This window comes from Budorcas taxicolor, chromosome 14, assembly GCF_023091745.1.
Source record: "Budorcas taxicolor isolate Tak-1 chromosome 14, Takin1.1, whole genome shotgun sequence".
In the NCBI taxonomy this organism is placed as follows: Eukaryota; Metazoa; Chordata; class Mammalia; order Artiodactyla; family Bovidae; genus Budorcas; species Budorcas taxicolor.
This window is the reverse complement of record NC_068923.1, coordinates 34551385-34695563: the sequence shown is the minus strand read 5'-3', so window position 1 is coordinate 34695563 and position 144179 is coordinate 34551385. Positions and strand designations below refer to the sequence as shown.

The 144179-nt window shown below is 43.1% G+C and overlaps 1 protein-coding gene across 1 annotated transcript; it reads left to right on the top strand.

Annotated features, from left to right (window-relative positions):
- The first annotated feature begins 69585 nt into the window (after positions 1-69585).
- On the top strand, positions 69586-128050 carry ST18 (ST18 C2H2C-type zinc finger transcription factor). Its single transcript, XM_052651568.1, has 19 exons — positions 69586-69829; positions 70093-70095; positions 77433-78227; positions 83918-84052; positions 85176-85266; positions 86220-86324; positions 89113-89300; positions 91504-91715; positions 101282-101524; positions 111143-111258; positions 115343-115405; positions 116164-116232; positions 116823-116885; positions 116986-117066; positions 117911-118132; positions 124082-124170; positions 126489-126592; positions 126699-126842; positions 127910-128050. The coding sequence occupies exons 1-19, from the start codon at positions 69586-69588 to the stop codon at positions 128048-128050; spliced, it is 3108 nt and encodes a 1035-aa protein (XP_052507528.1).
- The last annotated feature ends 16129 nt before the right edge of the window (positions 128051-144179 follow it).

Sequence of the window (144179 nt, the reverse complement as noted above, 5' to 3'; positions counted from 1 at the left end):
CTGATCAACGATAACAGATCAACAACAGTAACAACCACAAGATGCCATGGCAGAATCCATACCAGGTTCTTATAAAATTGTAGAGCTGGAGGATTTCTTTTTGGTCTACCCAGGAGTTACACCAATGTAGGGCAGTTTACTGTGCCAGGTAGATATTAGTTTTTCTGTTTAAAATGTTCTTAAACCGAGCTTTCAAAATTCCAAAGTTAACTCACATAATGCGTAGTACAAAAAAGACTGAATGTTTACCTTCTAAGATCAAGAACAAAACAATGGTGTCTGTTCTTTCCACTTCTGTCCTAAATTAGAAGTCTTAGCCAGGACGATTAGGCAAGAGAATGGACTAAAAGTCATCCATTTTGAAAGGAAGTAGTAAAACTTTTCCATTTGCAGATGATGTGATACGGTATATAGATATGTATACAGAAAACACTAAAGAATTCACGGAGAAGACTATTAGAGCTAATAAGCAGTTCAATAAGGTTTAAAGTTACAGCATAAATATGTAAAAATCAATTGTATTTCTACACACAGCAATAAACAAAACATGAAAGTAAGAAAATAGCTTTACCTACAATAGTATCAAAAAGAATAAAAGACTTAGGAATAAATTTATCAGGAGAAGTATAAATCTTTGAACACCATAAAACATTGTTAAAAGAAATGAATCAAGCCCTAAATAAATGAAAAGGCATGTTCGTAGATTAGGAATTTCAGTGTTGTTAAGATGGCATCCCTGACTCAATGGACATGAGTTTGAGCAAACTCTGGGCGATGGTGAAGGACAGGGAAGTCTGGTGTGCTGCAGTCCATGGGGTCGCAGAGTCGGACATAACTGAGTGAATGAACAAGATGGCAATACTAAGCAGGGGGATCTGCAGATCAACCACATCAAAACCCCCAGCCGGCTTCTCTGCAGGAATTGACAAGTTGATCCTAGGTTTCATATGGAAATTCAAGGAATCCATAATAGCCAAAATAGTCTTGGATAAGAACTAAGATGGGGGGCTCAAAAATCCCAATTTCAAACCTTGCTCCAAAGCTACAATGATCAATGTAGTGTGGCATGGACATGAGGACAGACATATAGATCAATAGAGTTAAGGGAGAGTACGGAACAAAATCCCTGCCTCCATCATACATTGATTTCAACAAGGATGCCAAGACAATGCAATGGGGAAAGCATATTCTTTTCAACAAAGTTATTTGGACAGCTGGATATTCACATGTAAAGGAATGCGGTTGGACCCCTACTTTATGCTAAGTACAAAAATTAAGTCAAAGTGAATAGAAAACCTACATGTCAGGGCTCAAACTATAAAACTCTCAGGAGAAAACATAGATGTAATCTTTGTGACCTTGAATTTGGCAATAGTTTCTTAGTTATAACCCCAAAGGAAAATTTTGCAAATTATATATCTGATAAGGGACTTATATCTATGATATATATATAAAGAATTCCTACAACTCAATAATAAAAATACAAACCCAGTGTAAAAATGGGCAAAAGATCTGTTCTCCAATAAATGATATCAAATAACCAATTAAGCACATGAAAAGATTCTCAATACCCTTAGTCATTAAAGAAACATAAATCAAAACCATTAGTAACACCCACATGACCCAGAATGGCCATGATAAAAAATAATAACAAGTGCTGGTGAAGATGTGGGGAAATTAGAACTATCATGTACTGCCAATGGGAATGTGAAATGGTGCAGCTGCTTTGGAAAACAATCCAGAAGGTAGGGTTACCAAGTGACCTAGTTAATTCCACTCTGCAGAATACACCCATGAGAAAGGAAAGCATACCCTACATGCAAAAACTTGCATATGAATATTTACAGCAGCACTATTCATAGGTGTCCAGTGGCTGGTGAAGGGATAAGTAAAATAGGGTGTGTCGCCAGGGGATTCTCTGGTGGTCCAGTGGTTAAGACATAGCCTTTCCAGTGCAGGGGGCACAGGTTCCACCCCAGGTCAGAGAACTAAGACCCTGCATGTCATGCAGTGCAGCCAAAAATAGATCCAAACAGTGAAATATCATTCAGCAGTACAAAATAATGTCCTTACACATGCCACAACATGGGTGAATCTTGAAAATAAACCACGTGAAAGAAGCTGGTAACAAAGGACAAGATATTGTACAATTATTATGAAATGTTCAAAATAGGCAAATTCATAGTGACAGGAAGTAGATTAGGAGTTATATGGCCTGAAGAAGGGAGTCAGCTGCAGGGGGCTATAGGGGGTGGAGGCTGACTGCTAGTGGTTATGGCATTTCTTTGGAGGGTGATAAAGATGCTCAGAAATTGTGGTAATGGTTGCATGACTATGAACACACTGAACATTAAATTGCATAATTTAAACAGGTGGCTAATTTGGTGTGTCCTTTATATTTCGGTAAAGCTGTTCTTTTATAATTTGTCAATAGTAGGTGATTTTTTATTTCATTGTCAATAATATCAATCAAGTCACTGAAATTAATCAAGTGTCTGATCTACCAGCTAGAAATCCATGTTTACCCTGGAAACATTTGCATCTTGTGTGGGTTCACTAGTGGAATGGCTCAGAGCTCAGGAAAGGGACTCATTTCACAAGGCAGAGTCAAAGTACTGTCCATTCCCAAGTTGGGTATTCTCAGATTGCATGTCCTTGGCTCCTGATTTGCATTGGAGTATTAGCTTTAATTTTTTTAAGGTATCTTCTGAAATGTATTGATAACACGAAACCATTATGAGTTGTATTAGAGTTTGTGTGTGTGTATGCGAGCGCTCAGTCACTTCAGTCCTGTCTGACTCTTTGAGAACCTAAGAACTGAGCCCACCAGGCTCCTCTGTCCGTGGCATGTGGGATTCTCCAGGCAAGAATACTGGAGTGGGTTACCATGCCCTCCTCCAGGGCATCTTCCCCACCCAGGGAACAAACCTGCGTCTCCTGAGGCTCCTGCATTGCAGGCAGATTCTTTACTGCTGAGCCACCTGGGAAGCCCTTTATTGGAGGGCTTTAAATATCACAATGAAATTTTGCACTAGGCACTTAGATTACTTACATGCCAAACTGTTGCAAAACGTGAATAAGTTGATAGACCACATGCTAGGAAGGACAGTGAGTCTAAGTGTAAACCATCCCTCCCCTCATAGGAAACAGAACTGTGAAGTGAAGTGAAAGTTGTTCAGTCGTGTCTGACTCTTTGCGACCCGTGGACTATGCAGTCCATGGAATTCTCCAGGCCAGAATGCTGGAGTGGGTAGGCTTTCCCTTCTATAGGGGATCAAACCCAGGTCTCCCACATTGCAGGTGGATTGTTTATCAGCTGAGCCACAAGAGAAGCAAAAAGTCAGGTCGGAGAGTGTTTAATATTGTCCCTGCCCAAGCAAGAGTGGGCTGCTTGTTTTGGTGAACAGAGACTTAGAGGCTGGATGGGTTCTATCCTGGGCCTGGCCTCCAGGACCTTGGAGGGCGAGGAAGTCTGCAGACAGGGGAAGAGGGTGGGATTCTGGTCCCTCTCAGAAAACTGAGACACAGGATGGTGGGGGCAAAGGGTCTCCAGCCATTCCTTGAGGCCCTGCTAGAAGAGAAGCCTGGGTCCTTCATCTCATATCATACCCTCCTCCGTTCAGAGAGCCTGGTGCAGTGGCTGTGAGGTTTGTTCAGTGTTGAAAGGATGGGAAAAGTTTTCAATTCTTAAAAAAATGTATACAGTTGTCCTTTTTTAATGACAATAAACTCTTATCAATCAATGCCTTTATTTTTTCTATTATGGACACAGATTCTAGTTTGCTCTAAGATGCTACTGCCATGGTGGCTTATTCTTTGAAAAATAAATCATCTCGAACTTTAAGATGTTGCCATGTGGTTCAACCCTACAAACAAATGAGAAGCAAGATCTTCATTCTGTTACTAGTTTGTTGAAAAATATGTCCAAAGGTGTTTTAAAAATAGCCTCCAGGTAAGTAATTGGAGGCAAGATTGTCCCTGCTGATTTTTTTGTCCCGTTTCCCAAAAACTCCCACTCATCTTGGCAGTCTGGGGGTCGTCCTTTTCCGAGGTAAAAGGGCTTGCTGCACAGTTTGAAGGATCTATTGGGTTTTTTTCCCCATGATTTCATTTCTTTGATATGGTTAGGAGTGAGAAGCAGATTGGGGATCTGCTAGGAGTCCGGATGAAAGCAGGCACATGAAAAATTCCCTGAAGAGCTGGACACGACCTGCTGAGGGATCGAACGGTGTGAGAGGCAGGGGTGGAATTGCAAGGGTGGGGGCACCAGGCTGGGAACCCAAGACCATTCATTCCTGGCAGCATCCAGCTCCCCTAAGCTCCACCCAGAAGTGTGGTTGCCTTTGTCATTTTAATTGGTCTGTGTTTGTGAAGTGGGGCCTCTATTTACTTATAGCTTGGGGCTTGTGTTTACCAAGCCTGGTGGAGGCCAAGTGACAGGGCTCCCGCACGCTCTCCCCCTGTATCTTGAGGCACTTTTCTTTTCAGTATCTGTGCCTGTCTAATTCGTGAGCTTCTGTGAAGCAAGCACAGGAGGGTACAAGGCCTACAGGGAGGAATTACACCTAATTACTCAAATAATTGCTAGGCTGTTGCCTTCTTAGTCACTGAAAATAATTTCCAGGTCCCTGGCTTTTATAGATAGTCTTCTGGAGGCAGGAGGACACAGCCCCCTTTTCAACTCAGCCCATTCACTCACAAAATCAGAACACTCGAGCCTGCAAAATTAATAAGCACCACTTCCATTACATATATTTTAGGTTGTTGTTGCCGTGGCGATAAAGTCAGGGACATTGAATCTCCTCTGTTGAGCCATTGTTATCATCCCTGGCCATCTGCTGCCGAGGAGTGATACTCCATCTCATTTGCATGATGACTGATATATGGGAGGTTTGGAAGGACATATGCCACGGCAATCATGTGATGAAAATTAAAGTGAAAGTTTTGGGCCCAGAGCCGAAAAAAAATCTGTGTATGCGCATGAGGCTGTTGATGTGCAAATGTGAGTCATATTGAGAAGGTCTGAATAGGGAGGTGTGACGTAAAGAGGGGACACAAGGCAGGTGCTTATCTCTCGGCAGTCAAAGGCACTGGATGTCATATCATGGGAACTACCTTCCAAAGAAACAGCTTTAGTGTTTCCGTTCAGCACACAAGGGAGGAGAGAAATATAAGTTTTGGAAACGAACAAAAAAGTAAGTTGAAAACTTTGGAACTGCGTTACTGCTAGCATGGAGGTTTAAGTCACTCAGCATTTTAGTAAGTTTCTGTGTTTTAAGTCGTCATGTTGAGTTTTGTTACTGGGGGATAAAATGATACCACTAAAGGTTGAAGTTTGGAAGTATGTAGATGGTTTTTCTGATGTTTGTTTGGAACTTCGGTTTCTGGTTTCTGCTGTGGTAGACACTTGGTCAACATTTTAAATGCCCTTTCTCTCTCTTTCTTAAATTTGTGCAAAAAAAAAAAGATTTTTGGATCTTCATGGAGAAGGATTTCAGAATAAAATATCTTGGTGCAATTGCATTTATACTGCATCAGTATTGTCTTTGTTCATATACATTTTGAAATGTGCAAATTTGCAACAGAATATTTGATATGAAATGATACTTGGTACACTTCTTTCTCTGAAACAAAGTAAAGTGAAATAATTTCTGAGATCACAAAAACTGTCCTTGAGATTGCAAATCTGACATCTCACTAGGATGGAAGAAATCTTTTCTGGGGAAGTGGGGGGCAGGCGGGGGAGGGCTGGTAAATGGGTTGTCAGCACAAAAATATAGATTATTTTTATTAACAAATTACCAATATCAAAGATGTTCCATATTTTTTTTGGAAAGTCAGAAATTCCAGTCATGTTTACACATAAGGGAAAGAGTTTGTCTGAAGTCCCAGAGATCTTTAAAATGTTAAGTATGGTCTTTATAATCTTGTCTTTAAATATTTAGAGAATTGAATCAGAGTAGCCTTCTTAAAAAATGAGATGGTCCATTTTTTTTATAAATGCAGATATCAGGAGACTCTTTAGAAAGTTAAAGAGTGATATTAGAAAAGGCTGAAAAAGGAGACAGACTTAATATGAACCTTGAACAAAATTTTGCTGAAGGATGAGTTCAATGAAATATTATTAAAAGAGAGAAAAATTTCAAATACCTTGATAAACAGTCTTTTGCCTCATGTTCCTTTCATCCTAACAAGGCATTTATTAAACATGCTTTGATACATGTGGAAATAATAGATGTCTCCTAAAGGGGTATAGTGAGCTTTTTCTCTTTCAGTTTCAAAGAACAAAGCAGCTAATAGGCAAAGTGTGTAAAATAACTTCTCCAATATTTTTCTTAATGAAAGTGGCTTATTGTCAGAAAAGTTATACCAACTCTTACCTTATGTAATAACTAGCACTGCAAAACTCAAGAGAAAAGAATTGATGAACAAATCTTAAGCATAGTTGTGTACACTATCTTTATGTTAGGGAAAAAAGTAAATAAGGACCAGGAAACCATCAAATTCATAGTCTAAAATAAAACTGAAATTAGACTTTCCCTAACTTTTACCCTTGCAAATATCATCTGCATATTATCCTACTTTTATGCATGTAACCTAAGATTACCCGTGATCTCTTTTCTCCTTATTCTAAATATTCAATTACTCACTGGTGATTATTGTGGCCTTCTTGGCTTACTCCAGTATTAGATTAATATAGATTTCTTGTGCCAAATTAGCGGAAATCACTGTTGCACAGAAGAGTGATTCACTCTTTTTTAGTTGTATTTATGTTATAGAAGCTGCATCATTTTAAGCTTAAAAGCTTTTTTATATTTTAAATTTGGATATACTGTACCTTGGAGAGCATAGGGTAGTTGTATTTAAAACCTTTTAAAGTACATTGGAACTTTTATGGAGATTCTAACTTAGTTATGGTTAAAGGAGTCTTGTTTTTTTTTTTTTTTTAAGAGTGGCCATTGCTATTCTGCTATAACATTAACCAGTAAGTTTTAAAGTTTCTTGGTTCTTCTTAACTTAGACATTTTAAGTGCACATGAAGAGTGGAGATGCTCGGAGCTGTCCATGGTAGCATGCTCTTTCAAAAGTTAGATGTTATAAAATGTATATCTACATACTCTGTATAATTGGCCTTATTACCATTTTAAAAGGTCAGGATTAAATTCTTATTAGGTAAATTAACTGGGTATATATAGTAATTATTTGCAGATAATGTAACAACCTTACTCTTACAATTCAATTGCAAAACTTTAAGCTTCCATAATGTAATAAATCTTTCAGTTTCCCTTTAAAGTATTTATGAGTAAGTAAACAAAAATCATAAGCTATTAGTTATGTAATTATTTAGGTTTACATTAACAGAAAAGCACAGTGCAAATAGTTTCCATGGTAGTAGGACCATGCGAACAAACATCAAAAAATGTAACTTGTATGACTTTACTGCTCTTGAAATTAATTCCTGTCCTTATGTGACCTGCCATGTCTGCTATAGAAATCTAAAAGATCATAATTGTTTGATATGAAATGCAAAAGGAATAGTTAAATTGAAAGTTTAACATCATGCAATTCAAAATCCCAAGCGGTATATAAACATTAAAAGAAACTTTGGACTGCTAATCCTAGGAAATGAGTTTTATGGATTGAATTCAACAAGGCTTCAGAAATGGTTCCATCTGCTGCCTAGCAGCTGGTGAAAGGATAAATTTAATTCATTAATTCATTTGGAAAAAAGGATCCGAAGTAGTAAAGACTTCATTGCTCATAATGCATAGAGGTGAAAACACAAACTGAAATCTGGTCCAATTGATCATCCAAGATAATGAGCCACATTTTGTCTTCCCTTTTTTGGTAAAGGTCTTAGTGATGGAGTCAATACGGTGTTGATTTTTATGAGAATAACCAATCATTCCCAATCATTTCAATGATAAAAATGAAAAACTCGGGGAAATTTAATGTGAGTCACATTTTATTTAATCTAGGGAACATTAGAAATTATACATGTTCTCATTTTGTGTGTGTGTATACATGGATAGCAGTGTGTGTCTATGCTTATAGTAATACATATTTATTCTCTAAATCTTATATATTCTGAATCATTCCAATGAACTACCTATATTAATTGACATCCTCCCCTTTGTCAAAATATTCAAACTTCCTTAGTCCTTAAGATTAATGTAGGCATCCTTCAGATTCAGAATTCATATTTACTCAAAAGTTACAAGGTTCAAAATGACACTTGTTTTGTTTTCTCCTCTTTCTACACTTCAAACCAGTTGCTCCAGCCTCTGTTTTTACTCACAGGCTGCAAAGGACTTCAAAGATAAAAAGTTGTACTTGAAGTTGTCTTTTCCCAGCATCTCTTCTCTGTTAATCATGCTGACGTAGGACATGGGAAAAAGATTCAGTTGGCTGCATGGCACGGAACTTTTAGTATCTTTATATAAAAATGATAGAGGTTTGATGCTCAGTTTCTTGAATTGTTTAAATTTAACTAACATGGTGAGGTATTGAAAAAGTTAATGTGTTTGAATTCCCTTTAACTGATAATCATAATCATATCGGTGGGTCTTTTTCCCATCTGCTGGCATTTTAATGGGAGCGAGTTTTCCTTCAGAAGTGTGGCGCTCACTTTCCCAGGAGAGGTAAATATGTCCTGGGTGACAGTGAATTGATCACCATAGAGATAAGGATGCTCCTGACCTGCTTCAGAATCAGCATCCATTTGAGCCTCTCATTTTGGATGGTGATTTCATGAATGGTTTTTGACTATTCTTTCTCTGTGGCCATAGCTCACTGTGGTGGGTTTGTTGGATTTGCTCTAAAGGTTCTGTTTGCACCCTGTGGGTTGGGTTAAGAATCAGGGTTTATGCATTTACTTGTACTGTTGCATTGTTTATACAGCTTTGGTTTTAGTTTTGATCTTTTTTTTTTTTTTTTTGTCTTTTTTTTTGCCTTTGAGGCTCTTCCACAGTGTCAGCTGCTGACTGATAGTAGGAAAAACGGCCTCATGGTGTGAATGAAAGGGACCTAGCGGTTGGTAAACAGAGATAAGGAATAAATAGAGCACAGGCAGGAGGAGATAGTTCTGTGGGCGCCCAGACTGCTGCCAGTCTGTTCAGGGGAGAGGCAGAGCCTGCCTTTTCCCAGATTAAATTAGTGTGCGAAATCTCCAGTGACCTCCTCCGCTTCTCCCCACACTCTGTGGCCAAGCTGAACAGCCTCTGCTGTAAAGTATTCGTTTTATCCAGGGACTGGCTGGACAATGGAGCTCTCCCTGATACTTATGGACAGCTGTCGTCATTCACTGTGCTGTCAGCATTTCATTTTTCAGAGGAGTTAAAAGGGTTTCTACCTTGTCACGGAAAGAGGGCAGAAAGGCAACTTTGCCAGTCCTGAGGCTGCTCGGGCTGGTGGCGGGGGCGGGCGGTAGAACTGGGGTGGGGTGACACGAGGGTCCGGAGAAACTGTGAAAGGGAACAGTGCTTTTGGATTCTGCTAATGTGATTAAGTGAAGGCAGAAATTAAATTTCAAATCTGGGGTCCTTGCTCAGAGAAGATATCTTTGATGCTGAAAGTTCTTTTTTTCTTTAAATTAAGGTCCCCCATTCCAACCAGAGAATTCATCTATGCCTGCCCTACCCTTGTTTTGGCTAAATATGCATGCATTTTATTACCTGCAAGTAACCACCCTTAAAACAGTGAGACTGCAGTATACCTCGGGAGTCTCTCTCTCTCTCTTTTTTTTTTTTTTTGTGATTTACTGCAAATATATTCAGCATTTGACTGATTAAATAGACCTTCGGCAACCTTGAGGGTCACTGTGTAGAGTATGTACATAGAAAATGCATCAGCCCATTGTACCCTGGCAGCTAATGAGATTGGTCGTTAAGTAAATGACACAAAGCCCACAAAAAAAGCTTAGCAGCTCACTAGAGTATCACAGAGTGTCCCTGCACACCACACAACGACACAAACACTGGACTACCCTGGCCCACCCCTGCTTTATTCTACATCACTGCTTCCCTGGTGTCAGCATGAAAGCAGAACAAAGGCAGGAGGTGCGGGTAAGTCAGTCTGGCAATTAAACCCCAGGGAGAAGTTGAACAAATCTTAGCCTAACCGTGGCGAGGCAAGTCCGATTCTCGACAAGTAGGTCAGAATGAAGGGGTTTTGCTATCACTTCTGGAAATGTTGCTTCAGTGATCAAAGCTCTTCTGTGGCCATTCTGCTCGTTTCGTTTTTGCCATTTCATAAAAGTTTTTACATTTCAAAGTCGAGTGCCCTCCAGAATGCAAGGGGACTTGAATTGGAAAGGCAGGCTGTTGGCTGGAGGAAGGGGGCTTTTGCGAGGGACGGCTGTTCAGATGTGTGTGAAGGTTTGAGAAACTTTCAGATGCATGAGGTAACTTTGATTTTAGTTAGTCCTGCTGCTTTTCAGGGAGAACGGAAACCGGGGTGTGAATGGGGGCAGTGAAGTTGTTTCTTGTCAATATGAAATTGTCCCTTCCGCTAGAATGTATTTACATGTGTGAGATAACCATTTCCTTGATCAGTATCTTAAAAATCAATCAATCAAACACAACAGAACAAGGAGATGAAAGCTGCTTTTTGTGTGTGTGTGTGCATTCCACTTCTCTTGAATCTGCAAATAAAATCATTGCTGTGATTTTGTAATGTTGAATAGGATTAGTGGTTATTTGCTTGCTGTACTTGGGGAGAAAAATCTAAGCTCTCTGACACTGAGCAGCACGGGGGTACTGTATCCCTTGAAAAATGCAGTTAGTATTGAACTCTAACATTGCAGGATCCTTTTAGAGAAATATGGCAACAGGAAGTTGCCGGAAAGTCTTATCTGCCCTGCTGAAATGTCTGTCTGCCTTAGATGTGTGTACTCAGAGGCTGTTTAGTTCAAGAGAGAATGATGTTGTTACACGGCATTCAGGTAAATTCAGTATTTTATTCTAAGGACGGTCAGATAAGTGGATTGTCAATGGTTTAATAAACCCTGATACTCTCATTGAAAACATTTTAAAAAGTATTATTAAGTGCGATGTTTTAAAATAGTTGGATTCATAATATTGTCAGGATTCAATTTTTGAAGACATTGTCATTTAATATTAGAATAGCGTGTCATCTGTTCATGAATTAAAACTCTCCGTGTTACACAGAAACTGGTTTCTAAACTTGCATTACTTGCCCTGAAACATTTTGATTTCTATAAGAATATGGAAATATTAGGATATAGAGTGATTGCTCACTATTAGTATTCATAATAGAAGTTTAGAATGGGATCTCACTGACCCAGAGGTCACATACTTTTTTTGTGTCTTGAAGTACTTTCGTCTTTCCAGTGTGTTCCCAGCATTCATTTTCTTTATGAGTCATTTAAGACTATATGTGAACAGTATATAATATATACTATGTATTATGAACTCTAAGTATTATTTTTATAGTAACCAAAATTTAGAAGGAAATAGATTTTGTGAAGAAAGTATCTAACAGTGTCTTGTAACAGTTTCAAGTAAGAAAGAGTTGCTTTGATTTTACTCAATTCAGATATTTGGAATATGTCATCTCATCACCAGGCCTTTAATGGGGTAGAAATTGTGGAAAGCCCAGGCAGTCTGAAAGTGGCTACAATTACCACTAACAATTCTAGTTTAAGGCAGAGTTATGCAAGCTAGGCAGTCAGTCTTTTGGACATTGTAGATCCATGCGGTTCTCTTCTTGTACGGAACATTTTAAATTTGAATCTCATGTGGTATAGTTTATTTTTTTCTGTGGTTGCTTGTGTTCATCATGTTAACACAGGAATGAGATGTTCAGAAAACACACAGTCCTTTTGGATGGCTGTGCATGTCTGACTCCTCTCCTCCTCAGTGCAGATAAGGTTGGGCAAGCGGGCCCAAGTGTGATACTCGCATCACTGTGGATAAAACCGAGTGGGATTGCTTCCACAGAAATATAGTTGTCACTCTTCCAAGCAAAATCGGGCTGTGTTGCGATTGAGATCAGAGGGCCTGGATCATTACTTTTGCTTTATGGGAACTTGTTTGCATCAGGATTGGTCCTGAATTTAAGAGATGTTTTTAAAAATCTAACTATGAAAATACACGAAGAAAATGCTTCTACCTGCTGTTTAACTTTATTCTTAAAAAAAAAGAGGGAGGAACTTCATTTCTGCTGATAGAAGGAAACTTTGTGTTATTGAACTTTTGTTCAGATTGATTTGAGAGAGAAGTGTTATGAGTTCAAAGGATGGTGTGGCTTGCTGTGGGTAGTGCAGGGGGCTCATTTCCAGTCCTAAGGAAAAGAACTATGACCTGCTTGCTGGAGATGAGGTTGTCTGAGCGCCATGTGAGTGACACAGAGTAACCCGAGGACCTGCTCTACTCCTTTCCCAGGTTCATGTGTTTGAAACCTGGTTCTTCTACTGCCTAGATCTGTGTTCCTGGAGAGTTATTTAGCTTTCCTGGGCCTCAGTTTCTTGGTCTGTTGGATAGGGGGTGGGTGGATAAATCTTGCTCTTGTCATAACTTCTGTTAAAATTAAGTAAGGTGATATAAGTATTTAAAAGCTTTTCCTGCCTTAACTTTCCCCTGGAGCTTAAACCAGTAGGTGGACCTGACAACATCACATGAAGACCCCTTCATGCTTGCCTCACCAGTACAGAACTCTTTCTCATGTTTTCACTTTCAGAGCCCTCAATTTTGTGAGATTCCTTGAAAGATTGTGAAAAGTCCATTTTACGTGGCTGTGTGCTCATACCAAGTCTAAGGTAAACAAGTTAAAAATATCAAATGTATATTGATATATGTGATTTGATGGGCTTCTTATGCATAGTTTTATTAATAGCAATTAAATGTATATTAAAATTTCATTACATTTGAACTTCAATCTCCTATAAGCAGAAATCCTGAATTTCATTTCATTTCAGAAAAGAATTTGAAATGAAATTCCGTATTTCATTCCCTAAGTTAAGTACTTAATGAAAGCAAAGGTCTTTATCTACTGTTAGGATTACTCCTCATTTTTTTTAAACTTAGTATCTTTATGTTTTGTCCCTGTGGGATTTATTTCATAAGGTTTCTGTGTAGATTATTTCTTATAATTGATACTTTGATTTGGTAAAAAATTTTTCTTCTTCAGGGACGTTATGATTGGAAAATATTTTATTCCATTAACTAAAGAAACTTGAACCTAGTTGACTGCTAAATATTTTAAAATTTCATTCTAGTGAACTCTAAGTGTAGTATCAAGTTGATAAGCTTTCAGGTACAAATTTGTTACTTTTTTGATTTAAGTCTTCAGATTTAATTGTAGAAATACTTGTTTTGCTAGGGTTTGACCTGTATATTTAAATTACAACTTAGAATTTTGTTGCTAAGAAGAATTTCTGATCTTGTGTACCTTGTGTCTACAGGTACTCTCAAAAATGTGAATGCATCCAAAGTCTTATTAGTGACTTATTTATACTAAGTAGTATTAACTACAAAAGTATAATAGCTTTTAAAATACAATATTTTAATTTATTTGACTTACACAGTATAAATATGAAGGAACAGAGGTACTTGACACAGTTTATGTTCTCCAAATATTCCTAAATACTGTTGGTTTGTCAGAGTAAAATATGTATTAATTGATATGCTATTAAGATGAAAAAATTGCCCTTGGTATTCTGTGAAAAATGTTGGCATCATGATTTCATTGCAAAACAAGTCTACAAATGGAGATGGTATACTTTCCCCACCTTTTTCAAAATTTAAAAGTAACAAAGACAGTTTCATTTCCTAAACTTTGAGTTTTCCCATGAAGGAAGCATGACGCAAGGCCACTGTGTAAACCTTGCCTCACGCTTTTTTCAGGCATGCCCTGCCTGTGTCCAGTTTCTATATGAGTGAATGCACGCTTGGCTTGAGACAAAACTTAGTTGTCTCGACTTAGTGTTATGCAGAAGCAGACTGAAATGAAATGGTTAATTATTTAAATAGAATAAACAGTATTTTCATTCCTGGCATGTAGATTAAAGAGAATAAGAAAACAATAAATGAGAAATTTTGTTACTGAAAACCTAATTTGTTGAGGAATACCGTCAGCTAGGAAGATGCATGAGTGTGTGCTCTTTTGTTCCTACAGTATATTTGGTATGAATTAGAATGAAGGTATTTACCTCTTTTAAATTTTCTTCTTTCAAATAACAAACAATGGTAGGGAATTAGTCTTAACATTTCTATTCTGAAGGGCGAGAAAGGGGTGAGGATGAAATATGCTCATGAAGAAAATGAAATCAAGGAAAGATTGAGGCTGACAAAATGACTACTCTAGAAAGGGGGCAGAGATTCGAGTACACAACCCATTATGTATACAGCCCTTGATCTTTTTTGTGTGTGAAATATACCAGTGTCTACCAAAAGGGTTAAAGAAAATGCATTCTGTTGCATCTGCTTACTAAATCCCTTACTTTAGTAGAAATTCAAATTTTGTAAAGATTATTCGTTTTATTGATGCATATAATTATAATCACAAGCCATCTGCTGATTTGGCAGGCATGGTTAAAATTCTCTAACTCTCATAACCTTTCAAGTACAGTGCCCTTGGGACTCTATTTCACTTTTATATTTTGGAAAACATGTAGGGACAAATAAGGGCGGTCATCTACAGAATGTCAGGCCTGAGGAAGGGAAGGAACAGAGGTGGGGTACTGCAGAGGGTATTTTTAAGGGTAGAGGAAGTTATTTTTCCATTTTCTTTTTTTTGCTTTTGACTTCATGAAGGATTATCCTAGTTCTATGATGTATTTAGGAATTTTTTACCTAAGGATTAAAGCTCTACCATTTTACTCCTGAAAGGCAGGTTCTAAGTCTAAACAAAACAAATCAAAAACCTTTCTGAATAATCCTCACATTGGTTTTCACAGGTAAGTGGAATGCATTTCACTGAGACTTTTTGACCTAATAGAATATTCCACTGGTTTTATTTTTTCTGAAATACATTCTGAATCACTTCCCAGCCATCGATTTCAGATTGTAGGACAGTTTGTGCATTTTGATACAGACCTTTGGTTTGAAGGTCAAATTTCTAAGTGTTTTTGTAGGAAATCTCGTGCTGAGTAGACTTCGCATGGCAGGAATCTTCTGGGGTCCCTTTTTTGCTCCCGTGAACATTTGAAGCTTGGTGATGTCCCATGCCTGCTTCCCTTACTTCCTTGGGACTGTTTCTACATAATGGGACCTGGTGAACCAGGAGACTCCAGCAGTCAGGTTTTGTGGTTGGAGATGATATCTAGGCCGTATCTCAGCAAGACGGCAGGTGAGCCGAGGGCGACGCCAGCAACTGTGGGATCCAGGACTTGGCTTTGTTGAATGATGGAAACACACATTTCCCTTCTTCCTTCTCCCCCACACTCACACATACTCACACACACCTGTTAAGTCATTGACCCAAGGACTATTTCTTAGGTTTGGCCAATAGGAAAAGAACTTCTGGTACAAACGTTGTATATGTGACAAGGATGATATATGTGACAGCAATAGCAAAGTGATCATCTTTGGCCTTCACTGATGCACGCACAGGACCGACGTGCCAGTCCTGTGTTAAACCCCTCTGTTATGCGATTTATTATGTTATTTATTACTTGTAATATTTCCCGCTGTACCCCTTTTTGTGGATAAAACAAATGATATTGAGACCCATACAGGGGCTTTCCTGGAGGTCAGCAGCAGGATCGAGGCTTGAACCCAAATCTAAGTGTTCCCCAAATCCATGCTCTTAATTTCTTTGTATGCTGTGTGGTCTCTGGGGGCGAAGATTAGGGGAAAAACATTGTCAGCGACAGTGTCAAGTGACACCAGATCCCATGGACTTTGCGTTCTACTCACGGTCAAATATCGTTAAGTTGTTGAATGATCTTGACCCAACAACTTGCTTTATTTTGATAACATCTGTCATATTCATGGTTGGGTATGGTGGGTCCTTTTCATTCCCTCAATTCTGTAACTCGATGAACTTTTTAAAAATGAAAACATCCCCAAATTTGAAAAATAGTTCACAGACAGCATAAGTATTTTGATATACCTGCTGCTGCTGCTGCTGCTAAGTCGCTTCAGTAGTGTCTGACTCTGTGCGACCCCATAGACGGCGGCCCACGAGGCTCCCCCGTCCCTGGGATTCTCCAGGCAAGAACACTGGAGTGGGTTGCCATTTCCTTCTCCAGTGCATGAAAGTGAAAAGTGAAAGTGAAGTCGCTCAGTCGTGTCCGACTAGTAGCGACCCCATGGACTGCAGCCTACCAGGCTCCTCTGTCCATGGGATTTTCCAGGCAAGAGTACTGGAGTGGGGTGCCATTACCTTCTCTGTGATATACCTAATACATAGATATTTAGCAGGCTATAACCTGGTATCGGAAGTAGCCTGCTCTGAGAACTATACGATCTTTAGCACTGGTGCTAAACATTTAGCACATCAAAGTTACACATTTAGCCAAACAGGCAGAATCTTAAGTCTGTGAGTGAAAGCACACACTCACCTGGAAACACCTGATCATTAAATTCCTCCTCTGAGGATGTTGATGTTGAGCAGAAGACAGTTATTTTGACTGTGATAACACAGTGCTGACTTCATGCAGGCCGCTATTTTGAATCCTTTGCAGCTATGAATTCTTTTAATTCTAAGAACAACCAGAGGAAAAGTCCATGAGTGAGGTCTGCCATCATCCCTTTCATAGTGAGGTGACCGTGCCCTGGGGACATGGATGAGCCTGCCCAGAACTTGGGGCTTCAGAGCAGAGCCTGGCTGACCCTGCTTGACACTGCGGCCTCAGGCAGCATGGGTTACACAGTCAGCCACTGTGTTCCCTTTCTCTCTATGGACTCGTTAGGATTTCACTTTGCTTAAGAAAAAGGGACATCGATTACGGATTATGAATTACATGTAGATTCATCATAGTATTTATTTTTGCATTTTAGATCTTATTTAAGCAGTTACTATTATAATACTCAGTTTCCTTAAATTATTATAGAAGATTAACCCAAAAACATTGTCTAACCTTTTGCAAATACCATGTCGAAAATATAATACTGAGTAAGAAGAGTCAAGTTAATGCGATTTGACAAAAATCCTTTAGAAGAGAAGCTGTATTTAAAATAATTTTTCAGTATCTAGCACAGAAACTTTGAGAACTGTGTTAGCTTTAGCTCTGGTGCTGAACATCATCACATCGAAGTTATCTAGCACAGAAACTGTGAACATTGTGCAAGATGCAAAAGCATTTGTTGGAAATAAAGAATCTAAGGATGAAGAGTTTTGATCACAGTGGAACTCTTCTAGGTAGATACCACGTCAAGTTCACAAATGATTAAAATACTTTGTTCCTGTTGGATATGATTTAAGATAGTGTTTGTATTTTATAGTTTCCCAGTGAAGTAAAAAATGTAAATATCACCACTGCTGCTTCTGCTAAGTCGCTTCAGTTGTGTTCAACTCTGTAGGACCCCATAGACGGCAGCCCACCAGGCTCCCCTGTCCCTGGGATTCTCCAGGCAAGAACACTGGAGTGGGTTGCCATTTCCTTCTCCAATGCATGAAAGTGAAAAGTGAAAGTGAAGTCACTCAGTTGTGTCTGACTCTTAGCGACCCCATGAACTGCAGCCCACCAGGCTCCTCTGTCCATAGGATTCTCTAGGCAAGAGTACTGGAGTGGGGTGCCATTTCCTTCTTATTCAGGCCCTCGGTTGACTAAGAAATAGTGATGTGACTAGAATTTGCCAGGAGTTTAGACGATGGATGTAAGTCATGCTACCTGCCCTCGGGGACTTTGTGAGCTGGAGTGGAGCACAGTGGTGTGGTTGAAGTCATCAGCCTTGGCTGGGTCATTGTTCATGTGATAGGGAGGTTTCCTCGTGGCCACATGCCACTCCACTCTGCCACTCGTCCCTACTGTATGTGGGCCCAGAGCACCCACCAGGCCTAGTTGGTTCCATTTTCCCCTAGAAGGTAAGGTTACGGCCTAAAGAATAGAATGACTGCTTTTGCTTAGCTGTGGCCTCAGGGGAGACTTCTTTGAAGAGCCATTTAAAGAGCCTTGAGTCCATCCACTGATCGGCTTATTGAGAGTCTGCTGTGCTCCAGCATTTTGGATATAGACAAAAGGACTGTGAGATGCCATACCACAGCAGGCGACATGGGCAAGCTGACATTCACAGGCCAGCGGGGCCCGTGCTGTGTGGGAGGCAGGCCCAGAGCATAGGGCTGAGAACTGGTCAGGAGTCGTAAGCGACAGCCCTGTGGCTGGGACCACAGTGAGGGTGATTAGCGAGGTTAAGAGGTTCAGAAGGAGGCTATTTGGAGGAAAAGCTGATAAATGCAAGACACCAGGCAGTGATATTGAGTATCCAGTTGATCCATGGATCTGAGATACAAGGGCAAGATCTGAGAGGGACATTTGGATGTGGTTTTCGAGGAGAATGTACGGAGTGCAAAGAGGATCAAAATTAGCAACACCGGGGAAGATCAGTGTGGAAAGGTAGCAAAGAGGAGCCAACGAAAGAGGAATGAAGAGAACTGGAGAAATTTGAGAATTTCTCCAATTTGTAGAAAACAAGGGTGTAAACAGCTTGCTCAGAAAACGGACTGACAATGCTCCGTGAGATACACTGAGTAGGAAGACACTGGTGATCTCAGCTATGGACACTCAGGTTGACTCAGGGACCGGGAGCCAGGTCACCATGGGTCGTACTGGAAAGTAAGGTGAGAACAGAAAGCCTCTGGGAATTTTAAAAAGTTTGAAGAACAGAGTCAACAATATATAGAGGAGAAATATGTTTATATACTGAAGAGAAGGAACCAGAAGTTATAGAAGGCTGAAACAAAATATGGATGAAAAACAAACTTGATCAGGTAGGAAGCACGTGTAGTGGAGCCCAAAATTGGGAGGGAGCACTCTTCTCTAAAACCAGAGAGAAAAAGAGACAGATGAGAGGATGCAGATAACAGGGTCTCTGTACATGGAAAGGTGAGACCTTGGGACCATTCCAAGTAGAGAGCCCCACGTTTTCTGTGAAATTAAGCAGCAAAGTCCTGTATCAACTCTGTGTGGAATAGCTTTAAACTCTAAGTGCCTTTAATATGTTTTTATTATTACATTTACATCATATTAAAAACAAAATGTTCTACTTCACTCCTAAATGTTATGTATCAAGGATGTTGGTACCGAAACTCAGAAGGTGGAAGAGAACCAGAGGAACAAGGGCTTTGAGCTGTCCTGGAAGATGCAGGTGGTGAGGGGAGGGGAGCAGAGTGTGTCCCCTGGGACTGAGAAGGAGGAGGTGAGCAGGAGGGGCAGGCGTTGGCTCCTCTGCGCTGAGGACTCGTGAGGACACTGGGAGGCGTGGGCTTAGATCACAGGAGGCTGTAGACCCACTTCTGTTCTGTATCTGTCTTCTTTTTGTACTTTTCCTTGAGTTACACTGAAGATGGACCTTTAGCCATTTGCCTCTTTTTCTCTTTCCCGTCTCTACCCCAGACAAGGTCCACCTCCTGGTACCCAGGTGATTGCCACAACCTCGACACTGCTCTCCTAGACTTCCATGCCTCTGTGCACGGCTGTCCAAAGTCATCTTTATCACTCTTAACACAAAATGCAGACTCCTCACTATGCTCTGTATGGCTCCACCTGTTTTTTCGAGTAGCTTTGTTGAGATATAATTCACATAGCAAACAACTTACTTATTTAATGTTACAGTTCAATAGTCAGTATGTTCAGATTTACGCATCAGTTTTAGAGCATTTCCCTTTCCCCAGAAGAGGCTCTGCATCCCTTAGCCATCATGCTCATGTTCCCTCTGCCCCAGGCTCCAGACAACCACTTGTCTGCTTGTGTTTTCATAGCTAAGCCTACTCTGGAGATTTCATCTAAATGGAATAGCATTGCATATGGTCTTTTGTGACTTTTCTCTCACTCGGTATAATATTTTCAAGGCTCATCCATGTTGTATCATCTATCAGTGCTTCACTCCTTTATACTGTGGAACAATATTCCATTGATTGGATAGACCATGTTTTATTTATCCACTCATTAGTTTATGAACATGTGGGTTGTCTCATTTCCATTGTTTATGAACAATGCTTCTGTGAACATTGATGTACAGTTTTTGTGAGTGTGCACATATGTTTTTATTTCTCCTGAGTATGTACCTAAGGGTTGAATTGCTGGATTACATAGTAACCCCATGTTTAACCATTTGAGGTACTGCCAGACAGTTTTCCAATGCAGCTGCACCGTTTGACTTTCTCACCAACATTGACATTCTCACCAACAGTGTAGGAACATCTTACTTCTTCACCTCCTGACCAACACTTATTATTGTGTGTTTTTTATTATAGTCATCCTAATGGATGTGAAGTGGTATCTCATCATCGATTCATTTTGTATTTCCTTAGTGACTAATGACGTTGAACATCTTTTCATGTGCTTGTTGGCTATTTGTATGTCTTTGGAGAAATGTTCAAGTCCTTGACCCATTTTCAGTGAGTAGCTCATCTTCCTATTATTGAGTTGTCATCTTTTTTAGATATTCTGGGTAGAGAGCTCTAACTGCTTTCACCACAGGCACAGTTCTTGTACCTTGTTTTAAATGAGCAAAGATTACAATTACTTCAATTTAAAAGACTCCCCGGCTTCTTGAGTACTTTTGCATAGTACTTATCACTGCTTCAAATTGCACTGTGCATTCATTGCTTCCTTTTCTCTTGGTTTGGCTCCCAAGAATATAATTTCTGTCTCATCTAGCCCCGCTTCTCCCTCTGCTCTCTCACGACAATGAGAGGCTATTGTGATTAAACACATGTACCTTTCAGCAGGTGTCTAGTTCCCGGGGCTGCTTCTCAAGGGCTGGGTGACTCTGGGCAAGTATTTAACTTCTCTGTGTTTTAATCTCCTCATTTGAAAGACAGGAAAAATTAATAATCGATTTGTATAGTCATTATGCAAAATGAATTAATATATAATGAAGCGTTTACAGTAGTATTTAGCACAAAGAAATAAAATTTTAAAAGTCAGCAAATATTTTTGAATGAATACTTAATGAATTTTCCTGCTAAGAAGGAAAATGAGCTGTTAAGTTTACAAAGATTTAATCAGTTTTATCAACACATATCCTCACTATGACCAGGAGAGGTTTTTAATTGGGTACCAACTACCTGTGGGCTTTGCATGAAAATTGATCTCTGTGGGGATCGTGGAGTTTTACAGAATTTCTGCTGTGTGCCATGCCTTTTATGAGTGACAGCTCAAACGTCTTCAGGGCTCTAGAGGGAGGTTCTGTTATGGTACATTTTTAACAGTTGAAGACCCTGAAGATTTGTTAGGGAGGTTAAATGCAGTCCTGAGATCACAGAACTAAATTCAGGTTGGTGTCACCAGTTTACACCTGCCACCTTTGGTTAGGGCTTGAGTGTCCCTTCAGCTATGAGCATTTCCCAGGTTATTTGTCACTGTCTTTCCCCACAGACTGATTTTATGATTTTTACCATATTTCATTGTCTCCATAATCTTATCACTCATCACCAACTTTCTGAACATTCTCTCCAGGCAGTTTCCAATAAATGATGCAAAGAAATTCCCATTTTGTGAGCTCTGACTCAGTTGTGGGTCTTTCCAGGATTTGCTCAGTGAAAGACATACAAGCTCTACCTGCCATTTTAGCCACAGCTACACGGCAGGAGAAACCTTGGCATCATACAGGGTCTTGAGCATTAGCTCAACTTAAAATAGGAATAATGATGTCAACCCCCTTAGGTTGTTGTGAGATTTAACTAAGATAATATGACCATGAGATGCCTAGTCCAGTGTATGAATTGGTGTCCAGGTATGACTGAAGATGGCAATTGCTAAAAGCCCCCTCTGATTCTATGTTTACCTCTTGCTTCCTGCAGATTGCTTACAGCACCCTCCACCATTCCCTACTGCCTCTGCCTAATTTAGAGTCAGCACATTGCTTGGCATATTCATGACAAATAATACTGTGTTTCTTCCATTGCCTCAATTTTATTTCATGGTATCTTAAGAACTGCCCAATTTAGTTTCTTTAGGCATTTGTAACACACCAGTCACTCTTCTGTTTTTAGCATATGATTGAATTGGCTATGACAATCCTTAAGTTTTAATACACCCCCACTTGGAATTAAAATCAATAGTTATATGTATTAACATTCAGGTAATAGCAAGATTGCATAATGTTTTGGCTACATTTTAACTTGCAAATTATTTTTAATTTATAAAGTTGATCTTAGTTCACAAGTAGACTGTTCATAAGATTGTTATTTTGTACATCCCTACTTTTCAGATATAACATTAATAATACAATAATTGACTTTAAGCATCATATGTACTGTCTTACAAGCTGATCTACCCTGTATATTTTCACCTGCATAACTTTTTGCTACATGCTATGGGTACTTTCGTATTTTATCTTTAGATATTATTTTAAAGGATACTTTCATATTTTATCTTTAGATATTATTTTCTCAAAATTCATATCCGAGAGGCTGTGCCCTGATCACAGTTCTCTGTTTTCTTAATAATTAATTGGTCAGCGGTCTTCAAATAGTCAGCACTCTCACTGGGTTTCTGGACTCTGGAGGAGGCAGAGACAAGGTTGTCCCAGCCCTGTGGGAGCCGTCAATAGGTGGGTGGTGAAGAGCATATTGAGGGTGATACATGATGGGATGAGGGGCTGTGATCGGAGTAGGCATGGCTTCCTGTGGGAACACAGAACCACACTTGGGAGGAGGAGTTAGAATGTGAGAGGAAACCCATCGCGGTTCCTGGAGGCCAAGTCTTCATTTCACGAGTGTTCTTGTTGTTCACTTCGGAATCACAGTATATAAATTAAGTTTTTAAAAGACGGATTCTGTAGTTCGTCTAAGGTATTTTCTTCCTATACACACTTTTTTGGGAAAAATTTAATGTCCTCCCAAAATATGTAGTGTGTTACCTCTGACAGAAAACTAAGGCCAAATTTCCTCAGTAATCATCTACAGATAGTGAAATGTGGGGGTCGAGAGAAACTAGTGGAAACCAATAGGGTTCTGGAATTGGATAAGCACAGGACGAAGTGCCTGATGCGAGCTGTCCTGGTCTCTCTGGAAAACCAGATGTTCAAATGACCAGAGGCTCTTATTGAGTCTGATTCATTATAACTCGTAAAAGGCACCCAAGCAGAGATGTGGGTTAAGATCTGGACTCTCACAGCAGTCTCGGCTGTAACAGCACTGTGCGCAGCCGAACTGGATGCGTAGGACAGTAGAGGAGAACTCTACATAATTCTACTACTCATCTCCTCTCCTCAGACTCTGTAGCTCATGTTTGTGCTTCTGCAGGAGAGAAGTCATCAAACCCAGAACCCTCAGGTTGTTCTCCTGACTCACTAAGAAGTAAACTCAGCACCTCCATCTCCTCAAAGACTTTCATTTCATCACCTCTTTGGTTTGTGCAACGCAAACATTTGTACTGTGAGAGGGGCACACACCTCACACCCTTCTCCACTCCCAGGAGTACACCTGTTTATATGAATTCTTCCCCCTTTTTCTCTAGGAGAATAAGTGCTTAGTGAGGAGTTGAGTAAATGAGTTAATGTGTTCATTTAAAAATGCTGTTCTATATGGAGAAGGTTGGTTATACTGACATTAATCAGATTCCTTATTTGTGATGTTATCTCGTATTTAGGTGAGGTTAGTACTTTTAGAATAGCTTTGTTAAAATCTCAGGGGGATAGCAAGACCAAACAAGAGGTGGCAAGAATTCCAGAAGGGCTACAGATTCCTTTAAAATTGTTCTTATTTGTGAATGAACTTATGGGAACCAGGGGGAAGTGGGGAGGGGTAGATTGGGAGTTTTGGATGGACATGTACACACTGCTATATTTAAAATGTATAAACAGCAAGGACCCACTGTATAGCACAGGGAAGTCTGCTCAATACTCTGTGGCAACCTAAATGGGAGAAGAATTTGAAAAAGAATTTTTAAATTGTTCTCATTGGCTTACTGTGATTTCTTACATTGAGCCATAATTCTCCCAGCTTTACTGGAATATTGTTTAATAAGTTCGTGGCTCAGGACACAAAATAGTTTTTCCTTGTCTGGGCTGCTGCTGCTAAGTCGCTTCAGTCGTGTCCGACTCTATGCGGACCCCATAGACGGCCTCCCCCGTCCCCGGGATTCTCCAGGCAAGAACACTGGAGTGGGCTGCCATTTCCTTCTCCAATGCATGAAAGTGAAAAGTGAAAGTGAAGTCGCTCAGTGCATCCAACTCTTAGCGACCTCATGGACTGCAGCCCACCCGGCTCCTCCATCCATGGGATTCTCCAGGCAAGAGTACTGGAGTGGACTGCCGTTGCCTTCTCCGCCTGTCTGGGCACATCCCTGCAGAAGCACCTCACTTCTGCTCCATGTGTCGCTTTCTGTTTGGGGAATCATCCTCCATCTCTTCAGTGATGTTTTCTTCTACAAAATAAATTTTTTTTAATAAATAAAATAAATTTATTTTACTTCCAACTGCTCTCACACTTCTAGTTCTAGGATATGTATTCCAATGAACAATGCTGCATATACCCTTGTGAGAGCTTTATCACTGAGGTATTTACCCTGACAGCAATGCAAATAGATTATTTAGTTTTAGACTAAAAGGTGTTTTCATCCTTTGAGAAGTTTTCAGGATGATGTGTTCTTCAACATAGCAGCAACCTGAATCCTTCAATAGTCTCTGAGAAACTTGCTGTACCATTTAGGAATAAGTGAAAATTTACTAAGGCTGGTAAAACATTGACTGTCTCAAGGAAAAATGCATTCTTGCTTGACATGGAAATTCATTTTTATGATATCATTTTTAATTAATTCATCCTCTTATTTTATTTGCTTTGGGCTAGTTTCAGTGCTGGTGCAGTCTTAGATCTGTAATTTCTGAGCTTACATTTGTTAATGGCACCTGTAATGAAGAAGTGCATAATTACTGTTTCTTTCTCAACATGAATGGCTTCATCTGAAGGGAAGATCAAGTTCAATAAGCTATAAAGTGCTTCTCAGAATGTACTCCAGTGAGGGGCCAGAACATTCACTTTGTATCTGTTCTTTTCTAGCATAAAGTATTTGCTTGAGAACAGAGTGGGGAATGCTTCTGCTCCGTGTGGGCGTGGGGAATTTAGACTGTGGGATGGGCTTGCCTCACAGCCTGTGTTAGCGAACATTGAAGGATGGCAGTTCTGAGTATGGTCCCCAGACCATCAGCACCTACATTGCCTGGGAACATGATGGGAAGGGCCAAGCTCACGCCCACCCTAGACTACCCTGCGGGTGACCGTGGTGCTGGCTGAGGTCTGAGAACTGCTGCTCTGACACTGCTGTTCAAGCTGTGGTCTGTGGAGTAGTGGGAGCCCCTGGACCCTTGTTAGCAATGCAGGAGTTTGGGGTATCGGAAGCAGGTGGTCCTGATGTGGAGTAGAACCTGAGCCACTGACCTGAGGTCAGAGCAGGACACTTACCTGAGGTTAGAGCATTTGGGGACATTTGAGAGGCTGTCAGAGTGCGATCAGTGATACTTTTTTTTTCACTGCACCAAATATTGGTTTGGCCAAAAAGTTAGTTTGGGTTTTTCTGTAATATCTTACAATATATTTAAACAGCCTAATTCAACTTGTTCATATTAAGGGAACAGTGGGAAGGTGAGAGTACAGAAAAAATGTTTACAGGTAACAGCATGAGAAAAGTAAGTTCATGTGTTTTGCTTATTTTATAAGATAATTGGTAGGTCACTCAGCTAATAAAATATACAATCACTATGAAATACTACCTTTAAACCTTAATTATTTTCAAGAAAGTGTTACTTGTTAAATGTACCCTAGCCTTTTATAGTATGTGATTTCTATTTTTAGTTTCTTTTGGTAGAAGTTGTTAATTTTATTCTAGTATTTACTTTACATCAATATATCAGTGCTTCTGTTTTTACTCTTCTTTAGCTCTCTCTTTTAAAAAAAAAAAACAACCTCATACTAGCTGGTTTGTATATTTTAAATAATATACCTTGAATCCCAGTTATTATTTGTACCACTTCATACCAGTGATTTCATTCCATTTTCCAGTTTTTCTGTCCTTTGTCAGAACAGAAAGCACTTATGTGGTATTCCTATACTTACAACTCCATGCTTTGTATCAGTCTTCATTTCTCAACTAGCTAGAGAAATTCTCAGCATCTATCTTTTTGCCAAAACTTTTGCAATCATCTCTTGGTTGTATGAAGCCTTGCCTCTAGCAGAGGGCTTGCAAACTATACCCCTTTTTGTTGAGTGGGATCAGTGGGTACTTCACTGTTTGTGGATCCCCCTCAGTTCCTTCTGGGATAAAAAGAGGGAAGAGATGTGTAAATCTCTCATCGCAATGTTCAGAAATATGTAAAGGCACACTGCGTCTACATTGTGAGATGGAGAACAGAACCATGGTCTAGGGAGCAGAGCTATAAACTGGATAATAAAGCCTAAGTGTGCATGAATATGCACACACATATATATACATATACGGTGACAGGAACACACGCATATAGACACATATATATCTATATAGCCCACAATGACCTAGACATTTTAAGTGAAAGTGTAGTTTTCAAGTAATTTTTTTTTGAAAGCTCCATTTTCTAATTCACTTTTCTTGTACAGATAAATCTAAGGTATGTTTTATGTCTCTCTTTTTCTACTCTCAAATTTAATTTTCCAGAATGTGTCTCTTAGAAAGGCTTTTTACCAGGGAAGGAGGTTGTAAACTTTTGAGTCCCATCTCATCCCCACGGGGTCATTGTTACAACGCTGAGGAACCAGGAAGACAAAGCTTTCTGTTGAAGCTGTGAAGTTTGCCCCTTTCTAGGACTTGGCGTTTTCCACCTTCTGGTGGTGAAGCCAGTGGCCTGAGCAGAAAAGAAGACTTGACCAAATAGAAACTTATTTGTAAGAACATTTGTGGCATGGAAACACATGAAAATGAAGGGATTTTTTTTTTTTAAGCCTTTGGAAATCTTTGCACAACAAACACCCCCGTATGTAAATAGAACTGTCACTAGCTGTTTGTCCAACAGCGAGGCCTCCAGATGAACCAGGGCTGTGCGCTGACAGGGACAGCTGACTCATTAGCAGAGAGCAGTGAAAGGTAATTAACCCTGGGAAAAGTACAGCTGCCGTGCGGGCTGTTCCTTTCTGTAGGATCTGATTAGAAATTAGTGTTAAACCACTGACTCTTTTTTTTTTTTTTTTGAAAAGACTGTCATTGATAATTCACTTTCACTCTCAGGTGTGTGCCCAGAAAAGGTTCTCAAATGTACTTGTGGACAAAGGAACTCAAATCTAAAAAGCATTTTCTGATCACAGTAGACACCTGTTTTTCTTGTTGAGGGGAGTTCTTTCAAATGAATATTGTTGGACTGTTGACGATTGGTTAGTGCCTTGGTCCATTCTCTCATAGTCAATATGTAAATTACTTGAAAAGATTGTTTCATACAGTTAATAAGCTGTAGATAATTACTGTTTAATTAAGTTTCTCTTTTTCTTTCCATTTTCCCTCTGATGACACTTCTTGTCCATAGCAATGGAAAGTCTCCAGTTCAGAGCCAGTGGGCTTTAGGGAAGGTGAGTGAAGATTATTTAGAAATAAATTCCCCCTCCAGAGAGAAGTACCCCTAACTTTCCAATGGCCTCCAGAAACTTGAGAGTTTAAGGTACTTGTTTTTCGGGGACAACTAAAGATGCCTGATTTTGTTAATGTTGGTCTCCTACTGGTCATTGGAGTTACAATTATGTATTTTTTTAAGAATTGTGTACACCAGGCCTTCTTGGTTGATGATGTCACTTGTCTCATATGAGGAGCGTTAATACTTAAACACAATCAGGATTTACATACGTAGCTGAAGAATGTAGTGGGCAGCATAATCACCCGGCCTCCACCGACTGTCTTTTTTTAAGAATAAATGGGGAAAAAATCTTTAACATCTGAAAGAACTTAAGTCAGAGGGAAAAAAATATAACAAAAGATAAGACAAGTAGAAAACAAATGGAAACATGGCACTTTGAACCCAAATATTAACAGTGATATTAAATGTCTATGTCTTAATTCCTGAAACCTGTGAATACATTATCTTACATACAAAAGGAGTGTGAATAAATTAAGAGTCTGGAGATGGGAGAGTTGCTTGGTGGGCTCAACTTATCCCAGAGACCATAAGAGAAAGGCAGGTGGATGAGTCATGGAGAAGTGACACGAGAAGGACCCACCGTTGGAAGAGGGAAGAAGGAGCCATGGGCCATGGAATGCAGTAGCCTTGAGACACTAAGAATGGCTGCTGAAAAAACAACGATCTCAGACCTACAATACAAGGAACTGGGGTATGCCCCCAGTCCTCGTGAATTCCCCATACAGCCTCTGGAAAGGAGCACAGCCTGACTTGATCTTAGCCTGGTGCAACTGTCCCAGACTTCGGACCTCCAGAGCTGTAAGGTAATATATTTGTGTGAAGCCATGAAGTTTATGGACTTTTTACAGCAACAACAGGAAATTAATATGGAGGATAAGTCAACTGATAGATGGGACCTGTTTTACAGCTGACAGTGTAAATCCTCTAAAGAATTTCTTGTGTTTGAATGAAGAGAAGAAAGATTTCTTGAGCACCCAAGACTGAGAAATCAGTTTTAGGAACTGGAATTTGTAAATCATGATGATGGTTATCATGAATTCTGAGATTTCCATTTTTGCATTGCAACACCCCTCCTCACACCAAAAATGTTCTCTACATGGTATTTTTGTAAGCATGATGCCTGTATCATCAGAGGTACAGATGGATACCAGCTTTACTGGGATAGTTAGTATGTCTGTTTCACTGAGCTTGAACAAGAGGAATAGAATGTCCATGGGAAAGATGAGGTCCATGATGCAGAGAGAAAACTGATCTGACTATTACAGGGTTCATGGGTCCTGGCACCTAGAATCACAGGGCTATCATGCAGAAGCTGGTGTTAGCATGGAAGGCTTTCTTCATTGTGAAATGGTGACAGCTCCCCACAGGCATGGATGATGACAGGAAAAGAGTGCACTCTGGTCTCATGAGAGTGCCTTTCTCAGGAAAGAGTTCAGTCAAGGTGTTATTTAGTGGCCAAGTTGTGTCTGACTCTTGCGACTTCATGGACAGTATAGCCAGCCTGGCTTCTCTGTCCATGGAATTTTCCAGGCAAGAATACTGGAGTGAATAGCCACTTCCTTCTCCAGGGAATCTTCCTGACCCAGAAAATGTCATACCAGTTTACTCTCATGGTAAAAGTAATGGGTTAGTTTTGTCTTTCCCTGTGGTTCCATTTTTATCTCCAGTACAAAGCTCATTCATTTGAAGGACATGGACATACGCTGTTTAAAATGAAATGTAAGTGTGTTTAAGTCAGGACAGTGGCCATACCGACAAATTCTGAGTAAGAAAAGTGAGGTACAGAAACTGGAAGCTGGATATAGTTTAAATGAGTTTAAGATCTTCCTAAATGGTTATTTTTTGCCAAATTTGGAAAAATAAGACTAATATTTCCACATTACCTTTGGCTTTCATTCCCATGAAAGGACTGATTTAAATCACGTACTATTATTGTTCATGTAAATCAGATAAAAGTAGACATTGGGGAAGAAACTGACTGTGAAATCTATTACACTGTATGCTTGCTCTCTTTTGTGTTTGGGGAGCTTGACTTTTTTACATAAGGGAAGAGGACATTGAAGACAAAACTGTAAATTCTTAACTGGTGTAGCAATCAGATAAAATCTATAAGCTCCAGATGTTGTCCTGGGATGCTATGTATTGAATACAATTAATAGGATAGTATCTCAGGCATCCAAGGAATATTATTTTAGGCTTATTTTAATTCAATTCAGTAGTAACTGAATTCAATTCAATTCAGTATTGAGCACCCACACTGGCCACATTGTGTTTCAGTGAAAGGTCAACATGACACATCCCCTCAAGTCCATAAGCTTTACTGGCACCAGCAGGATAAAGGGACCTTGGCTCTGTGATGTCAGGGAGCTCAAGGAGTCAGAGTGGGGGTGCATCAAAATAGGACTGGAACTCACAAGTCCATGCCATTCGGTTGCTTCACCATGGCGTGGGTGATACTGCTTCTCAGCAGACACATTTTGCAGCTCTGATACCAAAGCAAAGTTAGTTCCCTTGAAAGTTGCAAATAAAATCAACACATCCTAAACATTTCATTTTAGCTCTTTACCCTGACCAGCTAGTCTCCTTTAACCCTTGTCTAGCTATCTAAAACTGTGGCTTAAATACATTGCTTAACCAAGCCAAGTACAACTTTGACTGTGGTTTTTCATTTGGTCTTTGGGGACATTTATTTATTTTAGCCAAAGTCTCTGAATCTCCGAAGATGTGTTCTTCATGATTCATCATTTCTGGAAGCATTTCCAGGCTGGTCTCAGCCCATGCTCCCATTGCTTGTTCTGCCTCCTCCTTTATCATATTTCCACATCCTATTGGAATCCTCAGTTTGCTGATTTGTACCATGAGGATAAGAGCTGTGCTTTCTGTATCTTTAAATGCCCAAGACCGGCATGGAGTTTCCTAAATCAGTTCTCAATAAATGTGTATTGAACCAATAGTATGTAAAGTGTTTAGCAGAAAGGGACCTATGTTAACAGAATCTGCATTAAATTAACTGTAATGAGGACAAAATCCAAAAACCATTCTGCAAAAATCCAATGCCCACTGGCCTCAACATTTGAGAATCAGGTCATTTCTTTGTCAGTTTCATTAGTGTCTCCCATTCCATATTTCCTGGTCAGACAATAAAGATAAATAACTCTATTCTTTTATCTTAATCCAATTGTACAGAATATGGTGAGGATTTTAATGCAAAACAAATAGTTCCTGCTGGGTGAAACAGCACACTTGTTGGAAAAAATTCTAAGAAAACCTCTTACAAATGGACAAGGAAAATATAAAATGTCTTAGGATATCAAGCATATTGTGTAACAATCTATATAATAAAACAGCTTAAATAGAGAACATTCCCTTTACATAATAAAAAGCCTCCTTTTTGAATCAACAAGTGCTCTTTGAACTTTATTAAAAATGTTTTGACATTATAGGGTTGTTTAGTATAGATTTACTCAAAATAGCACATTTAGTTGCAACACAAGCCTTGAAGTTAAGTGGTTAGTTTAATAAAACAGAGTTTCCATAGTTACCACAGGAGAACAGAAGATAACTTTTATTTCTTTGGAAGCCAGAAAGGGGCTTTAGAGAAAAGATTAAGCAAACAGACCCAGGCAGGTTCATTATGCAGGGCTTTGCACCTGATTGGCTTGTTTAAAAGTAGAAACTTGATATTACAGGAAATTAAAGTTTTCCCTCTAAAATCTATAGCAGCGCACTAAGAACTATGCACATTCTATATCCCTGGGCATTCCCAACTAGCATCTGAGTCAGAGAGAAAGCTGGTTTAATGAGAGGAATTTTTGCTCACAGTGTTTTGTTAAGAATCATTTCATAAACAAGTGGTTAAAAACCCATGCAGGAGACAGCACAGCCCTACTCTCCATCTCAGGTCTAACTTGGTTATTCCCAATCACCATTCTGTCAGAAGGCCTGATGGAAGGAAACCAAAATCCTCCTCATGCCGGTTTGCTGAGATGCACTCTGAGTGCTAGAGATGGCTACTGTCGCTGTGTCCTCTGCTGCGTGCAACCCAAGGAGCTCTTCACCGTTGACTGTTGAGAAGCAGAGTGACGTGGTTCCCACTGTCTCACCTTCAGCCTGTGAGCCTTTAAGGCGGCAGTGATTAACAGGACTTTCCCAAAGTTTCTATGTAGTTACAAGGACAGTTTCAATCTTCTGTCATTTTTTTGCATTAGCTCTGATTATGCTTTTACCAGAAAAATGCATTTGTTTTAAAGGTAACAATACCGACTAGGAGAATAGCTTATGTTTCATCTATATTTATCAGCACTCACTGTACATTTGTGTCTTCATTACCAGGAAATATTAAGGGACATTGTGCCATCGATTCCTGTTTACAGTTTATTATGCAGAGATAGGAAACACTTAGCATGTAAAATGAATGTAGAAATTATTCCTGGATAGAAACATGGACATTTCCCACTCGTTGGCTCTTTCTCCTCCATCACCGGATCAGAGTGTAATTGTCAGTAATCAGGCCTGCTTGCTGCTGATAAAACCACTCTGAATGCTAGCGGCCTTCTTTGTGTGATGACTCAATTATTCCAGAAGTGCCTCATCAAATCTACCCCATCAGCTGGGCTAATAAATAAGGAGAAGAAGCTGGCCCCCCAAAGCAAATTATAAATCCATTTGCATTAACCATTTCGCTGGTCCATGATCTAGGCAGAAATAAGCATGGCAGCTTGTGTTAAGCTTATTTGAATATGTTTATAATGTTTACAGCATGCAACTTTTTTTTTCCCACAAGGTGTTGGAATTATCAGTCATGAATGGCATCTGAATGCATTTATGTTAATTGCAGCAAGGCTTTAAGGATCTTTGAAGGCTATTTTGTGACTTAAATCAGGTGGAAGTTAAAACCTCTTGCAGGGAGAAGTATGGGTCTCGCACGAGTTATTGGCATTGCCTCAGAGTTTCAGAAGAAGGGGCTTGTGCTTAATTTTTACAGGTGGTAGAAGGACAAATGTGAATAATATAATGCCTGCTAGTACAAGTACAATGACTTCATATTGATCACAGTGGAAACCAGAAGTTATTCTGATGTTCTGTATGACTGCAGCAATTTGCAGAGAAAAAAAAACAACAACAACACATTTTCTAGAGAAGATCAGAGTTACCATAGCATTCTTTGTACTTCAGATTCCTTGAAAGACTCCATAAGGCGGAGAGCTCAAAAGGCCAGGCAAACCAGTAAAAATCAATTAAGTCTGTCAATGGAAATTTTGTACATTGACAAATCATGTTTCTGTTCTTGTAAAATAACAAACTCTACCGCATAAGAAGTTTTGTTTGTATTTGAACTTCAGTGATCACTGGGGAAGCAAAAAGCATTCATAATGTATCATGAAGAGCAGTTTGGTTGCTGATATCAAATAATTAGCCTTGCTGAATATGCTGTGATTTAAAACCCAAGGCATTCCCCCTAAGAGGAAGGAATGCCACTGCCCCATTTTGCAGTGGGGGCTGTTTCAGTTTTGATGAAGTTCTTTCTACTCCTACCGTGACAAGTAGAGCTTATAGCCAATAAACAGTATTTTTCTCTGCCTGCTGCTGCTGCTGCTAAGTCGCTTCAGTCGTGTCTGACTCTGCGCGACCCCATAGACAGCACCCCACCAGGCTCCCCTGTCCCTGGGATTCTCCAGGCAAGAACATTGGAGTGACTTGCCATTTCCTTCTCCAATGCATAATACAACTTAAAAGGAATCCACTGCTGCTGCTGCTGCTAAGTCGCTTCAGTCGTGTCCGACTCTGTGTGACCCCATAGACTGAAGCTCACCAGGCTCCCCCATCCCTGGGATTCTCCAGGCAAGAACACTGGAGTGGGTTGCCATTTCCTTCTCCAACGCATGAAAGTGAAAAGTGAAAGTGAAGTTGCTCAGTCGTGTCAGACTGTTCGTGACCCCATGGACTGCAGCCTACCAGGCTCCTCCATCCATGGGATTTTCCAGGCAAGAGTACTGGAGTGGGCTGCCATCGCCTTCTCTGAAAAGGAACCCACTACTTCTCTTCATTTGCTCCTATCTATGAAGCAAGTCCTCCTTATATCAATCTGGAAGGCTAAGAAGAAGGAAGTAGTGTTTGACAGCATAAATATAATGTGACAGTAGGCTAACGTCATTTTTGTACATCAGTTGCTAAATATATACTCTCTTGCTATGATGAGAAAGCTCATTGATGAAAAAATTCAAAATAAGAGGTTTAAATTTTCATTAGAAATTTAATGGTGAAACATGGCAAGTGGAAAGCTGAAGAATTCGATCGTCTGTCCAAGCAAATTTATACAAAATTTGACTCTCACTTAAATATCATGGTGATTAATATAAAAATAAACTAGCGAGGTGGGATGGGAGGTGGGAGGGAAGCCCCAAAGGGAGGGGATATATGCGTACATATGGCTGATTCACTTCATTGTACACAGAAACTAACACATTTTAAAGCAATTATACTCCAATTAAAAAATAAATATAAAAAATAAAACTAGACAGAACTATAAAGGACTTGCTGTCCCATTTTAAAAAAAAAGAGCAAGAAAAATCCCCCCTTTTCACCATTCCAACTAATGAACAATTGGTGAAGATACCAAAGTTAGTGACTGAGAGGTTGAAAGTGTTGGGAGGTTGGGAGACAGGGCCTCACGGTTCAGCAGTGCTGAGGTTGTATGTGTGTTAGTCGCTCAATCGTGTCCAACTGTTTGTGACCCCATGGACTGTAGCTCGCCAGACTCCTCTGTCCATGGAATTCTCCAGGCAAGAATACTGAGTGAGCTGCCATTCCTTTCTCCAGAGAATCTTCCTGACCCAGGGATCAAACCTGGGTCTCCCACATTACAGGCAGATTCTTCACCTTCTGAGCCAGCAGGGAAGCCCAGTGCTGAGGTTAACATGCTGAATTCTCCCATTTCATTTCACTTGGCAGGAAACTAGACCTGAGGGTGATGTTTGGAGTTTGAATTAACGCCCAACTTCTGAGAGGAGGCTGCTGGGCATTTGCACCGGACCAGTCCCACTGGTAAGTAAACTCCAAACATAGCAGTTGTATCACAGGGCTTCCAGCACTATGATCTTTCATATTTGATTTCCTTGCCTTTTCATCAGAGTTTTCACTTTGAGTTTAGTCTGGAGGATTTTTTTTTAATATAGAATTTGTTCCTGAATCGTAAGTAAATCTATGGTTCTCTGCTTTAAGGACACAATTGACAGTTGCATCTTATCACTTCAGGTCACCTCACCACCACCACCACCACCAGTAAAATATAATCTGATATATCTGAAACATGTGTAATATCATATATGAAACGAATCACCAGTCCAGGTTCGATGCATGATACTGGATGCTTGGGGCTGGTGCACTGGGATGACCCAGAGGGATGGTATGGGGAGGGAGGAGGGAGGAGGGTTCAGGATGGGGAACATGTGTATACCTGTGGCAGATTCATGTTGATGTATGGCAAAACCAATACAATATTGTAAAGTAATTAACCTCCAATTAAAATAAATAAATTTATATTAAAAAATAAAAAAGTAACATCTCATATTCATTACATCATATCATAGGTTTAAAGAACTGTCTTTCATATACATACTACCATCTGTAAAATAGCGAGTGGGACACTGCTGTATAGCATTGGGAGCTCAGCTCGGTGCTCTGTGATGACCTAGAGAGGTGGGATGGGGCAGGAGGGAAGCTCAAGAGGGAAGGGATGTATGTATACTTATGGCTGATTCACTTAGTTGTTATATAGCAGAAACCAACACAACATTGTAAAGCAATTATGCTCCAACTAAAAATAAAAAACAGTAATACTGTAGTGCATATTTGAAAGTTGCTAAAAAATAAAAAAGAACTGTCTTTTTCTGAAGCAAATACTTATCCTTGAAGTGTCTGTAAATTTAGCACTCCATCCATGGTTATTGGCATAAAGCAGAGCACACAAATGGAGTCTTCTGTGATGACTCCATTTAGCAAGTGAAGCCACGTCTTAATTATAGCACTCGCTGAAAGACTGTGCAGCCCACTAGGCTCCCAGCACCTTGGTTTGTCATGTAGTTTCACCTTCTAAGACTGCTGTTTCATGAAAAGATGAACTTCAGTGGAAAAGTGTCCATCCTGGTAGGCAGGGGAGAGAACCAACTCAGTTACAAGTTGGAGGAGCTTGGCCAAGATTCCAAACCTTAGGTTAACTGTCTTCCAAAATGGGTATCTCCTAAGAATATTTTAGTGAATCCTTAAGTTTTACAGCATGGTTTAAGATCAGCAAAGAGATTAAAAGTACAGCAGTTATTGCCACTTGCAGCATCATGGATGGACCTAGGGATTGTCATACTGAGTAAAGTCAGTCAGTCAGACAGAGAAAGAAAAATATCGTATGACATCCCTTATCTAAAAAGAAATGATACAAATGAACTTATTTAGAAAGCAGACTCATAGACTTAGAGAAAGAACCTGTGATTGCCAGGGGGAAGGATGAGGGAAAGGGATAGTTAGGGAGTTTGGGATGGACATGTACACACTACTATATTTAAAATGGATAACCAACAAGGTCCTACTCTACAGCACAGGGAACTCTGCTCCATGTTATGTAGGAGCCTGGATGGAAGGGGAGTTCGGGGGAGAATGGATATAGGTGTATGTATGACTGAGTCCCTTTGCTATCTACCTGCAACTATCACAACATTGTTAATCAGCTATACTCCAGGACAAAATAAAAAGTTAAGAAAAAATATAGCGACTATCGAAAATGGGTTTTTAAGGGTACCTCTTTGGTACAGTAATAGGAGGCATGCAGGGAGTGAAGGGAACCGACTGCAGTGGGAGATTCCTCTTGGTATCAGCCGGTGTGTTTCCACAAGGCCATGGGCGGAGCTGAGAACGATGGATGCTTAGAACAGCGAGCCTCTGCAGCTCCTCTTTCCCGCCGGTATTCCGGTGCACTTGGACTTCCCAGGCCTTTTGTGTCACATCACATTTCTGAACTTATATTTTGCCGGCATCCTCTGTACAGGGCTCCACGTGGATCTCAGCTGTGCTGCCTTTGCTCTGCTCCCTGGGGAGGGGAGAGACAGCAGATGGGGTTAGGGCAGAGGGCTGACGCATCTGACAGCAAACGGCCGGGTTGTTTGCGGGGAAGCCGCGAGCGTCAGGAAGCTCCTTTCCCCCTGAGAACCAACTAACCACTGAAGAAAGTTGAAAATGAGCCCTCTGAGAAATGCTATTAAAAGTAGTAAAAAAGCACGCTTGTGCAGATGAGGTGCTGCTGTGTGCTTATTCGGATGCTAATGAGTTTGACATTAGGGAACTCGGAGGGTTTAGAGCTACTCCCTTCTGTGATTCGGTTCTTTATTGGCAATCTTTGAGAAAATAAATGGAAAATGTATTGCTAATAAACACACACCACGATTGGGTGTAGACAAAAAGCCATTACTTTCAGGGTTTAGAAAAGCGCTCTGCCCACCAGTGTTTTCCAGATCTTTTGTCTTAGGTTAGAGTGTGACAAACAAAGGGGACAGGCAGGTGGACCGACCAAGGGCGAGGGAGGGTAAGCCAAACACAGTTGTAGAGAAAGCTGGGTTTTGTTTTTGCTTTTTTTCAGTTGCAATCAAGCAAACTAAGAACTCCCGAGTCCTATGTGACTTTTCAGTCCTTCCATCCTATGTCTTGAGACTTTTGCTGTGTGAGACATTCTGTCTTGAGACATCTGTGTCTTAAGACATCTGCTCTGTCTTAAGGGTTTTATCCCCATTTTTCACCAGGATCTACAGTTGCTGATTTGAGTTGAAGAAGCATCTGCTTAATGTCTGGTCAGAACTTTCAAGTAACGCAGAAATCCATGGTTAAAAAGCTGGATTCTCCAACTTACTGCAAAGGGTAAACACGGACCCTAGAACTCATCTGCCAGGAAGGTTGGTGACTTGTGTTCTAGAACGCCAGAATGGACGGACAAACCATAGCGAGTGTGTGTTAGGATAGGTACTATATCAATATCTATATCTATATCTATATCTAGTGTTCATGTCAGTAGCCACTTGCTGTCAGGCTGAGAGTGTTAACACTGAATTTCAGAGTTTTCTTTCAAGGGCCAAACAGCCTGAAGACAGATTCTGTTCCATCCCTGGGAGCAGGTAAAGGAGATGCAGGCCTGTGTGTTATGTCTGGAAGCAAGGAAGCCACATGCAGATTGTTCCCATGGAAAGCAGGATAAAACATTGGCAAAAAGAGCTAGTAGCCTTTTAGGACACTTCATTCAAGAGCATCCTAAATCCACATGCCTTGGGAACTTGTCTCTCGTGACTTCTTGAGGATAGTACATGCCAAACCTTGACTGACCTTTTTCTTCTGGTGGTTAAAAATAAAACCACCAATAGTGACATTGAGAATCCCTATTATACCATTTTCCTAGTAAAGGGCAGGCATTTTATCTATATCTATGGGCGTGCTTAGTTGCTCAGTCGTGTCCAGCTGTTCGTGACCCCATGGACTGCAGCCTGTCAGGCTCCTCTGTCCATGGGGATTCTCCAGACAAGAATACTCGAGTGGGTTGCCATGCCCTTCTTTATCTATATCTTATCTATATATCTAGTTTGGTAAGAAAAACAAAAATTGATTTGGCTTACCTTAATAAAGGTAAAGGGGGTAAAGAATCTGCCTGCAATGCAGGGGACCTGGGTTCGATCCCTGGGTCAGAAAGATCCCCTGGAGAAGGGAATGGCAACCCACTCCAGTGTTCTTGCCTGAAGAATCCATGGGCAGGGGAGCCTGGTGGGCTACAGTCCACTGGGTCACAAAGAATCAGACATGACTGAGCAACTAACACAGCCAGCCAGGATAAAGGTAAACATCTTTTCCCCACTGATATATTATTAAATAGTATGACATTTTCATTCTGTGTATAGCATAGTCCATCAGAATTATAGGCAATTGTTTACTGTCCACATCACTGGTTATTTTTGCTCTTCTGTTTTTTTGTCCACCTTACATACCTTCTCTCTTTTATTTTTTATTTTAATAGAATGAATTGCAGGATTTCTCACTAAAGCAAACACTGGTGTTCATTCATTCTGACGGGGGGGGGCTCACCGAGTCAGCGTACAAGTTACCTGGAGGAAGAGGTAAGGCAACATTTTTATTAAAAAGCAGAATATGTTGAAATAAAATGGATCCAATTGAAGCATTTTATAAAGACGCTCCCCTACAACATTGCTTTATCTCTATAGATTTACTTTCACAAAAATATATTGTTAATGCCCAATTTAGGATTGTGATTTTTTTTGTCAGAAGCATGATCACTTTACTGTTTTAAAATATTAAACAGGTGAAGTTCTCTGAGCCTACAAGCCCTTTTGCATATTGATTAGTATGTGTTATTTGTTTGCACATGTTTGCCCTTAGAGAGAGACTCAGCATTAAAATTGTTTTAACATTCCAATTTGAATTCATTTGTATTAGAAATTAGTTTATTTAAGGATCAGAGGTAAATAAGTAAGATTTTTAAAAGCATGTTTTTAAAAGCATTGTAGCTGATTTCTGCAGTTAATTCCTACAAGCAGTGAAAAGTAAGGAACTGGGACATCCTTGGGAACAATCTGTTTAAAATGGCTTACCCCTCTATGAAGAAGCTTGTTTTCTAACATTTATGCATTTTTCAACACATGCATCTCAAAATATCAGCAAGAAAAAAAAATTTTAGACAGTTTCAGAGTTTTAACTTTCACTGAGTTCTCTTTAATCAGAGCATATTAAAAATATTTTTAAGTCTATGAAAACACAAAGCTGGTGATTGCCCCCTTAGGTCACAAAACTGTGACTCGGAGGCCGTGGTAGAGAGACTAATAGAAATCCTTGGCACCCGGCGTCCACCTAAGGGAATGATAGAACTATTTGCTGGAGTCGTTTGGCAAAAGGACACAGACATATGGCTTTGGTTCATGGTCACGTTGCCAGTTGTGCAAAGTTAGAGGGTTAGTCGGTACACAGGAGCGGCAGCAAATCAGAAATCAAAAGTGAGACTCCAAACACATCAGCCTCCTCTTAAAGCCACCCAAGCTTTCACAGGTCTGAGGTTTCTTCTATTCGACTCTAGAAATTCCCTTTCAAAGGCAGCTTTTCTGTGGGGGTGTGCATGCCCTCAGCCTCAGCAAGAGCTCTCCCCAGGCAGCTGTGCTTGGTCTGAGAGAAGACTGAACCTGCTTCCCCATCAGGGGTGAGGGGACATGAGATGGGTCACCAACGTGCAGGATGCCGTCTTTCGGTTCTTCAGCTTTTTCTGCAGAATACGACAGTACAGATAGAGCTGGACAGGAACAGAGAGCTGAAATCAGGGATCCTGTGCCCTAAATAAAAGATTTAGAAAATTTTTCATTTCATTTAGAGGAAAGGATTCAAAAAAGTTTCAGAAAATTACTAATATGGCATCAAGGATGCTGTCAAACTTCCTGATTTCATTCATTTAGATGTTTTTAAGTTTGCTTTCTTTAAAAAAAAAAAATTATTGTGTTTGGCTGCACCGCATGGCATATGGAACTTTCCTGACCAGGGGCTGAACCTTTGCCCACAGCGTCGGAGGCATGGAGTCTTAACCACAGGACCACCAGGGAAGTCCTTACATTTATTTTCTGAATTACTCTCCCTGAGAAATAAGTAAATGTATGAAAAGAGAACCAGGAAAATAAAAGGAGGGTAAGAACAGAGGAAAAATATACTTGATCATTCAATCTTGGTTTCCTTCTCAGTGTGTCAACTGTGTTTTTAGGATCACAGTTCATTTCCCCCATCTTTCCCTTGTACCACAGGGAAGCATCTTCTGCTGCCATTTTCAGTCGATTCAAAGCTCTGTTGAAAACAAAATGATGCCAGAATCATCAAAAGGAAGGGCACTCAGTGTAGGGTTCTTTGTTCTTCGATCTGGCCAAGTTTTGTCCCAAGGTACAGACATCATTTAGCTGTTCCATTTTCTGAGGTTAGCCTTTTCCAACTTCCTCAGTTTCTTTTTGTCATTTAAAAAAACCTGACTTTTGTAAAGGAAGCCTCCGCTGAGGATGGGGGACTCCTGGTGGGGAGGACCCCTGGACCTCCTCTCAGCAGGCACGGGACTAACTTCTTCTCGCCATCACCATGAGCTTCTCAGGAATGGAAGAGTCACGTGACACAACAGACAGCCTGCTTTGTCGGTTTACAACTCCCAGGAGAGGAACACTGTGAAATCTTCTTTAAAGTGGGATTTATTGTAAGTCAAATGTAGTGAAAGACTTCTCAAATTAAAAGTAGCTACTGGCCTGAAATTATATGTAACTAGACAGGGCTTCCCTGGTGGCTTGGATGGTAAAAAATCTGCATGCCATGCAGAAGACCTGGTTCGATCCTTGGGTTGGGAAGATCCCCTGGAGGAGGGCAGGGCAACCCATTCCAGCATTTTTGCCTGGAGAATTCCTTGGACAGAGGAGCCTGAGGGGCTATAGTCCATGGGGTCACAAAGAGTCAGACACGATTATGCAACTAACACTTTCACTTTCAGACAAGATTACAATTAATTGTATAAGGATTTTGAGAGTGTCCTCAAAATGTTATGATCACCATGGCTTTTCTACTAATATTAAGAAATTCGCGGCTACTTATAAATCTATATCAAGGATGACAATGGATAGAATTCTGTTGAAAGGAGAAATAATGCTTAAAGATTACCAAGAGATTCGTTTTACCCAAATCTTAAGAAGTGATAAAATATTTACCTGGAGGTTGTTTTTGTGGACAAATACTTTTGTTTAACCACTGATCAAAATAGAGTTTTAAGTGAAAAATAAAAGGGAACTAAATCTCCTCACAAACAAGTCATTTGCATGTGTGATGGGAGCAAAACTGAGTTTATCAATCTGGTGTCCTGCTCCTTGAATCTCTCCCTTCCACAAATCAGCAATTCTGGGGGTCCCTGGGGGCTCAGATGATAAAGACTCTGCCTGCAATGCAGGAGACCCAGGTTCGATTCCTGGGTCAGGAAGCTCCTCTGGAGGCGGGCATGGCAACCCACTCCAGTATTCTTGTCTGGAGAATCCCATGGACAGAGGAGCCTGGCAGGCTATAGTCCATGAGGTTGCAAAGAATTGGACACAACTGAACCCCAAAGAAGGCGCCTATTTGGTGCCATGGAGTGATGCAGAAGGAAGATCCTCTGATAGCCCCTGATGTATCTAAGTGCCAGGAGGAGAAGGTGGTCAAGCTCAGGTCACTAGGGACACCTGCACATAGCTTTGTAAATCCCTTGAAGATGTTACATGAGTTTTCCAAATTCAGGTAAATAGTGAGAATGCATTTCATAGTCATCTTTCTTCTTCACTGCTTCTCTGCTTATCTCCGTTGTTGGTTGGCATAGCCTTCCTCTAAGTTTGCTTCTTTGCCTCCTTTATTTTATAAGTTTCTTTCCCTCTTGCCATTTGTTCTTGTATTAATTCCTCTCCCTAGAGAACTGGGGGAGAAGCTCCTTAAAATTTTTTTTCATGACTTCATTATGAAATAGATACCAAGCAGGAACCCCTTTTTTTCCTTTCAACATAAATATTATATGTAACATATCCACAATTACAGGTTAATAGAACTTTTCCTGTAGTTTCAGGAAAAATAAGAGTGGCAAAATTTGCCTTTACTGGTTTATCTTGATTGAGTAGATTGATATAACCAGGAGGAAATGGTAAGAGTCTCAGAAAATGTCTTATTCCCATCCATAAACAATGGGATGTAGATAAAGGCCCTAAGAAATGGGAAGAAGGACAGCTGTTTGGAAAATCAAAGCTCTGTTTTGAGGAAAGAAATGCTTCATTAAGTTTTATGAAGTAAATTGCAGGCTTGTCCATAGCATTTGGGGTGTAGGCAGTAAGGCTGATCAAGCCTCCTTTTCCAATAGAAAAAAAAAGATAATGTTCTCCATAAGAAGTGGAGTTTTTAGGATGCAGCCCATGTTGGTTATGGTGGTGGCTGCTTCTATAACCAGGAGAACTTGACCGGGTGGCTGTTCCCCTCCCCCAAGCACACTCCTCATGTCTGAGCACCAGCAATGAGGTAGGACATCCTTCCCATGAAGGAACCATCCCTGGAATGTGGTGCTCACTGAATCCAAGGTTCCATTTTACAAAAATTAGGTCTACCCATCAGCAGTTTATTGAAGTCCTTGAACATAATCCATAGAAAGAATGCTTAGAGGTTTCTGCTCCCAGGTGTAGGGTTTTTGTGAACAAAGGCTTTTTTTCAAGCTGAGGTCTCCCAGGAGATCAAGCTTTCTCATGAATGTTAAAGCTTCTTGCCCCAAACAAAAGGCCCAAGATGTCTTATGTCTTTATCCCCAAGTTGCTGCAAGATGTAACTAAACCCTGAACTTAGGAACTGTCCTTCAGGTGTGAAAGGAGGGAGAGCTGAAATGGGTGAATTGTACGTGGGGGCCTTGATCCCTCCCATGCCCATCACTTGTCCCATGTGTGACGTTGAATGCTGAGCTTCGTGGACGCGTTACCAGTTCTTACAAAGCTTGAATGGGATGTGTGTGCTCCAGTATGATGCTATTGTCCAGCCAGAGGACAATAGCATCAGAAAATGCCGTCCTGACGCTGGCACTCCAGGCACCCTCAAGCCAGGGTCCATGAATATTTATTTATGCCTCACTTCCCTGGACTATGACAGGGAGGCTGCTGCTCAGGGGGAAGGCAGAGCCGTCAGGTGCTCAGACAGCTGGATAGCGAAAGAGCATCAGTCTTGAAGCTGTTAGAGAGAAGGTTGCATTGAAGCAGTTTCTAAAACTTTCCTGTGTGCTGCTGGCCCTCCTCTTCACACAGTGTTGCAGTTTTCGTGAAGAAATCCGTGGAGTCCAGCCTCCACTTGTGTTTGAGTGGGCGATGTTCAGAGTGGTTGGAGGCTAAAAGCGCCTATGTGCAGGATAACCTTAAGACTCATGTTGAGAGGATTCTCACCACCCACCCCTCCACCCGGCACCCCCCCGCTCCAGCAGCAGAAGCAAAATGGATGGTTTTCACCATTTTAACCGTTTCGCTGCTGATCTGTCTTGTTAAAATCAACCGACTCAATTAGCACGCAGGGAGAGGAGTTCACACGAGTCGATCCACTTTATATGCAGCAGGGACACTCACCGAGGAGGATTTCACAACACAGGGCTCACCATCCTGTGTAAACCAAGCCACTCTAATCCCGGACAGTGTCACATCTGTCATAAATCTGCGTGGTTTTAAAGGAAGGGACATCTATAGGAGAAAAAAAAAAAACACCTCTGTTTTCTTGTTGTCTTCTGTTATCATGTAGTTTTAAAATAGTTATAACAATAGACCGTTTTTATGTAGGCTAAAGCCACGGCTGCTCGAAAAAGCATCGCACACTTCTTGTTGGCTAATTTGTAAAACAGTTCAGTGATTGGTGTGGTGTTTATTATAAAATGATGACAAAAGGGTGCTGGTGGTTTTAATAGTTTTAGCTTACGAGGGCTGTCGTTAATTTTGTCTGTAGTGTTGCAGGTGAAAAAATGCACAATGGATAAATAGTCTATATTGGTTTAACTGAACATAATATATAGTGTGTTCTGGAGTTGTTTGTCTCAATAGACTATAGTAATCAAAAGTAATGAACCTATTATGTGCAGGACCTTGGAGAGCGTCGAATGGCAGTAAAAGTGTGGCACATAAAAGGTTTATTAAAGGAAATTAAAGTCCATCATTGCCACACCTGCTCCCCTATTATAAGTCTATGGCAGGTCAGCGCTTTCCATCACAACTCAGCCTCGGAGAGCAGAGATGCGTCTCCCATCCTCATTGCAGGCACACCGCATCCCCGCCTGTGTCAGGATTTAAGGATGGTAGCCGTGGAGAGCACCTTCTGCCTGCCTCTGATTTTCAACCAGCGAAACAACTTCTTTCTGTTTCAGAATTCCTTCTGGTAAAGTGCAAATGTGAATTAAACTGAAATGCTTAAAAGATCCTAGTGAAATGGTTGGAGGTAGTCAGGTCAGAATCTATCTCCATGTGGACAAAAATATCAGACTTTTTAAGTCTTGGCATCCCTTTGATAATTCACTTGGTTATATTCAAGATCATTAGTAATGATGTTTTAGGGAATTTGATGCTGACCGAAACAACACTCAAAGTTTTCTCTCCTTATAGATGTGGATGATTATAACTCACCTCTATTCTGGAATTACCAGAGTAAATGTCATCAACATTTCCAGTGGTATTTTACAATAGGGGCATTTAGAGGTTTTATGTTACATTGGTTTTTTACACTGGGAATTTTTTTTTTCCAACTTAGAAACAGGCCTGTATCTGAAGCTGGTCATGCATGTGTGTTCAGTTGTGTCCAACTCTGTGTGATCCTATGGGCTGTAGCCTGCCAGTCTCCTCTGTCCATAGGATTTTTCAGGCAAGAAATACTGGAGTGGGTGGCCATTCCCTCCTCCAGGGGATCTTCCCGACCTAGGGATAGAACCCACATCTCTTGTATCTCCTGCATTGGCAGGCGGGTTCTTTAAAAAAATAGGCCTGTATCCAAAAGGGTCTAGAAATACAAGGGAATCTGGTTGAGTAACTTAGTCTGGAACATTTTGGTTTGGTATTTGAGATTTTGTCTCTTTCACAACAACTGTTAATCAGACCATTCTTCTTTCCATCTTCATGATGCTGAAACTGTCTGAGTCACTAGTGAACACTTGCAGATAAGAACATTTGCCTTCTTGTCCATTTCCTCTGGTTTCAGCATCTACAGAAGTATTTCCAGAACTTGCGGGCTGTAACAGCAGTTACAGTTCTGTCTCCGCAGAGTCAGATGCTGTCCAGGAGTGGGAAAGCTCCTCTGCTCTTCATAAGGACCTAAAGAACTTCTAGTGGCCTGTGTTTGTATTTTAGTCAATGTCAAAGGAATGACCCAGGATTTTGTGTTCACATTACAGATGGATGCAGAGGCTGAAGATAAAACGCTTCGTACCCGTGCAAAAGGAACCAAGGGTGAGTTAGCATGCAGATTCCATGCCCAGCACACCGTGAAATGTGGGCATCCCATGCTTGGTCCCTGATGTGTAGTCAGGAGGATCACAGCTTCCTTAGGGTTCCCATTTTTAAATCAAGCCAGGACGCTGCATCATGGCACTCTGAGGCTAAAGAATATGAACCAGAAGTTGAAGGACCCAGATAAGGCTAAATAATGTAGGATGCTAATGTTTACGAAATGCAACCATGAGTAGATTTAAACATCCTGCAAAACAGTATAAGGGTTAGCAAGGGAAGAAGGCTTTGTGGAGACCTCAAATGCTCGACGTGACCTTTAACATCCAAGGGAAATGTCCAAACCATTCATTTATTGCCAAAGTGGGTTTTGATTTTTATGTTATCTGGTTTAGTGGCTCCCAATTTAAACTTCACGCAAGTAAAATGGCGATGTTTGGTTTTAGACGGTGTCTGCTGGGGATTTCCAGCAGCTCTGCAAAGTCATGTCTGAAAGGTTTAACTTGCCGGTTACCCTCTCTTTTTGTAACCAACAGATGGTAATGTAATATTGAAATATAAACAGGCCCTTGATGATCGAAACATCTGGAAAACAGGATTGACTGGCAATAATACCCCTTAAGGAAAATAACTTTTATTATAATTAGCTATATTTGTGTGACCCTCCATTCTAAACGGAAGGTTCGGCCTGGCCTCTGGAGGGAGCCAGATAGCTGTTCCTGGCCTGACCCACCTCAGGTTGGCCTCCTGGTGGAGGAAGGTTTGGGCTGGGGAGTGATCACACAGTCGTTTGGAAGCATTTTGAGATATACAGTTGAAAGCATCTAATCAAATTTGATGCTTTTGTTAGCTGTGTTTGTGTTGTATAGTCAAGGTACATAATCCCCATTTCAGTGAAGTATGGAATCATCCATTTTTTTAAATTGCAGAATGATTTTTTTTTTTCAGTTAAAATAGAACCCTGATTATCATTAGGCATGATAACCAAAATGCAGAATCATGCATTTGCATTTGGTCCAAGATATGGAAATTTTCTCTACCCAAACTGAAGTTGTGCCATATTCTTTCCCAGGGTTAGTTAAAGTTACTTTAAAAGTAATTACATCATATATCCTATTATTTGGAGCAACTTCTCTGGTGGCTCAGTGGTAAAGAATCTGCCTGCAAGGCGGGACATACAGGTTTGATCCCTGGGTCGGGAAGATCTCCTGTAGAGGGAAATGGCAACCCACTCCAGTATTCTTGCCTGGGAAATCCCATGGACAGAGGAGCCTGGTGGGCTACAGTCCCTAATATTTGGAATGCAATTTTGGAAATATCAAAGTTTTAGGCAGCAAAGTTCTCCATGGAATAAGAGTTTAGTGATAATATCCTAGCACTATTTAGGATAGGCTCACGTCTGCCATAAATATCAGTATTCTAGGAAATGTATTTGGATTATTCGAATCTCTTATTCTGACTTCTGAAAACACACAGCTCTCTCGTACTTCAAATGCATTTTAATTTGCCATTCTTTTTAGACTTTGAATCCTTTTGGCACATACATAAGCACTCTTAAACAGAGCCAAAATGTTGTTGGAGAAATGAAACAACTGTTTCTCATGTAGCGTGAGTCATCTTGAAAACCACCTGTTGCGTCTCTCAATATGCTGCTTATTCTGTGGTAGGCAGGTATTTATAAACATGAACTTCTTTAGTTCCCATCATTTATTTTTTCCTCTAACTGCTTTCTTTTACAAATTTATTTATTTTTAATTGAAAGATAATTGCTTTACATAATTTTGTTATTTTCTGTCAAACATCAACATGAGTCAGCCATGGGTGGGCATATGTCCCCTCCTCTTTCACCTCCCTCTCTTCTCCTCCCTATCCCACTCCTCTAGGTTGATACAGAGCCCCTGTTTGAGTTCCCTGAGACACACAGCATTCCCATTGGCTATCTGTTTTACATTTAGTAATGTAAGTTTCCATGTTACTCTCTCCATACATCCTACCCTCTCCTCCCCTCTCCCCATGTCCATAAGTCTTTGGAAAAATCAAAGCTCTTCTTTCTATAAGTGTCTTATTTTTAATTGGAGGTTGAAATTAACATGACTCAAACATCTCCTCTTTCTCCAGGAATAAAATTTATGGAACAGAATCTTAGGACATTTATTAATAAAATATTATCATTTTATTTAAATGCTTGTTTAATATAAATAAAATGCAAATAAGATTCTTTTGAAAATTTTCCTAGAGACAATAAAATTGATTTAAAAAGTAGTTCAGGAAAAAATAAAAGAAAAAAAAAAAGTAGTTCAGGGACTTCCCTCGGGGTCCAATGGTTAAGACTTCACCTTCTAATGCAGAGGTGTGGGTTCGATACCTGGTCGGGAAGCTAAGATCTCACATACCTTGCAGCCAAAAAACCAAAACATCAGAAGCAATAGTGTAACAAATTCAATAGACTTTAAAAAATGGTCCACATTAAAAAAAAAAAAAAAACCTTAAAATAAAAAGCAGTTTGTCCTCTGTGCTCCTGTGCTTTTTCAGTGAGATTCTAGAGACAGGTATTTGGAAGTTGATCCATGACTGCAAAGTCCCAGGGTCACTGGAGGCCTGATCCAGAACCATCTGTTCTGGGCCCTGGTCACCTGTCTTCTTGTGTCCAAAGAACCAGAACCGGAAAGAGGAATCAGCCCAAAGGGAAACTGCTGGGTGTGTACTAACCAGGGCTTCCCAAGTGGCGCTAGAACACACCTACCAATGCAGGAGATGTAGGAGACTCGATCCCGGGGTCGGAGGAGGGCCTGGTAACCCATGCCAATATTCCTGTCTAGAGAATCCCATGGACAGAGGAACCTGGTGGGCTATAGTCCATGAGGTTGAAAAGGGTCAGACAATACTAAAGTGACTTAGCACGCATGTAATGCACTAACCACGCACTGGTCGTTATCCCAAGGAGGTGAAAGGTTTCTCTCATGCTGTTTACAAAATTATGCACTGATTTTCCTTTTCTGTCTTCCTTTTTGTCAGTAGCACCAATGGATTCTCTAATCCAGGAGCTCAGGTAAGAGTTGTCCTACTTTACTTTTTCTAAGATTGATTGGATTTAATTATTCGAATGTTTTGTACTTTTCAAGCCTCAGATCCTCATTTTACGGTGAGCACTAAGCCAGTGGGCCTATTTCATGTGCCTCTGTCTCTGCACCAAAGAGATAAAGAAGGGGAGAAACTACTGACTGTCTATCTAAAGCAATCCAAGCTAATATTCTGATAACAAGACACCATTCTTCTGCAACGTGAGTGGTTTCCCACTTTCTCCTCATAGGGTGTGCTGCCTGTGTGTGCATACCCGGCATGTGGTTTGTTTTCGTGCTGATGGAAACAGAGAACTGAGGTCATCTGAGAACCTGACTGAGGAACAAGCCCAGTCCAGAATGCCCCATGTTTCTCCTTAATAATCAGATAATTGTTTTATAGATTCCACGTGTAAGTGATATCACATGATATGTCTTTCTTTGTCAGGTTTGTTTTGCTTAGTTTGATAACCCACCAGCATTGCTACAAGTGATATTCCTTCACTCCTCGCACTGGTGTGTGAGGAATATTCCACTGTACATATGTACCAAATCTTCTTTACCCATTCATCTGCTGATGAACACTTAGGTGGCTTCCATGTCTTGGCTAATACAAATGAACTTATTTACAAAACAGAAGTAGGCTCACAGACGTAGAAAACGAAGTTATCCTTACAAAAAGGAAGAGGGGGATAAATTAGGAGTTTGGGATTAACATAGACACATTACTATATATAAAATCAATAAACAGGATCCTACTGTATAGCACAGGGAGCTATACTCAATATTTTGTAATAACTTCTAATGGAAAAGAATATGAAAAAGAAATTATATATAATATATATGTAGCCGAATCACCATGCTGTGTACAAAAAACTAACACAATCTTGCAAATCAACATACTTCAATTAAAAAAAATTTTTTTAAATTATGAGATAATCATGTGAATTTTTGACTATAGGTATTTGAAGGTAATGTGACATGAAATTCGGGATGGATCTAAGCACTTCAGACTTAGAGACTGTGATATGGGCCTCAGGCAATGCTCTGGAAATTCCAGTTGACTAGTTTTTGCAGAGTAAACTCCAGTACATAGGTCTTCTTTCATAGAGTCTTTGCAAGGTCTGGCTTTATTTTGTTTTGAAGTGCATATTTTAAAAGAAACGTATGTTGCTGCTGATACATTTTCTGTTCTGGTGCTTTTTCTTAACAAAATTTGTCAAGCAAGAGGAACCCCTTATCTCTTCTCTAGGTGTGCAAACCCAGAAAGTCCCAAACTCAGGGCCTAATCCATCTTTCTGGAAGCGGCGATAGTATGCGTGTTCCTCAGGGGAAATGTGCGGAAACTGGAGTATGTGCAGAAACTGGAGTATGTGCAACAGTGTCTGGACATGTACTGGTGTGTGAATGTGTAACAGTGTCTGGTACACCTGAAAATTTACAGAGTATGCATTGACAGTTTACCTAGTCATTTTTCGAGGCAGCTGTGCCCTGTGGCTTCCTAAAGGAGTACCTTCAGTCCATTCATCAATTGAATGGGACAGGATCTGTCAGAATTGGGTACAAACCTTCATGCTGGTGCTTTTCTCTGTGGAAATGTGTTTGTAGGAAAGCCATGGCCCCTTCTACATGGATGTTGTCATTGAGAATTTTATATTTTAAACTGCTTTTATAGGAGTAGAGCCCAGAATACACCCACACATAGGGACAGGATTAAATGGCTGAAGTATCTGGCTTCCTTAAATTCTTGCTTTTGCATCTTTTCTTGTTGACAATTCCTATTTGTTTGGAGATGATGTGTCTGAGGAGTAGAGGAGAAGTTGACAGTGCTCAAGGATTCAGGGGTCTGTGATACATGATCTCCCAGGGGGGATCCTTGGGGTCTCACAGCTGAAGAACTAAGTGTGTTTTCCAGTAGGGTTCTTTGTAGAGAGTTGAACTACTCAGAGGCAGGGAAGGCCTTTTGAGTAATGAGTCTTGAAGAATAATGTGAAAAACAAAGGAAAATTTTGAAGAAATGAATATATTTTGTGTTTGACCTAAAATTCATAGAGAAAAGAGAGGACTTTAGCAGAGAGAAATGGCTTTCTGAGAGAAGCAGCATTGTTTAAATAACCTCATTGGAAAAGACCCTGATGCTGGGATACGTTGAAGGCAGGAGAAGGGGACAACAGAGGATGAGATGGTTGGATGGCTGACTTGATGGATATGAGTTTGAGCAAGCTCTGGGAGTCGGTGATAGACAGGGAGGCCTGGTGTGCTGCAGTCCATGGGGTCGCAAAGAGTCGGACACAACTGAGTGACTGAATTGAACTTAACTAATGGCGAAATAGAGATTACTAGTAATATTTAAATATGTTAATATTTATTAACATCAATAATTACAGTCAAACTAATATTTATTGAAAGCCAGAGAATCCTGAGTGTCCTGGAGCAGTTTGTTTCATCAATTCTCCAAGAACCTTACAAGGTAGAAAACTATTGTTTTTCCAATTTTCAGATGAAGAAAGTGAAAATAAATAGTTTACATAAATAGCCTAAGATTAAACAACTAGTAAGGAATTCAGACTTCTAACTCAGGCCAGCTCCTCACCCTGGCTGCGTGCTCTCTCCTACGCAGTTAATGCTGATTATCCAGAATATGAATCAAAAAGAAAGTCTGCCATCCATGTCCTCAGAATCTGGATTGTTACAATTTTGTAGTTTAAGCCTTATGGTTTATTTTTCAAAGCCTGTTGGTGTTCAGTTGCTCAGTTGTGTCCAGCTGTTTGTGATCCCATGGACTGTAGCTTGCCAGGCTCCTCTGTCCATTGGATTCTCCAGGCAAGAATACTGGAGTGGGTTGTCATTCCCTTCTCCAGGGGATCTTCCCAACCCAGGGATGGAACTTGCATTTCAAAGCCTAGTTTTCTGAAATTCAAAGAAGAATGCACTTCAATTAAAAATAACATTTCCTAGTCTCCTAATTTTCTGAATAAATATTTGTCAGATATTCAATTTTACCTAACTTGTCATTAAATTAATTAATCATTTCAGAAAGCTTGTGATAATTGCTGGAAAATTAATAAGCAAAATGAATTTACCTATTTTTTTCTTTATTGAGAATGAGTTTATAAAAATTACTGATTATTGTTAATTTGATAATTACTTATTTTCAACAGCCTGATCATGCTCGGGCTAAATAGGTCTCAAGCTGTTTCTTAAATGGCTCAAGTTGATCCAGGTATGAACCCTAATTGCCGTTCTATATAAACCTTGAAAAAAAGTCCGATTTGTATGGAAAATTATAGTTTTGTTCTCTTTTTAATTTTGTCCAACTTTATCCATTTGCTACAGTTTTTCCTCTGACTGATTCTGCAGCTTTGTTCTGGTCTAGAACCCAGAGTCTGTTGCTCCTGAATTCTGAATATCTAAGGAAATGTGGCTGATTTTCCCCAGTGTAGAACTTGTGGCTCTTTTGCAGAGAACCTTGGCAACTTTATTTAGTTCTTTCTTTTAGAATGTATTGGACATGTTATTGCTTCTACAGCTACTACTTACAAAAACACTAATACAAATGAAGCTGATTTAAATATACTGCATATTGTTCCTGACACTAATAAAAATTGATACTGACATTCTCATCTTCTTATGATTCTCTATGTCAGCTACTATCCTCACCATTAAAAAAGCAATTTATAACCCCAGACCCACCTTTAATCATGTGTCTTATTAGCATTTCCAGTTTTTCCTCCAGCACAATTCAGGTTACATGTGGTGCTAAGGGAGCTCTCACGCGTCCGTCTAAATCATGACCGTTGGATTTTCTGTGCTCTTTTCTTTTATTACTGTTATCCTTAATCTGATCCTCCTGCAATTGCATCTGCTAATATTGGTAATTGTGTTCTGCGTCAGTAAAGTGTTTTACACCAGTCCAGCCCCTCTCCTCTCATTAGGAAAATATATTCCAGCCTTTGAAATGGCTTTTCTATGTGACTCCTTAGAGGCGCAAGTGAATTCGAGGCTCTTAATTATATGAGAGGTAAATCCCACTGTCCTTTCATGGTCTTATTGCTGCCTCCCAGTTAGCTGAAGTTTTGTAATAAAATTTTAATTTAGTTGTCTCTTTTTACTTGGTTAGGTCACTAAATCTTGTCTGACTCTTTGTGACCCCATGGACTACAGCAAGTCAGGCATCTCTGTCCTTCACAATCTCCTGGAGTTTGCTCAAATATATGTCCATTGAGTGATGCTATCCAATCATCTCATCCTCTGCCACCTCCTTCTCCTTTTGTCTTCAGTCTTTCCCAGCATCAGGGTCTTTTCTAATGAATTGGCTCTTAGCATCAGGTGGCCAAAGTATTGGAGCTTCAGCTTCAGCACCATTCCTCCCAATGAATATTCAGTGTTGATTTCAAGTGACATTGTCTAGGTTTAACTGACAAGCCGGGTTGGGGGAAGTTAGTGCTTTATTCCCGCAAGGTCTTTGACTGAAAGAGACTGGACCAGAGTCAGAACTGTGGGCCTGTCTGTGGTCCAGACTGTACTCCATGCCTCACCAGACACAGTGTAGTCACTGTATTGCCCCGATACTGCAGACCCTAGCATTCCTTTGTTCATCCAAGAGTCTTTACTTTTTAGAGCAGTTTTATAGTCACAGCAAAACTGAGCAGAAGGTGCAGAACTCCACACAGACCCCCCACAACCTCCCCCACCATCAGCACCCCCACCGGGTGGTATCTTTGTTACAGCTGATGAACCTGCACTGGCATGTTGAGATCCCATCTTAGCATCCACATTTGGGGCAATATTTACTTGCATCTCATCAACAGACGAATAAATCAAGGTGGACTATACTGCTGATTAGAGATCACTGTCCTTCCTTCTGGATTTTTGTATTCCATGAATGAGTTATGTGATTTTAGGTCTGTGTTAATATACCTGGAGTTCGTACAAATCTCTGTTCATTCTAGTTGTTTTCCTTTCAAAACGCTGTCTCCCAGGCGATGAACTGGTGTGGGCCTTGTCCTTCCAAGACGGATTTTACAGATCATGAGGTGTGTGTTATTTTTGCCGTTGGCCTGAGGTCAAGGACGGGCATTTAAAACGCGGCCAACACAGCACGCGGAGCTGAGAGACTGAAGAGCAGTCTTTCCAGTTTGCATCTCTAACGCGACAATTGCATGGGCAGGTGCTCCCCAGCTTAGCTGCGTATGTTCTACTTTCCAGCATAAAGCCTGCGTTTTGGGGAAAACAGCATGGGGCTTATACATAACTATTCCAAGTAAAGTTTCTCAGAAAAAAATAAGAACAAGCAAATGTGCTTTCTTTTCTCTACGTTTTCTTTCCATATTCCAACGTTATCACAAGGATACGGGTGGTACAGTTCAGCCAACAGTTCTAGGACATACGGCGCGAACATCTCCAGAAACCAGACCTTTTCTAAAACCGTGATGCAGTCCACCCTTGTGGGCCACACGTGAAGATGCACCCGCCGAGACTTTAGGTTTGCAGAACTCAACCGCAGAGATCACTGTTTATCCACTTAGCTCTTCTTTCTTTAGTGCTTGCTTGCTTCAGTTGTGTCCGACTCTATGACCCCATGGACTGTAGCCCGCCAGGCTCCTCTATGCATGGGATTCTCCAGGCAAGAATACTGGAGTAGGTTTGCCGTTTCCTTCTCCAGGAGATCTCAACCCAGGGAGTGAACCCGCATCTCTTGCCTCTCCTGCATTGGCCGGCAGTTCTTTACCACTAGCGCCACCTGGAAACACAAACCTTTTTACACAGCACAATTTGCTGCTCTTGATTGAGGAAAGAATAGTTCCTTCCGTGGTGTTTGTTCAGCACTTACTCTGCACCAGTGTTGCCCCAATTAGCACATTGGTATAAAAAACCGGGGGATTATATGATAACATCCCCGTGGGTGACATTGTAGAGGGAGAGGGCCCCTCCAACTCGGGGACCAGGTGTCACCCAGAGCCTACCTGCTCGGAGCATGCCTGGATGCTTATTAGAAGTGCAGGCTCCCAGGCTAACTCCAGACTGAGTGAACCTGCATTCTTGTGAGGTCTCTGAGGGCATGGCAACCACTCCAGTATGCTTGCCTGGGAAATCCCACTGACAGAGGAGCCTGCGGGCCACAGTCTGTTGGGTTGCAAGGAGTCAGACATGATTGAATGACTAAAACTTTCACTTTTCACAGGCGTCTCCAAGTGTTCTCAGAGGATGTGGTTATGTCTCAGACAAAATCCAGAGTCTCTTTCAGCTTCCATGGATCACGTGCCTGCCTTGTCACCTTGATGTGTAGGGAACCAATGCGCTGAGGTTCCTTTCAACCTGCCCAGGCACGTCACAGTTCAGGTGCAGCCACTGTCTTCTCACCCAGTTGTTCCATGGAGCATCCCTAACCCAATGTAGAAGTATTTCATTCCATCTCTTATTTCTCCTTCATCTTCTGAGAAGGAACGATTGACTTGAGTCACTGGCAGGTTCTTCATTTCTGCTCTTATCTCTCAAGTAAGCTATTAATATACCCACTGGAAGTCTCCTCTCAATTACAGTATGTGTCTGCAAACATAAGAGTTCTGACACTTTGTTGTGTTTTTCCGGCTGGAAGTGTGAACCCAGATAAGCGTGTCTCACATGCTGACATGTCAACTCCCTACCCCTAAAGCGTGTGTGTGCTTTAGTTGCAGTGTTTCCTCTCAGTGCGTGACTTCCTGGAGCTCTTAACGCAGACTGGGACTTTGTCAGGGGAGTGCGTTGGGGAGAAACTGGGTGAACCGCCACCCTGGATCCAGGGGACCTCGTGGTGGGTCAGGCCCTCTGTGGGACCTCGGAGCCGTGTTCAAATGTCACATCCCTCTGCCTTCTTGACTAAGGCTGCTCCATGCAGCATTTTCAGTCTCGGCCTCTGGGTCCCACGAATCATCCCCCACCTCCAAACAGCGCTAATCTGGCCTCTGGCTTTATGCAGACCTGCCTTCTGACTTGTCTTCACCTTTGAAGCTCTCTGCTGCCTTTTCACTTCGTTTTTTTCCTTGTGTTATCATTCTCCTTGTTTATTTCATCCTCCTTGAAACAGAAAGTGCTTTTTTCATATCACATCCACTTCCAAATGTTCTTCTTCCAGTCTCATCACCAGACTGTTTTCTGTAGGAAATCCCAAGCCTAAAACTCCTTCTTATTTTATTTTATTTTATGTTATATCATTCTCTTTCCATCTCAATTCTATTACATCTGTTCCTGGCAGCATTCTCTTCTTTATCTTTTCCCCTGTGGGATTTGTAGTCACTCTTTAAGGCTAATGACTAATGTCATCTCCGCCGTGAGCTGTCCCCATGACCTCCCAGGCTGACTAGTACTTTCTTCCATTGTGTCCCCAAAGCACTTCTTTTCCTGTCTGTTTTAAAGCACTTATTACTTTGAATTATAGCTATTTTATTATTCATTCATCCATCTGTCCACCCATCCAGAAGAAAGCAGATCCCCTGCCTTCAAGTTTAGAATTTGGTTGGTGAGACATCAAAAAAGAGCAAACTATTGAACAAAACTTTAATGAATCATACATAATTCTTTTTGATATACTGTTAACTTTTTGAAAACAAGAAATCTATTTACTATTGTATCTTTAGTACATGATGTTACTTGAGGTGTTTTTTTTTTTTTTTTCTTATTGTCTACCAATGTTCATTTAGAGAATAAGCAATGCAGTTAGTGGTAGGTGGTACAGTGGTAAAGCATCCACCTGCCATTGCAGAAGACACAGGAGACCCAAGTTCAATCCCTGGGTCAGGAAGACCTGGAGACCTGGCAAAGGGATTATTGGCAACTCACTCCAGTATTCTAGCCTGGGAAATCCCATGGACAGAGAAGCCTGGTAGGCTACAGTCCATGAGGTTGCAAAGAGTCAGACACGACTGAGCAAGCACCTTTACCTTGATGTAATTAGTGACTCATACGAAGGAATTTTTATTTAATATGTTGATTCTCTTTTATATAGTGCCTATAACCTCTCTGCTTTCAAATTCTTCAATTCTTTCCCGACTTCTGTCCCTTCAAAGTCAAGACTATTTAAAAGAGTTAAGACCCCATAGTAATAAAATATTAAAAAGTGCCAAAAAAGTAACAAAAATGAATAAAATCAAGACTGTTTAGTTGGCAAAGCTTCCACAAGCCCCTTGACTACAAACCAGGCCACTCTCGTTGTAATCATCATTTCTCATTTGTTTTCTGCCATCAGTGCATGTTTTCCTCTACAGTCTATTTCATCCAACATAAAAACAAGGTGCTCCTATCTCTGTTACTTTCGCCCTTAGTTTCCTTGGGTCATTTTCAGTCAGGAAAAGAAATCACAGCCAGAATATAAGTGCCTACTGCCTGTTTCTGAGACGCTTTTGTAAGGAATCAGCCAGTGAGTCTGTGGACAGGAGGCCTGGGGTCACAGGGCAGCAGGTGGAACCGCTGCTACTGGATGCATGGGCCCTTGGAGGAAGGTGAGGACTGGAGCGTCTGATCCATGAAGGTGCTCACGTGGTCCCCACCTGAGGTCGGGGGTGTGCCTACACTCTACGGCATGCTGCTCATGGGGCAGGATGTTCTCCAGGCCAGGACAGCCACACTTGTAGGGAAATGATCGCATATGCCCGGGGTGACCATGGAGTCAGCTCTGCTCTTCCTGGTACCCCGTGAAAGCTGAGAGAGTTCAGACCCCCTCAGCCCTCTGAGGGCCTGTGTCCTTGGAGGCAGAGGCAGACACAGAGCCCACCATCTCTCTTGGGGTCAGGGCCTCCAAGTTCCTTGCAGGAAGGAAGAAGTGGCAGGCCCACTCACCTTCCTGACCTCCCCTGCCTCTCTGATTCTATCTCAGCTCTCATCTCTGGTTCTCCCTCAGCTCCCCAGTCTCTAAACATTGGAGCCCCACCCCAGGTGGGTCCCTGACCCTCTTTGCTAGAGACTTCTTGGTCAGCTCTTCCAGGCTTTCAATCCACTTGCATGTCAAATCCGCTCGTCCCTGAACTTCAGACTCATTCTGATGGGAAGTGACTTGTGGACTTGCAGGCTCAATCTTTAGTTGAGAGCTTCTAAATCAGGGACAGCCTCTAAAAGCAAGTTCTTTCTGATTCAGTGGAATACTTGGCTGCCAAAGCACTGCACAGATTTGTGTGTGTGCATATATACACTTGCACATACACATATATAGTGAGATGACACATACATTTACATACACCCAATTTTAATAATACAGCAGAGGAGATGATCCCTGCTAATTCAGCACTCACTTGACTATTTTAACGCTTGATCCTCCTTTTAAATATTTCTCCTTCATGGCAGCAAGTTCTGTGAAATGATTCATGATATGTTTTGGTGAAGTGGAGAAGGATAAATGGAAGCCATCCAAATGTCAGACAACTCTTGTTCATACCAATGGCCTTGTGTGTATCTGTAAGTTTCTAGTTTTTTTTTTTGGTTCAGGGACCTAAGAAAGGAAACTAGATTTATGGACCAAATATCTGCATTCAGGTAAATGTCAAGAAATAAAATCGGCATTTACGATGATAGTCATAAAAGAGCCACATGCTCTAAAAGTGTCTTTTGTCACAGTCGTGTTAAAAGCCAGACATCCCCATGTTAGTTGAAGGAGTTGTGTTGCTGTGTTTGTGTGTGTGCCTAGTCTGTTTTGTTTCCATCAGTGGGTGAGCCTCTCCCTCATGTTGATTGCTCTTGGCGTCTATTTCCGCTGGTCTTTGACACTGTGCCCTCGGCACACCCACACACAAATGCACACACACACACAGGTGCACACACACACATGTGGGCACATACACAGTGCGCACACGCGCATAAGGGTGCATACAGTGTGCACACGCACACAGGTGCACATGCACACCCACACATGGGCACATACACAGTGTACACACACACAGGTACACATGCACACACACGTGGACACACACACAGGTGCACACACACACATGTGGGCACATAGTGCACATACGCACACAGGTATACACACGCACACATAGGCACATACACAGTGCACACACACACACGTGGACACACACAGGTGCGCGCACACACACGGCACATACACAGTGCACACACACACAGGTGCACACACACATGTGGGCACATACACAGTGTGCACGCACACAGGTACACAGGCACACACACGTGAGCACATACACAGTGCACACACACAGCTACACATGCACACACGTGGGCACATACACAGTGCACACAGGTGCACATGCACAGACACATGGACACACACAGGTGCACATGCACACACATGTGGGTACATACACAGTGCACACACGCACAGGTGCACATGCACACATGGGTACACAGTTTCTTCCCGGCCTCCCTTCCCTCTCCCTCTCTCTCCCTTTCCTTCTCTGCATATTACCTTTTCTTCTTCTGCAAATGTCTGCTTTCAATGTTCTACTAGACCCACCCCTCTTGAAACTGAGAAAACCATTCTTTTGAACACTGAGAAATATTTATAGTAGAAACCACACCGGGAATGACCAGGAAAAGAAATCAGCAAATAGTGAAAAAGGGCAACATTGATAAAATCCGTTCTAGATGACAAAAATGATGAGACTCTCCTGCTTACTACAGAATAATCAAATATAAAGACTGCCTGACAGAAGTATGTGTATATAAATGTTGTCTGAAGAAGTGAATTCATTATGTTTTAAAGAACATGAAGCCACTATATTAGTTGCTAATATGCCAAATATGGTTATGATTATCTTTTGAATGTAAAAACATTGCATTTTTAAAATATTTTTATTTTTAAATTAATTAACGAATTTGGCTGTACCAGGTCTTAGTCGTGGCACACAGGATCTTTGCTCTTCTTTGCAGCATGGGGGATATTTAGTTCCAGCCTGTAAAGTCTTAGTTTTGATATGTGGGATCTAGTTTCCTGACCAGGGATCAAACCTGGGCCCCCTATATTGGGAGAGTGGAGTCTTAGCCACTCAACCACCAGGGAAGCACCCAAAACATTTCATTCTTAAATAAAATTTTTTAATGAATTAAGCCTTACTCTCTGTCATTCTCAATATTCAGAGCCATTCAGAGCCTGCTCCTTAGAAAGAGTTCATGTCTGCACATCTTGGGAAAAAGAAAAAGTCAGTATATGTTCACAGGAGAGAACAGAGGACACCTGTGTTCTAGTCATTCAGTACTAAAATAGGTGGTACTTTATGCTTCCTGATCTTCATTTAAAGCCACCAAATGTAGGGCTTACTTGTGTGGTCCTGATGTGTTTCAGGGAGTGACGGCCCCACGATCACAAAGAGGCTGCAAACCCATCCCTAGTTCATGGTTTTACTTTCTGAATAAATAAAGTAGGATTTACTGACTCACCTGCTCCTGTTAACCCCACCCACCACCATCTCTCCTTTGGCTTTCCTCGGTGGAGAGGGCAGCCAGGAGCAAAAGCCCGTGTGGATCAACGACCTGTTGTTCCAAGAAGAATGGGCAGCCACCTCGTCCGAACAGTCACCAGGTAGGCTTTGATGCCTCTCCTGGGGAAAGGCGATTCCTGTTTGCGTGAAGTCGTCTTCACACACTTGCATCTGGATGGAGCTCAGCTTCAGGCCTCATTTACGAAGTGTGATACCAAGACCCAGGCCCATAGATGCATTGGTGCTGGTGCGTGCTTGCTCAAGTCGTGTCTGACTGTTTGCAACCCACGGACTGTAGCCCTCCAGGCTCCTCTGTCCATGAAATTTTTCATGGAATGAAAATACTGGAGTGGGTTGCCATTTTCTCCTCCAGGGCATCTTCCCGACCTGGGGATCAAACCCTTGTCCCCTGCATCTCCTGCATTGACAGGCAGGTTCTTTACCACTGCACCACCTGGGATGTCTGTAGATGTACAGGAGATAAGAAATGAACAAGAGGCACTCTGTTCCCTTTTAGACAGTTCCAGGTTACTGGGAGAGACAACGGCAATTAGGGAGTTAAGTTTTACAATCATGGAAACTTCCAGACCCCCATGGTGACACAGAAGGAGTGTGTTCTGACAATGTTGCCAAAATGATATCATTGGGAAGAGTGTGTCCACCAGCATGGTGGGGCAAGGGAAGCAGGAGGATTGAGAGAGTCTTCTTAGCTCCACTGTTACTCAGGATTCAGAGTAAGTTTTTATTATTGTTATTGTTGTTATCATTATTATTATTAGAGTGTGGCTTTTAATGGCTTGACTATTTTATGAAAAAACTGTTGTGGACATTTTGCAAGTAATTGATCATTCATAAAACTTAATCCCAATTAAATGAGGAAAAAGCATCTATTAGCTCTGGCCTTATGGGAAAAAAACTCTCACTCTTATAAACCTGATATTATCAAATAACCTTGCCAATGGAATCAATGTTCCATGACAGCAAACCAACCATCGATAAATAGCAACAACGTGGCTGCTGAATTGATGACATGAGTCACAGGAGAAGCTTAAATTATAGGTTTTCTGTGGGTGCTGCGCTTCACACAGCTTGTGAACGTGAGCGTGGGCATGAGTGCCCACCATGTGGCTGAGAGAGCTGGGCGTGGACTCGGGGATTGTCCTCCATGAAAGAAAAGTGACCCCAGGCTCATCTGTGTAAAAGTCAACTTGTGTTTGTGGTAGCCTGTGACTTGGAAATCAGGAGGCCCATTTCAAGTGAACACAGACTTAACTTTCCCGCAGGGGCCTGTCTCCTGATTTCGTAGAAGCTGGTCGAGTAGCCGGGCGAGAACTTGCTGCCAAAGTCTCACCATTCCTCCCAGGTACTCAGCTATGGGGGCTGCTCCCAGCATTGGTCCCTCTCGTTGCCTACATACCCCTCCATCTACATCCTCCTTCTTCCCTAGCATCCCTGCTTGCCTAGATGGCTTACCTGGTGACCTTCATCCCTAAGGGACCTGAGCCCTGGTCGCCACGACCTTCAAGTTCTCTGGCTGCTGCCCAGCTGATTGGCTATCAAGTCTGGCCAGAAAGTACCAGGAGAGGCCAAGAGGGTCACCAAAGGGCCAAATGTGTTCTTCTCTGTTCCCCAAATTTAATGGCAGCCTTGCTGTTCCCAACAGCCAGGATCCATACTCCTGCCAGGATGGCAACCCTCCCCTGCCTGCTGGACTCCCTGCCCAAGAAATCCATGTGACTGAGAGGCAGGCAGAGCTGGAACTTTGATCGGACTCTCAGGTGTCCCCCAGTGGAAGCCCTCTCTTAAGGGACCAGGATCTTTAGATCCTCAGAGGATAGATATAGGGGGAGTAATGTACAGATCCTTCAAGTTAGTCATTAGGAATTATAGTAAACCAAGTCATTCCTAATGCCACCTGTTTGTTAGTTCTTGGGCCCAAATATCCAAACCATGGAGGGCAGGACACTAAAACGGTCATCACGTGTGCATGCTGGCCCCAAAGAAGGCACACCCTCTTGGCAGCATAGCACCTTCAAGTCAGCATCTCAGCTTTGCCTTTGAGAAGTTATTCTGTCACTCCATCAGGCCAGGATATGCCGTAAGTCATACCAGTGGTGTATCCAGTTATAATCTTTGTCTTCCTAGCTGAGTCTCTTAGAGTCGCATGAGAATGCTTGTTGGCAGAATGTTCAGATAGCAGTGCTGTGTGAAACGCTGAAGATGGGCCAGGCGAATCCATACTCAAATACATGTGTGTATGTTAGCTGCTCAGTCGTGTCCTATTCCTTGTGACCCCACAGACTGTAGCCCGCCAGGCCTCTCTGTCCTTGGGATTCTCCCAGGCAGGAATGCTGGAGTGGGTTGCCATTTCCTTCTTCAGGGGATCTTCTGGACCTAGGGATCAAACCCACGTCTCCTGCACTGGCAGGAAAATTCTCTACTGCTGAGCCAGTGGGGGGAATGCCAGCAGTCCTGGTTCCCCTCGCTGATAGAAAGTATGTATCTGCCCCATCAGTGACTGCAAAATGCTAATAGTTGCATCTATGTTAATCTGTAAAGCAAATATCCTTTATGTTGGCCTAGCAGTTGCAATTAGAACTATTATTTGAGTTAGTGGTTGCCCACTGTTAACCCTGAGGATCAGTCTTACCAAGAGTCTGCACTTTAACTTTTCATTTTATTTTGGAATATAGCCGATTAACAGTGTTATGATAGTTTCAGGTGCATAGCAGAGTGGCTCAGCTATACATCGACAGGTATCCATTCTCCCCCAAACTCCCCTCTCATCCAGACTGCCACATGACATTGAGCAGAGTTCTCTGTGTTGTACAGCAGGTCTTTGTTGGTTATCCTTTTTAAATACAACAGTGTGTGCATGTCCATCCCAAACTCCCTAACTATCCCTTTCCCCCATCCTTCCCCCTAGGCAACCACAAGTTTCTTCTTTAAGTCTTGTGAGTCCCTTTCTGTTTTGCGCATAAGTTATTTTGTATCACTTCTTTTTAAATTCCATGTATGAAGGATGTCATATGCTATTTCTCTAGCTTCCTTGACTCACACTGTTAAATTTAATGAAGAGAAAGAACACAGGGCCCACCAGCCATGCATCCTTTAAGCTTTAAGTGACACTAATCACTGTCATTTCTTCTAGAATATGATGTCTGGGGGTTACTGTTTTGATGCTGGGACGGAGAAGTTTTAGAGGATTCCACGTTCCCACTTCACTTGCCAAGAAGCTAGTCATGTTTTTGTGTTTACCTGAGAGGAAAGAGCCCAAGTGCCTCTTCATTTGCGTGTCAGTTTTTCTGCCATGTTTTTGCCCACTTTTAAGTTACTTGTCATTTTCCTATTTATTTGAAAGAATTCTTTGTCTTATTGGCCTTTTATTGTTTTGAAGAGTGCAATATATCTACAGAAGCATGTACTTATCATAAGAGGAGAGCTCAATGAAATTTCATGACCTAAACAAGTTTGTGTAAATAGATTAAAAACCAGAATATTGACAGAAAGCTCTCCTTATTGGCTGGTATCTCTTGATGAATAAAGGTTCTTAAGTTTCAGGTGTTCTAATTTATCAGTGTTTTCCTTTAAATTGTTGTGTTTTGTAAACTGCTTAGGAAGTTTTTGCCAAGGTCATGAAAGAACTGTCTCACATTTTTTTCCTGGAAGTTTCATTGTTTCATAGCACGTGATTTAAATCCATAACCTGTCATGAACAGTTTGTTGTATGCACCATCAGTTAGAGTCAGGATTTTTTTTCAGATAAATATTCAGTTGACCCAGTGCCAGCCAATGAAGAGAAAACTCTTTCCCCAGTGACACCTTTGCCGTGAATTGTCTGTATTTGTGTGAGTCTATTTCTGGATCGAGCAGACGGAATGTATACTCTGTTCTTTTTCTCTATTTGTTTATGTTTGCACCAGAAATACCTGTCTCAGGTACTAAAGGTTTATGATAAACTCTGACATCCAGGTCTGTAAGTCTTTCAACTTCCTCACTGTTCTTCTTCAAGACCATTTTTGCTATTCTTGGTTCTTTTCGTTTCCATCCAAATTTTAGAGTTAACTTGTCAATTGCTAAAAAAAGAAAAAGAAAAAAGTTCTTCTTGGGATTTTGTTTGGGGGTGCATTAAAATTAGTAGGTAAAATTTGAGAATGAAATCTCTCAGTACTGAATCTTTTATTCCATGAACATTTTCTATTTCTTCCTTTATGAAGATTGTCTTTAATTTTCTCAAAATGTTATTTGCTTTGTATAAGTTTTACATGTGTTGTATTAATTTATTCCTCAGTATTTCATACTTCCATGCATCATAAATGGTTTTATTTTAATTTTTCTCATTTTTTATCACTGGTTTATAGAAGTTCAAATCATTTTAAACAGTGACTTCATTAAATTTGCTTCCTTATTTTAATACCTTGTAGGGTCTTTGAGGGTTTCCTCAAATAATATCATGTCTCTGAAAATAATAATAGTATAAGTGTTTTATACTTATACTATACTTGCCACTCATTTTTCAAATTCATTCTTCTGGGTCCCTTCCTATGAGTCTGTGCTTTTCTTTCTAACCAGAAGAAAACAATAGGAATACCCAATATGAATTTTCCCTGGAAATATTGGAGCACATAAATAGTTTCTTGGACTCAGGGATCTATAACTTCCATTTGTTTTTCTATTCTATTCTTTTGGTGGGAGGTACTCAAAATATAGCTATTGCTGAACCTACATTTTAAAATTAATTTTTATAGGAGAATAATTGATGTACAATGCTGTGTTAGTTTCAGGTGTATAGCAAAGTGAGTTGGTTATGTATATACATATATCCACTCTTTTTAAAATTCTATTCCCTTACATGTGGGGAATAGATGTCCCAGTATATGTCTGTGCTGAGTCACTTCAGTTGTGTCCAACTCTTTGTGACCCTAAGGACTGTAGCCCATCAAGCTCCTCGGTCCAGGGGGATTCTCCAGGCAAGAACACTGGAGTGGGGTTTCATGCTCCCCTCCAGGGGATCTTCCCAACCCAGGGATCAAACCTGCGTCTCTCACATAGGCATTGTCAGGCAGGATTCTTTACCACTAGTGCGACCTGGGAAGCCCATTCCCATATATGAACCTGTGTTTTTAAATGTGTTACATATCTTCTTAACTTACATTGAGGATTTATTACTGTGTAAAATAAGCTGAAAAATTATTCTAGAACCCAGTGTTCATTGCACAGATTTGAGGGACTCACAGTTTCCTAAACCTGAAAGGTCAGTGAATTTGATGTCAAACAGACCTCCAGCAATGAATCTATCATCAGTGTTATCTGATTGCTATTGTCCTCCATCATTTTTGAATAAAATTTCAGCTATATGTTGTCATTAAAGGGAGCACCATTTCCAGTTAGAATTCAGGTTACCAAATGGAAGCATTTTCTGAAAATGTAACCAAAAATTTCAGGTAGAAATACAGATCTTCTAAAGATATTTTAATAAAATCAAAACTGCAGATATGAAATATGGCATTGAAAGGCATTCGGTGCATCAGTAACGCTCCCTGGAGGACTCTGAATGTTTAAAGCAACAGTTTGATTGAATAGAACAATAAATGCAGGGCTGAGTGTATTTTTTCTCTTTCTTTCTCATCTACTAGAAAAATATAGATAATAGAGCTCATTTATTTCCTTAACATTTCAGAGCTCCGCAGATGGGAAAACACAACCCAGTGGAAATGATTTCTGGCAACCTTGAGAAGATATGTTAGCATTTTGTGGCATTTCTTTCAGTGACATGTAAAGCCTGGCTTTCCCTCACTGCAGAGTCACAGAGAAGTGTCACAATAAAGCCAAAACAGTGTGCCCTCGGGGAAAACGAGGGAGAGGGACCATTCTCCATGCACACACAAAGGGTAATATTTATTATAAAGGCTTTCATTTCAGCTCCAAATGCTGCCTGGGCCACAGCTACTTTGCAGTGGAGAAATGCACAGAATGTGAGATTTAAAGCAAATGTTGTGTATAAATCTAATGTAATTTATGTAAATACAAATACGATGTAAAAAAGTAGAACACATTTACAGACACACAAGCTTGTGTCAGTCTGTGCAGGGCACCTGGTGGGGGAGAATTTGGAGTTGCTGGGTGGAGCCTTCAGCTGGGTTTTGGTGGAGTCCAAGGCACACAGAGTCAGAACTGGGGGTCAGAACCAACTTGCCCTGACCTGCTTTTGTCACCAGCAGCGTGGATATCACCTTCTTTGCCCACAACATGTGATATGGGAATTGTTCTCCCTCGTCTTTGGATGAGGAATTTAGCATCCCAGAAGATTCAATTACTCGTTGCAGATGACACAGCTAATATTATGTAAGGAGCTTCATGCACTGTTAGTATCAAATGCATTCATTTATTTGAAGCTATATTTGTATTTTTTGATAGAACCTTAATATCCTTTTCAACCTTCCACAAGTTATTGTTTGGACCCAAATGCTGAACTTGATCTTTACTATTATTATTAATGTCTCCTCATTATGTTCATTCTACTGCTCCACACTATGGACACTGTGGGCGGAGCCTTGTCTTAACCACGTTTTGCGGCATTTTTCTTAGCTTTGACTGAGCGTCATCTCCTGGTTTAATGAGACCTGAATCACTGGGATCAGCCCTGTGGCAGGTGGCTTCCTTCGGTTAGAGCGGTGACTGGTTTAACAGGGCCTGCTCCACCCAGTTGTCAAAGGCAGATGGAAATTACCCAGGTTCCTTGTTCTGATTTGGCGACATGTAGGGAGAGCATGAACTTTGGGGACCAGCAGGCCAGATTCAAATATCAGCCCCACAAGTTACAGGTCACATGATTTTGAGAAGTTCCTTGTCTTCCTAAATAAACTCGGATAAAAACATTAACAAGATAATAATATTAACCGGCTGCCCTGGTGGCTCAGTGGTAAAGAATCTGCCTGCCAGTGCAGGGGACATGGGTCTGATCCCTGACGCAGGAAGATCCCACGTGCCGTGGAGCAATGACACTCGTGTGCAGCAACTACTGAGCCTGTGCTCTAGAGACCATGCACTGCCCGTGCGCCCTAGAGCCCCTGCTCCGCAACAGGAGAAGGCGCAGCCCCGAGGAGCCTGTGCTCTGCAGCTAGAGAGAAGAACCCCCTCGCTGCAACTAGAGTAAAGCCTGTGTAGCAGCGAAGACCCAGCACAGTCAGAAATAAATAAAATTATATTAAAAAAAAGAAAATGAGAACAAATCATGTAGCTCCAGGAGATAGCTTATTTTCAATAATATATACTGATAAGGCAAAATCTGTAAGAATCCCACCAGAACTAGATGTTTCACCTCACCCATCACCCCAACCATCAGAAAGAAATGGTATTTGTCGGACTGGCCAAGGCCTCCAGCCAGGTCTCTGTGATCAGTGTTTGTCCTGGTGCTGACGAAGCTTTGTTTGAATAAACCTTCCCAGCCTCTTTTCTAGAGCCCATGCTCTGCTTACACTGGTGTTTAGAGTCCACTTTCCTTTCCCTTTTTAGTATCTGAATGTCATTTGCCGGAAGCGTCTTTCGTCTTCTAGAAATCTTCCTGGTTCTGGATAGCGGTTAAGTGGCCTTGTGTATCTTGTGAGCATCTCGATGGAAACTCTCTTGGTTTAGAGGGCTTCCTGAACCCTCTTCACATTCCTGGGAGCTTTCTTCTCCTGTCCCGCCCCTTTCACAGGTCGTCCTCCTGTCCAGAGAAGGCGTGGGCCCCGGGAGGTCTGCTTCTCTGTCTGCGTTTGCTCCCGTGACGTAGGACACGTGTCATAGACTGTGCTGCGTGACTGGCCCGGCTCGGGCCATGCAGTCTCCTCCTGAAGGCCCCCGTCTGCTCTCCTCATTTGCTTATTCTATTCTACCCCACTGTCTGTACATGGTCACTTTAAATTTGGGCTCATCAGAGAAATGTTGCCAAAGCGCATTAGTTTGTCTCAGAAACTTGCTCTTCTCTTCCACATCAGGATAATCTTCAATTCTCAATTTTTAATCTTTTTTTTGAGGGATTTCTAACCCTCTTGAATTATCCCTCCTTCCAGAATCTTTTATTTCCCAGAAAGAATAGCACTTGTTTTCTTCTGAAATTGTAAAATCTACCCTTCTAAATTCAGGAATTCATGTATCTGTGCCTGTGCTGTCACGTCACACTCTTTGTGACCCCCTGGACTGTAGCCCGCCAGGTTCCTCTGTCCATGGAATTCTCCAGGCAAGAATACTGGAGCGGGTTGCCATTCCCTTCTCCAGGGGATCTTCCCTACCCAGGGATAGAAACTGAGTCTCTTGAGTTTCCTGTCTAGGCAGGCGGGTTCTTTACCACTGCACCACCTGTGAAGCCCAAGAATTCGTGTGTGATGATGATCAGATAATTTTCACAAACAGGCCACCATGGATATTTCTCTGTATTGATGTTTTTAAGAGAACAATTTAAGGCCTTGTTTAATATTACTGAATATTCAACCTTCTTTTAGAGATGGAATAAATAATATCTCATTACTCTGTGACCAGGGTTCTCTCCTCTGGATCTTTTCATCTTAAGCCCTCACATTTTTCTCCAAAGAGCATTTAATAAATATATGTCAGAGACTCAGTGTTGGCTGAACCCTCTGGTCTTCCTAGATCTCACCAGGAGAATGTTTGTTTTAACTTCAGCACAGAGTGAGCTGCACTGACGCCAAGCGAGCTATATGTAGGAAATGTGTTTTCAAAGGGCCATCCTCAGGAGGACTTCCAAATAAAACGCTATGAGAGCAGGAGTAAGGATAAACTGTGGTCCATTTTTGTGAAATCCAATCTCCTTTCTCCTCCTTTTATGTTTGTTCTGTGTGCCAAATGGGTGAGACTCAAACGGCAGAGTGCCATGAGCATCCTTCCACTTTTTTCTGTGCCTGGAGATGGGCTGATCAAATGTTCACAGCCTACCCACCCCCCACACACACACTTAATGCCCCGTCTTTCAAGTCAAAGCCCAGGATATGGCATCTCAAGTTTGACATGCAACTGTGGCAGAGATAAGCAGTTTCAGTAGCAAACAACTATCCAAAAAACCTTGTGATTTATCCATACTGGACACATTTCTTGTAGCTGGTGGTATATTTTTCACATTAGCTCCTTCTTGGGATTAACAAACCAGTGCAAATCTTGTTTCATCCGTCCCTGGGTATTTAGTCTAGTGCCAGGCAAAGCTCAGATTAACATATGCTTACTCAGGATTAAGGATGATTTTTTTTTTTTAACTCTTCTGATCAGCAGTAAAATAGAATCTACACAGTTCAATGAATTCAACTCACCGGCTGTTTTTGTTAGTGCCGACAACTAATCCAAACTGGGCCACAACTTCCTTTGGGTTTACTTGGTGATGGTCAAGGGTCAGGCAGCCATGAACTCTTTTGCCCTGCTGTTAACCTGTGTCTCTTACTGCAGTGCTGCACACGATTGCACCACGGCCAAGAAGAGAAGAGCCGGGGAGCAGGCTGTGGGGGTCCCAGTGAACAAGAGAAAGTCCCTGCTCATGAAGCCCCGACACTACAGCCCCAGTGTGGACTGCGAGGAGGGACATGCTGACCAGATGGAGGCGGAGGGGCAGGACGGCCACCTGGAGACCAACCATCACCCCAGCACAGGTAGCAAGGGGCCTGGCCCCAGCTTTACTTCACTTCTTCCCCAGCACACAGACCCAGGCCCACCTTAGGGGGAACATGCGCGTGTGTGGTGGGAAAGCCCATCCCAACGTGGGATCAAAACCAGACACTGGTTTCCCTCAGCATCTGCTAGCAAGGACTGGTTTTCCTCTGTTACTGCAGGGAGGTCAAACACAAGCCACAGAGCATCCTTGCCCCTGGGCCGTTTGCAGGAGCACAAGCTTGGACTGTGCCTCTTTCTGCAGAAGGTAAAAGCTGCTCAGCCTTGCAGTTGAAAAGGACCTTGACTCAGCAAGGGGGCGGATGTCCAATCCCTAAAAGAGAAAACCTCAAAATGAGCTTTACAACATTTCCAAATGACATATGAGATGCAGTCTCTATTTTGAAATTTTACTTTGTTAATTTTTTACTGACGTTTATAACTGATTCACAGTATTAAGTTTCAGGTGTACAGCATAGTGTTCAGTATTTTTTCTATATAACATAAACAGTTATAATTGTATACCATAAAGAGTTATAATTCCCTGTTCTGTATGATATACCCTGTTGCTTATCTATTTTACACATAGTAGTTTACATCTCTTAATCACCCATCCCAAATTTTATTTTGAAATTTTTAGGATGTGCTTCTCCCCAGTTCACAGTCACACTCACTAGACCTGGTTGTCACAATACCTCCAGGAGCTAGACCATCACAGACCACTTTGTGCATGAGGCTGACATTGAAGGACATGCGAAGTATCTCAAAAGTTTTTTTTTAATTTTTAAATATAAATTTATTTATTTTAATTGGAGGTTAATTACTTTACAGTACTGTATTGGTTTTGCCATACATCAACATGAAGTTTGTTTTTAAAATACATGGAGATCTAAAGCTTGACTTAATTAGAAAGTGAAATTAAATGTACGTATCTGCTATTAGACCTAAGTATGGGCTTCCCTGGTAGCTCAGGCGGTCAAGAATCTGCCTGCAATGTGAGAGAACTGGGTTTGATCTCTGAGTTGGGAAAATCCCCTGGAGAAGGACATGCCAAACTACTCCAGTTTTCCTTTCTGGAGAATTCCATGGACAGAGGAGCCTGGCAGTACGTGGGTTGCAAAGAGTTGGACACCACTGAGCGAGTAACACTTTTCACTTTCATGTGCTGTTACATACACATTTTTTTGAATGTGTTTTTAAGTAATCAAAATACACCAAATAAATTGTCATTTGGAAAGAAGTATACATTATACAAGCCTAAGGCAATGAGATTCTTAGGTCATAAAAACCTACTGCATATAGAATGGTAGTAATTGCAATAGGAGTTAACAGAAAAAGTGTCAAAGTGTGTTGACTGAGTGGATGAAAATCTTGGAGCACAATCATCGGTCTCCAGTAATCTCAACTTGCATAGTGTGAGGTTCTGTAGTTAAAATAATTGTATTCTTATTTATTAGCGTTGGAGTAAATTTCCTGGCTTTTCTGTATTTAACATACATCTTCAAGCCTCATGGCCCATCTGTAAATTATCATCCTTGACTCTTTTGTTTGTTTGTTTCCTTGGGCCGGTCAGTTTTTTGTTGATTCCTAAAAACTGCAGGTTGAATCTAGTGTCAGGGAAAATCCTTGATTTAGTATGGTTAGACTTGAGGTATAAGGACATGCAAGAGACACGGGTTTGATCACTGGGTAAGAAAGATCCCCTGGAGTAGGAAATGGCAACCCACTCTAGTATTCTTGCTTGGGAAATCCCATGGACAGAGGAGCCTGGCGGGCTGCAGTCCATGGGGTCACAAAGAGTCGGACATGACTAAGCACAGCATATACACACAAAATAATTAATACCATTGACATTAATTTACCAAGTATTTAAGAAAATTGGCATCTTTTACACCAACACATTTTGCAGGTGCCATGAGGACCAGGTCTGTACCTGCCCACTGGCTTCCCACCTTCTGTTGTTGCTGAATGATCATTGTAGGTGCTTGATATTGAGCAGGAAAATATACTGTCAAATGTTCTCAGTTAAATATTCACTTATAAGCACTGATGGACATCTTTCTGCAGCTTCAGAAAGGTTCACTCTTTTTTATATTCAGTATTAGAACCACCACTACTAATAATGAATATGCTAAACTTACACTGTGGTGGCCATTACTTTTGATTCTCACTATATCCTGAGCACATAAATTGTATCAGTTAACCCACCCAACAGTGACATGACTGTGTAATTGTGACTACAGGTGTGCACATGAGACCACTGAGGACAAACGGGTTAATGCTGAAGGTGATGGAGCTTGTAGCTGTTGGAAAGAAGATAATTAAGAGACAGTTGAAGGACAAGCAAGATTCTGATCTCTCAGCTAACCATGCTCCATAATCCAATCCTCATGCTCTGAGTACCTTTAGAAGGCAGATTGGGCAAAGTCCCCACCATGTCAAGGCATGAAGTCACATGTTCAGAAATGACCAGTCCCAGGTGCTCCCTTCCCTGGTTGAGAGAGGAAAACTCTAACTGGCCTTCAGCCTCCTAAGCAAGTCCCCCAGAGAGAAATAGAGCTGGGTTTTCATCCAAGCCCAGCCTAAGGGCTTTTATCTACCATGCAGGTGCCCCAAGGTATTCACCTGACCAGGTGTGTGCCTGACTGTGTCTTCAGTGGGCAGTTTAGGTGATGAGAGAGGATACAAGCTCATGAAAGCTAAGGTCATGAACTTGAGTCCCTTTAGTGGCAAAATTGTGCCTCATGTGCCTTCTGCCAGTTATCTTTCCAAGAGCTGCCCGTGGGCAATAAGAGTGATAGAAGAGGGACTTGCCTGGTGGTCCAGTGACAAAGATTCTGAGCTCCCAATGCAGGAGGCCTGGGTGTGATCCCTGGTCAGGGAACTAGATCCCACATGCTGCAACTAAAGATCCTGTATGCTACGACAAAAACCCGTTGCCACAAAAGACACATTTTTAGAAAAAGAGCGATAGAAGAAAATTTAGATAAAAAAGACAGATGCACCTTTTCCACTGGGCCAAACAGAAGGCGAGCTCAAAGCACCATCAGGAGGCAGGTCGAGCTCATGCATTCCCAGTGCAGATGAAGGAAAGAAGGAGGGGTGAACCACTGTCTGGAGTCCCCCCCAGGCTGTGAGCACTAGCTCGTGAATCTGAGAAACTCCTCACACTCCTGGGAGCTCTGAGGGCTGGGGTGACATTTTGAACATATTATCTCTCAAGAAATAGCAAGTAAGGGATAAGCCACTCCCACTTAAAAACTTTGAAAGGCGAATTCATTTCTTAGGGCTTTTATTCTCAGCAAAACTGATGTAACTCAGGAGCCCTGGAAAACTAAGTTATGTGTAAAAATCATTTAGCTAGAAACAGAATTAAAATCCGAAACTTAGTTATACTAAAGGAATCAAACTCAAAATGTGTTGGGACTTTCAGAGGCTTTCTTTCTTTTAATATTTATTTTTAGTTTTGGCTGCATGGGGTCTTAGTTGCAGTGCGCACTTTCTCTAGTTGCAGCGCACAGGCTTAGTTGCCCCACAGCATGTGGGATCTTAGTTCCCCAACGTGGACTTGAATCTGTGTCCCTGCTTTGGAAGGCAGATTCTTAACCACTGGACCACCAGAAGGATTTCTTTTGTTTAAGCCGTTTTGATGCAGAACAGCTGACATGCATAGTCACTGCTCTGTACATTCAGGATTACCAGACCCCTCAGAGAAGAGACTTTGATGTAAAGGAAATCGAAAAATGTGAGCTTTTACATATCAGGCCCCCAAAAGAACAGTTTATTTATTTTTTGCTCTATGAGGAAAGTGTTGCCCCTCTCCAAGCCCAGGAGTGTGCCAGAGGAACTTTCCATCACGTGTTGTTGTGAGATGCACTATGTTAGTTTTTGCTTTGTTGTTGTGTTTGTTTTATATATTTTTATTTATACATTAGGTTGTGTTGTTTTTCATCACCAGTTAGCTGACAGGTGTATTTTAGTATTTTCCTATAATTCAGTCTTGATAGTATCCAGATTTGGGCAAACAGTAGGCACCTGGCTTCAGAGTTGACTCTTAGCCCCTCCATTGGCTGGCCATGTGAACTGGGCAAGCCCTTAGCTTTCTAGAACCCTGGTTTCCCTTTGGTAGAAGAGATTCAAAAGTAACTTTCTTGGAGTTATTGTGAAGATTAAATGAAATAAGTAACTGGACATCATACCAGGGACATACCAGTTTATTGTCAGGATATCTTATTATTGGCTCATTGGTCACTGGGATATCGGATCATCCTTTTTTAAAAAAGTTTTGACTGTGCTGAGTCTTTGTTGTGGCTCTAGGCTTTCTCTAGTTGCAGCACGAGGGGACTTCTCTGGTTGCAGAGCACAGGTTCTAGAACACGTGGGCTCCACAGTTGGCAGCACTGGGCTCAGTAGTTGCAGTGCACCAGCTTCATTGCTCCGAGGCATGTGGGGTCTTAGTTCCCCAACCAGGGATTGAGCCCGTGTCCTCTACATTGAAAGGTGGATTCTCAACCACTGGGCTACCAGGGGAGCCCCTTATCATTGCTTTAAAGATGAGGACCTGGGACTCCAAGGACACTGGCCTGCCTGAGCTCACACAGGTCATGACCCCAGTCTCTGGACTTCAGAGCTGCAGGGGAGTCTCCCTCCACGCTGTGCACAGACCCTCCCGTCCCCCAGGCAGCTGGTGATCACAGCGTGTGTGATGTAGACAGTGGCGACCAGGGCTGAGTCCTCTTCAGATGCAAGACTGGGCCCTCCCATGGCCAGCGGGTCACTACTCACTCCAGATGAAGACAGGGCCCACCTTGTCCAGGTGGAGGCTCCTGTGTCTCCTCTGCCATCGCTCGTTCTGCTGCAGCGTCAGGAAAGGGACAGTGTCCATCCTTTACTGATGACCCGCAGGGTGTCAGCTGCTCTCCCATGAGGCTGAGGAGCCATCGCAGTTGACACAGACACGTGCCAGGCCCAGACTCAAATGGGGTCCCCAGCACAGGCCTCGTGGGTTATTTCAAGGGCAGAAGCACAAAAGAGATGACTGAGCCACCCCGGAAAATAAAATTGCATGCACATAGAGAATATAGGCAGCCTGGGCACCCCGTCACAGACCTGTCAGGCTCGAAGGGAACTCAGTGTCTCTCTCTGTGACAATGACAGCGACAGCAGCGGGTGGGCGCGGGGCAGGTTGGTTGGCAGGTTTGCTGAGCATGCCTGGAAACCCCCGGACACCGCACGCCGGCACCTCTCCCGGCAGGGCGCCTCTCTTTCTGAAGAATAATTAATAAATATTTTCTTTTAGCATATAACCAACAGTTGAACCAAACAATTATGGAAACTGGAAGTGACCCAAAACGCTCGCATTGGCAGCGGCTCGGTGACACGCATTGTCGGGCACACGTGCACGGCTGTCACCCCGCCTCTCCGACGATCTGCACTTAATAGGAATATTTTAAACTATGTAGCTAAGCAACAGAGGTAATTGTTGCTTTCCAGAGCTTTTGTTAGCACTCTCACACAGCCCAAATATGCATAATTAGGTATAATGTCTATAAATCATTATTGTACACATGTGGGTACTTAAGTGGAGTTGAGAGAATAGTTCAATGAATTGAGCATATTCACGGAAAACGCTTTTTATTTGTTTTCTGTAGTTCATAATACTCTAAAATTATCATAACCCTTTACACTTTCTCTTAATAGCCAGCCATGATATTGAGAAAAACTTCATTTGCATTTTAGACTATGTTTAATATATTATTTAAACCTGGAGTTCCTCTGATATGAATTCAGGAGAGGATAGACCATCCTCTCAAATATTATGGGCTGGTTTTTGCCAGCCTCTTTTCTAGGAAGTAAAATGTTAAATTTTTCAGTTTATGTTGAATAGATCCCAACAAAGGACTGCACCCTATAATCAGTGGTATTTAAAGGGGCTAGTGTTTTGACTCAATTCTTCTCTTCATCCAAAAATGCTTTTAGTTACTATGGCAATATTTACTTGATCCTGGCAGTCCAGTGTTGATTTAGGGAGATAATTACCAGAAAGGAAGATGATGGAGATGTATTTTTGAGTGTCCTTGTCAGAGACAATGTTTATAAAAAATTAAATGGGACCCAAAAAAAAGGCATATTGTCTTCTGCACAGACACCCTCTCCTGCAGCCCTTCCGTGGGACGCCTGTGCTTTTCTTCCTTCCCAAGATGTGCATTAACGCAGAATGCCCTGCACTTGGTGTCTTTAACAGTCTTTAAGGAGGCTTATTATTTTGTCTTCCCATCCCCCACTCTGCCTGTAGAGAGACACAGAAATGGTCCTGCTTTTTTTTTTTTTTTGTCTTCATGAATGCCAGGGACCACTGCCGGGTTGTCTGGTGTATTTCATAGGCTGGCAACGCTGAGCTCCCTGGGCAACCCCTCCCCAGGTGCCAGGCTGGGGCTGGGGCACCCATGGACCTGAACCTCAGTTGGTGTGTTTGCACGGGGACAGTGTATATAAATAAACACACAGTCTGTCACCCCGACTAGGCCACTGCCAAGAGGGAAAGGGGGTGACACTGATGGCTGCCCTGGATGTGAATACAACAAGGACAGACGGGTACTTGGGCTCCTGTCCTCAGTCTCAGGCCTTCTCGACCATCAGGACTGGGAACAACTAGCTGACATCCAGCATCCTCCAACTATCCCTACCTCCCTTTTCACATAAGTGTACATGGGTACCAGGCCAGAAACAGTGCTACTGGTCAAGGCATTATTCCATCTTACTCTTTTTCCATGTACTTGTGTTTCCCTTGGTGTGGAATTTTCATGTTACAGGTATGAAAGTGATCAGGGCTTCTTTTAGTTATCATCTCTGTGTAGATGTGTTGTGTATTTTAGCTAACATTCCATAAAATCTGAAAGTTTGTTTGGGATACTACAGAAGTAGAGAAAATCAGCTAATAAGCTTTGAAAATATATTGCCAGCTAGCAGAGAAAACCAATGAATACGTCCTTTAAAATGTATAATAGGACATATATTTGATTTTCTTCCAGTTGGCTGAGACTTGCAAATATAAGAGGTACAGTAATGTGAATTTCACATTCAGAACTCTGATGGTTGAGCATTTATTTCAGTAACTAAACACACTTAGCTCTGACATGTTGAAAATTCAAATAGCTCATTTCTTTAAAGGTAATTCTTAAGAACATTAAGGTCTGAATTTTATTTTGTTTTGTCGAGAGTGTATATTTTTCTACCCAATGTTTATAAAACTGATGGAGTCCACATATTCACATATTGCATCTATTATATATGTATGTGTGTGTGCTAAGTCACTTCAGTCGCGTCTGACTCTTTGCAACCCTATGGACTGTAGACTTCCAGGTTCCTCTGTCTATGGAATTCTCCAGGCAAGAATACTGGAGTGGGTTTCCATGCCCTCCTCCAGGGAATCTTCTTGACCCAGGGTTCGAACCCGTGTCTCCTGCACTGCAGGTGGATTCTTTACTGCTGAGCCACCAGGGAAGCCCATTGTATATGTATCTATTTATTTATTGATCATTGTAATTTTCTTAAAATATTTTTATTCTTGATTTTCAAATAATGGCTTTCTTTTTCTCCGTGAAGAAATCATGATAAAACCCATGGATGAGAAGTTTCATTCAACCGCACAAGAAAACTCAGATGGGAAGGAAGACAGATATGGCTGTTATCAGGAACTCGTGGTCAAATCTCTAATGCACTTGGGGACACTGGAAAAAAGTGCATCTGTTCAGACCATAAGTGAAAACTTAAACGACAGTGGCATCCAATCTCTAAAAGCAGAGGGGGACGAAGTGGACGAGTGCTTTTTGGTTCCTTCCGACGATGGGAAAGATAAGACTGACAACTCCCAGCTGCGGTTCTCGCCCTCCTCCGACAGCGACAGTAACTCTGAAAGTGTGGAGAATGGTTGGGACAGCGGCTCCAACTTCTCAGAAGAAGCCAAACCTCCGAGGGTCCCAAAGTATGTTTTAGTGGATGATAGCAAAGACCTACTGGAAGTTCCTGAAATAAAAACTGAAGGCAACAAGTTTATCGCCTGCAAAAATGTGTGTGATTCAGAGACAGAAAGGAAAGACCCTCAGAACACTCCATTGGACCCATCAGATGGCCCAGCCCAGCCCTCCTTCCCAGGGAGTGAGGACCGCAGTCACGGGCGTGGGTGTCCGGCCGCGGGGACGGAGGAGGCCGCTGCCCTGGAGAAAGCCAAGGGGAACCTGAGTCTGCTGGAGCAGGCGATTGCCCTGCAGGCTGAGCGAGGCTGCGTCTTCCACAACACCTACAAAGAGCTGGACCGCTTTTTGCTGGAGCATCTCTCGGGGGAGAGGAGGCAAACTAAAGTCATCGACATGGGTGGAAGACAAGTCTTTCCCAATAAACGTAAGACCCAGTTTTGCTTTTATTTCATTTAAAATTGCTTTAGAGTTGGGAGTGGAGAACGAGTGAGATTTGATTGCTTCTGCCAGATAGCTTTTTGACAATTTAACACAGTTTAAAAATCTAATTTGTACTATAAAATTACCAAAATTTTCTCCTATTCTCTAGTTTGTTCTCAGATCAAGCTTGGTTGGTTTTACTTGGTTTTCACACACAAGAAAAATCATTGACTGCATTTCTCTTAATATGACTTTTTAAAAATATATGGTACTTTTTTAAAAAAGTGGTATGTTGGATACGTTAGAAGTACATTAGTATTTACTGAATTTTAACTGTTCTTTCCCACCCTCTTTCTGGGATCATCTCACTGGCTTGGAGTTTCGTCAACATCAGGCTACTTGCAAGCCAGGCAAGATGTTCTCATCATTCTTGGGACGAGACTGGGAGCTAATTCCTTTGTAAGCCTATGCTTTAAACAAGCTCTCTGACTCTGGGTCTGGAAGCATCTGGACCAAACTTGAATGAGAAAGTCAATGTGCTTGGAGGAGACCTTAAATCGATCCCCAGACTTTGGGAAATTGCACCTCCCATGAAGATGTACCCCACCACCCCCACCGAGTCTTGCACTGTGTGGGCCTGGTGATGCGTCCTTCAGTTAAGTGGGGTTTCCCAAGGGGGTGGTCCTTAAGGGCAACCTACTCCAGTGCACTGGATCCTCCTCCAGGGGATCTTCCCTCCGCAGGGATCAAGCCTGTGTCTTCTGCATCTCCTGCATTGCAGGTGGATTCTTCATCACTTTACCACCTGGGAAGCCCTAAGTTACACATATACAAATATCTGTTCTTTTTCAGATTCTTTTCCCATGTGGGTCATTATAGAATATTCAGTATAATTCCCTGTGCTATACAGTAGGTCCTTGTTAGTTATCTATTTTACATGTAGTAGTGTGTATATGTCATTCCTCAATTCCTAATTTCTCTCTCCCACCCCACTCTTCCCCACTGGTAACCTTAAGTTCATTTTCTATGTCTGTGAGTCTGTTTCATGGATAGGTACCATTTTTTTTGATATTCCACATATAAGCAACATCATATGATGTTTGTCTTTCTCTGTCTGACTTACTTCACTTAGTATGATAATCTCTGGGTCCATCCATGTTGCTGAAAATGGTATTATTTTATTCTTTTTTTATGGCTGAGTAATATTCCACTGCATGTACATATCACATCTTCTTTATCCATTCTCTGTCAGTGGACATTTAGGCTCATCCATATCTTGGCAATGGAATGAAAAGTGCAGCAATGAACATTAGGGTGTATATGTCCTTTTGAACCAAACCACATTTTCCTCCAGATATGTGCCCAGGGGTGGGGTGGCTGGATCATATGGTAACTCTGACTTTAGTTTTCTGAGGAACCTCCATACTGTGCTCTATAGTGGTTGTACCAGTTTACATTCCCACCAGTGGTGCAGAAGGGTTCCTTTTCCCCACACCCTCTCTAGCATTTTTTTGTTCATAGACATTTTAATGATGGTCATTCTGACTGGTGTGAAGTGGTACCTCACTGTAGTTTTGATTTACATGTCTCTAATAATTAGCAATGTTGAGCATCTTTTCCTGTGCATAACTTGCTTTTTTTAAAGCAAGTTCCTGAGGCGATTCTTGGACACCGTAAAATCTGAGAATCGCAGAGTTAAGGGAGGAATATCCTAGAGAAGGCCAAGTTTGGGGATTTGCAGGATTGATGAGAATAATGTGCTGTCTGGCGAGATGTTTTGATCACTGAAATTTACCGAGAAATAAGGAGGGTATTTTAAATCCATTTTAGTACTCACCTGCAATCTTGTCTAATACTGTGTTGCAACTCATCTCTGAGGAAAAAAGAGTAAAACAATGTCATTTGGTGAGGGATAAGACAAGTAGTTCTTTGGGTACATACTGTAAGGGCTGAACATTAAGGACCAGCATGTAGTCTGGGGCAGGATGCTGTATAAGCAGCCCTGAGCACTCCATTTACACTCAGCTTGGAAACTTACCCGTGTGTGTGTGTGTGTGTGTGTGTGTGTGTGTGTGTGTGTGTGCATGTGTATGTGTTTTAATGAACAACAAAATCAGAAAAAAAGATGAAATTTACTTCCTATTTCCAAACCCCATCATTTCTAAAGCACTCTATTTCCTCCCTTCTAAGACACACAGTTTTCCCATTTTAGCATCTCTGTAGAATTAGAAGGGTGTGCCATTATTCAGTTTTCAATTGTTTTTCCTTTCTCACTGGCACACAGAATAATGTTTTCTCTTGCAACTGATGGCATCTTCAGCCACTGATATCTCGACTTCGGAGACACTTTGTTTGTTCCACAGTTTAAAACACATGATAATTCTTTGGTCTCTTTTACAGAACTTTCAAAATGTTTTTTGTTTACAAACATTAGCAAGGCAATAGAATGTGAGTTAGGGAATACAGGTCATGGTGGAGGCTTAGAGAATCGCTGATGGAACTAGATGAGTCCACGGTGTAGCCTGTGTGTGTGTGTGTGTGTGTGTGTGTGTGTGTGTGTGTGTGTAGGGGGTGAGATCATGCCTTGGGGTGTCAAGTCCATGCAGGGAACTTCATTCCAGACAGGAAGAAACAGGCAGAACAGTGAAGCCAACTGCAGGGACTTCAGGCTTCTCCCAGAGGATGTCCAAGTTCATACTCTTCCTCTCATCCCTGGTGTGGGATCATAAGAGGAGCTATTTTTTTTCTCTTGAGAGTATATTCCATGCACCTAAGTAAACATCAGGTTTCCCAGGTGTCTCAGTGGTAAAGAATCCACCTGCCAAAACAAAAGATGCAGATTCAATCCCTAAGCCAGGAAGATCCCCTGGAGGAGGAAATGGCTACCCACTCCAGTATTCTTGCCTGAGAAATCTCATGGACAGAGGAGCCTGGTGGGCTACAGTCCATAGGGTCTCAAAGAGTTGGACACAAACTGAGTGATGAAACAACGGCAAGTTAGCACTAATTTCCCATGCGCCTTGGGCATGGGACTTTGCTCTCTGAGAATACTAGGATTTTAAAGTATTGTTTCACCCAAGTCTTAAGTTACCGGGTTTGGCTGTCCTGTTGCCACCAGCCACAGGGAGATTTTGGGTCGCAAGGTAAGTAGAGTCACCGTATAATTTATTCTACAGCCTGTGACATTTTCAGGGTGAAGGGGAGCCATGAGAACAAGCCCACGAGTCCATCAGGATGTCAGGTCACCAGAGTGCAAGGTCATTTTCATTAAGCAGCATCCAGGAAAGAAAATGAAGAAAGAAAAGCCAGGCCAGAGAGCCCTCTCATCCCCAGAGCTGCTGCTGCGCTTGGTTCAGGCACGGGGCTGGTCCTAGAGAGCACTGAGGGCATATTTGTACCCACAAGGAGAGGATGGCAGACATGGCCCCAACCTGGGCAGGGGCCAGCCTCCCTTATCTCCCACACCCCCTCTGGCTTCCCGCAGGCAGATAGCATGGCCAGACCTCTCACCGTGGTTTGGAAATGCGGCCTCACCTGGCCAAGATCCGAGGGAGGGAGGCCATCAGAATTCAGGTCGCTTCTTCTTTCCAATGCGCTCTCGTGGGGTGTCAGCACCCCCCATCCTAATTTCATGTTAATCAAACATTGAGGGTTTTGACTAGCTTTCTGCAGACATTCTGTACCCAAACGAACTTGAAATTTGGCAGCATTTTCAGACTCAGTGAAAAATAGCCCCACAAAATCATACAATATGTCAGAACTCTTCATACGTCCCTTTGTCTCTCACAGAAAACAATATAGTCTCCACATCCTGGCATTAAATGCTGTCTCTGGAAACATGCACACTGGCTATTCCAGTATCCCTTTCCACCAACCACGTCCTTTCCCTGCCGATCCCTGGCCCCCCCACCCCAGGCAGCACTTCTAACTCCAAGGGTCCTTGGCTCCTCCCGCTTTGTTAAAACCAGCACCCCCGCCCCACCCCCAATAATTGCATTACACGCGACCTGCTGTGCCCATCTGCCCAGCACCGTTTACCCTCTGAAAACTGGGGTGACATGGCCACACTGAGGCACGTCTGCTTCCACGATATTCATCGGGCAGCACTGCCTGGCGCTCCGTGCCACTTCTGGAGCTGGAGCACATGGCCCTTGGCGTCCTTGCAGCTGGACGCCCGCACCCCTCGCCTGTGGCTTCCTAGCGGCAGGACCTCGTGGACTGTTGACTTTCACTCTCAGCACTATGTGTTCCTGATTCCTGACAATGGAGTTCTGATGAGCCGCAGTCTCTGCACCATGCTGGTCCTTTTTCTGAGGCCCTCTCTGCCCGTTCTGGTCCTGGTTCTCTAGAAGCCCTGATATGAGGGATGTGAGGGGCAGACCTGTCCCAAGCTGGCATTGTCACTTCACTCACTAGTTAAGAGTGCAGTTTCACCTCTGAGAATGCATTTTGCTTTTAAGCTTATCTACCCTCTCAGTCATGAATATAAACATATTCGTATTTAGTCCTCATTTATTTTATGTATTGATGTAATCCTTGATCTGACCCTCAGGCTTCCCCAGTGGTTAAGGGGTAAAGAATCCGCCTCTAATGAAGGCGACGCAGGAGACACAGTTCCAATCCCTGGGTCAGGACGATCCCCTGGAGAAGGAAATGGCAACCCTCTCCAGTATTGTTGCCTGGAGAATTCCATGGACAGAGGAGCCTGCTGGGCTACAGTTTATGGGATCGCAGAGTCGGACATGACGGTGCACACGTGCACACACAGGCGCACATACTCACACTTATTATCTAAGCCCCAGCCTCATGTGTGCTGGGAAATGAGGACCCTGAGCTGTCTTCCGCCCACATCCTCTAGGCCGCCTGACTGTGTGGGTTACTAAGGGTCCCTTTCCTCTACCAGCTGCGCATGTGGTCTACCCACATCCCCTACCATGTTCTGACAGCGCCCTGTAAACCACTCCAGCCTGCCCCACTCTCTTGCTCCCACACTTTGCAGGTCTCCCCTAAGGGCGCATCCTTGCCAGGCCTCTGTCTTCAGTTTCTGCACCAGGAGTGAAACCATGGTCCCTTCTCCTCCGTGGCTGCTGCGAGTTGATCCAGGGCTGTGGACCATGGGGGTCTGGGCTTCCTGGGCCCCTGCGGCCCTGTCCACCGGCCGGGACTGGCGAGAGGTGACCTCTTGTCAGGTCAGCCTCCCAACGTGGCTGGAACCCAGAGCCCTGGGACCACTGCACCTGCCACCAGGACCCACTGGGCTGGCCAGGCAGTCCCTCCTCAAATAGGACAGCTTCTTCATCGCGTGATGGTTGAGCCTGGCTTTTCCAGATTCCCTCAATAAGAGAGTGTGGGTTTAAATAAATTCCTTTTCTTCTGCTTTTCTGGAGCCTACTCATGCTCTGGTGTAGGGCTGACTTTTCACAACTACGACCTGACACGACAGCTTGAGACTGTCTCTGTGTTTCGACACACCCTCGCCCTGTCTCAGCCTCTGCTTAAGATACCAAGAAAATCAGAGAGAAAGCACTTGTTCTGCTCCCGCGGGTCTTAGTGGAGGGTCTTATTCAGGGTGATTTGAGGCGAGTGTTTATTATGTGGAGGCTGAGCAGCGTGAGAAGACCGCCCCCGCAAGGGCCGCTCTCTGAAGGGAGGGTGAGGACTGACCAGCTGTCTTTCCGTTTAATTCCTCCGTAGACTCACCGAGGCCTGAGAAGAGGGAGACCAAGTGCCCCATCCCCGGGTGTGACGGCACAGGGCACGTGACGGGACTATACCCCCACCACCGCAGCCTTTCGGGGTGCCCCCACAAAGTGCGGGTCCCGCTGGAGAGTGAGTGCCACCCAGCCCTGGAAGAAGTCCGTGGGGTCGCCCACTTTCTCCTCCAGTTTGGGATTAGACATGGAAACACCAAGTTTTCTGTGTCAAGACAATTTCCGTCTAGTGGGGTGTTTTAAAATACAACGTATTCATAAAAACATTGGGGTGCAGTGAGGCCAATAGATCAAGAGATGACTGGTGTTGTAAACATAACTTGCTTCTCACAGTTCCCAAGAGGAGGGGGCTCCTCAGGCCAGGCGGGGCCCCCAGGGAAGCACCAGGGCCAGAAGGGAAGGTGGGGAGTTGAGGAGAGCGGGGACGAATCGTTGGCAAGAGGCTTCGCTGAAGTAAGCTGGTCTCAGATCGACCAGTTGGAATTTTTCCTGGGAGCTCTGGAGCTTGGGGGCTGTCTGTGGTTGTCTGGGACCTGGCCCTGGGGGTTAGAACAGGTGGAGAGTGTCCTGGAGTGAGAATCAGATGGGAGAGGATGTCAGACGTGGACTCCAACTGTCTGGTTTGCATTTGAAAAGTTTTTACAACCTCTGGGAATTAGGGAGCCGCAGGTGGGGTCATCTCCCCAGAGTCAGCAAGACCCCAGTGTCAAGGCATCAGAATATACAGGAGATAAAAGGCCTGAGTGATGATTTGTGTGCCCTGTGGTCCTTTCTCACCTGAGATTCCAGAGCATCACCTGTGTCCCCCTCCTCCTTGACAGCAGGGACACCTGGCATCTGAAGCGTTGCGCAGAACATTTCTGCAGAGTGAGGGCTTTGTTGGTCCCTCCACCCATGTCCCCCCATGAGCCCTGAAACTGGAGGGAGAGGGGAGGGAAGAGCTGCTCCTAAACTTTGAAATACCTGCAGGCTCCATCCTCTATTTTGGAGACTCTTATTGAAACACCTCTTAGGCCATACAACCTGCCCTGACGGGCATGTCTCAGTGCCAGCCGCCCCAAAGACATTTAATACTGGACGTTCGCATGGGCTTCTGGTCTTCAGCCCGAAGTTGTATGGGAATGGAGCAAGCTGAATTGTAACTAAATTCATTTGGATGCGAAGCTGAGATATCAGTTTCTTGGCATGTGATATACTGGTAGTAAATTGCTCTTTTCTTTTCTGTGCTATTTTGTGCTTAGTTCTTGCCATGCACGAAAATGTGCTCAAGTGCCCCACCCCGGGATGCACGGGACGAGGGCATGTGAACAGCAACCGCAACACGCACAGGAGGTAATACAAATGAAACTCCAGGGACTTAACCTGTGTTATCACTATTGCTGAATCACTGTCAACTGTGTTAGCACTTGACATAGATAAGAAATATTCTCAGTGTGTGGAGAGTAAAAAATAAAATACCTCATTATTTCCCTAGAAATTTTCATAGAACAGCCAACAAAAAATGTCATATTTGAACACCAGGGGTAGATACTTATATAGGGACACACACAGAGTGTGACCTCTGCTCTGAACCTCCCCAGAGCTGTTTGATATTGGAAAGAGTGGCTTAGGGGTTCTCTTGAACCCCATCCAATGTGCACTAAAGCAGTCACCATAAAACTTCAGATTCCTGAAGGTAAATATCATTTCATTTCATTGAGAGCTATTCCACAGAGACTGCAACTAGCTTTAAACACATATGTGCATTTATGTATTGCATACATGTAAATATTTTGGTAAAATGCTTATTGTTTTATATATAATATGTATAGATTATGTAATCATGAGATACTATTTGATGCATATGCATATTTCCAGAAAACTTATATTCTGTACTCTCCATTTAAACTAAGATGTAAAATTAAGTTCCTAACATTTTGCCTATAGACCCTAAGCAATTATATCATGGAATTATCTATAGCTGGACAATTGCCATTGGATGAGTGCATTCTGTTAATACTTAAAATATCACCAAGTTTCCAAATAATTCAGTTATATCTCCTTTACATAATATTTTGATTTTTAAATGAGTTTGTTTTCTATTACCTCTGAGATGAGATTTTGGGACAAATGTTGACACAGTAGTTTTGCAAAGCCCTCTGGGATCTTTTAGGATGATAATGATGCTAAGAGAATTATTAATATTATGACAACATTTGGTGCACGCCAAGGATGAGTGAGGTAGGTGCCCAAGCAAATTACATTCTCTTTTTAACTCAGATCTGCCCACTTTTTTTTTTTAACAGTCTTTCTGGTTGTCCAATTGCTGCAGCTGAAAAACTGGCTATGTCCCAGGACAAAGGTCAGCTTGATTCTCCCAAAACCGGACAGTGTCCTGAGCAGGGTCACAGGTATGACAGTCGCCTATGCTCCCTGTGTTCGGAAATCCTACACTGAGGGTCCTTCGCCCCCCATGTGTCAGCACCATGGGCCACCTTCATTTCAGTGTGCAGCAGCCACTGTCCACTTGAGAGGCCGGCCCAGTTCATCATCATGTCACTGAAATGAACTGCTAGACCCTCCAGAAGTTCAGCTTAAAATTAATCTACATGCAGTGTTATGTAAGGAGGATGAATCAAAAAGATATGAAGTATATGATAACATGGGCTTCCCTGATAGCTCAGTTGGTAAAGAATCTGCCTGCAATGCAGGAGACCCCAGTTCGATTCCTGGGTTGGGAAGATCTGCTGGAGAAGGGATAGGCTACCCACTCCAGTGTTCTTGGGCTTCCCTTGTGGCTTAGCTGGAAAAGAATCCACCTTCAATTTGGAAGACCTGGGTTTGATCCCTGGGTTGGGAAGATCCTCTGGAGAGGGGAAAGGCTACCCACTCCAGAAATGTGGCCTGGAGAATGCCGTGGACTGTATATCCATGGGGTCACAAAGAGTCAGACATGACTGAGCGACTTTCACTTTCACTTCATATAATAGTATGTATTAATCAAAGTTCTATTTCACTCAATGTAAGCCTTCCCACGAGTCAGGCACGCACCACCTTATGGTTGATGTAACCTTTCCATCTCAGAAATCTCATTACTCAAAATATGTGATGCTATATATTCATCCTTCTCTCTCAGATATGCAGATAATTTCTTTAAAACAGAAATTCATTCCAAACTGGTAACTGGTAATAAAATACCTCTTGTTGGTCCTGGGACCTCTACATTCTCAAGCACTTTGGAGGGCTTTACATACATCTAAATAATGACAGAGGACCACACAGTGTGAAATGATGCACTTATTAACACAAAAATCACACATGCAGGAAAAAAAATGATTCCAGGATTACAACAGATAACCAGATCTTCATTGTTGTTACTGAGACACTGAGCTGAGAAAAACAGTTATTAGGAACATTTTTAAGATATGGTATCCCTTAACATTTGTTTCTGTAGATTTAATTAAAAGGGTCAATTGGCATGACTTTGCCAAGAATCAAAATTACATGAGTGAAAAAGATAAGTCAAAGCAAAGATCATGATAATTCCTGAGTAGCTATCCATTTAAAATCAAGAGTTTTTGTCAGTATTACTGTATTTTCCAGGTCCTCCCTTAGTAAGTTTTTTTGGGGCTGTGCTGGGTCTTCGTTCCCTCCAGGGCTTTCTCTAGTTGGCAGGCAGGAGCTGCTCTCCAGTTTCAGTGGCTTCTTATTGCAGGGGCTTCTCTGGTGGATCGGGTGGTAATGGATCCACCTACAATACAGGAGACCCATGTTCCATCCCTCGGTTGGGAAGATCCCCTGGAGAAGAGAATGGCGAACCATTCCAGTATTCTTGCCTGGGGAATCCTATGGACAGAGGAGCCTGACGGGCTACAGTCCTTGGGGTCACACAGAGTCGGACATGACTGAAAGACTAACATTTTAACTTTCTTTCCCTCTTGTTGCAGAGCGTGAACTCCAGGCCTGAGGGCTTTAGTAGTTGTGGTAAAAGGGCTTAGTTGCTCTATGGCATGTGGGATCTTCTCTAACCAGGGGTCGAACCTGTTTTCCCTGTACTGGGAGTTGGATTTTTAACCCCTCAACCACCAGGGAAGTTCCCTAAGGAGGTTATTTATCAAACACAGAAATAGCATTGTTTCTTTTTGCCCATTTCTTAAAAGAGATGTATTATTTTAGGCTAGAACACTGCTGCAATATTAGGGCTATAAATCTAGTTATTTATGCCATAACAAGATCAACTAATCACTTAAATATTTTGATGTAGCACTCACAAGCTTTTTACCTAATCCAAGACATATCACAGAAACTTTGACATTCTGATGAGCAAAGTATGTTTTGGTGGGAAAAATAAGAAAAATAATAAATTTTGATACTACTAAATTGTGAAAGGTATATTTGTGTTCTTTAGCCTTAGACCACAACACCACAATATTTGAGTTTTCCTTGGTTGACGTTAGTGCAACACAGACATGATACCCTGGTTTAATCGAGACAGTAATTCTAAAGGAATATTTAAGTCATATTTAGCTTGGATTAAGATAACTCTATTGAAAAATGTGATAGCTATTATAGTAATTTCAATTCATATTGAAACAATGGCAATTTAATAGATAAAATATTGAAATACTATCTAACACAGCAAAAGCATTTATTCTGAACTTGGGGGAAAAAAGTAAAAAGGCTCAGAAGTTCATGGTTCAGAAATCTAGTCTCTGGTGCTGACACTGACCCTGTTGGACGTCAGGGTCCTGCTGGCTCTGCCAAGCAGAATATGATGGCATTTCCTCACTAGCGACGGTCGTGACTTCCACGGCTACTCTGATGAACAGTGGGATGCGTGCACCTTATCAGTCCCCTGGTGGTAGTAACATGACCCTTTTCTCTAAGTAGCTCAGAGTGCAAATAGACATCACATACTTGCTCCTTAAGCATCTTTGTTAATGAGTGGAGGATGATGTTCTCTCTGTTACTGATGAGAGACTCAGACCAACCATGTACAACTGCCCCCCCACACCCCCCGACTCAGCCACCCAGGGCCCAAAGCACCACCTTGTCCCTCCTCCCTGTCTGGCTTTTCCCCAGTGCATGTCTCTGTAGCACCCACAGGTGTGACATATCCACCCTGCTTATATTCTGACTCTGGGACGCTCACTGAGAGTGTCCTCCTATTTCTCTCGAGCTCTGTGCCTCTCTCTTCAGGACGAGCTTGGTGAAGCAGATCGAATTCAACTTCCGATCACAAGCCATCAACTCTCCCAGAGCCACGGTGTCTAAAGAGCAAGAGAAGTTTGGAAAAGTACCCTTCGATTACGCCAGTTTTGATGCCCAGGTTTTTGGTAAATGCCCCCTTGTACAAACAGGTCGGAAAACACCACCATTTCCTGAATGTAAGCTTGAATTCCAATACTTATCCCCCAAAATGTATCTTGTGTATGTGTGTGTTATGGGAGGGGATGCATTTAAATGGGTAATATATTATTTATTGGTAATATTTAGCAATATTTAATAGGTAATATACTATTTCTGGGAGGAGAGAAAATATATAGTGAAATAAGAATAACAATTAACTTAATCAGTACTATTGATATTACATGATGTTACACAGAATATGGTGAATAGTTTGTGTTTTAATTATTCTATAAATATGGTGCCATTGTTGAATCTAAATACAGTAATTCTGACAAAATATTTAATTCTCATTTATCCAGGATTGGGATTAGTACACTGGAAACTGCAATAGCTATTATAATACAGTAATTTAAATTCATATTAAAATTATGAAAATCTAATAGGTAAAATAGCGAAATACTACTTAAAGTATTACTTGCATTAGCAAAAGCTTTCAGACTTAAGGTGAGAGAAAAAGTGAAAGGTCTAAGAGGAAACTCATAATTCAAAAGTCAAGATTTTACTAGGAAAAAAAAAAGTGTGGCTATGGAGATGTTCACCCACAGATTTAAGAATTAATGCAGAAATGTGTTCATTCTCTAACAATGACACATTTGTATGGATGGTCATAATGCAAAGGTACTTGTAACACATAAAACTTGATGTTTTTACTAACAGTTTTCTCCAGTTGTTTAGAGTCCTTGAATATTCTAATGAATAGGTGAGATTTTTCACCTGGGAATAAATCCAGGAATGATTTCTACAAAGGGAAATAATCCCCCAGTTGGAGTCCGCCATAGACCATGAATTTTTCACAGTGTTGCGCAGAGCCCTGGACTCCCTTTGATCTGACGCATAGTTACCTAGGTGTGGTGCTCTTGGGAACACAGAATGTTTCTCCCTTCTATGATATGAATCATCAAATTTTTCAAAGAATTTGAATGCGGTATAAAACCCAACAGCTGGCTAAATAGACTAGGGAGGAGTGTGTCCGTCAACTAGAGTACAGTGTACTCTAAAAGACTGTTTTACCTGTTCTTACTAAAAATAAAGTATAACCAACATAGGTAACCACTGACAATCTATTGGATTCAAGGGGAAAATTATACACACAAATACACACACAGTGTTTTGTATCTTTATGGAGATAGTTTTATTTTATATATATATAAAATATACACACATACATATATGTTTAATTCATGTGAAACTAGTTAATAAGAGCCTTCTAAATATTCATATAATTTGGATGCAGGTTTAAAAAATAGAATTTTCAGTGACATTTATATAACTACAAGAATAACATTTGGTAATGTTTTAAACTATATTTTATGAAAAATAATGATCAAATATTTAAAATAAACACTGCATACAGTAAAACAGCCAAATGCCTTTATAGCCCACATTAAATTTCGGATGTGCCTCCCAGTCCCTGAATGATGTTTGCAAACACCCAGAGTAAAGAGAAACATGTTTAATTCTCTCAGGGACACCCTGGTACCCATAGCAGAAGCATAAGGGAGGACTCAGCCTTGATAACTCAGTGCTTTTCTGTTCACCTTGAGAACTTGGGCTCAGTCCCTCCCCTACTCGCTGCCCTGCACCTGAACACAAAAATGAAGTAAAAAAAAAAAAAAGCTTCATCATCTAGTCAGGTCCACCAAGTTGGAGGAAGAGAAACTTCTACTGATTCAAGCACAAAACAAACCTGCATAACAAATAGCAAAGCATGCAATTCTGGATCTAAGTATAAATTGTTAGTGTGAGAACGAATGTGAAACAGTCCATTTCCTCCACAGGGATCTCTGATTCTCGTACCTACACTGTTTGTGGATGTTGTGGCCTTACACCTCTCTAGTCCCTGATAAGTTTCACTAGCGTAGACTTGAATCTACCATTTTTACCACCTGTGCTGCCAGAGCACGCGCCCAGTAACCTGAGTTAGAGTTTTTCTCATAAAACGTGCAAATGCAAAAAATATTAAGTGAATAGGCCTCCTTTCTCAGCAGTCACCTTGTCTGATCTATGAACTCCAGTGAAAACCAATCTGAATAACATTCATTTAAGGTACCCAGAGAGAATGGATTGTGTTTCTGCGTAATCTTCACGTATTTTCATGCAAGAAGTTCTGTCTTTGAAACAAGTCTATTTAATGAGTAAATCCATGTTTGTGCAATTGCTAATCAAATCTCTCTTCAACAGCGAAGCATTTTTCCAGCCCAGGGAAATTTCCCCCCCGGCTGCCGAGTGCAGGCGCCCACACACAGAGCCCAGGCCGTGCCAGCTCCTACAGCTCCGGCCAGCGCAGTGAAGACACCCACATCGCAGCAGCTGCGGCCATCCTGAACCTGTCCACCCGCTGCCGGGAAGCCGCCGACATCCTCGCCAACAGACAGCAGGGTCTGCACGCCAAGGTAGGCAGGCCAAGAGCCCGGAGGGGAGCCAGCGGCTCGCCGTGAGGATGGGCTGCCTCCGCAATCCTGGCCATGCTCACCACCCCCATGGCCTGGCCCCCCTTTGTCTTGGGAAGGGGCAAGCCTGGTGGATTCAAGGAGCAGGGAGACCAGGGCCCATTTGCAGGTTGTGCAAGGAAGCTGGGTGAGGGGTGTGGAGACTGGCTGGGGAGCCCTGTGGATTCCAAACCTCTTTTTGTGTTGGGGTCCTGGCCACAGCAGCATGAACACAGACAGCACTATTCTGTCTGAACAGCGGAAACTGTTTGCTGTCTGAGAATCAAAGATGGTAGGATGTGTTTAATGAAACTGCCACTTGTAAAACGTGACAAAATTCATGACATCTCATTACTGTGTGTAGAACCATCATAGAGCATAAAATGGTCTGAGATGCTGTAGTTTTCTCAAAGGACATCATAAAACCTGGGTCCATTAAGTCAACAAGAGAAGGATCAAGGGCTCTTGAGAGCTCAAGGCCCAAATTCAAATCCAGAACTAAATTCTAGGACGTTTCTGAAGATTCCCATCTTTCTGAAGCTCACAAAATTAATCACCTTTCTCTAATAAGCTCTCCTCTCCAACTAACAAGGAGAAGTAGACATCTGTGTTTAGGATGTCTTGATGAAAATAGAAATCAGAGATCCTTTCTTTGTGTGTTGGCTTTTGAGGAGGGAGTCGTGATGCTCCAGAGGAACAGTGATGGGGGTGCCAGAACTGGCCGCAGGCAGCTAGAGCCAGTAACGTCTGTCTACACGGAAGGCTGTTAAAAGAAATTGTTTTCCTACCTAGCTGGCAGAAGCTACCTGACAGAGCATGCCCAGGCTGGTTTGGAGAAGAGTGAAAGTGTTAGTCACTCAGTTGTGTCCAACTCTTTGCAACCCCATGGACTGTAGCCTGCCAGGCTCCTCTGTCCATGGGATTCTTCAGGCAAGACTACTTGAATGGGTAGCCATTCCTTTCTCCAGGGAATCTTCCAGACCAAGGGATCAAACTTGGGTCTCCTGCATTGCAGGCCAATTCTTTACCGTCTAAGCCACCAAAGAAGTGGTGATTAGAGAAGCGAGTTCCCCTTGCTCTGGGTGGAAGATGCCCCGGTTAAACTCTAACCCAAACTCAGTGAGCACAGGCATTCGCTCCCCTTTCCCTTTAAGCTCAGCCCGTCCCGGTGCAGTCAGCTGCTCACCTGTGTGCGTGCCAGGCCTTCAGGAGAGCAGGGCGCACAGTGGCATGGAGCATTTGACAGAAGAATCAGAATTAGCTTCTGGACAGGTCTGAGCCAAGTAAACCCCAGGAAGAGTTGGTGGCCAAAAACCACTCAAAAACCATTTTAAACAAATGAGTTCCTTAAACAAAGAAAAACACATTGCCTCAAAAATATAAAGAAAATTCCAATTTCTCCAGAAATCACAGTCAAAGATTATTTACATAAATGAATGATTTGGGGTTCTTTAGAATGTAACTTTGGTTATTCTTAAATCCATTTTTAAAAACCTGAACGCATTTCTTCTTTTTAAAGGGATATTCTAATGTGCAGCTCATTGGAGTGATACTAAACTGTCTTCCTTCTTATTTGCCTTATTGTCAGTTTAGGCTGTCCCGTAAGAATAAAGGGGCTTCCCTGGTGACTCAGCAGTAAAAAAATCCACCTGTAATGCATGAGACATGGGTTTGATCCCTAGGTCAGGAAGATCTCCTGGAGGAGGGCATAGCAACCCACTCCAGTAATCTTGCCTGTAGAATCCCATGGACAGAGGAGCCTGGTGGGCTACAGTCCATGGGATCTTAAAGAGTCAGACATGACTATAGCAACTGAGCACACACGCACACATAAAAAAAAGTGCCAGTATTATAATGGTTAAAGCTACTTAAATCTGCTTGTGTGAATGGTTGTAGGGTGAAGGCTCTAAGTGGATAGATACAGTATGGTTCCTTCGAATTTCTGCCTTTTACCTTTGTATTCTCCACATTCTATCAATTGCTGAAGCCAAGCAGTGAATCCAACAAAGATGACAGGAACCCCCGAAATGTCCGAGCCCCAAAACTGTCAACCACACCTTAACTGCAGGAGCCCAGCCACGGATGAGACCATAAGAGTGGAAGGGGCAGAAAGTGCGGCAGTCGGTTTTCAGAGAATCTGTGATGCTGGCAGTCAGTTTTCAAACCCTTTTTCCCATGAAAATTGTCTCGTCGGACATCATGGGTGGTAAACAGGATCAGTGTGGCCCCCTGCACTGCCACCTGGTGCCACTCTCCTCCAGGCCTGCATTTGCACACAACTGTAACGATCTGCAGAATTCTATCCTGGTTGGATTCTATTTTCTGACCTTAAAAGAGAACCTCATACATCCCTGAAACCAAAAAGTAATTATTATAGCAAAAAAAAAAAAAAGAGAGAGAGAGAGAGAGAGAGAGAGAAAGCCAAAGTAATTAACCCTGAAATATGGGCTCCAATCCAGCAGTGCCCTGTGCCGGCCGTTTCTGTTGTCCACAATGCCCTCTGCTTCGTGCCCTTTGTTTCATGTAGGATTAAATGTAAACAATCTTGCTCCACACTGAAAACTAGCCTGATTCTCTCTCCACCAGGATGCAGGGCTTCCTCCATGGTGGGTGTTTGGTGTGTTTGTTTTTGCTGATCAGAATCCAGAGACCTCTTGAGTTCCTCGTTCGGAAAACAAGATATAGAAATACACAGCCTTCCCCCATTCTCGACTTCTGGAGCTGAGCATAGGAGCACTGTTGATGGACTAGAGAGATTCTGGCAGGAGGATTCAGCTGTCCCAAATGGAGAGTCTGTAGGTGCTCTGCCCAACAGAGTAGAGTCCCTCAGAGACCCTGCCTTCAAGGAGCTTAAGGTCAAAGAAGGACGAAAAAAGTGGTCAGTGCAGGAGGAGAGCAAGGTCTTCAGAGGGGCCTTTCCTGAGGTCCAGGGGAGGTGTGGGTGACTCTGTAGGGAACTTGACCAGAACTTTGACAAAGGATTGATTTTCTTCTGCCTCCATCTGGTCCTTTCCTTCCCCCAGTGAGCTTCTCAGAAGTCGTTTAAAGAGCCTGAGAGGAGAACAAGTTACAAATCTTGCATGTGGGCATGACTTTGTTAAAATCAAGCCAAAGGACATTGACCTTGAGACTGCCTTTATACCCACTCATCAGGGCTAATACAAATTCTTTCAAGCTATGTGCAAAGTCATAACTCACCCCAAGTTTGCCAGGATAACTGAATTCATGATATACAAAATCCCTACTCTTGTGTAAGAAAAGACGGCAGAGGCAAATCTCAGGGAGGCAAGAGACCCTCTTCCAAAAACAATGAAGCACGTTATGAACATTCTGAAGTGTTCTCCTTCCCGAGTTTCTCAACCTGAGTGTCTGCTTACCCCACACGCCTCCTTCACCACCCAGCCCTGGGTGGAGGTGCCAGGGCAAACGCTGTCAGTTGCTGCCTGAGCTCACATCCACTACATCCTGAAAGTAGATCTTAGAAAGAATTGCTCCTGTTAAAATCCAGTCCAGCACTTACACAGCATGTCCACACTGCCTAAATCACCTGTGGGTGTTTTAAGTATCTCTTTGAGAAATCAAGTCAGAGAAAAATTAGTAATAGCAATACCGAGTGGAGATCATTGTGGTTATGGACACTTCTGTTTGAAGAATGAGCCACAGTGTGATCCTGGAACTGTCCTTGGTCCTGAGATTTGTAGCCTGTGCTTGATTTCCATGTGGAATTCCTGTGAGTTTGCAAAACATAGATGGACCACAGCTTCAGACATTCCCCCTTGAGTCTGGAGATGGTGCTCCTGAGATGAGCACAGGGCTGAGGACAACCAGGCAGCAGGAGGAGTGAGCAGCGGGGGTATGGGGAGTCCGCTCCATCCTCCTTCCTCCCCACCCTCCTCCTCCTCCCTCGTCAGCAGAGGTAGGAACAGGCACACAGTCTATCTTTATCCCAATCGCTGCCGCTTGCCAAGTGTTCTGTTGTTTGTTTTGGTGTTTTCCCCACCTGTTTAGACAAAGTGGCATATGCACAGTGTGCCTTAAAAGAAAACAAAAAATTGACACTTGCTTGAAATGTTTAAAGTTCAAAGTCTGTTTTGTACTTGAACAAGGCCGAGAAACAACACGCTATCCCATCGTCACTCCTGCTGCCTTCTCTCAGAAATAGCCCGGCGGCTCTGGGGATGGTTAGAATCCAAAATCAGCCTTTTTCAGTAACTTTAATGTGAAGTCAGATGCTGCTGCACAATGTGAGTGAACTGCTCTGAGGGACTGTAGTCAGGATCTCAGAGAACCAGTGATGTGTGTGGGGAAACCACTGCTTTGCTTCTGTGTAGAACAGCATGGCGAGAGCTCTTAGAGTCCAAAAACCCAATCAAATTATGATTATCATCAGTTGTGTTGTTTACTGAATACCTACTATGTGTCATGCACTATAAATGAGCCCTCTGCCCATAATGTACCGTGTGCTTAGTCACTCAGCCGTGTCTGACTCTGTGTGACCCCATGGACTGTAGCCCGCCAGGCTCCTCTGTCCATGGGATTCTCCAGGCAAGAATACTGGAGTGGGTTGCCAAGCCCTTCTCCAAGGGATCTTCCCAACCCAGGGATCGAACCCAGGTCTCCTGCATTGCAGGCAGATTCTTTACCATCTGAGCCACCAGGGAAGTCCAAGAATACTTGAATGGCATCTCATTTTTCAGATGAAGAAAGTAGTGCAGAGATATTAAGTAATGCCCCCTAAATGGCGCAGCTACGACTGTTGGAGATAAAACTTGAATTCATGCCTAACTTTTGATCTCCTTGATGAATTTATCATTCTCTGGTATACAAACTACTGGTCTACCAAGTAGTTTTCACTATGACTTCAAGTGTCAGACAAAGATTTAGGGAAAAAGATTATAAATTTAGCTTCCCTGGTGGCTCAGGTGGTAAAGGATCTGCCTGCAACGCAGGAGACCTGGGTTCAATCCTTGGGTCGGGAAGATCCCCTGGAGGAGGCAATGGCAGCCCACTCCAGTACTCTTTCCTGGACAATTCCATGGGCAGAGGCACCTGGTGAGCTACAGTCCATGAGGTTATAGAGATTCAGCCATGACTGAGTGACTAACACACCAACACTTTACTTTTATACCTTCTATCAGTCACTTACTTCTCTTCTGAATTCCATCACAAGATTTCTATTAGTATATCTCATGAATCATACTCTTAATAGTATTAATATTAATATTCAATTGCTATTTAGTAAGAATAAGATGTTTTCAGTTCATTTATTTTATTGATTTATTCATTTGATTTTTTGAGGTATGTGTGATCTTAGTTCCTTGACCAGGGACCAAACCCATAACCTCTGTAGAAGAAGCATTGAGTCTTAACCACTGGACCATCAGGAAGTCCCCATTTGTTTATTGTTAGTACCTTGCCTACCCTTTTTTGAGGATCAGTTCAGTTCAGTTCATTTCAGTTGCTCAATCATGTCCAACTCTTTGCCACCCAATGAATTGCAGCATGCCAGGCCTCCCTGTCTATCACCAACTCCTGGAGTTGACTCAAACTCACGTCCATCGAGTCGGTGATGCCATCCAGCCATCTCATCCTCTGTTGTCCCCTTCTCCTCCTGCCCCCAATTCCTCCCAGCATCAGAATCTTTTCCAATGAGTCAACTCTTCGCATAAGGTGGCCAAAGTACTGGAGTTTCAGCTTTAGCATCATTCCTTCCAAAGAACACCCAGGACTGATCACCTTTAGGATGGACTGGTTGGATCTCCTTGCAGTCCAAGGAACTCTCAAGAGTCTTCTCCAACACCACAATTCAAGAGCAAGAGGATTTTACTTTTTTATATTAATTAGATCTTTAAATTTAATTTTTATTTTATATTATAGTTAATTTACAGTGTTGTATTAGTTTATGGTATACAGCAAACTGATTCAATTGTACATACACATGTATCCATTCTTTTTCAGGTTCTTTTCCCATATAGATTATTGCAGATTACTGAGTAGAGTGCCCTGTGCTATAAATAACTTGGTGTTAACATATACACACTTGTCCTCTGAAACATGTTTTCAAAGTAGGCAGGGTGTTGTTAACAAGGACTTTCTGTATAGCACAGTGAACTGTATTCAATACCCTGCCTACTTTGAAAACATGTTTCAGAGGACTTCCAATATGAAGATGTTTCCACAGAAAAACCCCCTGAATCAGGAACAGAAGAGCCTTAGTGGAGAGATGCAGCAGAAACCCGTCTGCAGACCCCCTCCTCTTGCATTCGTCTTAGCCCTGTCACAAAACAAGGAGGTGGTTCAACCTCTCCTTATTAACAACGGAAAATATGCCAAATAAGGAAAACAAGGCCATCGTATTCTACCAATGCCTTGGAAGTTAATGCTTTTCATAATCGGAACATTTAAAGTAAAATTACAGTTTTGTTTTTTATTTACTTTGTCACCATCTTTGAATGTAAGGTAGTTTTTTAAATTTTTGAAACAGTATAATATTATCATTTTCCTGGGAAATATTCAAGGAAAAGAGCCCTTAGCCTATCCTCACAAGAATTTCTGTGTTTTCCCGTTTATTCTTCTTCAGAAAACAATTTTCTTCCTATTTTCCCTAGTTGTAAGTATAGCCAGAATTCCAGGTTGCCTCCTGCCTTCAGTGACAGAAGTCTTTTCCCTGTCGAAACAAAGTCCTTGAAATTATCATTTTACTGATCACATAACGTGCCAGTTAATAGGTGCAGTGTTATATTGTCCCTCTGTTGGCAGACATCTGAGTCACTACTGATTTTATAGTACAGATAAGGCTTATCATAGATAATCACCTCAACTTTCAGCTGAATAATAATTTATAATTTATATATAAATTATATAAACTAAAATAATAATTTGTAGTCTATTTCACTAAAAGTGTCCTATATGTGTCAAATAAGCTTCTTGAAGGCAGCGACACTAGATTTTTCCATTTTCTTTTGCCCTAAATGTAATGGCTTGAAAATGTTATGTGCTTTCTCAATCCTTTTGAAAATCAACACACATCACAGGAAATATCTCTAACTCAGAAGCGGCTGAATTACATGGTCACTGATGTTGCTCCCAAGTTGGAGAGTATATGAGCAGTGTTACACCAGGCTCAAGAAGCTTAATATTCAAATAATTAAAATAAGAACTAAGCCCTTTGAGAAATGAGCATCTTAGGAGTCAGGCTGGGGGTCCCTGTCTGGTGGGGCTGTCCTTTCCCCCTCCTATGGACTCTCCCACGACCACCAACCCCTCCTCATCGCCCTGCCATGTGGAGTTTCAAGCACAGAGAGAAATGATGTCTATTGATACTGCTCTGAATGAAATCCATGCAGTAAACGTGTGATCCACCCATCCATGGGCAGAAAGGGGCCCTTCTCTGGTGCTGTGTGTAATTGTCGAGTGCATCTGTGAGCTCACTTAAAGCCCATCTGTACCCGCATGGCCGCCTGCTACCCCCCTCCCCTTCCCCAGCACAGTCAGGTGCTCAGAGCAGCCGGCTGGGGCGCGGGGCACAGAAAACCACCTCTTTCAAACATTAGGAATGATTTTTTTTTTCAATCAACCCATGATTACTCAAGATGTAGAACCACCACAACTCTGAGAATCTCTGTTTTTTTTTTTTTTTTTTTTTTTCTCATTTACTCATTGGAAGTTTTCTTTTTCCTGTAGAAACTAAAATATATATTAGTGTTGTCTTGGAATAGTTGGTATTTTTTTTTTAGCAAGCTCGAATCTGCACTATTTATGGGTTTTGCACTATAAAATGCTGCAGCCCAGTCACGTGGCTCCTTTTTCCTAAGCCATCTGTCACAGAGGTCTGGAATTTTATGTGAATGTTGGTTGTGCAGTCTTAACCCAAGTTTTTTATTTTTTTATGAAAAAAATGTCAGCAACTACAATATTTAGCATTTTACTTTACATTGGCCATTAAACTTGATTGCTATAGCTCTGTTTCATTGCTATAGTTACATATCAGCGTTGAAGCCAAAAGTTGTTTTGATGTGCTTGTGGCAGACTGCATTGTATCATGGAGAGAGAGTGCAGCACAGATATGGTTAATATCTTGGATTTTTGTAACTAAGGTTTATTAATGCTGGTATAAAAACGTATTTGATATTATACAGATGGCATAAGATGTGGTGGTTACTAAGTTATTATCCTGGATAAGCTCTACTGTGAAATTCAGGGCTTAAAACTATCACAGGAGATTAAACTATTTACTAAAAAGGACAGAAAGACAGGACGAAAGCATCTTAGTACAAATACATTAGAAGTGTATTTACCTCCCATAGATACCGTAAAGCATCTTTACCTGAGAGACTGAGAACAAAAACTTTGCAGGTAAAACAAGCAGACAGAACAGATGCTTTTATTTTTTAATTCAGCAACAGTACAGTGGATCTCATCTCAGTGGGAATGTTGGGGAGGGGGTAAGGGCAGAGCGTAATTGGGGGGTTAAAATAAACCCCTGGGAAGTAACTGTTAGGGATCTTAGGAACATATTCAGGGAACTCTCCTGCTTTTCCAGACAAAAGAAACAGGGGAGAGACATTGTCTAGAAGTTAATTGTGAATTGACGGACGGCAATGAGAACCCGGGGAAGGTATTCCTTTGACCCACTTAGGAGGGTAACAAGCTCGCTCTCTGAGCATCCTGGGAGTTACTGTCTGGCAGCGTTCACGATTCAGGATCGTGCACACCATCCTCGGGCACGTGACTTGCAGAAGGGCCAGGATGCATGGGGACCTTGTTGGCACTTGAACCTTAAAAACAAAACGAAGCCTAGCCAAGGTCTCCCGAGGAGAAATGTTGTGAGGCAGAATTAAAGTCTCATACTGAGTATCTGGAAAATAATCACCTTTATTCTGGAGTTTTCAATGTAGAACTTAACCTCCTACCCCCACCCTCGTCATGCTGCCAGCTGCCACTTCATGGCCCCGAGGGGGAACTAGGTGTGCACTGCCCACCTCCCCCAGCCCACCCCCCATGAGTTAACCAAGCTTTTCTGGTTCAAGTCACCCGGGGTAAAATGTCACTGTCACAGTAATCTAATATGGTTCTAATATTTCCCAATAAAAATTCTCTCCCAGCTGGTTGTTTTTTGCATGGTTTTCATGTTGGGAGGGGGATAGTGTGTCTCTTTATTAACTCCAGTGTTAATGCTTTAAAGGATGAATTGGGAGTGATAATTCTGCAAACTAGAAAGGAAGATTTAAAGCTAAACTTAAAAAGAAAAGATAAAATACGTTTAGCCAGTACATTTAGTATTTGGACCATCTTACTTATATTCAGGCTTACATTGCTTAAACCCAGAAACACGAAACTCCCTAATGGGGCTGCTCTGAAAAGTCTGCCTAAGAATTGAACATTAACCAAAGCGAATCAGAAAGCGAGATTTAAAATCAGATATACTTCCATAAAAGCTTGCATTTAAAATGATCCCTTAAAAGCCCCACACGGCCAGGCTACCACTGCAAACTGCTTACATGGTTTTTTTTGTTTCCTGTTATAAACAGGGGGCTGAGATAGAAGTGGACGAGAATGGCACATTGGACTTAAGCATGAAAAAAGCTCGAATCCTGGACAAAGCTGCACCCCTAACTTCCACTAACCCTGTTCCAACTGCTTCCTCTTCCCCGTTCAAAACCAGCAGCCTTCTGGTTAACGCAGCCTTCTACCAGGCCCTGTGTGACCACGAGGGCTGGGACACGCCCATCAACTATAGCAAAGCCCACGGAAAGATGGAGGAGGAGAAAGAGGTACTGTTCCAGTGTCGGTCAATAAGTTGGAGACAGAGCGTGATCGGAGAGCGTGGTTCACTTATTCCTCCTGCACCATTTCTCACCATCTTATTTAGATAAAGTTTAATTCTGTAGCTGGTTTTTTATTTTGGTAAAGCGATGATTTTAAATTTCAGGAGGTATTTACAAATGAATTCAACATTTCCCACCCCTTGCCTAAAACGAGATGTCATTAGAGTCTGTCATATCACCGTTAAGGGTTGAGTTGTGTGCGCTGAGAGGTGGTGTCATCTATCCTGGGGACACAGCAGCCTGTGAGCCATGAGCCCATGCATCGCTGCACCAGAGGCTGGAACACGAGAGCAGATCTGTACAGGGATGCTTCTTGTCAAATTCCCTTCCGTGGTTTCGTGGAGGGATGGTGTGGGCGTCCCTCCATGCAGAGCTGTAATCGAGGGACTGATCCTGGCTATTGTGTGTCCCAGCTGTGGCAACCCCAGACTTGTGGGCTGGGTTATGCCTGGAGGTGGTGTCACCCTGGAAGTCAGATGTTGTGCAGGAAGCCATCAGCTTCCTCTCATGGCTGGAGCCCCTCGGGGTGGGTCTGATGAGCCCTGACTCAGTGTCATTCCAGAGAGTTCACGGCCACATCCTCCACTGGTTAGCCTCTGGGTCACTGCACATGTGACCCCAGCCTTCCTGCAAGTGATTTTGTTGGTCCTAGGAAAGTGCTTGGTGTTTGCCAGCTGACACATTTGAAGAACTGAAGTAGACATTTGGAAGTAAGCATCATCCCCCTTTTTCAGATTTGTGAAGCTCAGAGACTTTGGAGGGAGGCTAATTTAATTTTAGCATACACTTTATTTTTTATTGAAGTATAATTGGTTTACAATATCATATAAGTTCAAGAGTACAGCACAGTGCTTCAGATACATATATATACACATATACATACACATACATATACACATACATATACACATACACACATACATATACACATACATGTACACATACACATACATATACACATACACACATACATATACACATACATGTACACATACATATACACATACACATACACAAACATATACACATACATATATATGGGCTTCCCAGGTGGCTCAGATGGTAAAAAACTCCCTGCAATGCAGGAGACTGGGGTTCGATCCCTGGGTTGGGAAGATCCCCTGGAGGAGGAAATGGCAACCCACTCCAGTATTCTTGCTTGGGAAATCCCATGGGTAGAGGAGCCTGGTGAGTTACAGTCCATGGGGTCACAAAGAGTCGGACACGACTGAGCGACTAACACTACTCACTCTACATATATATGTGTGTGTGTGTGTATTCTTTTTCAGATTCTTTTCCCTTACAGATTATTACATAATACTGAGTATAGTTCCCTGTGTGACTTTAGCATCTTGCTTAACATCTCTGGGCATGAGTCAGTGTCAGTGGCAGTGATCACAAAACTGGGGTGTTTTCTGTTCCCCTGCTGTCCTTCCCCCCACCCTCCCCCTCCACACTTTCATTGGCATCCCCATGTCCAGTAAGACTGGCCCCGAGGGTGTAGGACACCCGTCTGGTAGGAGAACCAACCTGGAGCCAAGCTCCTGGGTGAGTGAGCGGTTCAGCAGGCATGCAGAATAGCTGGACCGGGGGTGGCCTGAAGGAGCCCCCAGGACCCAAGGCACGTCTGCGTCTCTGTCACCACCAGCCACACCTTCCCAGGAGGGCAGGGATCTCCCACGGCAGCAGGTTCCAGTTAGATTCTGCCATGTGGGGCTTAATCACTGTCCTTTCTTGGGCTTTTAAAAGTTCACCCAAGTATTTAGGGATGGTTTGAGTTAATCTATCATAACACTACTTTAGAAAAACTTTCTTAAATCATACACATTCAACTTTAATGTAAAACAGACCCTGCAAAGCGTAAGAAGCTGGTTTGCCTCGGGTGGTGATCGAGAATTGGTGAACATGTGTCTCTTTCCTCCTCCGCATTCCCTGGTCAGCTTGTGCAAAGTCCCCAAGGTTACACCTTGTTTATGTCATTGCCGTATAACCCAGAAATGTGCCTACATTCACACTTGGCCATCACTCCACACTGGGGTCCGAGGTGGAGATGAGGTGGTGCAGGTGGATCCTTTGGAAGCACAGCCTAGATGAGAGCAAGGATGGTGATTCTTCTGGGTCAGGGACACCCCCAGTCCAGGAGAACCCCCCTATTGCCAACCAGTCTCCTGCCTAAACCACTCCCAAATGAGGGCACCTGATCCCAGCTATGAGACCTGGAGGTGGGGTCCAGTCAAAAATGTGTGGCATGGAGGACGGTCCCTTACAGAGTGACCGTTAGTACATCCTTGTTCTTGGGCGAGTCTGCTGGGATGAAACCCTCCACGTTGGAGAGGCTTAGTGTCACGTGCTGGGGGCTTGGACTTTCTCTTCCTCACCCTTGCAACCCCACTGTATACCAGCCAAGGTCACTGTTCACCCCAAGTCTCTTTTCTGCTTGCACAGAGTCAGACATCCGGTCCAGTCTCCACCAGTAACAAAGTAAAGTTCTTTGTTTTGCTCCCTTTCAGTCTTTGTGTCATTTGACATAGGTTCTGATGGCTCAGTGGTAAAGAACCTGCCTGCCAACGCAAAGGACGCGAGAAATATGGGTTTGATCCCTGGGTCAGGAAGATCTCTTGGAGGAGGAAATGACGACCCTCTCCAGTATTCTTGTCTGGAAAATCCCTGGAAATGGACAGAGGAGGCTGGCAGGCTACAGCCTATGCGGTTGCAAGAGTTAGACATGACTTGGCTGTAAACCACCACCAGAATTTCTGTAGCAATGTCTGCAGAGTACCCCTTATATTCTGGGGCACTCCTGCCACTTGGGGGTTGAGTAGGGACCTTGGGGACCTCCTTGGCTGTGTGTACTTCTTATCACTCAGCAGAAAGTGAAGTCTCATAACAAATATTCTCTCTTTAGAAACATGTGAGGAGTCATCTGGGCAGCTTTGTGGATTCGGCTGGGGCCCGTTCCTATCTAATGCTGGTGGAGCTGATGTCCCAGTGCAGTCATGGGGAAGATGGATCATTTCGATTAGACCTCTGCTCTTTTCAGAGCGGCTTACTCCCTTCAGGTCTGCTAGTGCAGGCTCACTGCTACAGCTTGCAACCTAAGTTATCTGACATCTGGGCTTCCCAGGTGGAGCTAGTGGCAAAGAACCCACCTGCCAATGCAGGAGACGTAAGAGACACGGGTGTGATCCCTGGGTTGGGACGATGCCCTGGAGAAGGAAATGGCAACCCACTCCAGTATTCTTGCCTGTAGAATCCCATGGACAGAGGAGCCTGGCCAGCTACAGTCCCTGGGGTCGCAAAGAGTCAGACACGACTGAAGTGACTTAGCACACAGCACACATCTGACATCTGGGATTGACAAGCTACTGGAAGTTCGATGTTATAACAAGAACAAAGACGGCTTTGGAGATCCTGAGCTCCTGGAGTCCTAGAGCTTGTGCTAGGTTTGAGTTGACAAGGTAGTTTTTAAGCTCAGTGCCTATTGTCAGGGTCTGAGCGTGGGTGGTTCACTGCTGAGCGCTCTCCCCACAGGACACACACAAAAGTGCTTCTGAATCCCTGTAAGCCCTGGGACAGGAGCCCTGGGACGGTTCCTTACCCCTGCTCTTTGTTCCTGAGTCCATGCCAAGGTGATTTGCATGTGTGAAATAAAGAGAGTATTTTTCACATTCTGTTCTGAATCCCAGAATGAAAAATGTGATGCTCAATAGTTACTATTTTGTAGAAATCGATGGCAGTCAATGTCCTCGTTGCAAAGGTAGCAGAGGGTGGCCACACTGAGTCAGAATAAGGATGATGGCTATTTCTCTACAGTGTCTCACTCTCCTGACTAATCTGAAGAGCAGGATTCTTACCAAAGTTTCTAGAGAAGGAAATTGGAGCCAGATGGAGTGAACTTGCTGTTCTTTGGTCATATAGAAATTTAGTAATGGGCCTGGGTGTCAGGACAGGGTGCCAGGACCAGGTGCCATCTCAGGATGGCAGGACCAGAGTTCTGAGCCCGGGTGCAGAACATGGCCAGTGACCACGCAAACCAGAGGCGGATGGTCCTGGCTGTGCTTCCCGGGAGCTCTGCCGAGATGCTGCTCAGGGTCCCAGGGTGCTCTGTGAACCTGGGCTGCTCTCAACTCCACACACTCCACACACCCTCACACCCCACACCCACACAGCCCCAAACCCCACATACCCCCACACACCCCTACACCCTGCACCACACACCCTGTACACCCACACACCCCATGGCCCACATACCCCACACACTCCACACACCCTGCACATCCCTACACCCTACACCCCACACACTCACATCCCACACACTCCACACACCCCTACACCCCACACCCTACACACTCACATCCCACATACTACACACATCCTCATACCCCACACCCACACACCCCATACACTCCACACCCCCTCACACACCCTCACACACCCTCACACCCCACACCCACACAGCCCCGAACCCCACATACCCTCACACAGCCCACACACCCCTACACCCTGCACCTCACACCCCATACACCCACACACCCCATGGCCCACATACCCCACACACTCCACACACCCCACACACCCCTATACCCTACACCCTACACACTCACATCCCACACACTCCACACACCCTCATACCCCACAGCCACACACCCCATACACTCCACACCCCGTCATACACCCTCACACACCCTCACACCCCACGCCCCGTACACCCACACACCCCATACCCCCCCACACCCCATTCCCCACATACCCCACACACCCCTACACCCTGCACCCCACACCCACACAGCCCCAAACCCCAAATACCCCCACACACCCCTACACCCCGTACCCTACACACTCACATCCTACACACTCCACACACCCTCACACCCCACACCCACACACCCCATATACTTCACACCCCCTCACACACCCTCACACATGCTCACACCCCACACCCCATACACCCACACACCCCATACCCCACGTACCCCTACAGCCTGCACCCCACACCCCGTACACCCACACACCCCATGGCCCACATACCCCACACACTCCACACACCCCGCACACCCCTATACCCTACACCCCACACACTCATATCCGACACACTCCACACACCCTAACACCCCACACCCACACAGCCCCAAACCCCACATACCCCCACACACCCCTACACCCCACACCCCACACCCTGTACACCCACACACCCCATACCCCACATACCCCACACTCTCCACACACCCCACACACCCCTACACCCCACACCCTACACACTCACATCCCACACACTCCACACTCACACACCCCATATACTCCACACCCCTCACACATCCTCACACCCTACACCAACACAGTCCCAAACCCCACATACCCCCACACAGCCCACACACCCCTACACTCCACACCCCATACACCCACACACCCCATACCCCACATAACCCACATACCCCACACACTCCACACACCCCGCACACCCCTATATCCTACACCCCACACACTCCACACACCCTCACACCCCACACCCACACAGCCCCAAACCCCACATACCCCCACACAGCCCACACACCCCTACACCCCACACCCTGTATACACTCCACACACACCTACAACCACAGCCCACACACTCCACACCCCCTCACACACCCTTACACCCCACACCCACACAGCCCCATACCCCACATATCCCCTCACACCCCACACCCCATACACCCCCACACCCCCTTACACCCCACACCCTGCACACCCTCATACCCCACACCCCATACACTCCACACACCCTCCACACACCACATACCCATGCTCCACACGCTCCACACCCCCTCACACCCTTACACCCTGCACCCCACACTCCATACACACTCCACACACACCTACAACCACAGCCCACATACTCCACACCCCTTCGTATCCCCTCACACCCCACACCCACACACCCTCATACCCCTCACCCCATACACTCCACACACCCTCCACACACCGTACACCCCACACACTCCACACACCAACAACCACAGCCCACACACTCCATACCCCCTCACACACCCTTACACCTTACGCCCACACAGCCCCATACCCCACATACCCCCACACACCCTCCACACACCCCACACTCCCCTCATACTGCGCACACTCCACACACCCCACACTCCACACACCCCTTACACTGCACACGCCCCACACCCTCACAGCCCCCAAACCTCCCACACCTCCCACCCCACACAACACTCACGCCTGTACTCCTGACCAGAAACTGGGTGATTATTTCTAATTCATTGTTATCTTGTTCATATGCACAACAGTTGCTTAATTTTGGTGGTAATTTTCAGAAAATATTGTCTGTCTCTCTCAGTGAAATAGCCTGTCCAGATGCCCCCTAAAAAAAAATCCTGAATCTGGAAAAAACTCAAACTATCTCGAAAGGAAAGTGCTGAGAAATAACTAGAGCTGTCAGTTTTGTTCAACTGTCAGTTCTCCAAAGACTTCAGATGTTAAAAGTGCCAGATGCTATTATCCGTTATTCATGCTCTCATTATGTTCTGGTTTTTACTAAAATCAATATAAACTCCTATTGTACATTAAAGGAATTTCATCGCACCCATGCACTCTCTAAACACACATATATGTATGCCACATTTTCTCTTATGTATCTCCAATATAAATTATTATTTTCAAAAGGATGCTATAAATTTTGAAAAAAAATCTGACAAATGATGTTGACATATTTTTTATGGTATGCAGTTTAAGAGTTTATATGATATACAATGCTTCTGTAACAAAATTAAACATTCTTATAATGAGGGTCACCTGCATTTTAATACATATGCTCTCTGCAAGTTTCTAGAGGTAGAATGCTGAGCCAAAAGAAAAAAAAAAGGAGGAAGGGAGAGACAATCATTTCATAATGTGATTGCATATCCAAGAGTCCATAATTTTTTAAGGAAGTTACAAAATATTTAAAAGGTCATATCCAATAAGATTATTCTGTTGAAACAGCACCACATTTTACTGTGCTGTTAAATGCCATATACTCTGCAAGAATTAACTTTGAATGCATTTGAGATAGTAAGTTAAGCTCTCATAGATGATTATTCCTTCCAGAATCTCTTATTCCCTTGTCTTCCACAGTGTGCAGATTCAACAAACAACAGCTGATAAGCTTTATACATTCATCGGTGAATGTACATGCCTTCTTAGAGATGCTTTGCTAATTTCTATCACAAAGAAAATAATAAAATAGCTCTTTTCTGCTTTACGCCATTTTTGTGAAAAATCTAGCATCTGATCAGAAAAACAAAGTCTGTTCTTTGTCTTTCTTGTGAAGTCAGGATCAGTACTAAACTGAAAAGAAGGCCATGAAAATTAGTAATGATCGAACATTGAATTTGGATCAGTTAATAACAATTCCATCCAGTGAGTAAAAGCATTACAAAATATCAACTTAGCAGAAGAGGTCATTGGATATACGTTTGTATCCACTTTCAAAAGGCCAAGACGCTTTGTAAATTATAGTGGAAAACACTACCCACGCTGAATCCAGGCACCTCCAAATGAAATGGATAATAGTGTATCTGGGGGCTTCCCTGGTGGCTCAGTGGTAAAGAATCCACCAGCCAATGCAAGAGATACGGGTTCGATCCCTGGTTCAGGAGGATCCCACGTACCTCGGAGCAACTAAGCTCGTGTGAAACAACTCCTGAGCCTGTGCTCTGGAGCCCAGGAGCTGCAGCTGCTGAAGTACCTGTGAGCCTAGAGTCTGTGCTCCACAAGCTTCTCTCCACAAGAGAAGCCCCTGCAATGAAAAGTCCATGCACTGCTCGCCACCACTAGAGAAGAGCCCAGGCAGTAATGAAGACCCAGCACAGCAAATGAATAGCAAATAATATTTGTTTAAAATAGTGAATCCAGTTTAAGGTCTTATAATTAGGAATTGCTTCGCTCTAGTCACATTGTGAAATGTGAAAAGGATAACCATCATTCACTTGTTTTCTATAGATTTCACAGAAGCAGCATTAAAATAACCCTTCTCCTTGTACCTTAATAGACAGCGATCATCAAGCACCCATTGCTTTTTGTTTTTAATGGTGTATGATTTTCTGCTACTAGTTTCAAACATTTATCAATAATTCAAAATGGAATACTCAGTATTAAAAATAATATGAAAAACAGAAATTAGACCAAACCAGGTTTTACTAATTTGCTCTGAAGATCCTGTTCCTTGAGGTCATTCACGCATGTTTTCACCCACTGTGTGGCCTGGTGTAAAATAATCGATTGAACTGTTGCCCAGGTAATTAATGAAGAAAATTACATTTGCCTTTATAACTGAGATCAAGGCTTAGAATTTTTCTTAGGTTGGGAAAATCCACGGATTTTTGTTTTTTCCATTGATTTTGAGTGTCAACTCAGAATGATTAAAATTGTATTTACCCTTGCAATGTCATGTCCATGCGATTTAAATGAGATTTGCCCTCAATAACTCAAAATTGTTTTCTCATCTTAAACGGATCAATACTTTTGAGATTTAGGAGACAGTTTTTTTTTTTTTTAGTAGTAGTTAATCTGATTTTAATATTAAATCCAGAAAATATTACATTTACTGAAAATAAGCTTAATGATAAAAGTAAACTAATTATGTGTTTGAGTGAAACCATCATTAGTTGTCTGACAATAATATATCAGATGGTAAATAAGTGATGTGAAAGGATTGATGAGATTTCCTTATGAAATCAGGATCAGTACTAAGCTTAAAAGGAGACCATGAAAATTAATGATAATCCAACAAGACAGTCCATTGAGAGAGTGAAAACATGAGAAAAAACCAGCTTAGCAAAAGAGGTAGCTTAAGGAAAACAGTAAGGAATTGATGTGAGACTAAAAACAGGTGTCCAGAAAAATCAAGCTAAACGCTGCCGAGACATTGTGGACTCAGCCACTATGCATTTAAGCAAATAGTTTAAATCTTATTTGCATATCAGGAAGGACATTTTAATAAGCTAAATTTACTTCTTCGTTCTCTATTAAAAATTTTTGTGATTCATTTTTTGCAGAATTTCTTATTTTACCAGTGCCTACTGTGTACATGGCAACCCACTCCAGTATTCTTGCCTGGAGAATCCCAAGGACAGAGGAGGCCAGTGGGCTACAGTATGTGGGGTCACAAAGAGTCAGACATGACTGAAGTGACTTAGCAAACTCGCACACTACGTACATAGAAACTATTTCCATGCTCTCTAGGAAATGTTTATTATACTGTAAAACTTGAAATATATTGAAGTTAATATTTTAAAATATTAACTTATTTACATGGCTCAAGAAATTCCTCTGTAGTTTTATCTGCCAACATGTGAACTCTGAAAAATTGTGCCTTCGGGTTATAATTTCTCATTCTTTACCAAGGATAAAGGTCCATGGCATTCCAGGTGTACCCTTATTATTTTTTTTATTTTGTGTACAAATCCAGTGAAGGATGTCATCTAAGTCTTTAAGCCAAAACTCAGATTTGACCCCAATGACCTCAAATACAATTGTTTTTCCAGGGTTTCCTAATACCTTGTGTGCTTCTATATTTTTTTTTTCCAGAAAGACCCAGTGAGCTCTCTAGAAAATTTAGAGGAAAAGAAGTTCTCTGGAGAGGCCTCCATACCAAGCCCTAAACCCAAGCTCCACACCAGAGATCTCAAGAAAGAACTCATCACGTGAGTGACCTGTGGTTCTAGAATGGAGACTCCTGATCAAAGCCTTGAGTAATAACACCTTGGCTTATGGAGCTGACTTGACACTGCTTTAGGGCAATTTCGACTGACCGATAGTTAAATATGCTATGTGTACCTACCTAGACCTCTACTCAGAACTAAGAGGATTATGAAAAAAGGTGCATGATTTGATCTTGTGCTAAGGGAATTAAAAGTCAAATTGAAAAACAAAATATGTAAAACAATTAGAAATGTTTATGTTCTGATCAGAGATTTAAATCTGACATTCCCTGACTTCAGAGGAGCCAAGTTAGGGCTAGAGATAGTCTGTGTGAGTGTTAGTCACTCAGCTCTCTGACATTTTGTGACCCCCAAGGACTGTAGCCCATCAGGCTCCTCTGTCCATGGAATTTTCCAGGCCAGAATATTGGAATGGGTTGCCATTCCTGTCTTCAGGGGATCTTCCCAACTCAGGAATCGAACCTAGGTCTCCCACAATGCACGCATATTCTTTACTGTCCAAGCCACCAGGGAAGCCCAGAAACTGAAAACTTCCTGCAGAATGTTATTTGGGAAGGGAGTTCATGGGTTTTGTTACATTCTCAAGGAGTTCTATGACTCAGGAGAGTTGAAAGACCCAGGCAGGTAGTACTGGTCAAGTTGCAGTGGGTTGTTCATCAGGAAGGGTTGCTTGGACCAGAAGGCCCTATGCCGAGCCCCAGGACCAGGCGGCCCGGAGAGAGACAGAGACAGAGTCAGAAGGCGGGGCCAGGACAAGGGGCCTGAGAAGATGGCCTGGTTGCAAGTTTTCCATGAACAGACCACATGTTTGAGCAGAAATATGAGCTAGTGCTGGGCTATGTGGGGAAGAGCAGTGTGCAGAGTTCTGCTGAGGCCGTATGCATGTGGGGGACCGTCTGGGGTCAGAAAGATCTTCTAAAATGTTAACTAGAGATGCAGACGTAAGATATGGCCTGGGAGACAGTGCCTTTGGGGAAGACAAATAGAAGGAAGGGGACAGAGTGTTCATCCCAGAATTTGAGAGCACGCATGCTGCTGGGACCTGAGAGGGTCAGAGACGCCCACAAAGAATACAGACCTGGGGACAAGGAGGAAGGTGATGGTCTTGGGAGCTGAGAGCTCAGAAAATTCCCACCTGGGCCTTTGGTGGTTTCAAATGCCACAGGAAGTTCAGCGAAGTCAAAGCAGAAAAGGCAGAATGCCCAAGCATCAGGTTCCCTTACCAGAATAGTGTTTCCTGATGCCTGAGCATCCCTGAGCACTGTACCCCCTGGGAGGTGACCTGGGCAGCCAGGTACTTACGTCCTCATGGCCTGTTAGTCAAGTTTCTAAAATTTTTGTATGGATTTTGTTTCTGCATATTATCTCAAAGATCCTCAAAAAGGACCAATGTTTATCCTTTGAAGGCAGATTTTGGTAATTTCCATAGTTGTTTCAAACTAAATGTAGTGTGAAAACCTGATGATTAACCTGCATCACCATGTTGGACAGAAAAATGAAGTGCAATTATTTTGTCATGGGCCCTTCTCATTGGTGCAAAGAGAAAGGGCTCTGAAAATGCGGTGAACAATTTTCGGAATGTAGTCATGAATTCCTAGGACATGAACTCCTTAGAGGCCTGTGGTTTTCTTCTTTTTTCAGGACAGGTGAGCACTGGGGTGGGTACCAAGCACTCTCACAAACTTGTGTCACACATGGGTTCTGTAAACAACGCACCCAGTCCTTATCATGCTTTATGTTTCTAACTGGTAAATGTCCCTTACTTGCTTACCAGAAATTGTTTGGCTAGAGTAGATTTTTCGATGCTATGGGATCAACATAAATTCATTTAGATTTTGGGCGCCACTTACTGAAGGGAAGTAGCTGATTTCCTTTCTCTAAACTGTGACGCTTTCCTTTGCAAATCTTCCCAGAACGTATCACCCAACTGGCACATGTTACTGCGTAAGATTTCTCATCGAAGATCTGTAAATTAACCCAGCCATCAGAGCCCAACGCATCAATTTTTCCTACTATGTCACTCCTTCAGCCTTTGCTTTATTGCTTGACCTCTTTAAAGCACAAAGCTTCAACAAAACAATTAGCCACTATTTAAACGCACACTTTATCATTATACTTCCTAAATGCACACTTTATCACTGTACTTTCTAAGTAATTTATCACTGTCTGGTTTAAAAATCATTGGCACTTCTTTGCCTCTCCTGGCAGTATTAATAAGCATGATTTAAAAAATAGAAATAAAATTTAAAGTGAAATAAAATAAACGCAATGCTGTTTTGGCACACCAGGTGGCGATGTATTTCCAAAGTGGGAATTCCCAGGCTGTTATAAGCCATCCCTCTCTGCACATTCCAGCTGCACAACGATCAGAAAAGACTGTTTCTCTGTTGAGCGGGCGAATGGCACTTGCGGGATAACTCAGCTCAGATGTGGATTGTTGTTCTCTTTTTTTTCTTTGCATATACTTGTAGTTTTTAATTTTCCTTCCTGATGTTCTAAGAAGGTGATGGGCAGAGAGCTGGCTGGTTTAGCTCAGATCAAGCTCTGAAAATTAGGCCTCTCCCGAGAGGTGGAGGTGTTCTACCCTTATAGTTTCTTTAGAATATCTGAGAACGATCGGAAAGTAGCTTACAGGAAAAATATACTGAGAAGGTGACATTTCAGAAATTTTGAATGTCGTGAGACTATCCCCAGATACTCCTCTAAAGGGACAGAGTCTGTTCCACACATGGGTAAACCTCTCCATAAGGCAGGGTGCCTAGAACATCAGAAGGCATGACTGACGTAGCTGATGCTTCCTCTGATTATCGGCATCGTCATAAAGGCCACTGAGTGGGCAGGGGTCAATCTGCTCACCCCCAGCAACATTATAGCAGTGTCAGAGAAAAATAAATGGCTGAGAGACCAAGGTATACCTGTTAACTATGGGAGTAAACCTGTTCAGAATAACTATCCTCTTTCATTATTTTTAAACCACACATAAGATACACAGAATGTGATCAGCTTCTCAGATGAATGAAGTGCCTGGGACAGACTCTGGGCAGGTGGGTGGGAGAGACTACTGCTTAGGTTGGTGATTCGTGAGTGTCTTTGGTGGGTTCAAACCTTAGGATGAAACTGATCACAAGCTTTATTGACTAAACCTCTTAACTATTTCTGTACTGTCAGCAGCTTTCCCATCTGAAATGTCAATTTACGTGTCAGCCATAGGTAGTATTTTCAAAGATCTTTTTCAGGTGATTTCTAACATGTTTATGAAGCTACTGTTATCTTTCTCTTTAAAAACTTACAAAACTTTCTGAAATCTATGATGTAGTTGGTACCAGTATTCCTAAGAGCCACTATCATGATAAAACATAGGTTTATAATAATTATTTTTTAACTTGTATTTTCAAAGAAATAGAACAGCATTGACTGTTGACTCTCACCCATCACCAGAACACACGTTTTAGCATCACTTTCTGGCATCATTCTGAATCAGAGAACTGATACAAGGCTGGAAACTCATAATTTAGGACCATAAGTTTCTTCTTGGGCTTTCCAGGTGGCTCAGTGGTAAAGAACCCACCTGCCAATGCAGGAAAAACATGTTTGATGCCTGGGTTGGGAAGATCCCCTGGAGGAGGAAATGGCAACTCACTCCAGTATTCTTGCCTGGAGAATTCCATGGACAGAGGAGTCTGGTGGGCTACAGTCCATGGGGTCGCAAAAGGTTGAACATGACTAAGCAGCTAAGCCCATACAAGTTTCTTCTTAGCGAGTTTGCAGGTCCTTATATAGCTACATCCTTAGTTCCTTAGTTCCTTTAGCTTCTGCACATCTCACATGTGCTGCTGCTGCTGCTGCTGCCAAGTTGTTTCAGTCGTGTCCGACTCTGTGCGACCCCATAGATGGCAGCCCACCAGGCTCCCCCGTCCCTGGGATTCTCCAGGCTAGAACACTGGAGTGGGTTGCCACTGCCTTTAACTTGTCTTAAAAGAGAAGCTACCACATTCATAACCAGTCAGGCAGAGCCAATGCCCGCATGAATGCACCTAATCCTGATTCTGTGTTTTTACTGACCCAGCTGTCCAACACCAGGATGTGATGGGAGTGGCCACGTCACGGGCAACTATGCATCTCACCGCAGGTAGCTCACCGCCTGCTGGGTCAGGCTCCATCATCCCATCCTTTTCAAGGACTTGTCCTCACCCCTTCTAGAAAGACATTCTCTCCATCGGAAATTGGAGGCTGAGTTAGTTGGGTGTTTGGCTCATTCTGTTTTTCAGAAATAAAGCTAACTTAAATCTTCAGTCTTTCTACTTATGTTGTAAATAAATTATACTTTTATGATCAAAAATGATTTTCTGATCCAGTGGGGCAGGCTACAACCCAGAAGCTAGGGTTCACCTCAGCCTGTGGTTCCATTTAGCTTTACATGAAGCCTAGGTAGGAAAGCAGTGACTGGGCTGACCCTTCACGCTGTGGGGACTTCCTCCCCGGGGCAGGCAGCTGGTGCAGGAGTAAAGAGACAGCGGAGCAAACAGTGGGAGCTCGGCCCTTCCACCCTCCTGCATCACTGTGTGGTTCGCTGTCCCTCTGGCCGTGGCTTTAACCCTGAGCACCATCCCTCAGGATTCAGACAGAGGGTTCTCTGGGTTGGTCATCACTAGGGTCTGGGTGTCCCTGGGTAAAGCCCCTGGCTTGGTAGATAGCAAACCGCAGTCTATGAGAAGTATTCCAGGTGTCCAGAGCCTGATCCAGCTAACCCAGGGTCAGACCTGGTTCTTCTTCCCAGACCCCTGTCCATGGGTTGAACACAGGTTTGTTCAGAAGCTGAGGCTGCCCCCTGGTCGGGCCTGTGTGTGGCAGCGTGTCTCTGTTTTTGCCTCTCTCCTCCCTCTTCAGTGTTTCTGGATGTCCCCTGGCGGATAAGACCCTGAAATCCCTCATGGCAGCCAACTCTCAGGAGCTCAAGTGAGTGTGGACCCAGCCTCTGCACCTATGTCTGGCCAGGGTGGTCCTAACCAGGGGTAGATGGCACCTCAGTAAACCACAGCCACATACCCTCTCACCAAAAGTTCACAACTAAAATCAAGTCCCTGAAATTTAGTTTAGTTCATTTACTGGCCTTCGAAATGTACTGGCCTTGAGCAAAAGATGAGAACTTGGCATGATGTTGACAGGCACCCAGTGGTAAGCTGTGGGTCAAATCTCAGGTTATTCCAAAATAAGGTTTAAAAAGAAGAAAAGAAGGGTGCAGGATAACAACAGATACGGTTTCTCCCAAGCATTGGGCTGTAGTTACATATCAGCATTTCCTTTTATTGTTATTATTTTTTAATATAAATTTATTTATTTTAATTGGAGGCTAATTACTTTACAATATTGTATTGGTTTTGCCATACATCAACATGAATGGATTCTTAGCCAAAACCAGTTGTATTTAAGCAAAAAGAGCCCCCCAAAATTGGCTCATCCTGTTTTTCAATACCTGGCTCTGCACTGTATCGTGGGACCCACCCCCGCCAAGCCAACAGGGCCCAGCTCTGCTTTCATTTTTCCAGGTGTCCTACCCCAGGCTGCGATGGTTCAGGGCACGTGACCGGAAACTATGCCTCACACCGCAGGTAGGACAGACTCCTGCCCCCAAGATGGAGATTAGAGGGGCGGCAGCATACTGTGAGATCACACACTTCTCTCTTGCTCTTTGTTGGGTCTCTGCTTCAGCCTGTCTGGCTGCCCTCGTGCCAGGAAAGGTGGTGTCAAGGTGACTCCTACGAAGGAAGAAAAAGAAGACCCTGAACTCAAGTAAGCGACCCTGCTTCAGGGCAGAAGCCTAACGAGGGTCAGCGGGCAGGACTCAGGATCCAGGCTGGGAGGTGGCTGGGGACCCAGCATCACGAGTGCTGAGACAGCACAGACAAGAGCGGTCAGGGGCTTCCCCTGTGCTCACTCAGTTCTCGGATGCTGCAGAAGGAGTGTGTGTGTTGGGGCGGGGGGGGGTCTTTTTTCAGTCTCTTTCAAAAGGAAGCCTCCTGGGGATGTGCCCTGGTGTCATCAACATGGTTGCACCTCCCCTGGAACTTCCATTCTGCCTAAGACACAATTTTATCTAAATTGAATTCCCTCCTCTGAGAAATATGCCTCAAGCCTTGGGTGATGGGCTTCCCAGGTAGCCCTAGTGGTAAAGAATCCACCTGCCAATGCAGGAGACTTAAGAGATGTGAGTTCCATCCCCAGGTCAGAAAGATCCCCTGGAGGAAAGCATGGCAATGCACTCCAGTATTCTCACCTGAGAATCCCATGGGCAGAGGAACCTGGTGGGCTACAGTCCATAGGGTCAGTAAGAATCAGACACAACCTAAGGGAGTTGGCACAATGACATGATAAAGTGGGATGACAGCTCTCTCCTCCAGATGATGCACGACAGTTGCTTAGCTCAGAGCCTGGGAACCATTGTCACTGCCGGGACCCATTGTCTACCTGGTTGAAGGCAGACAGAATCTACCAGACATCTGGTAAACCCTGTCATCTCCCTCAGTTGATTCCTGTGTGATTTGAACTCAACATCGCCGCCTCAATTTGGTCACAGCACCTCACCTGGGTTGTCTCATCTCCCCCAGCATCTAGTGACTGTGCTGTGTCTCTCTAGATGCCCTGTGATTGGGTGTGATGGCCAAGGTCACATATCAGGTAAATACACATCCCACCGCACGGCGTCTGGATGTCCCCTGGCTGCCAAGAGACAGAAGGAGAACCCGCTCAATGGGGCACCCCTCTCCTGGAAGCTGAACAAACAGGAACTTCCCCACTGCCCCCTGCCAGGCTGCAATGGGCTGGGCCACGTCAACAACGTGTTCGTCACCCACAGGAGGTGAGATTTGCTGTCTGTCATGTGGTTGCTATGATTGATTGTCACTGGCTGGGTGTGGGGGAGAGACCCCCAAGGTCAGGAATGTTCTAGCAATGAGCACCTTAGATTTCAAGCAGTAAGTCTTGCCAGAGAGGTATTAGACCAGTTTGAGAGATGGAAAATGTTCTTTTCTCTATTTCTGAAATTCACTGCTTGACTTTCAGGTACTTTCAAAACTGTGCTTGTATCTTTTGTCCTAAAATGTTGCTCATGCCACTGTTTTTCGGATGGTTCTATCTTTCAAGGGTTTGTTTTACTTCTGGGTGGTGACAACGACTCTCTGATGTCATATGGTTGTGAAGCTTCACTTTACTCATTGATGTCATTCCCTTCTGCTCATGAATTGACTCCATTTCAGACCAAATGGTAGATAGTTTGCAGCTGGGAAGCTGTGACTCGTCCCCAGAAGCCAGAAAGAAAAGGACACAGCCACTGATAAGTACACAGAGAGTGAGAGAGGTTTAGAAAAGCCTTTCTAGCTTCCCAAGTACTCAGCTCCTTCTTCACTCAGTGGCATGTACTTCACCCGGCCTGTGGCCAGAAGCACTGATCCCAGCCCAGGTGTCGTCCTCATTCCACCTCAAGGAGAGGGCCTGGAGGGTTCCTGCATGCTTCTCCGGGCACTGGGCCCTTCCTGTCATGGGGCTGTGGTTCACGATGCAGATTTAAGATCTAATGAAGCACAAGGGAGTCCTGGCGCTCTGCTCATGGGCAGGATGCAAACACAGCAAAGCTGATTTCATTCCCAGGTGCATGTCTGTATGTCGGGAAATGAGGTTCTCTTCTCTGAGTCACACCTGCTTGTAGAGGAATCTGGACTCTTTATCCTTTAACATTTATTTATTATTTACTGATTTATTTGGCTGTGCTGGGTCTTAGTTGCAACACACAGGATCTTTAGTGGCGGCCTTTGGGATCTAGTTCCCTGACCAGGAATTGAGCCTGGGCCCTCTGTATTGGGAGTGTGACGTCTTAGCCACTGGACCACCAGGGAAGTGCTCCTGAACTCTTCCGGTGGTTTCTTTTCTGATGGCTCTCAGATGCCTGATCACGTTCACAGCAGCACACATTGTTTTCTGCGGGGTCTGCACTGTCATCTCCCATTTAGGAAGGACAGTCACAAATCAGGTGAGCCCAGTGGCACACGGGCTCTGCAGCGGCCACGCTTCCTTATCACAGAGCCTGTAATATCCATGTTGACATCAATAATGAAACGTCAATACTGGACAGTGGCAAGCACATCCCTCAGTTAGAATTTTCTGTAAACTCCCGGGTAGTCTTATGTGGTGACACCAAGGCCTGATGCGGGTGCAGGGACCCTCAGGGCTGTGGATGGAGGAGGAGGAGCTGGAAGAACTGTGTCGGAAAGCTGATGTATCAGGTGTAATGGGGCAGGTGAGCGAAGGTGCCCTGCCATCCAGCTGCCAGCTCTGCCCCAGAGACACTCCTGAACCCGGAGTCGGAGACAGACGTGTGCCAGGAGGTCTGCTCCCCCTACTCTAGGCCGGGGCCCACGCGCCACCCCCCCACCCGCCCCCCACCCACCCCGCACCACAGTCCCCGAAGCACAGGAAACAGCGGTGGTTCCACGTGCAGGGCTGCTGATCGGTGTGGGCCTGAAGGCTCCTCAAGGACTGGAGCAGGTACTGCGTGACACAGCGCTGAGGGACATGTGTGTTGTGATTTTGTTTCCACCGAGTGAAAAAAGATGTAGCAAAATCCAATTTTTAAAGAGTCAGGTAATTACTCCTCTATAGTTGGAGTCAGTGGCCGTCTCTGGGGACTAGGAGCCAGCTCTTGCTACGGGGCTGGTGAGGCTTGAAAGTGTGTTCTGTGTTTGCAGGTAAACGCATGGTAAACCCCTCAAGGCTGTTCTTTCAACTGCAGATACGCATTGTGTGTATCTATGTACAGACCGTTTATTTCATCACATGAAAAAGGAAATTAGGAGCTGAAAAAGTATAGGCTTCAATATTAATGCAGAGATATTATTTTATAGAAGAGAAACAATTAAGAGTTTAGACAAATGAATAATTCAGATTGCACTGGTTTTCAGTCTTGCTACTCAAAGAGCCTGAACGTCACCTGGGGAAATTCTCTTTGAGGTGGAATGCTTTTCTTTTACGCTGTATGGGGTTTCATACAAATAATATAATAAAATACCTAGCTTATTGCCTGACACATAATAAGTGTTTGACACAGACTATTTCCTTTCCCTTTTGTACAGCTGTATTAATATATGTGCATATATGCAATAATTCATTACAGTAGGAATGACTTGTGCTGGGATCACACTACTGACCTACGATACACCTTTATCTGTCCTATTCTCGCCCCTAACATCCTGACGTGGTTCGGTTGTCTTTCCCATCTCTGCCAAAGGCCAGCCGCTATCCAGGTTGCTCTGTCCTGGCAGAGAGGCTGTTCCAACTAAATTCCTCATACTGTTTATTCCTTTAAACCCTCACAAACCGCATGAGCTACAGGCACTATGGTTGCCTCCGTTGACAGACAAATCCTTGTGCAGGGAAGTTCAAGAATTGCCCCCATGCACAGCTCACAGCATCAGGACACAAAGCTCCTCTCCTGAGCTAGGTACCAGCCCACCCCGGGTGTTTCCTGGCTCCTTCCAACCACCAGGCCAACACTCCTGCAGATTCCTCTTGGGCATCCTCTAAGGCACGGTCTGTAACTTTTCCCATTTAAGATTCAGCAAAACGGGAACAGTTATGGAGCTTGCCTAGAGCAGTTACCTGTGCATGACGTCAGTGTTGTGTTTGTTGTTTTTGTTTCGTCACTAAGTCATGTCTGACTCTTTGCAACCCCATGGACTGCCACATGCCAGACTTCCTTGTCCTTCACTATCTCCCGGAGTTTGCTCAAACTCATGTCCATTGAGTCAGTCATGCCATCCATCTGTTTCATTCTTTGCCGCCCCCTTCTCCTCCTGCCTTCAATCTTTCCCAGCATCAGGATTACATGATAAGCACTTTACAACCTTGCTTTGTGTCTTCATGTTACAAACCTCCACTTTGAAAGAATGGCAACTGAGGTGACGAATGGTGTTGTATTAAATACACAGATAAACACACACACTCATGGATGTTTGAAGCTGAAAACCGGAAGTCCTGGGACTAAATATAACTCATTTATTACTAGATGTAACTGTCATTTTATTGAAGATTATAAATATATTATACAGGGACGTCCCTCACACAAATGTGTCACCTGCAATTTCATTATAACAGAGCAGACAAAGATATATATAGTTTAAAATTGCCTTCCTGTACTTTCATTGCACTGTGAATTTGGTCCAAGCCATATAAAGCACATCTTTCCTGCCTTTACAATGCATTGCCCAGACCCTGAAGGTGACGCCCGGCCAACCTCCCCTTTCCCTGAGCAGCAGAACTGAGCCTTGTGGAGGACCTGGCCTCCTGAAAAGAAAAAGGAACTTGAAAAATATTTTCAAGCCCTAGTTTTCTTAAATTTAGGATTTGTTTCATATCCTTGGAGATACAAAATACCCAGTGGCATTTTTAAAAATTTTCTTGGCCCCGCCACAAGCATGTGGGATCTTAGTTCCTCCACCAGGATGGAACCCATGCCCCTGCGTTGCAAGCTCGGACTCTTAACCCCTGGCCCACCACGGAAGCCCCCAGTGGCATTTTTAGGCCAGAATCTCGTATCTGTCGTGAACTCTACTAGATGTCAGCCCTGTGGTTATGGGGCTTCACTGACCATCCACACAACCGCTCCTCTCAGCCCGTGTTGTCTGAATAACCCAGACCCTCAAGGGGAGAGTCAGAGAACTCTCTGGAGGTATTAACATCCATCTTGTTACCAGCCTCCCGCAGGTCACTTTTAAAGTCCCATTTACCAACTAGACAGTAATCCTGTTTGTGACCCTTTTCTCAGAACACAATAGGTGACATAAAACAAGACAGACTGGCAAAAACTTCCCAGAAAAAGAAAGAAAGATAATGCAGCTTATAGAGGCCACTCTTTTTTTTTTTCGCATCTTCTTTCTTTTTTTTTATTGGAAGATAATTGCTTTATAATATTGTGCCAGTTGAGGCCACTGTTTACGTGAGCAGTTTCCAAAACAGAATATCATGGTCACAGTTCAGTTTCTGCTTTTACATTGTTTTATTTCGCTGTGTAAAATATTTCATAATTTATCAAGTCTTGGAAAACCACACAGCCTTCCTCTTACATGTAGTATTACATATCTAGTATTGTTTTATTTCATATCATCTTAATATAGAATAATTTTAAATTCTTCAAAAAATGCATGCACTCTACAAGCGTTTACTAAGGGTTTTGCTTCAGAAATACCCTCTTTCATTCTACCAAATGTCCTAATCTTTGGATGGAAAATGATTGTCTCATGAATAATTAGTAACCAAATTTCTGGGGGAAAAAATATTTTCAATGGTTGATTATTATAATTTTTTAATTTTATTTCAAAATTGTTGATCCAAAAATATAACAAATGACAAAAAATTAGTGGCTGCTTAGAACAAAAAAATCATCTCATCATGTCCAACAGAAAACATGTTTTGTTCAATGTTGTCATTATCATTTTGGTGCAATTTAAATGAAACAGATGAAAGAAGCAGGCCTGAATGGAACAGCTTTGTAGGAAAGATATATAAACAGTCTGCAAGACAGTGCACTGTGAGCAATGAGGGCTCCTAAATGTACCTGCAGCCCCTCCTTTTATTTTCCTGTCACATACCTGGCTCAGTGGTAAAGAACCAGCCTGCCAAAGCAGGAGACGTGGGTTTGATCCCTGGGTTGGGAAGATCTCCTGGAGAAGGGAACAGCTATCCACTCCAGTACTTTTGCCTGGAGAATCCCATGGACAGAGGAGCCGGGCGGGCTACAGTCCACATGGTTGAAAAGAGTTGGACACGACTGAGCAACTAAACAACAACAAAGAGATTTTTTAATAAAAAATGATGTTTTAAAAGGTTACAGAATAGCTGTTTCACTTTTCTGTACAGCAGAAAATAATACAGAATGTAAAACAGCTATACTCCAACAAAACCATTTTTTTTTAAGAAAAATTAAAGAGTAAATTTGAAACTTTCACTTACTCAAACTGAATTTGCCATCATGGGGTAGAATAATTATTTTGAGCCTGTATTATTTTGAGTCATTCTGTAAAGATCTGATGAAAGTGTGTATAGAGACAGAAAGAACTAGATTTATTATCCATGGCATTTTGACTAATTTGGAGCAAATCTTATTCAAACTGTATAGGTACAATTTTACATTTACAGAAAATAAAGTAATTACTGCTAAAAGAAAAAAATGACACAAAAATACAAAATAGTGATGTTTTAAAAAAATTAATTAAATGATAATGATCTACAGTAGCTATTTGTATTTTTATTTAAGAAAAAATATAAAACATTTACATTATTCATGTGCTTCCCTGGTAACTCAGCTGGTAAAGAATTCACCTGCAAAGCAGGAGACCCCAGCTCGATTCCTGGGTCGGGAAGATCTGCCTGAGAAGGGATGGGCTACCCACTCCAGTACTCTTGGGCTTCCCTTATGACTCAGCTGGTAAAGAATCCGCTTGCAAAGTGGGAGACCTGGGTTCGATCACTGGGTTGGGAAGATCTCCTGGAGAAGCAAACAGCTACGCTTTTCCATATTCTGGCCTGGAGAATTCCACAGACCATATAGTCCATGGGGTCTCAAAGAGTTGAACATGGACTGAGCGACTTTCACTGCTTTTGTTTTAGGAGATATTGTTACTTTCTGCACAGAGACTGCAGATTATAATGTAATGAGTAAGCAGGCAAAGACTTAAAGAGTATGTAGTGAATACAAAATTTTAATTTTTCTAAGAAATAGTACGGGTTTCACCCACTGGTGTAATTTTCACTTTCACAGCTTGTCTGGATGTCCTCTCAATGCACAAGCCATCAAGAAGGGCAAGGTCTCTGAAGAACTAATGACCATCAAGGTCAAAGCATCTGGAGGTAGGAGGACAGGGCGGGGCCATGACCCCCAAGGTTTGGCCCCCCAAGGGGCCCACATCCAAACCCTGCTCCATGCTGGAAGTGATATTTGAAGAGGCAAAAAAGACACTTTCCTGAAATTTGAACTAAGCTGTAACTTTCTCTAAAAAAGAATGTCTTGGTTTTTTTCCTATTTTTTAATAAGGATCTCCAACAGAGAAAATCGGGCAATGATGCTGGAAGAATTAGGGTACACTGGTTGAACTTTTGTCCTTCAATCTTAAAATGACAGTTTTTGTACAAGCCTGCATGTTTGTGTGTTCCTGGTATGAGCCCTCTATGAAATTTCAAGGTCTGGGCACCCATGTTTGAATCCTTTTTTACCTTTTGTCCTACACCCAGAATGATATTTTTATGATGAATCCAGATGGTTTAATTCAGCATCTCTGTCTCTATTTCCCTGCATGTTCTCCCAGGGTCGACCCCCGACACAGTGGCTAAGCCATCCTCCCTACTGGAATCTTCTCATGTCCCTCTGATTTCTGAGTACTTTTCTTGAGTTCTCATCAGCGTTTTCTCAGGCATGTGTTCTTCTCTTACAAGATCATCCTAACGCATCTGGGAAACAGAGGCGAAATCATTACTTGGCTTTATCGATTTTAGTCAATGACATCTTTGGCACTCAGTTCTACATGAGTCTGAAAGCATTGCTCCATCTTTTAAATCCATGCGCGACTCTCAGAAACAGTGGCTTGTTTCCGGGTTGTGCTTCCATGCACAATATGCCTCGTGCAGCTCGCACATCCTCCCGTTGTAGGTGTGTAAACATTTGCCCCTAGGAGTAAAGTTGCTGGGCTGTGCGAGGCCCAGCTTCAGTAGGTGATGCACTGCTGTTCAAGAGCCCTGACCCAGGAAGATACCAGAGCCTGCACCTCTGCACACAAGCTGCCAATTCCCACCCAGCCTGCTTCCAGGCATTGATCTTACTAAATCTAAATGCTGGTGATCACATTTATCCTGCTGAATTGTCATCTTCTGGTTTAGAGTCATCATTCTGGACTGTTGAGATGACCTTAAATCCTGCTTCTATCAGCCACTATTCCTAACTTTTAAAATCTTTAAAATGCACTCATACTCCTATAAAAGAATGATGGGAAGATAACCCCGTTCATTGAGAACCTGTTGTCTGTTCAGCACTTTATGTTTTTTTGTGTTAATTCTCACAGCATTTTATTGAAGCATGAGGAGGTGAAGTGACTCAACTTCAACAACAAGAGTCAGGCAGTGTTCAGACTCCAAAGCCACACTGCCCCCAGACCACATTTGCTTCTGATTAAAGTCCACAAAGAAGTCAAGCTGTGGGTCCCTGGGCTTGAACCCACCTGCCAGGACTGCCCCCCACCCTGCCTCTAATAGTGGCTCAGAAGGTCCCTACATCTGGTCACTAATCAGCACAGTCCAGGTGCTCCTGTCCTGGTGACATTGTGCACAACGGACTCACAGGCCTTGGATCTCAGGTTAGCCCTGCCCCTTCACTTGGCCCCAGCCAGGTGATGTGGTCATGTCGGTGGTCAGTGAGCCTCCTTTAGCCCCTGTGAGGCTCTGGCATTCATGGGGGAAGGGATGATGACACCTGCCCCACAGGGTCCAGCCAAGTTCCAATGAGACCTTACTTGTGAACCCATCTGCCAACAGACCTGGAACACAGCAGAGCTACATTGAATCCTGGGGCAGTTCTTATCAAGGTAGTCCATCCTGCAACTCTTTGAACCCACTTTCTTAGAATCTTGGACATGGATTTGGGTAAAAATTCAACATTTCAAGTTAAAGTCTCACTTTCACTTGTCGTTGTTCATTCACCAAGTCGTGTCTGACTCTTCGCAACCCCATGGACTGTAGCACACCAGGCTTCCCTGTCCCCCATCTCCCGGAGTTTGCCTAAGTTCATGTCCGTTGCATTGGTGATGCCATCCAACCATCTTATTCTCTGTCACCCTCTCCTTTTGCCTTCAGTCTTTCCCAGCATCAGGGTCTTTTCCAATGAGTTGGCTCTTCACATCAGGTGGCCAAAGTATTGAAGCTTCAGCTTCAACATCAGTCCTTTCAATGAGTATTCAGGGTTAACTTCCTTTAAAATTGACTGGTTGGATCTCCTTGCAGTCCAAGGGACTCTCAAGAGTCTTTTCTAGCACCGCAGTTCAAAAGCATCAATTCTTTGGCGCTCTGCCTTCTTTACGGTCCAGCTCTCACTTACCAAACCACAAATTAAACATAGATGGACTCAGATTTGTCAGTCTTCTTTTTTCACTTGGAATTGAAAAAAATCTGACTTTTTACAGGTATAGAGAGTGATGAAGAAATTAGGCATTTGGATGAAGAAATAAAGGAACTCAATGAGTCCAACCTTAAAATTGAAGCCGATATGATGAAACTCCAGACACAGGTAAAAAGAAAGAATGAAGGAAGGGGGTAAGGACGGCACAAGACCCACCTGGTGCCCTGTCCTTCCAGGAATCTGCTTCCACGTTCCCAAGTTTTCTCCTTTTCAGATTACGTCCATGGAGAGCAACTTAAAGACCATCGAGGAGGAGAACAAGCTGATAGAACAGAACAACGAGAGCCTGCTGAAGGAGCTGGCGGGGCTCAGCCAGGCCCTCATCTCCAGCCTTGCTGACATCCAGCTCCCACAGATGGTCAGTCTGAGGCCGCAGCTCCCTCCCCGTGCCCCCAGGCTCCCTCCCAGGGCTGGAGCAGAAGGGTGGCTTGGGCAGGGGGAACCTGCTGGGTGCTCAGTCCTTCACTCATGTGCAGTTTCCACATGTCCAGGGGCTGTTCAGTTTGAGCCATCAGGTCAGGGAGAGGAGGTGCCCCAGCACACAGAGAGCAGGAGATGAACAAACCTGACTATGGATCCCATCATCACCTGGAAGGACAGAGAAAGGGGGGAAGGAGCCTGCTTCTGACTCTTGGAATGGGGATGTGGACAAAGGAGTCTGAGGATGAAAGAGGACAATTCTCACCAGACAGCTGCCCCCCCCGCCACCCCCACATCCCTTCGGCCCCAGCTCAGGGTGGTCTGGGGAAGCTTCTGGCACAAGCAGGACCTCCCCTCCCCTGCCTGGCCTGCACCCCCTTCTGCAGACAAGGTCTCTGTGCTGAGCTCATGCACACATGAGCTGAGGCTGAGACCCCTCCCTCCTCAGGAGAAGGGGTGCAGAAGGCGTTCAGAAGGGGTGCAGCTGGGAGGGACCTGACCCAGTAGCCAGACCTCCACCCTGTGTGGCTCTAAGCTTTTCCCAAAGTATGGACAGTCGGTCGGCCTTCCCAGATGGCGCTAGTGGTAAAGAACGCGCCTGCCAATGCAGGAGACGTAAGAGATGTGGGTTCAACCCCTGGGTTGGGAAGATCCCCTGGAGCAGGGAATGGCAGTCCATTCCACTATTCTTGCCTGGAGAATCCCATGGACAAAGGAGCCTGGTGGGCTATAGTCCATGGGGTCTCAAACAGTGGGACACAACTGAAGGGACTTGGCACACACGCACAGATAAGTGGTCACACTCCCCCCACTAGCTGAGTGAAGAGTGAGCAGACCAGCCCACCACACACTCACTCCTGACTCCACCTGAACTCCAACTGCCACACGGGTGCCCTCACCCCTCCCTAGGCTCCAGGGTCAGAATACCACACCCCCTTTCCCTGCTCCCCCTTTCCCGGCAGCCCAGGTCACGTAACTGGAGCCCTGTATTCTGTCCTCCTTCAGGGGCCCATCAGCGAGCAGAATTTCGAGGCATATGTCAACACGCTCACAGACATGTACAGCAACCTGGAGCGGGACTACTCGCCGGAATGCAAAGCTCTCCTGGAGAGCATCAAGCAGGCAGTCAAGGGCATCCATGTGTAGACCGTAGTGCCCCAGCCCTGGGGAGCCCTGCCAGCCTCACAGACACACCTGGAGGGGCTCCAGGCCACCCGGGCAGGCAGTGAACCTACTGCATTTACAATTGCAACATTGCACTAATTTCCCGCGCCCACCCCCCCCCCCCCCAGGCTGACGTGAAAAGGAAAGAAAAACTATGATAGACTCTTTGGATGAAAAAGCAATGCAGTCAAATATTAGATCTTATTTATTTTCATATGTTTTCCTTTTATTCCTTCATTGCACTCTTTTGGGTTTTTTTTGTACAGTATATGTAAAATAAATGTGACATTTTTATATTTTATTTATTTCTAATCAAAGAGTTTTTTATCTTTTAACTGCATTTTGAAGTCTGCCATATTTTTACAAGTGTGTTTATTAATTTATTTTCCAATAGAATTTAAATATTAGAAATGCTATTCTCAAATTACGTATCTGGCTGGGTTTAAAGAAGACAAAAAAAATATGAAGGAAAATCCTTGTCTAAGGACTGCACTGTGGTCCAGTTTAATTTTTATTGCACACTCTACCCCCCACCCCCAACCCCTTTCACGAGCTTTGTGTTTACGAACGGGCTTGGGTAAAATGCGTGGAGGGACACAGATAAAAGGCACTCACTCACAGGATGTGTGCCCTACAGAAGCACAGTTGACTGAAAACCAGCCTGTTTCAAATTTGTTAGCAATAATTAAATAGAGCAATCAGCAAAGTATTCGACTTGGCTGTCCGGTTTCAGTTTATATGAATTATTTATTTGAAATTATTTCAAGTAACAAGCTTTTTAGCGATGCAGGTTTGTCTATTTGTTTTCAGGTTATACCAGATAGTTGGCAGCTCTTACCCCAAGATGAGAAATAAGACTTGATGTAACTGGCCAGGCTTTCCTGCCACTTGTTGGTACAATACACGAGGGACACTGATGTAGATTTGTACTTAGCAAATGTAAACGCATCCAAATGGAAAACTGTGTAGATACCATATCCCCTGAAATAGCATTTATCTTACTGGGTTGACTGGAAAGGAATGGAAAATACAGTCACACAAGCACCAACGGCACCCGGATCTGAGTCATTGCTTTAAACACTGGCAACATTGTCTCAGTCCCCTGAGGCAAACAGACAGCTTTCAATTTGACAAAAGTCTTTCTGCAGACAGAGGAGTGCTGCAAAGTACACACACTCACACCCACAGGCACACAGACACGCTCACCGACACGAGATTGAGCCCGTGATCTCACGTTTCTGGATGGATCAGAGGTTAGTAGTTGCTATAGGAAAGGCAATGTCTATTTCAGGGATTGTAAAGTAGTTAAGCATTGTTTCAAAAGTTTTTTTATATTTATTTTTTTTAAGAGAAAGGTATAGACAACCAGCTAAACTGCCTTTTTGCTGTGCACACACCCCGGGTGTGCGACGTGCCTCCGTGTAAATGGGCTTGATTTCAGTGCTGTAACAAAGTGTTTATTTTTCTTAGCAACATGGATGTGTATGTGGACCGGATGCCATGGTGCTCGCAGGCTTGCTGTTTCCCACCGTTGTCACTGTTGCTGCACCAGCTGAAGCGCCATGCGCGGTGATTCCCCACACCTTGACACTAGTCATTGTTCTGTATTAAGTGGGGCTTATCTTTGGTTTGGCGTTCATTGAAATCCTTGACTCTTAGTCTAGTGAAAATGAGATGTCTGTTCTTAGGTAGGAGCGGTGGGTATTTAAAAATCAACTTTAAGAAAAAAGAGCTAACGCGTGTGCTGTCTATTATAAACAGGACACCAAACAAAATTTTCTATTAAAGTTATGTATTTACAAACATTTTGCTATACAGTCCTCGATAGATGCATACAAATGAGTTCACTTATTACAAAGACAAAGGTTTAATTTGCTAAATATTTTAACAAGTTTGTTATATATTTTATTTAATTTAAAAGAAATCTCTTACCAACCTATGTATTTATTACCATAATTTACTGCGATTCAGGTTCGTTGATTTGTGTTCACGTAGTTTGAACGGGATGGTTCTGTGAAGGATGTTTGTTTTTATTTGCCGCCTTTGTACTTGGTCTGTTTTGTAACGTGCACTGAATTTTTGTTTCTTTCCATGATGTTAACGATCGATACTGTAAATTGGGTCTTTTGTAAACAAACAAAAAAAAGGCAACGATGTATGCATTTTTTTAATTTGAAGTAGTTTGTATACTGTTTCTTCAAACAATTAATATTTCTTACATCAAAGCAACAGATTGTGTTCAGTGCTGTACATTTGGTGTGTGGTAGGAAATAAAAATGGAAAAGAGTTTCACTGTGGTCTTTCTCGAGCTGTTATATAGAGATGTTTGTGGCCAGCCCATGATAAACACTGTCCCCCATGCCCCAGGAGCTCAGTGAGGGGGGAAGGGGAGGGCACCCCTGAACCTCTGAGTCACTCTGATTCTTTGGGGTCCATCAGCCAGTCTGCTTGGATTGTTTTCTCACCCCAAGTGGAGAGGACTTTTTGCCAGCGGCTACGCCATCCCAGCCTGAGTTCCAGTAAAGGCACACACGGAAGGGCGGCTGCCTCCGATGTCAGGAAACCTTTGCTGGAAATTCACCCGCGTCTGGTGAGCAGTAAGAGAGGCCCCACCCTCCTCATGCTTTGAGGAGTATCTCTGTGTATTCCTACAAGCCAGCTGAACTCAGATTAAAGGAAAATTGTTAATTCTTCACAGGACCTCTTTGTCTTACCTGTTTTTCCTATCTTATTTCAAACAGCTTAATTTAATTTTACAGTTTCTTGCTCACTTTTACACATCTCTAGGTTGGTTGCCATTCATACTCAATATAGTTTAAAAAAAAAAAAAAACACACCATGTCATCCTTGTTTTAAAGCAAACTTGACTGAAGGGGAGTCTGGGTCCCCAGAGAAAAGACTGATACCTGAATAGACCTTTGCATTACAGGGGTTGGCACACAACAGTTGAATATATATTTAGCTTGGTTTTTAAATATATATATTAAAAAATGTTCTTATTTATTTGGCTGCAGCAGGTCTTAGTCAGAGCAAGTGGAGGACTTCACTGTATCACTCGGGTTCTGTTGTTGCAGCCTCTGAACTCACTAGTTGCGGCTCCCAGACTCCAGGCGTGCTGGCTCAGTAGTTGTGATGTTCAGGCTTAGTTGCTCCGAGGCATGAGGGATCTTTCCGGTCCAGGCATTGAACACGTGTCCCCTGCTTTGAGACGCTGATTCTTTACCCACTGGACCATCAGGGAAGTCCCTGTAGCTCGCTTGGAATCACCAGCTGATGTATCTACGATGCACATGTGATCCGTCCTGTAAAGGGATCACAAGCCGCAAATCTGCTCCGTGGTTCTTAGCGCGCTCTTTGCAGAGCATGGGCGTCTTGCCTTCTGTGGAGCGTTACATCTGCAAGCTCCATACACATCCCAGTCAGTAGATGTGGCAGAAGAGGAGAAACAAGACAGGATGGCGAGTCAGAGATGCTCAGATGACAGGTGTTTTATCAGAAGACGTGTGCTCCAGGCCCACTCCCAGGGAGTTCAGCCTAGCGGGGGACAAGAAAGTGAGTGACAGGAACACAGCCTCCTGTGGACACAGTGAGCAGGGTGCCATCCTGACTCCGATTCCCTGGAAAGAAGTGTTGATTACAGACAAGCTGGCAAGTTGGAAGAAAGACATTGCAGGCAGTGTGGAGAAGCATCTACAGAAGATGACAATGAGACGGTCATCCACCAAGCAGGTGTTTGAAATACCCAAAAATTAGTGAGAAGTGAGGCCATAAGAAGCAAGAAACCCAGAAAAGTGGGAGAGGGGGTCATTTTATAAACATCTGTGCTAAAGAATTATAATTTCCACACACAGACTCCAGAATACCAAAGAAAGATCTAAAACCAAAGAAGGATCAAATCTCCATTAAAGACAATTTGTTCCATCCATTCAAACAATTACACCAGGCTCCTCTGTCCATGGGATTCTCCAGGCAAGAATACTGGAATGGGTTGCCATTTCCTTCTCCAGGGGATCTTCCCAGCCCATGAATTGAACCCCGGGTCTCCTGCATTGCAGGCAGATGCTTTACCGTCAGAGCCACCAGGGAAGCGCTACAATTTCTTACCTGAAGGCAACACAATTGTGTTCAGTGCTGTACCTCTGATATTTGGTAGGAAATAAAAACTGACGATGAGTTCTGCTGTGGTTGTTTTCAGGTGAAAACCTTGTCACCAGCCCGTGAAAAGTCCTGGAGCCTTTAGGCAGAGAAGTAAAATTCTTCCACTGTAACTACATTCTGAGCAAAAAGAAGAGGGTAAATGAGTCTTTGATCTGGCTCCCTAGAAAATGTTTTAAAACTGACATCATGATACATAAATATTTTACTAATCTTCTTAAAACTCATGTTTTCTACGTCTCTTTCCACACATCACATCCATTTTATTGTGGTCTGGGAGCAATACCCTGCTATTTCCTGTCATAATTCTGCAGCTGATTATAATACAAGCAGATTTAACTGGTTAATCACTGTTGACACTGGCAGACCCCATCACTGATGCCCATATAGTCTTGTCCTGAAATCCTCAAGCACATTTATGGAGCAAACATCCCGAGGCCCAAACACACTGATGAGGAAACTGTTGCTCAGGAAAGTGGGTAAGTTGTCTAAGACCAGAAAACCAGGAAAAGGTACAGTCAGATTGGACCACCTTCCGCTGGTTTTAATATCTCGGCCATGGGGAGCCATCTACTCACCTGTTAGCTGTTGTCTCAACTGGAAGAAAGAAAACAAGAATTAGTCAAAGATTATGACATCTGTTGGTATTCACTCATTTCTTTCAGGTCTAAAACTAAGAATGGGATTTTAGGGCCAGCTCTAATAAATACTACTATGTGCTTTTCCAAAGTTGGATGTTTTAAAAATAAGATTTGTTGGGTCCTGACACATGTGTGCTAAGTTGCTTCAGTCATATCCGACTCTTTGCAATCTTATGGACTGCAACAAGCCAGGCTCCTCTATCCATATGATTCTCCAGGCAAGAACACTGCAGTGGGTGCCATTTCCTTCTCCATGGGATCGTCCCAACCCAGGATCGAACTGGCATCTCTTAATATCTCCTGCGTTGGGAGGGGGATGGATTCTTTACCACTAGCACCACAAGGGAAGCCCGGATATGGGCTGCTGCTGCTGCTGCTGCTGCTGCTGAGTCGCTTCAGTCGTGTCCGACCCTGTGCGACCCCATAGACGGCAGCCCACCAGGTTCCCCCATCCCTGGGATTCTCCAGGCAAGAACACTGGAGTGGGTGGACTATCCCTAAATCCTGATGGGACAACAGCGCCTCCTGGTGTCCTGAGGTCCTGAGTTCATCCTCGCAGCTTCCTAGACGCAACAAGTAGAAAGGTCTCCCTCAGCATTGCAGGAATTGGAGAGTCAATAATTTGCCTCACATGCCAGAGACAAGTCCACAGTCAGGGTTCAGCCCAGTTCTGACCCCCAGAGAAGCCCCTGTCCCTCCTGTAGGCCAACCCCCGACTTCCCAGCCGACGTCCCAGCAGCCTGAGGGGAGAAGGGGTCAGTGTCACCACCAATCTGGATAAAGTTGTTCAAAGAAGTATCATTTTTGCATCTCAGCCACACCCCTGTGATGCGTTTTTCTTGTACAGACCCATCATGCAAATCTGACACCCTAATCATTAACTTGACAAATTGGGATTGAAAATCTTCATATGGATTATAAGTAAGTAAGTAAAGTCGCTCAGTTGTGTCCGACTCTTTGCAACCCCATGAACCGTAGCCTACCAGGTTCCTCCGTCCATGGGATTTTCCAGGCAAGAATACTGGAATGAGTTGCCATTTCCTTCTCCATATGGATTCCTTCCCTCAAATAAGGAAAATATAAATGACTTATATTTGCTGTTGTTAAGGCAGAACAACACAATTATTAAGTTGGGTTCAAAGCTGCCTTGTATAGGATTGACAGCTTCACGTTGGCCTCCAATGAGTAAAGGACACTTTGTGCCGACCTTTTCCAGTGATTGAATATTTAGAAACATAAAGAGAAGACATTTCCCTGCTCTAAGAAACATCTGCTGTTTCAGAGTTTTCCACTCAAATATGTATTATCATATATAAATGCAGCTATTTTCCTTCTGTGACCGATTACCTTATTCTGTCTGGAATGAAATCTGGGACTGAGTGTACGAGGAGATAGTTTAGATGTTTGGAAGGAAGAATTGCACTTTAGGGACAGACATTAACAGTGCTTGTGAAGAATCAAACATCTATCCATTGGAAATCGCCGTGAACATTTCTTGCCAAGAAATAAGGCCCGAGGGGACTTCCCTGCTGGTTCTGTGATTGGGAATCTACCTGCCAATTCAAGGGACACATGTTCAGTCCCTCATCTTGGAAGATCCCACATGCCAGGGGGCAACTCCACCCGTTTGCCACATCTATGGGGCCCGTGCACCCTGGAGCCCATGTTCCGCAGCGGGAAGCCCCTACGGGAAGAAGCCCACACACCACAACTAGAGAGTAGCCCCTGCTCACCTCAACCAAAGAAAGCTGCAAGCAACAAGCAACAACAAAGACCCAGGGCAACAAGAAAATAAACAAACAAATAACACCCTCGGACCAGAGAGGAAGAAGCCTCCACCCCCAGTGCTGGCCACGCCGTGCTCTGATGCACCCAGACCACCAGTGTCTCCCTGACTCTAGGAAATCCTTGTCCAGGAAGAAAGTGTTTTAGCATCTTCAGTATTTGTCAGCAGCTTCTCAGCTATACACAAATCACATTGGGAAGGGCTTGGCATGCTCTCATTGGAAACTCTCCTTCTCAGAACAACTGACACCCCAGAATGACCATTCACACTTGAAGATGCCCTCTGTCTCCCCTGATTCACCGGGAGCATCTTTCCCAAACCCACAAAGGCCCTGTGAAGCCACATAAATAAATGAAAATAAATATTTTAACAAAAAAAAATTAATGAAGAGTGAATGCAAATTCCTTATGGACAATATGTGTGCATGCTAAGTCGATTCAGTCGTGTCTGACTCTGCAACACCATGGACTGTAGCCCACTAGGCTCCTCTGTCAGTGGAATTCTCAGGCAAAACTACTGGAGCAGGTAGCCATTTCCTTCTTCATGGGGTCTTCCCGACTCAGGAACTGAACCCTGGTCTCCAGTGTCTCCAGCATTGGCAGGCGGATTCTTTATCACTGAGCCACCGGGGAACATGCGGAAGCTAATTCTCTGTCCTGGACAAGCAGAGTTTGACTGGTTCCCACGAATACTGCCAAATGCCCAGGACAACTTAAAAAAGTATGTGTGCATGCGTGCACACACACATGTCTGTTTTAACATTTATTCAGTGCTGAACATTCACCAGGGGTTTCCCAGGGGCTTTGCATACGTGATTTAACTCTGACTATAATTCTGAGAGCTATGAATGATTCCAATCATCGCACACTCTGAAGAGGAGTCACCCAGGGCCTGAGTCACGGGAGCTCGGCTGAGGCCGGCTGTCCATGGACCCCTTCCCGGCCTGGAGACTGTGCTTATCTACACTGCCCTCACCCACCTGGCCCTCTTGTCCCCCTCCTGTTCCCTGTGCAGGAGCAGCCAGCTCAAGTCCCGGCTAGTGCCACGGGGTGACACGGAAACATGCTGCACGTAACAGCTTGAATAAAATACAGTTTTAAAATTAGTTTTCATTTTGTTACACTTATTTTTTTAATGTAACTGCTAGAAAATGTGAAGTCTGCGTGTGGCTCTCATTGCATCTCTCCTGGACATCATCATCAGACCATTTCTTCTGTGAGGAGCCAGAACACTCTTCAAGCAGAAAACCCATGAGTGTGTTTCTGCAGCTGAGAAGTTGCAGTGCTTTTTCCGTCCCTTTTCGGTTTTTTTTTTTTTTTTTGAGGGAGAAATTGCCAAATTATGAAAACATCCGAGACCTATTATAAATTTTATGTGTTCAGGCAAGAAAGCAAAACAGCTAATCACACCATTAAATCTATAAATGTATTGAATGTGTTCACACAACCTGAAAATTTAATCATTTCTGCTTTTTTTTTTTTAACAATTACCAATCTACACAACCAAATTCTGTTTTAAAAGATCACTATAGACCTTGAAATAATTTTTTGAGTACATATCTGCCTACAAGGCTGAACTGGAAGCTTAGGGAACCAGTCTGAAATTAGAGAACCAAAAAAAAACCAAAAAATTCCAGTGGACTTCTTTTCCTTTAAGCAACAGTGACAATTTGCGGGGGAGCAATTTGAATTTATTTTTTAAATGTTTATCTTTAATTGGAGGATAATTGCTTTATAAAGTTGTGTTGGTTAATGCCATACAGCAATGCGAATCAGCCATAATACATACATCCCCTCCCTCTGGAACCTCCCTCCCATCCCACCCCTGTAGGTTGTCACAGAGTACAGCATTGAGTTCCCTGTGTTAGACAGCAACTTCCCATTAGCTACTTTACATACAGTAATGTATATGTTTTAGCGCTACTCTCTGACTTTGTCCCTCCCTCTCCATCCCCCTCTATGTCCGCAAGTCTGTTCTGTGTGTCTGTGTCTCTTTTGCTTCCCTACAAACAGGTTCATCAGTACCATTATCTAGATTCCATATATATGCATTATTAGGTATTTGTTTTTCTCTTTCTGACTTAACAGAACTCAGTATAACAGGCTCTAGGTTCATCCACTTCACTAGAACTGACTTAAATTCATTCATTTTTCTAGCTGAGTAATATTCCATTGTATATGTGTACCATATCTTCTTTATCCATATTTAGTCAATGGACATCTAGGTTGCTTCCTTGTCCTGGCCATTGTAAACAGTGCTGCAATGAACACTGAGGTACATGTGTTTTTTTCAATTATTGTTAGCTCAGGGAATATGCCCAAGAGTGGGATTGCTGGGTCATATGATAGTTCTGTTGCAGGAAGGCGGACCCCTTCCAGGGCCTGAAACTGGGCTCTTGTCTAACATTCAGAAATGAATTAACCAAGGAGACACATGTGCTGACAAAGCAAGAGGTTTTATTGGGAAAGGGCACCTGGGTGGAGAGCAGCAGGGTAAGGGAACCCAGGAGAACTGCTCTGCTGCATGGCTCGCAGTCTTGGATTTTATAGTGATGGGATTAGTTTCCAGGTGGTCTTTGGCCAATCATTCTAATTCAGAGTCTTTCCTGGTGGCACACGCATCTCTCAGCCAAGATGGATGCTAGCGAGAGGGATTCTGGGAAGTGGACGGACACGCAGTGTCTCCTTTCGACCTTTCCCAAACTCTTCCGGTTGGTGGAGGGTTTGGTGGCTTATTAGTTCCGTATTCCTTATCAGGATCTCCTGTCATAAAACAACTCATGCAAATGGTTATATGGTGCCTGGCCAGGGTGGGTGGTTTCAATCAGTGTGCTTCCCCTAACAGTTCTATTGCTAATTTTTAAAGGAAATCTCCACACTTTTCTCCATAACAGCTGTATCAATTTACATTCCCACCAACAGTGCAGGAGGGTTCCCTCACACTAACCAGTGTGAGATGATAACTCTTGGTGGTTTTATTTGCAATCTGAGTTAATTGTTTCCACTGCAGGAGGACCTCTGATCCTGAAGGAAAGGTGAAGGTGGCTCTTCTTGGTTTAGGTAACTCTTTCTGAACAAGGGCCTGATTGGGTGAGGTGTGGGGTATAATTGCTTATAGTGGCCCCCAGTTAGGAGGGGAGAGCTGTGGAGGGAGTGTTGGAGAGTAAATGGAAACTGAAGTTGACCAATCTAATGTCCATATAAATGGATTTGGGGGAAGCTCCTGAAACCAACAACATAGTTATTTGCAGCTTCATCTTCTGGATGGCAGTGCCTGGATTAATAAAGCCATGTGCACAGAGACACTGCAGTAGGAAGGCCATGGTGATTCATATGACAAAAGTGGAGAGTGGGATCTGCTCTCCAGGGTAAATTTAGACTTCCCTGTGAACTAAAGGAGCCCTCAGGCCCTGGAGCTGCTAGAATTGGCTTCAGGAAAGGTGTGGGGACCAGGTGGCCAGAATCAGCGAGAGTTCCTGGGTGTGGGGACACGGCACGTTCTCAGAACACAGCAGGAGCACCGGTGACAATGGCTTCAACCTGAACACCGTGAAACGGGCGGATCAGAAAGCATACCACTCCCTCGCCCTTGTACACGAGAGCCCTGAGTACAGTGAAACTGATGCGCAGAGGGCTGGGGCAGAACCTGTGGGAGGGGCGCCTATGAAAACCAGAGCCGCCAAATGCTGGACCTGCGTGACTTCGGGACATGTCCCTCCATGAGGCAGGCCACTGTGTTTTCATTTTACCAAAGGTTCCCCAAAGGTAAATACCTTGTCCACGATCATCCAGCTGGTGAGTAGAATGGTTAGAATTTACACTCAGGTCTGTCTGACTCTGAACACCGTAGTTCTCCCACCTCATTACGCTGAACCTGATCCATGATTGAGAAAAATCTCAAATCTGGATGGGGGGTGAAGTACATGGTGGGGACAGGCATGGGCAGATGCCAGGGCTCTTGCAAAGCTGAGCAGATGGTGAGGTTCTGAGCAAAGGCGACCGTGTAGGAAACTGGGAGGAGACCAAGTTCAAGGAAACATTTCAGAGAGTAAAATGAAGATCAAATGCATTCCAAAGGGCTTTCAGAGACATGCACACCCAAGGAATGGGTTAGGTACTCATTCCCAGCTTCCCAGATTCCGTCCAAGTTAGTGCTGAAGCCTCGGTGTCTGAGTGTCAGGTGTTTGTCACTGTGATACCTTTGAAGCACTGAAACTAGTAAGAAATGAAAAATCTCACCATTATTTCTAGGCCCATGTTCAATCCAAATATCTAGAGCTTTTTGCCAGAGCCACAAAATAATCACTGCTATCTTAATGGCTTATAATTATGTTCAGTTCAGTTCAGTTGCTCAGTCGTGTCCGACTCTTTGCGACCCCATGAATTGCAGCACGCCAGGCCTCCCTGTCCATCACCAGCTCCCGGAGTTCACCCAAACTCATGTCCATCAAGTTGGTGATGCTATCCAGCCATCTCATCCTCTGTCATCCCCTTCTCCTCCTGCCCCCAATCCCTCCCAGCATCAGGGTCTTTTCCAATGAATCAATTCTTCGCATGAGGTGGCCAAAGTACTGGAGTTTCAGCTTTAGCATCATTCCTTCCAAAGAAATCGCAGGGTTGATCTCCTCCAGAATGGACTGGTTGGATCTCCTTGCAGTCCAAGGGACTCCCAAGAGTCTTCTCCAACACCACAGTTCAAAAGCATCAATTCTTTGGCGCTCAGCTTTCTTCACAGTCAACTCTCACATCCATACATGACCACAGGAAAAACCACAGCCTTGACTAGACAGACCTTAGTCGGCAAAGTAATGTCTCTGCTTTTGAATATGCTATCTAGGTTGGTCATAACTTTCCTTCCAAGGAGTAAGCATCTTTTAATTTCATGGCTGCAATCACCATCTTCAGTGATTTTGGAGCCCAAAAAAATAAAGTCTGCCCCTGTTTCCACTGTTTCCCCATCTATTTCCCATGAAGTGATGGGACCAGATGCCATGTAAAGAGTTACTGTGTTAGATCTGGATCATCTGAGCATGACAGTAAGCCCTAGTACAAGTGATGGTGCATGTGTGCTCAGCCACGTTCGTCTCTTTGCGACCCCGTGGACTGTAGCCCACCAGGCTCCTCTGTCCATGGGAGTCTCCAGGCAAGAATACTGGAGTGGGCTGCCATTTCCTCCTCTGGCGATCTTTCTGACCTGCAGACTGAATCCCCGTCTGCTGTGTCTCCTGCATTGGCAGGTGGGTTCTTTACCATAGAGCCACCTGGGAATCCCAATACAAATGACAGAAAGGGTTTTTCTGTCTTGCTTTCTCTCTTTTTTCAAGAAGGTGGATGGCAGACAATTCAATGTGGCTCTAGTTTCATCAATCTTTCTGAGCTATCATCCTATCATTAGGTTGCATCCTCAGGGTCATTACATGAGCCAGGATGGCTACTAGCACTCCAGCCATCTCACCTGCATTCTAGACTAACAGAAGAATGAAAAGAATGACAAAAGAACAAAAATTGAGCCACAAATCTTAGCATATCCCTTTAACTGTCCATCCCACACACCACGTGTAACACTTTTACTTTACTTTCATTGACCAGAATTAGTCACATGGACTTAACTAATGCTAGTTAATATTGTATATTAACATATGTGTATATGTTGTATAATAACATATGTAGCCAAGGGACTTCCCTGGTGGCTCAGCAGTAAAGAAAACACCAGTAATGCAGAAGAGGCAGGTTTGATCCCTGGGTCACAAAGATCCCCTGGAGAAAGGAATGGCTACCCACTCCAGTATTCTTGCCTGGAGAATCCCATGGACAGAAGCTATAGTCCATGGGGTCACAAAGAGTCAGAAATGACTGAGCACGCACATGTATGTAGCCAAGAGTTGGAATTTGAATTCTATCACTCAGGGAAAAGAAGAGAATGGATGTTGAGGTAGATAGCTCTCATTTTCTACCTCTGAGCCCACTTAAGGTAGAAACATCACTTATGACTCATTTATCCAGGGCAGAATTGGGTGCAAGAATTCTTCAAATAATAGCATTCCTCTGACCACAATTTTAAAAATCATTATTTTGAAAATACTTTGAATTTATTGATTTTTATAATTCTGATAAGTCTTTTTTCTTCCTGAAAAATGGACATTTGAAATTATTGGACAATCTTTAAAAGGACTGCTGCTGCTGCTGCTAAGTCACTTCAGTGGTGTCCGACTCTGTGCGACCCCATAGACGGCAGCCCAAAAGGACTGCATATGTCCAAAGTTTATATGCATTTATGGATATGACTAAATTTGAGGGGGCTAAGAATCCAGTTCCTAAAAGACTCCAATCCTGAAATGCCCACAGACAGTCCAGTGGCAGGACAGTCACCCTCCCCTCTCCACCCTGAAAAATCCTACTTAACAGGCAAATCAGTGGGGTTTTTTTTTACCCAAACCCTATAAAATTATTATTCATAAGAGTGAAAACTATAGGTGAAATATTTGGTATAGAGCTAAAACATCTGCATCTTTATGAATAGTTTTTTTTTTTTTAACTTTGCATCTAGGGGTTTTGGCACTAAGTAGGCAGAGCCTGAAAAATATTACCGCCTGACTCACGTTCGATAATGTTACACAGATTTGAGAAACAAATTGGCCAAGACACAGTTTTTCAGAACCGCTCTGCAATAATGGAATGCTAATTTCTCCACTGCAATTACACTTGGATCTGGCCCCACACAATGAGTGAATCAACTTTTCAATAGCCTTTTTTAGCCTGTTCCTGTGGCTGAATTACACACATTTCCCACGATGCGCTCGGTTCCAAAACCATTTCCTATCATCACGCGCATCTTCTTCCTGAATGTCCCCACAGGATTCTGAGGCTGTTTCTGTACTTGATCCATCCAGCACCTGACTTGTTACTCTTTGGGAGAAGGGCTGGTTTACAGGACCTATGGTGGGGGTGGGTGGGCCTCACTGAAAGGGAGAGGAGTTTACATGGATCTCACGGACCATGACAACTTTCAACAACTCGTTTTAATTTGTTTTTCTTCCATCTCTTCTGCACTCATGATACTCTTCCAGTCAAACCTACACAATATTCTGTTTGAAGATAGTCCAATTTATTCTCTGATTGAATTTGGTCAAAAGCTCTGCTTAGTCGATTTATAATCAATTCACCTGCAGCCTCTATTTTGTAGACCTGAAAACTTTTCTCATTTTAATAATGTCCTTTGTGTGTGTGTATCAGTCCCTCAGTTGTGTCCAACTCTTTGTGACCCCCACGGTGTGTAGTCTGGCAGGCTCCTGGGTCCATGGGATTCTCCAGGCAAGAATACTGGAGTGAGTTGCCATACCCTCCTCCAGGGCATGTTCCTGATCCAGGGACTGAACCCAGGTCTCCTGCGTTGCAGGCAGATTCTTCACCATGTGAGCCTCCAGGGAAGTCTTTTAATAGTCCCTAAAATATCTGAAGGTTTTTTCTAAAAATACTGGTAGTAGGGACATCCCTGGAGTTCCAGTGGTTGGGACACTGCACTTCCACTGCTGAGATGGCTTGGCACTGCAGAGCTGGTCCATGCCGAAACCATGATGGGCCTTTGGGTCCCACCACCAACCTCCAAGGAGTCCTGAGACCCCGCAGCCCATGGAGGGTGTGGCCAGGCCCAGAGGGCTCCCTTCAGCGGGGGACACACATCTCCCAGAAGCTGGGGAGGGAGTGTCAGTGCTTTGGCTTGAGTGCACCCCCAGCCCTTCACTTCCAAGCAGTAATAGTTGAGCTGGGACTTGAAGGATGAACAGAATCACAGAGAGGAGATGGGAGATGGATACCTGTACACCAGAGCCAGCAGACGACAAGGAAGAGACGCAGGAAGTTCAGGATGGAGCCTAGGATGGGGGGCCAATATTGATGGTCAGATCTGACTAGTGCAGAAGGTGATACAGGGGCATCACCTGGGACAGGTACATAAATAAGAGTAGACGAGAGCAGGGCAAGGAAAACTTGGGATGCAGAGGTAGTGGGGTCCACAGGGCGCAGTCACAACACGTGGACAACTCTCGGGAAGTGAGGTATGAGTAGCTAATGGTATTTAACCTGTAAGGTGTGTTTTACTTAACTGTCTTTCACAAGGTAAAATAGTTTGAGGCAGCATTATTTACAAGTATTATAAACATTCTCAAGTTCTAGCTTCTGTGTTGTTTGAATATTAGAGGAAATTGTGATTTAATTCAAGTCTCTGCCCCATAATCTACAGTCTTTCCAGCACCTTCTCCAAACCCATTAGGATCTAAGAGGGTCTGTGCTCTTCTGGGGGCCTCTCACTCTAAGAATTCCTGCCTCCATGATCCAGTCACCGCCCGCGCCCCCACCAAGCCCTTGCAGCTACTGGCCCTGGTCCTTATGGCTCCAACCAACTGTGAACACAGGCAATGACTCAGAGAATTTGCTGAGCTTACCTGAGGTCACAGCTTTGATGCAAATCAAAGCCAGGTCCTCCCGTCCCCAGGCCTGTCCATTCCATCTTCACAGTAAAGGCTCAAGGGTAGGAGGTGACTGGGGGATGGGCAGTGGAGAGGGAGATTCTCTTGGCACTCAGTAGAGATTTTACTGAGCTTCAGTGTTTAATATATCTGTATTTTAATTTTATTGACATATAGTTGATTTACAATGTTGTGTTAGTTTCTGCTGTATAGCAAAGTGAATCAGTTATACATATACATATATTCTTTTTCATATTCTTTTCCATTATGGTTTATCACAAGATAATGACTATAGTGCCCTGTGTTATACAGGAGGACTTTGTTTATCCATCCTAAATATACCAGTTTGCACCTGCTAACCCCACTCTCCCAATCCACCCTGCCCTCTCCTCCCCTTCCCTTAGGCAACCACAAGTCTGTTCTCTGCATTTGTAAGTCCATTTCTAACATATCTTATAAAGAAGATAGTATAATGTATAAAATATGCTCATTACTAAGGCTAGTTATTATAAAAGAATCTTGAGCAAAACCCTTTCACTAATTCACATTGTATGTCTTTTAAAAATATATATGAAACTTCATATATCTTTATGAGTTGAGTTAGCAACAGTCGGGTAAGGAATATAATGTTGTGAATGCTTACAATCTCATTACTAATTCATAAACTATTCATTTCATTTAAAAAGTCAGAGTAATAAACGGATACGATTTCGACTACATAATCTAGGGTAATAGATGCATTCTCTTCTGGCTCCGTGGAAAAGCTAGGAGAAATACAAAGCATGCATTTAATATGCACTGGAAATAGCTCAGCTTTATTATATTTCATGAAGGACACAGGAACAAAGTCTCCAGCACGTTTATTTTGTCTGACCTCTAGTGGAAACAACAGCAATGCTGTTTGTTATTATTTAATATTGGGCTGTACTTTTTCTTGCAAATTATTCTTCATTGACACACAAATACATTAGCAAGTCAACAGAGACAAAATTGCACTGAAAATTAGGAAATACAAAGAAATATTGAAGCGATTTTGTGAAATGTTAATCTTTAAATGAACACATC

Coding starts and splice junctions, on each gene's coding strand:
- ST18 (XM_052651568.1), top strand. CDS start 69,586: ATGAACTCTTTTGCCCTGCTGTTAACCTGTGTCTCTTACTGCAGTGCT. Junction 115,406..116,163: donor AACTATGCATCTCACCGCAG/GTAGCTCACCGC, acceptor CTCCCTCTTCAG/TGTTTCTGGATGTCCCCTGG. Junction 118,133..124,081: donor GTGTTCGTCACCCACAGGAG/GTGAGATTTGCT, acceptor TCACTTTCACAG/CTTGTCTGGATGTCCTCTCA.